This window comes from Nomascus leucogenys, unplaced genomic scaffold, assembly GCF_006542625.1.
Source record: "Nomascus leucogenys isolate Asia unplaced genomic scaffold, Asia_NLE_v1 000710F_116640_qpd_obj, whole genome shotgun sequence".
NCBI lineage: Eukaryota > Metazoa > Chordata > Mammalia > Primates > Hylobatidae > Nomascus > Nomascus leucogenys.
The window spans coordinates 1-116,854 of NW_022096182.1; the positions used below are offsets into that span (position 1 = coordinate 1).

Here is a 116,854-nt window from a genome sequence, read left to right on the forward strand (position 1 = left end):
CAACCTCTGCCTCCCGGGTTCAAGTGATTCTCCTGCTTCAGCCTCTGAGTAGCTGGGATTACAGGCATGCGCCACCACACCTGGCTAATTTTGTATTTTTAGTAGAGACAGGGTTTCACCATATTGTCCAGGCTACTCTCGAACTCCAGATCTCCAGTGATCCACCCGCCCTGAATTCTGGGCTTAAGCAAACCTTTCACCTCAGCCAACCAAAGTACTGGGATTATAGGCATGAGCCACCGTGCCTGGCAAACTTAATATTTTTTAGATTTTTTTTTTGAGACAGAGTCTCACTCTGCCGCCCAGGCTGAAGTTCAGTGGCATGATCTCGGCTCACTGCAAGCTCGCCTCCCAGGTTCATGCTATTCTCCCATCTCAGCCTCCCAAGTAGCTGGGACTACAGGCGCCTGCCACCACGCCCAGCTAATTTTTTGTATTTTTTAGTACAGACGGGTTTTCACCGTGTTAGCCAGGATGGTCTAGATCTCCTGACCTCGTGATCTGCCCGCCTTGGCCTCCCAAAGTGCTGGGATTACAGGCGCCCAGCCTACTTAGATTTTTTTTTAGAGCACCTGTTATATGCCAACATGGTATCTGGGCTCCGGGAAGATAGTGGCTAACAAAATAGACGAGATTTCTGCTATGGCTGGTCTGAGCTTGGGCACTGACATTTCTGCTTATCATTTGTAAAGGCTCACTGTCAATTTTGGAAATTCATCCTTTGTCTATGATGCTCTACAATTTGTGGAGGGGGAAGAGATGGAATTATGAAGGCAGAGACAGATAAGGTACATCTTACAGATCTAGTACACACCATCTTTACAATATAAATCAGTAACTGCCATAAGTGTGATAAAATCTTAATTCTTACTAGGAGCAGAGGTGGCTTTTCCAAACTGGAAGTGCAACCATGATTGAGTGTTAATGACGTTCTTGATTTACCAGGAAGAATCAGATGCTGAGGCCCTGACAGCGTGCTTGATCACAGCTGAAGCATGGTAGGAACAGCAGCGTCAAGGTAATATCACAATCTGGAATGCCCTGATTTACAGCAATTCTTTCTTTTTTCTTCTGTACTAATTAAACAACACTGAGTGTTATGGCCTGACAACGAAATCTCAGGCCCAAATCCACAGTCAAAACTGAAGCAAAGTACGCAATGTGTCCTGATGATAGAGTCCTTTGGGTAGTAGATTGGAAATCAATAGTTTTCATCTGAGTATAGAGTGCTCTTATTCAAGGGGATAATTTGTATCTAATCCATGCTAATGACTTAGCTTCCAACATGCAGGGTGCTGAGACCTGATGCAGATAAACAACAGCAATGTTTCATCCCCACTTGTGTCAGAGGAGACTGGGGTGGGCACCAAGTCTACTGACTAGGGCAGTTCCTGGCAGTTTGCCTGAAAAGGTGAAATTAGGCTGCTCTCCTGGGGACAGCTATAAACACTTCTTCTGTCTCTTCTGTCAAGTGTTTTCTTATGAGGCAACCGCATATGCCATGAGAAATCAGATTAGCATCTGAAAATCTGTGTTCTCTGAGAAAAAACAGAGCATGGTCCATACGATCTGGAGGGAAATAATATTAAGGAAAGTTCTCAAGACTCATGCCTGTAATCTCAGCACTTTGGGAGGTGGAGGCAGGAAGATCCTTAAGTCTGATAGCTCAAGACCTGCCTGGGCAACATAGAGAGACCCCATCTCTACAAAAAAATTAGCCAGGTATAGTGGTGCATGCCTGTAGTCCCAGCTACTTGGGAGGCTGAGGTGGGATGATTGCTTGAGCCCAGGAGTTTGAGGCTTCAGTGAGCTATGATTACATCACTGCACTCCAGGCTGAGCAACAGAACAAGAAACCATCTTTAAAAATATATAATATATAAATTAATTAAGGAAAGGGAAACTTTCCGCAACACACACACACACACACCCTGAATCACCTTTGAAATAGCCTTCTTTAACCTGAAAATATCCTTAGAGAAGTGATCCTTTACTGTTTGTTTATTATAAGGTAACACCTTAAAAGGAATAATCTCCAAGCTGACTCTTGCTGCCTCAAAGGGCCAAACTGTGACTTTTGTGACAAGCCCATGTGATTTGTATGTTGGACATTCGGGGATATGGAATATGATGTTGAAATGAAGTTTGTTTTTCTCATAGAGGTCGTAAGTAAGCATTCTTAGCCCAGAATTATGTTAACGAGGCAGGTGGGTCACCTGAGGTCAGGAGTTTGAGACCAGCCTGGCCAACATGGCAAAACCCCATCTCTACTAAAAATACAAAAAGTAACCAGGCATGGTGGTGCACACCTGTAGTCCCAGCTACTCGGGAGGCTGAGGCAGGAGAATCACTTGAACCGAGGAGGTGGAGGTTGCAGTGAGCCATGATCACACCAGTGCCCTCCAGCCTGGGTGACAGAGTGAGACTCCATCTCAAAAAAAAAAAAAAGTCTGTTCATTGGAAAACACTACAGGACACAAATGAGATGTTAAAACAGACTAGTGACCCCCAAATTGTTTCTCTCCGTGTAAGCATCTCAGGTTTATAATGAATTCTTCTGATTTTAAATTAATAATAGATATTGTTCATTTAGCTTAATGCTATGTCCATTTATAATTTATGTATTTTGCTTATACTATGTATTTATATGTTATATATTTGTTGATAATATGTATGTTATTTGTAGGTAAACATATAGACACTATATATGTTATAATATATATGGCCTCATATATTATTTTTATATTATTTTAATTATTATATTAAATTGTATATAGTAAGCATATGTAATGCCCATTATAATAATTTGAAAATTCCCAATTATATATTAAATCATATATGTATACTATTATATTTTATAATGTATGTATTGTATGTATCCTTAAAATTCACAAGAAGCACAAAATACAGGTTATTATACTCATTTTATAAATAAAAAAATTGAATTTCAACAAGAATTGGTAGCCTGTTAAATGTCACACAGCTGATATGTACCACCAACTTTGATTGAAACTCCTATCATTCTCCATCAATCTCAATGTTAATATTAAATATTAATAACAATGATAATCCCCCAATGTTCTAGACTCTGTTTCCAAGCCATATATATAATATATATTCATTTTACCCTCCATGAGATAGGTATTATCACCTCTCCATTGTATAGGTGAGAAAACCAAGACACAGAGAGGAAATTGCTGGAAGTCACATATTTAATAAGGGTGGAAATGGTATTTAGATTCTAAGAAGTTCAACTACAAAGACTAGCGATCTTTCTATTATATCTTTAGAATCGATTTCTTCCTTTTTTTTTTTTTTTTTTTTTTTTGAGACGGAGTTTCACTCTGTTGCCCAGGCTGGAGTGCAGTGGCACGATCTCAGCGCACTGCAATCTCCCACTTTCAGGTTTCAAGCAATTCTCCTGCCTCAGTCTCCCGAGTAGCTGGGATTACAGGCACCTGCCAACGTGCCTGGCTAATTTTTGTGTTTTTAGTAGAGATGGGATTTGACCATCTTGGCCAGGCTGGGGATCTATTTCTTGAGGTAGAATTTAAAGGTGGAAGGAAATCACATTGAACTTTTTCTGAACATTGCCAAATTGCTGTCTCAGCAGATTATTCATACTTCCTCACCCAGCAGCAAGGTACACGACTGCCCACTTCAGCACACTCCTATCGAACATATATTTTCTCAAAAAAAAAAGAAAACACCCAAGCATCTTAGCTACTTTAAAAGGTACAGTATGTTATATTGTTAATGTTTAGTGACTTTGCAAGTTTGTCACGTATTTTAGTAGATATTTATAATCACTCCCTGAAAGATAGTTCTCCTCCCTTAGAACAATCGTCTTGAGTGATCATTTGATCGCCCTGAGGATTGGAGGCATTGAGAGTGGTGGCATCTCCCTCGCCTGGTCCTATTGACTCTGGATTCTTCCAGCTTCCTTGCTGACTCCATATGTCCCTGACAAAACACTGAGCCTCATTCTAGATCCACATTTAGTTCATGCCTTACCATTTTCCCAGGTTGGTCTTGTCATAGTGAATGCATTTGACCCTGAAGGAAGAAAAGGAAAAATCTTTCTTGGGGTCACAGGAAATTCTATGATCAATCAATTCTAGCTATGATCATTATTATTATTAGATTTAGGAGATTTATATTGTGGGTATATGGGAAGAAATAGTCAAGAGAAGAGAAATGTTGAGAGGAAATGGGAGAGAGAGTAGTTCCTTAGGAGAAATAATATCCCAACTTTACAATTTTTCCAGGAAGCAAAATATCCCCCCATCTCCAATTTTAGTTATTTAGGCTCTTAGTCATGTCCTCCTTCTTCTGATTATAATTTACAACCAAATAATATGGCTTCCGTTTTTGAACAAATGAACAGGAACCAAATTGCCATCTCTTTCCTCCATCTCTGCAGGTTGTTTGTTGTTGTTGCTGTTCCTTTATTGTGTGACTCACTAAAAGAAGAAGAAAAGAGACCAGACACAGTGGCTCACACCTGTAATCCCAGCACTTTGAGAGGCCGAGGCAGGTAGATCACGAGGTCAGGAGTTCGATACCAGGCTGACCAGCATGGTGAAACCTCGCCTCTACTAAAAATATAAAAATTAGCTGGGTGTGGTGGTGCCTGCCTGTAGTCCCAGTTACTCGGGAGGCTGAGGCAGGAGAATCACTTGAACCTGGGAGGCAGAAGTTGCAGTAAGTCGAGATCATGCCACAGCACTCCAGCCTGGGTGACAGAGCAAGACTTCATCGAAGAAGAAGAAGAAGAAGGGAAGAGAAGAAGAAGAAGGAGAAGGAGAAGGAGAAGGAGAAGAGAAGGAGGTGGCAGTGGCAAAGGAGGAGAAGAAGTGGAGGAGGAGGAGAAAAAGAAGAAGAAGAAGGAAGAAGGAGGAGGAGAAAAAGAAGAAGAAGAGGAAGAAGAAAAAGGAGGCCAGGAGCGGTGGCTCATGCCTGTAATCCCAGCACTTTGGGAGGCCAAGGCAGGTGGATCATGAGGTTAGGAGTTTGAGAGCAGCCTGACCAACATAGTGAAATCCCATCTCTACTAAAAAAAGAAATAATAATACAAAAATTAGCCAGGGGTGGTGGCATGTGCCTGTAATCCCAGCTATTCAGGAGGCTGAGGCAGGAGAATCACTTGAACCCAGGAGGCGGAGGCTGCAATTAGCCAAGATCATGCCACTGCACTCCAGCCTGGGTGACAGAGCAAGACTCCGTCTCAGAAAAGAAAGAAAGAAAGAAAGAAGAAGAAGAAGAAAGAAGAGAAGAAGAAGAAGAAGAAGAAGGAGGAGGGAGGAGGAGAGGAGGAGGAGGGAGGAGGAGGAGGAGGAGGAGGGAGGAGGAGGAGGAAGAAAAAAGAAGAGAAGGATGAGGAGAAGAGAAAGAAGAAGAGAAAATGAAGAGGAGGGGGAAAAGGAGAAGAAGGAAGGAGAAGAAGGAGGAGGAGGAGTTTGGAGGAGTAGAAGAAGGAGGAGGGAGGAGGAGGAGCAGGAGAAGGAAGATGGGAGCAGGAAGATGGAAGGAGGATAAGAAGAAGAAGTAGGAGGAGAAGGAGGGATGAGGTGGAGGAGGGAGGAGGAGGAGGAGGAGGAAGAAGAGAAGAAGAAAGCCATTTCTCTGACTTTGGAAATGACACCCAAGAGCCAGGTTCTGAAAGCATTTCTTTGATGAAGGAGCCAATGAGACTCACAGCATTCTCCAGAAAAGAGGCAGTATAGAGCAGTTATGACCATAGTTTTGGAATCAGCCAGACCTCAGTTTGAATCCTGACTCAACCACTCATAACTGGGGTAAGGTGAGGAGATAGTGTTCAGAAGAATTTAGCACAGGGCTGGCACATAATATATGCTCAACCAATTGTAGCTATGATCATTATTATCATTAGATTCAGGAGATTTATATTATGGGTTAATGGGAAGAAATAGTCAAGAGAAGAAATTTTGAGAGGAAACAGGAGAGAGAGTCATTCCTTAGGAGAAGTAATGTCCCAAATTTACAATTTGTCCAAGGAGCAAAATAACCCCCCCATCTCCAATTTTAGTTATTTAGGCTCTTAGCCATGTCCTCCTTCTTCTGATTCTAATTTACAACAAAATGATGTCGCTTCCGTTTTTGAACAAATGATGCAATGGACAAAAACCTCAAATATACCCTTGACTAATTAGGCCACTCATCAATTGGGCTTTAGCTTATCTATTCAGTCAGAAGACACAGTCAGATGACATCAGACTCATTACCATGGGCAAAGAGATTACTAAGGGATTAGAAGATTAGAAAAGCTGAATGGTATATCCTGGTAAGATTTTTGTGAGAACTTCATTTTCTAAACCTGCCTCTCTATATCCCAAAGATTTATACAAATGATTTAATGCTTTGATGTGAATATGACTCTGGCTTCAGAAATGTCAAAAAATATTGCGTGAAAATGAAAATTTCAGGCTGCCAACTTTATGGTCTCCATGGAGTCATGGAAACTGTTTGGTTAATTCTTGCCATTTCATTATTTCCAGAAGTTCCCTACTCCACTTCCCACATACAAACAAAATAGCTGAACCCTTCTTTACACACATCCATGTTTATTTATTTGATGATCTTCTGTATTGGCACCCTCAATCAGCTTAATCATACAACTAACTGGTTAACACAGTGATAAAGCTTGGCTTACTCCACCTCTACCTCTCTCACATCTGCCTCTTCTATCCCAACCTCACTGCTCTTGTGGTTTTGTGAAATCTTGTGTAGTTTTGCATGTTATTTTTCCTTATTTTTCCCCCAATTATCCTCCTGCCAAAGCTATTTTTCTAAAGTGCAAATAGTCACAAAGCATTTTCCCACTTATGTCAATTCTAAGACTCCCAAACATCCATGGTAGTGCTGTCAACAGACAATGATGATGGGAATGTTCTGTATCAGAGTTATTCAGTATGGTAGCCACCAGCCCCATGTGGCTATTGAAGATGTCAAGACTGGTTGGAGGCCAGGTGCGGTGGCTCACGCTTGTAATACCAGCACTTTGGGAGGCCGAGGTGGGCGGATCACGAGGTCGGGAGATCGAGACCATGGTGAAACCCCGTCTCTACTAAAAATACAAAAAATTAGCCGGGCGTGGTGACGGGCGCCTGTAGTCCCAGCTACTCGGAGAGGCTGAGGCAGGAGAATGGCGTGAACCCGGGAGGTGGAGCTTGCAGTGAGCCGAGATTGCGTCACTGCACTCCAGCCCGGGCGACAGAGCGAGACTCCCTCTCAAAAAAAAAAAAGACTGGTTGGCTAGAATTAGAAATTGAATTTTTAAAATTTTTAATTAAATTTAAATAGCCGTATGTGGCTAAGGTGGTCCATATTGGATGCTGCAGATCTGTGGGATATAGTCCAAGTTAAGTAGGGTACAGGGATGCCATGCTAATGGAAAATGATGGAGTGCCTCCAAGATTTAGTTCCTGACTGCGTTTTTAGTCTCAGCTACCACTCTTCTCTGCCTTGTATTTTTGCCAGCAATACAAATACCCTGTAGCTCTTGAACATACTTTTCCAGGCAATGCTATGATGTCTTTGTACAACCCATTCCTTTGGCCTTGTATATCCGCCTGAAAAGTCAGACACGAGACTGAACCCTCACATCTGTACAGCATTTCACAATTTACCAAGCATATTTAACCCTATTATCTCATTGGACTGTTACAAGAAGCTTTTGAAATTAACAGAGTAAAAGCCCATTGTCTGCATTAATAAGAAAGAAAGAAGAAAGAAGAAGAAAGAAAGAAAGAAAGAAAGAAAGAAAGAAAGAAAGAAAGAAAGAAAGAAGAAAGAAAGAGAGAAAGAAAAAGAAAGAAATAAAAAGAGAAAGAAAAAGAAAGACAGAAAGAAAGAAAGAGAAAGAAAGAAAACTGATGGCTCTGTGGCTGATCCAACATGTCCAAGTTCTTACAGCCAGCATGGCAGGGATAGAAATCTTAGAGTCAGAGACAGAGATCTGAGATAGAGACAGAGTCTCGCTCTGTTGCCCAGGCTGGAGTGCAGTGGCACAATCTCAGCTCACTGCAACCTCCACCTCCTGGGTTCAAATGATTCTCCTGCCTCAGCGTCCCGAGTAGAGGGAGACTGTATCAAATAATAATAATAACCTTACTGAAATGTATAATCTTCTTTTACTCAACAAAGTTACTTCATGAATAGGTAAAATGAGGCCAGTTACTGATGATTTACAAAGTAACATTTAGCAATATCTCTAGTAGAGAGACCTCCCTTGTAAGCTACTGGTTTGTAGCATTGCCAAATGACATCATTGTAAAAACACTCTATCTCAAATGGGTATGAACACATTTGTTCTATTTTTTCCCAAACCTGCTCTTTCTCTTGCATTACATGTTTGGCTCAGTGACATAACACATGATCACCCAAAATAGAATATTCAGCATCCTCGCTTCCTTCGCTCATTCATCTAAATTCTCTTGTTCTACAAGATCTGAGTGCTACTATCTCTCCATTTTCTTGGCCACTGCTATAGTGAGGCCTTTATTTCTTATCAGGATAATTTCAGTGCTATCTTTATTATCAACAGGTATTTATTGCACTTCTCCTAGGCTATGTACTGGAAATATAATCATGAACATTCTAGCCACCAGGGAAATCAGGAAGTTGAATAACAAGCTCTCCTTAGGGTAGTTCAAGTTTTCCTTCTGAAAAGCATGATTCTCCTATCTGACTACATTTAGTATTCTGTTTATGTGATATATTTCTCTCAAAATAAAACAAAAGAAATAGAGCAAAACTTTCAGGGCCTTCCAATCATTAGATGAAACCTAGATTCACTAGCATGGAATACAGGACTCTTAAGATTTTTGCAAAACTCCAGGCCCAATTCATGCCCTTCTTCCTTTCTCTCTCTCTCTCTCTCTCTCTCTCTCTCTTTTTTTTTGAGAGGGAGTCTTGCTCTTTCTTTCTTTTATTTTTTGAGATGGGGTTTTACTCTTGTTGCCCAGGCTGGAGTACAGTGGCACCATCTCAGCTCACTGGAACCTCTGCCTTCCTGGTTCAAGTGATTCTCCTGTTTCAGCCTCCTGAGTAGCTGGGATTAAAAGCACCTGCCACCATGTCCAGCTAATTTTGTATTTTTAGTAGAGATGAGGTTTCTCCATATTGGTCAGGCTGGTCTCGAACTCCTGACCTCAGATGATCTGCCCGCCTAGGCCTCCCAAAATGCTGGGATTACAGGCATGAGCCACTGCGCCCATCCAAGTCTCACTCTTTCACCTGGCCTATTTTATTATTAAATTTTATCTTTTAGTATGAACTGATGCATTTTTATTATATTCAATGTTTTTTTCTTTTTCTTTTTTTTTTTTTTGAGGCAGAGTCTTATTCTGTCACCCAGGTTGGAGTGAGGTGGCATGGTCATGGCTCATTGCAGCCCTGACCTACAGGGCTCAAGTCATCTGCACACCTCAGCCTCCCAGTAGCTGGTACAACAGGCGTGCCTGGCCAATCTAAAAATCTTTTGTAGAAGGCCGGGCATGGTGGCTCACACCTGTAATCCCAGCACTTTGGGAGGCCGAGGCGGGCAGATCACTTGAGGTCAGGAGTTTGAGACCAGCCTGGCCAACATGGTGAAAACTGTCTCTACCAAAAATACAAAAAAAAATTAGCTGGGTGTGGTGGTGCACACCTGTAATTCCAGCTACTCCAGAGGCTGAGGCAGGAGAATCACTTGAACATGGGAGGTGGAGGTTATAGTGAGCAGAGATCGTGCCACTGCACTCCAGCCTGGGTGACAGAACGAGATGCTGTTTCAAGAAAAAAAAATATATGTCCAGGCATGGTGGCTCATTTCTGTAATCCCAGCACTTTGGGAGGCCAAGGTGGGCAGAAAACCTGAGGTTGGGAGTTCGAGAGCAGCCTGACCAACATGGAGAAACGCCGTCTCTACTAAAAATACAAAATTAGCCAGGTGTGGTGGTACATGCCTGTAATCCCAGCTACTCCAGAGGCTGAGGCGGGATAATCGCTTGAGCCCAGGAGTGGGAGGTTGTGGTGAGCTGAGATCACACCATTGCACTCCGGCCTGGGCAACAAGAGCGAAATTCTGTCTCAAAAATAAAAAGAAGAAAAGAAAAATATTTTGTAGAGATGGTGTTTTGTCATGATGGCCAGGCTGGCCTGAAATTCCTGGGCTCAAGCAATTTTCCCACCTTGGCCTCCCAAAGTGCTGGGATTACAGACGTGAGCCACCACGCCTGACTTTCTTTCTTGTATACATATTAAATTGACATTTGTGTATGATGTGAGGTAGGAGTCAAGACTGACTCTTTTATTTTTCTTTTCTTTTTTTGAGATGGAGTCTCCCTCTGTCACCCATACTGGAGTGCAGTGGCTCGATGTCTACTCACTGCAAACTCCATCTCCCAGGTTCAAGCTATTCTCCTGCCTTAGCCTCCCAAGTAGCTTGGATTACAGGCAAGTGCCACCAAGCCCTGCTAATTTTTGTATTTTTAGTAGAGACGGAGTTTCACCACATTGGTCAGGCTGGTCTCGAACTCCTGGCCTCATGATCCGCCCACCTCAGCCTCCCAAAGTGCTGGGATTATAGGTGTAAGCCACCACACCCAGCCAAGATTGGCTCTATTTCATAGGGATTTCTAATTGACTGGCACCGTTACTGAAATGATACTTTCCCCACTACTACAATATCAACTTTGTCATTTATCAGGTGATTGGTAAGTTTTGGGTCTGTTTCTAGATTCTGTTCATTGACATTTTGTCTATCTGTGTTTATAAACTGTCTCAATTCTTGTAGTTTTATAACAAGTCTTCCTAACTGGTGGTATAAGTCCTTTAACTTTCTTCTGAAATATTGAATTCCTGTCTTGGTATTTGCATTTTCACAAAAAAATTAATTGGCTTGTAAATTTCCAACAAAAAATAGTGCTAGAATTTTCTTGTGATGTGTTGAATCTACAGATTAACTTGGCAAGACTGATTTTTCTTCAGTATGGATCTTCCAGTCTTTGACCATAGTATAACTTTATTTATGTAAGACTTGTGGGATCCCTTTCAATAATGTTCTGTAGCTTTCAGTATAGTTATCTCATTAGTTTTATTCATAGGTATTCAATAATTTCTGGTCCTATTGTCAATGGTTAAAAGCCACCTACTATGATAACTCAGAATATTGGCAAGCAAATACATTTTACCTATTTATTTTTTTCACATCAGAATTATTTTGCCTTTATTTATTTATTTATTTATGTATTTGAGATGGAGTCTCACTCTATCACCCAGGCTGCAGTGCTGTGGCACAATCTTGGCTCACTGCAACCTCTGACTTCCAGATTAAAGTGATTCTCCTGCCTCAGCCTCCTGAGTAACTGGGATTACAGGCACCACTGGGATTACAGCTCATGCCACCACACCTGGCTAATTTTTTTATTTTTAGTAGAGACCAAGATTCATCAAGTTGGCCGGGCTGGTCTCGAACTCCTGACCTCAAGTGATCTGCCTGCCTCTCAAAATGCTGAGATTACAGGCATGAGCCACTGCACCTGGTCTCTTTTGCTTGTTAGTGAGAGTTGGGATAAGAAAGATAAAATAACATTTACAGTTGTTTTGTTCATTTTGTTATGTTTTGTTTGAGACAGAGTTTCACTCGTCACCTAGGCTGGAGTGTAATGGCACGATCTTGGCTCACTGCAATCTCCGCCTCCCTGGTTCAAGGGATTCTCCTGCCTCAGCCTCCCAAGTAGTTGGGATTACGGGCAGGTGCCACCACACCCAGTCCATTCACAGTTTATTTATTCATTTATTCGAATTATTTATTTATTTGTTTATTTTGAGACAGCGTTTCACTTTGCTGCCCAGGCTGGAGTGCAGTGATGCCATCTCGGCTCACTGCAGACTCTGCCTCCTGGGTTCAAGAGATTCTCCTGCCTCATCCTCCTGAGTAGCTGGGACTACAGGCACCCACCACCACGCCAGGCTAATTTTTTGTGTTTTTAATAGAGACGGGGTTTCACCATGTTTACCAGGCTGATCTCAAACTCCTGATGTCAGGTGCTCTGCCTGCCTCAGCTTCCCAACATGCTGGGATTACAGATATGAGCCACTGTGCTCAGCCAAGAATTTCTAGGACTAATTTGATTCTAGTTTTAATGATCCCAACATCATTCTTTCATATGATTCAGAAATCATAAAACTGCTACTTCTACATCAGAGGTTCTTACAGTGAATAGGCTTCAATGGTCTGTGATTTCACCCCCTCAGAATTATATGCAGCATATTGTGTTTATATGCATTTTTTTCTGGCAAGATTACCCATAGATTTTATTAGATTTCAGAGAAAGTAAATTGTATGTCCACTCCCCGAAATAAAAACAACTCAAAGAATAACACCATTCAAAATTTTTTTTGAGATAGAGTTGGTCTATCCCTAGGCTAGGCTGCAGTGGCATGATCATAGCTCACTGTAACCTTGAACCTCTGGGCTCAAGGATCCTTCCGCCTCAGCCTCTTAAGTAGCTAGGACTATACGTGTGTGCCACTATGCCTGGCTAATGTTTTTGTTTTTGTGTTTTGAGAGGAGTCTTTCTCTGTCACCCAGGCTGGAGTGCAGTGGTGCAGTCTCAGCTCACTGCAAGCTGTTCCTCCTGGGTTTAATCAATTTTCCTGCCTCAGCCTCCTGTATAGCTGGGATTACAGAGGTCAGACACCACTCCCAGCTAATTTTTGTACTTTTAGCAGAGATAGAGTTTCACCATGTTGGCCAGGCTGGTTTCAAACTCCTGACCTCAAGTGACCTACCCACCTTGGCTTCCCAAAGTGCTGGGATTACAGGCATGAGCCACTGCACCCAGACAGTCTGGGTTCTTTCACTCAATGTTATGTTCAAGATTAATCCATGATATTGCATGCATGGCTACGGATATGGCTTGGCTGTGTCCCTACCCAAATCTCATCTTGAATTTTAGCTCCCACAATTCCCACGTGTTGTGGGAGGTAATTGAATCATGGGGCCAGGTCTTTCCCATGCTATTCTTGTGATAGTGAGTAAATCTCACAAGATCTGATGGTTTTATAAAGGGGAGTTTCCCTGCACAAGTTCTCTTCTCTTGTCTGCCACCACGTGAGACATGCTTTTCACCTTCCACCATGATTGTGAGGCCTCCCCAGCCACATGGAACTGTGTGAGTCCATTAAACTTCTTTCCTTTATAAATTACCCGGTCTCTGGAATGTCTTTACCAGCAGTGTGAGAACAGATTCATACAGCTACTTCATTCCTTTCTGTGGCTGAGCCACATTTCATTGCATGTACAGATCACATTCTGTATCCATTCATCTACTGATGGACATTTGGGTTGTGTTCACCTTTTAGCTGTTACAAATAATGCTGCTGTGAAGATTCATATACACGTTTTTATGTGGGAGCACATTTTTCTTTCTCTTGGATAAATACCTAGGAGTGGAATTGCTGGGTCATATGGGGGCTTCATGTTTAATTTTTGAGGAGCTCCCAAGCTATTTTCCACAATGAGTGTGCCATTTTCCATTCCCATCAGCAACATAGGAAGGTTCCGATTTCTCCACATCCTTACCAATACATCAAAAATTATATACATATAGCCCAGCCTGGGCAACATGGCAAGATCTCATCTCTACAAAAAAAAAATTTTTTTAATTGTCCAGGGGTGATGGTACACACCTGTGGTCCCAGCTACTCGGGAGGCAGAGGTGGGAGGATAGCTTGAGCCCAGGAGTTCAAGGCTGCAGTGAGCTATAATCCCACCCCACAGCACTTCAGCCTGGGTAGAATATTTTTTTCTGTCTCAAAAAATAAAACTAAGAATAAATAAATAATAAAAATATAGCCATCCTAGTGGGGGCTAAGTGTGAAGCAGAGGCTAAGCTTTTAGGATCAGTGTCACAATCATGGGTCCCTCTGCTCTGGTCTCCTGCCCTGAGGCAGCTGGGGAGGAGCCCCGCCACCCTGCTGCCTGCCAAGGACAGGTGCAGGGCCTTTGCACCGCAGAGAAGCTTGATCCTTTGGAGGTGAGGTGGCAGGACCTCTCAAATCGACATCATACCCTGACCCAGGAGAAACTGAGCCCAGCTCCCCAAATTCCAGGATGGTGACCACCGGATTCCAGAAGGCCCTGCCTTTGAGGAATCTCTGTTGGGTTGTGAGGGGCTGCTGGGAGGCTCTTACCACACAGTGCCCACCTGGAGGGCCTGGGACAGGTAATTGGCCTTGTCCAAATCCTTTGCGAAGACAGCTGCGGCCAGCCCGTATGTGGAATTGTTGGCTCTCCCAACAACCTCCTCTATGGTCTTGAACTTCAGGATCTGCATCACCGGCCCGAAGATCTGGAGTGAGAGAGCAGAGTAGGGGGGTTTGGCAACACGGAGGCACCTGCCATCGAGCTCACTCAGAGCAGAACAGATGATTCCAGATTGGGGGATGAGCCCCCAGTCATGCTTTAACAGTTCCAGGGGAAGACAACAGCCATCAAGCTCAGCAGAACACAGAGGGAATGGAGCCAACAGGGGCCAACTTCCTCCTGTGGGCCCCGGACTTTACATAGAGTATCCCGTTTCTAAACAATCCTGCCAGGTATGTTATTCACATGTGACACACAGATTTAGTGTCAAACAATTTAAGTCAGCTGGGCATTGTGGCTCACGCCTGTAGTCCCAGCACTTTGGGAGGCCAAGGTGGGAGAACTACTTGAGTCTAGGAGTTGGAGTCCAGCCTGGCAAACACAGTGAGACCTTGTCTTTACTCAAAAAAAAAAAAAAATTTGGCCGGGCATGATGGCTCACACCTGTAATCCCAGCATTTTGGGAGGCTGAGGCAGGTGGATCACCTGAGGTCTGGAGTTCGAGACCAGCCTGGCCAAAATGGTGAAACCCCATCTCTACTAAAAATAAGAAAAATTAGCTAGGTGTGGTGGTGTGCGCCTGTAATCCCAGTTACTAGTAGGGGCTGAGGCAGGAGAATCGCTTGAACCTGGGAGGCAGAGGTTGCAGTGAGCCGAGATCGCGCCACTGCACTCCAGCCTGGCGACAGAGTGAGACTCTGTCTCAAAAAAAGAAGAGAAAAACAAGCCGGGCATGGTGGCTCATGCCTGTAATCCCAGCACTTTGGGAGGCCGAGGCAGGCAGATCACGAAGTCAGGAGTTCGAGACCAGCCTGATCAACGTGGTGAAACCCTGTCTCTACTAAAAATACAAAAATTAGCCAGGCGTGGCTAAAATCGGAGATGGAATCCCGCTCTGTTGCCCAGGCTGGAGTGCAGTGGCATGACCTCAGCTCACTGCAACCTCTGCCTCCCGGGTTCAGGTGATTCTCCTACCTCAGCCTCCAGAGTAGCTGGGATTACAAGCAAGCACCACCACACCGGGCTAATTTTTTATTTTTAATATAGACAGGGTTTTGCCACATTGGCCAGGCTGGTCTCGAACTCCTGACCTCAGGTGATCCACCCGCCTTGGCCTCCCAAAGTGTTGGGATTACAGGCGTGAGCCACTGTGCCCAACCTGTACTAAAATTTTTTTAAAAAATTAGCCAGGCATAGTAGTGAGCACCTATAGTCCCAGCTACTCAGGAGGCTGAGGTGGGAGGATCATTTGAGCCCAGGAGTTCAAGGCTATAAGGAGCCATGATTATACCACTGCACTCCAGTCTGGGCAACAGAGCAAGACGCTGACCGAAAGTAAAAAAGTCATGGGAAGGAACAGGCAGTGTCATTCCTAGACTCCTGGCTCTGAGGGCCAGGACACAAAGGCCTGCAGGCCATGCTGAGGAATGCAGACAATCTCCCAGACAGAGGGTACAAGCTGAAGAGGAGTGACAAGATCAGATACATACTATGAATAACTTGTTATGGGCACTGGTTCTGGGCATAACTCGAGATCTGGCCCCGAGCTAGCAGACGGGTGACAGCGTCAGGATGCCAGGCTGAACTGTTTACCTCACCTCCCGCCAAGAACGTTCCCAAAGCACCGGCCCCAGGTGCTCACCTCCTCCTTGGCGATGGTCATGCCATCCTACACGTCTCCAAACACGGTGGGCTGGATGAAGTAACCACGGTCAGCAGCAATGCCCCCACCACACAGCAGCTTCGCCCCCTCTTGTTTCCCAGTGTTGATATAGACGAGGATCTTCTTAAACTGAGTTTCATCCACCTCTGGGAGAAGGAACCCGGAGTTATGGAGACATCGGATTCAGACCTCTCCTAGGCTTCAGGCTTAGAATTATGTGGCAACAAGACAACTGGGAAATGGACGAACGTCATGAGTAAGCAAGATCAGAAGAGGAAACACACAGGGCCAATAACAGAAAACACAAAAAAGGCCCGACTTCCTCAGCCTACCAGAGAAAATGACATCAAATCAATTTTTACTTTTCAACTATAAGATTACCAAAAAGTTTAGGAAGAAAATACACTGATAGCAAGAGACTGTTACATACACTGTTAGAAGGATGACAGGCTGATACAGCCTTTAGAGAAAGTGGTTTATTAATATTGCTCAAAAATTATATGCTCAGACCCTTTGGCCCAGCTATTTAACTTCCAGGAATTTATTCTACATATGCACAAAGAGAAATGAACAAGGATATTCACTAGGGAGTATTTTTTTTTTTGTATTTTTGTTTTTGAGACGGGGTCTCACTCTGTCACCCAGGCTGGAGTGCAGTGGTGCAATCTCCACTCATTGCAACCTCCGTCTCCCATACTCAAATGATCCTCCCACCTCAGCCTTCCGAGTAGCTGGGACTATAGGCATACGCCAGTATGCTGGGCTAATTTTTGTATTTTTAGTAGAGACAGGGTTTTGCCTTGTTGCCCAGGCTGGGGAAGCATTTTATAAAGGCAAAAGATGGAAACAATTCTAAGTATAAATCAGTAGAGGGGTTGGTTAAAATTATTACGGTGCATCCAATATATTCGGTTGCCACTAATAGATCTGTGAACCGACACAGAAAGATGGCCCAAGATATTCTGTAAAAAGAAGGAAAGCTTGGGCCGGGTGCAGTGGCTCACGCCTGTAATCCCAGCACTTTGGGGGGCCGAGGCAGGCCGATCATGAGGTCAAGAGTTCGAGACCAGCCTGGCCAACACAGTGAAACCCCATCTCTACTAAAAATACAAAAATTAGCTGGGCATGGTGGCACGTGCCTGTAGTCCCAGCTACTCGGGAAGCTGAGGCAGGAGAATCACTTGAACCAGGGAGGTGAAGGTTGCAGTGAGCCGAGATCGTGCCACTGCACTCCAGCTTTGGCAACAAAGACTTCGTCTCAAAAAAAAAGAAGGAAAGCTTGTAGAACAATATGCACTATATACTCCTTTATGGGGTAGGGGAGAAGGGCGACAGGGTCTCACTGTATTGCCCAGTCTGAAGAGCAGTGGCACAATCATGGCTCACTGCAACTTCAACCTCCCTGAGCTCAGGTATCTTCTCACCTCAGTCTCCCGAGTAGCTGGGACCACAGGTGTGCGCCACCACACCTGGGTAATTTTTATATTTTTAGTAGAGATGGAGTTTTGCTATGTTGCCCAGGCTAGTCTCGAACTCCTGGGCTCAAGTAATTGACTCACCTTGGCCTCCCTCCCAAGTGTTAGGATTACAGGGGTTAGCCACCACACCCGGCCTATTTTAAAAAAAATAAACATACAGCATAACTGTGTGTGCATGCGTGGTTACCGATGGAGAATAAAAGAAATGCAACAAAGTCTTATTTTTTACATTAAAACCTTTTTTTTTAAAAGAGTCAGGGTCTCACTCTGTCGCTCAGGCAGCAGTGCAGTGGTGTGATCACTGCTCACTGCAGGCTTGACCTTCTGGGCTCCCACCTCAGCCTCCCAAGTAGCTGAGAGTATAGGCACGCATCACTATGTCTAGCTAATTTTTTTTGCTTTTTTGAAAAAAAATTACTTAGTTTTTGAAACAGAGTCTCACTCTGTCACCCAGGCTGGAGTGCAGTGGCACAATTTTGGCTCACCACAACCTCTGCCTCCCAGGTTCAAATGATTCTCCTGCCTCAGCCTCCCGAGTAGCTGGGATTATGGGCACCCACCACAATGCCTGAATAGTTTTTGTATTTTTAGTAGAGATGAGGTTTCACCATGTTGGACAGGCTGGTCATGATTTGCATTTTTTTTTTTTTTTAGTAGAGACGAGGTCTTGCTGTAGTGCCCAGGCTGATCTTGAAATCCTGGGCTCAAGAGATTCTCCTGCCTCAGCCTCCCAAAGTGTTGGGGTTACAGATGTGAGTTGCCACATATAGCCTAAACACTTTCTCATTAAAATTATTAATGCAAGTTTATATTACCTTAATAATTAGCCACAAAGAGAAATGAGACAAAAAGAAATGTTAGGACGGGTGCAGTGGCTCATGTCTGTAATCTCAGCACTTTGGGAGGCTGAGGTGGGCGGATCACAAGGTCAGGAGTTCAAGACCAGCCTGGCCAACATAGTGAAACCCCGTCTCTACTAAAGATACAAAAAATTAGCTGGGCGTGGTGGTGGGCCCCTGTAATCTCAGCTACTCGGGAGGCTGAGGCAGGAGAATCATTCAAACCCAGGAGGTGGAGGTTGCAGTATGCCGAGATCGTGCCACTGTACTCTAGCCTGGAGACAGAGCAAGACTCTGTCTCAAAAAAAAAAAAAAAAAAAGAAAAGAAAAGAAATGTTAGGACAGGTGCGGTGGCTCATACCTGTAATCTCAGCACTTTGGGAGGCCAAGGCAGATGGATCACCTGAGGTCAGGAGTTCGAGACCAGCCTGACCATCTTGTGAAACCCCGTCTCTACTAAAAATACAAAAATTAGCAGGGTGTGGTGGTGTGCACTTGTAGTCCCACCTACTCAGGAGGCTGAGACAGAATTGTTTGAACCTAGGAGGTGGAGGTTGCAGTGAGCCGAGATGGTGCCACTGCACGCCAGCCTGGGTGATAGAGCGAGACTGTCTCAAAAGAAAGAAAGAAAGAAATGTTAGTGTTCCTAGCTGCACTATTCACAGTAACCAAAAGGTGGAAACAATCAAGTGTCTGTCAATAGATTAATGGAAAAATCAAAATGTGGTCTATCCACACAATGGAATATTACTTGGCCTTTTATATTCTGATACATTCTTGTTACAACATGGATGAACCTTTAAAACATGGCTACGTGGAAGAAGCCAGACACAAAGAACCATGTAGTGTAGGATTCCATTTGTATAAAATGTCCACAATAGATAAATCTACAGGCAGAACATAGATTGGTGGTTGCCTAGGCCTGGTGGGGGGAGGAATGGGGAGTGACTGCTAATGGGTACAGGATATTTAGGGGAGGTAATGACAATAATATAGAATTAGTGGTGATGGTTGCACAATGTTGTGAATATACTAAAAATCACTGAATCGTACACTAAAATAGTGCATTTTATGCTACATGAATTATATCTCAATAAAGCTATTAAAGATAGAGATGTTGAAGGCCAGGCACAGTGGCTCACACCTGCAATCCCAGGACTTTGGGAGGCTGAGGTGAGAGGATTGCTTGAGCCCAGCAATTCAAGACCAGCCTGGGTAACATAGCAAGACCTCATCTCTACAAAAAGTATGAATATTAGCCAGGTGTGGTGACATGTGCCTGTAGTCCCAGCTACTTGGGAGGCTGAAGCAGGAGGATCACTTGAGGCCAAGAGGTTGAGGCTGCAGTGAGCCATGATCACACCACTGCATTCCAGCCTGGGCAACAGAACAAGACCCTGTCTCTAAAAAAAATCAAAGAGGGGGATGTTGGGCACATAACCCTGTCCCATGGCAAGGCCAGTCCATCCTCAGACATGGCTGTGGCTCTCCACTGAGGAACCAGAAATGCAAACTGCTAAAAGAAAGAAGCCAGTCTGAGAAGGCTACCTACTGTATGATTTGTATAAGACAATCTGGAAAAGGCAAAACTATAGAGACAATAAAAAGATTGGCCAGGCACAATGGCTCACACCTGTAATCCCAGCACTTTGGGAGGCCGAGGTGGGTGGATCACGAGGTCAGGAGATTGAGGCCATCCTGGCCAACATGGTGAAACCCTGTCTCTACTAAAAATACAAAAATTCGCTGGGCATGGTGGCATGCACCTGTAAGTCCCAGCTACTCAGGAGACTGGGGCAGGAGAATCGCTTGAACCCAGGAGGTACAGGTTGCAGTGAGCCGAGATCGCACCACTGCACTCCAGCCTGGTGATGCAGCGAGACTCTGTCTCAAAAAAAAAAAAAAAATCAGTGGTTGCCTTCCAGGGCTCAGGGGAGGAAGAGAGGGAAGAATAGGTGGAGGACGGGGGTTTCAGGGCACAAATATATTTACATGATACTAGAATGATGGTATCATACATATTATGATACATTTGTCTAGGCCCATACAACAACACAAAAAATGACCCCAAGGCTGGGTGCCTGATGGCAGATTGCCTGAGCTCAGGAGTTCGAGCCCAGCCTGGGCAACAGAGTGAAACCCTGTCTCTACTAAAATACAAAAAATTAGCCAGGCGTGGTGGTGTGCACCTGTAGTCCCAGCTACTCAGGAGGCTGAGGCACGAGAATTGCTTGAACCTGGGTGGCATGAGTCGAGATCCCGTCACTGCATTGCAGGCCTGGACGACAGAACAAGACCCTGTCTCAAAAAAAAAAAAAAGCAAAACTCAAATATACACTACAGACTTAAGTTAATAATAAGGTACCAGTATTGGCTCATCAATACTAACAGATGAACCACACTCGTGCAGGATGTGAATAAAGGGGAAACTGGGGGAACAGGGAGGTGCAAAGTAATATATGGGCACTCTCTGTACGTTCAGCTCTATTTTTCTATAAACCTACAACTGCTCAAAAGTAAAATCCAGGCCAGGCGTGGTGGTTCATGTCTGCAATCCCAGCACTTTGAGAGGCAAAGGCAGGAGGACTGCTTGAGCCCAGGAGTTCAAAGCTGAGGTGAGGTATGATTGCACCACTACACTCCAGCCTGGTCAACAGAGACCTTGTCTCTAAAATATAAATAGGTAAATAAATAAATAAATAAACAAAATCAAACAGCTCAAAACATGAAGTGAAATAAAGTCCCTACACCAGCCATACCATGGCTCTCAGACCATACCAAGGTTCACAGGGCTGTGTATCTTCTGGTGGATACATTTCTACTGATGACCAAGGTCTTGGAAACACACACTCCCTTTTGCAGACACTCCTGGTATTTGTTACATATATGCAATTTACAAAGTGCTTCCCAGGATTAATTTCCACATCACAGCCGCCCTGTGAATGAGGCAGGGCAGGGCTCGAGATGGGGAAATGAAGGCTGAGGGAGGGAACATAGCTTCCCAAAGGCACACAGCTGCTGTGTGGTAGAGCTGAGACCTGAACCCAGTCCCAACTGATCTAAGCCCGATGCCCTCTCTGCTTCTCATGCTGGCTCTGGACACCCAGACCCTGTTGCACTGCCTGGCTCACCTGCGGCCCCTGCTCGGTCTTGCTATCAAAGGGGTTCCCAACCACCCGGGACTTGGCCCGGGCAACGCTCCGCTCCACAAACTCATCATAGATGTCCTCCTGCACGAAGGTCTGGGAGCCGGCACAGCAGCACTGGCCCTGGTTGAAGAACAGGGCGAAGTGGGCCTGTTCCACGGCCCAATCCACTGCAGGAAGTGGGCAGGGGACAGAAAGGTGACAGTGAGAAGAGGAGGAGGACCCTGGCCCCGGCGGCTGCCTGCCCAATGGAGCCTGTTCCCACCACTGTCAGGGTTGATGCCTGCTGGGTGCCAGAGACAGATAGGAGGGGCGATCTGGGAGCCCACTGCCAACCAGGACAAAGAGCGTGATGGCGGCGAGTGGATGAGTCAGATAGCAGGGGCGTGGCCTAGCCTGATGATGCAGAGAGCAGCCAGGGAGAGGCTGGGGACAGGCCAAGGCCAGGCCACACAGGCCCTGCGCTGGCGTCTTATCCTGAGGCCCAAGGGACAGCAACCAATGCCATTGGGCACTGGGAGCGACAGGATCGGCTGGAGCCACAACACAGGCGGCCAGGACTGCCTTCAAGGCCAGGCCTCCTCCAGCTGGGAACTCACTATCGGCATCTGACATGATGATGTTGGGGCTCTTCCCCTCCAGCTCCAGGGTCACTCTCTTGAGATTGCTGCTCCCGGCAGCAACCTGGATTACGTGGCCAATCTGTGGGGACAGAGAGACAGGAACGAGCTCTCAGTGCAGGGAGAAAGAGTCCAGCACTCTATAGACACAGAAGACAGTCCCCCACGGCTTGAGCGAGCAACTGGACCATGAGAGACCTAGAGAATTTCACCAAATAGACATTCACTTTTTTTTTTCTTTTAGACAGGGTCTCGCTCTGTCACCTAGGCTGGAGTGCAGTGGCGTGATCTCAGCTCACTGCAGCCTTGACCTCTCAGGCTCTGGCAACCCTCCTGCCTCGGCCTTCTGAGTAGCTGGGACCACACACACACACCACCACACAGGGCTAATTTTTAACCACAGTGGTAGTCCTGGTCAAGGAGTCTGACCTGGCCAAGGTGCTTTGATTTGGGGCAAACGGTCAGCTCTGGGCTGTGTGGAGTCTGGCTAGGCCTGGCCTCCTTAGTCCACATGGGACACTGGCCCCTCCCAAGGGCAGCTAGTGTGGCAACCAGACCACAAAGGGCTCAACCCTGCCCACCCCTCCTGGTACCTACAGGGTCCTCGCCTGAGCTCTGCAGAGGGCAAGTCCTGGAGGAAGAGACCTCCACTTGACACCCAGGAGCTCACCTTGAGCATGTCGTCCACTGAGGACAGGGGGAACCTGGGCCAAGGAGGCTGCAAGCTTGAGGCCAGGGTCACCTTACCTCGGTGGAGCCTGTGAATGCCACTTTGTCCACATCCTCATGGGAGGCAATGGCGGCCCCAGCAGTGGGGCCAAATCCAGGCACAATGTTGACCACACCAGGGGGAAAGCCGGCCTGTGAGCAAACAGCCAGGGGACACTGGGAGTCACCCTCCTATTCTGAAGGGCTTGACCAGGGGAAGACGCATCCTTTCTCAGAGAGGGTGGGACAGTCTGCCAAGGACACGTGGTCAGAAGCTAGTTGTATGGGGCACTACATGGGAATTCTAAATGGGACGGAGAAGAAGCCTGTTCGCTGGGGTTCCCTGTGTCTTTGCCCCTCTCCTGACAGCATTCATTTAGAACAACAGTGGGTTTTGTTTGTTTTTTGAGACCGAGTCTCTCTCTGGCACCCAGGCTGGAGTGCAATGTTGTGATCACAGCTCACGGCAGCCTCAAACTCCTGGGCTCAAGTGATCCTCCTGCCTTAACCTCCCAAGCAGTTTGGACTACAGGTGCGTGCCACCCAGCTAATTTTTAATTTTTTGTAGAGACGGGGTCTTGCTTTGTTGCCCAGGCTGGTCTCAAACTCCTGGACTCAAGCAATCCTCCTGCTTTGGCCTCCCAAAGTGCTGGGATTGCAGGTGTGAGCCACCGAGCCTGGCCTACAGCAATATTTTTAATTCTTCAAAGGGGATCTTGCAGTGAAGTCCAATGTGGAAAAAAGCTAAGAGGGAGCCACTCTGGTTCACATGATGATGGGGGCTCCACAAACATGCCTCCCTGTTTAGGGACCCCTGAGACCCTCCTCAGAACTCCTTTAGAACAAGCCTCAACAAGGGCATTTAGAGGTTAAGACCGGGACAAGCCACGCACCTCCTTGATCAAGTTGGCCACATAGAGGGCGGTGAGGGGCGTCTGCTCAGCTACCTTCATCACAACCACGTTTCCAGTCGCCAAGGCTGGGCCCAGCTTCCATGCTTGCATCAGGAGTGGGAAATTCCACTGCAACAAATAGCAGCCGCTGTCGAAATCCAAGCTTCCTCAGAGAACTACACTGGGTAGCAGAAGGTGGCAACCCCAGAGGGCAGAAGCAGCACCGAGTTCTCTGAACCCTGCGTTTCCTCCCCTAACTCCATCCATCGTGGTTTTAAGATGGATGGACGAGGCAGGCGGTGCACAAGGATGACAGACTCACATTTATCCGTGTTTTTACGTCCATGACACCATGCTAAGCCCTAATTACCTCCCTAAGACAGGCACTATGCCCACTTCCACTTTTCAGATGGGGAAACTGAGGCTTGGGATATAAGTGACTTGCCCAAGGTTACAGAATTCACGAGTGGCAGGGCTGAGACTCAAACCAGATTGGCTTTGTCAGAGCCCATCTTCTTACCTGCCACCCAGGCTGCCTTCCAACACCACCCCCAGAACCCCTGCAATGAGCCTGGCAGACTGCCAAATCTCAGGGCACCCTGAAGAAACTCCAGGGAGGCTGGACTCACCAGAATAATCTGCCCACACACCCCCACGGGTTCATGGCGTGTGTAGCTGAAGAAGTCTCCGTCAATGGGAATGGTTTTCCCGTGGTACTTATCAGCCCAGCCGGCATAATACCTTTAAAAAAAATAACGCTCAAGCTCGAATCAATGATTGTCAGGGACCCCTGCAAACCCTGGCAGAAAGAGAAGACTCAAACTGGTCCAGCTGAGTCTTTCTGAAAACTGCCCTTGCTTTTGGCTTATTCAGAGAAAGACAAGTGACTGCGAAGCTCACAATAATCTAGGTAGCTAACCCTTAAGCCTCAGAATCGCCTGGGGTTCTTGTAAAAAACACCAGATCCCAGGAGTCCACTTCCAATCTACTCAATCCCACTCTCTGGGGCTCATGCCCAGGAATTAGAATTTTTTTCTTCATTTCTTTTCTTTCTTTTGAGACAGAGTCTCGCTCTGTCACCCAGGATGGAGTGCAGTGGTGTGATCTCGGCTCACTGCAACCTCCGCCTCCCAGGTTCAAGCAATTCTCTACCTCAGCCTCCCGAGTAGCTGGGATTACAGGCACCTGCCACTATGCCTGGCTATTTTTTTGTATTTTTAGTAGAGATGGGGTTTCACCACCTTGGCCAGACTGGTCTCGAACTCCTGACCTCGTGATACCTGCCTCGGCCTCCCAAAGTGCTGGGATTACAAGTGTGAGCCACCATGCCTGACCTTGTTTTTTTTAAGAAACAGGGTCTTGCTGGGCATGGTGGCTCACACTTGTAATCCCAGCACTTTGGGAGGCCTAGGTGAGCAGATCACGAGGTCAGGAGTTCGAGACCAGCCTGGCCAAGGGGTGAAACCCCATCTCTACTAAAAATACAAAAAATTAGCTGGGCGTGGTGGCTGGCACCTGTAATCCCAGCACCTCAAGAGGCTGAGGCAGAATAATCGCTTGAACCTGGGAGGCGGAGGTTGCAGTGAGCCGAGATCGCACCACTGTACTCCAGCCCGGGCAACAGAGCGAGACTCTGTCTCAAAAAAAAAAGAAAAAGAAAAGAAAAAAAGAAAAAGAAAGAAACAGGGTCTTGCTCAGTTGCCCAGGCTGCAGTGCAGTGGCACGATCATAACTCACTGCAGCCTTGACCTCCTGGGCTCAAGTGATCCTCTCACCTTAGCCTCCTGAGTAGCTGAGACGACAGGCACATGTCACCATGCCTGGCTAATGTTTTCAAATTTTTTGTAGAGATGCGGGTCTCCCTATGTTGCCCAGGCTGCTCTCAAACTCCTGAGCTCAAGTGATCCTCCTGCCTTGGCCTCCCAAAGTGCTGGGATTACAGGCTCGAGCCATTAGCACCTGGCTAGTGACTTGGGTTTGAACATGGGTTTGTGACCCTGGAAGAAAGCTAGCTAGGGGGTTGCCAATCTATGCAAGCCCAGGCATTGCACCTTCCCTCTCCCAGATCTATACAAACACAGTCTACATGACATGTGTTTTGCAAGCCCCAGAAGTTATTTCATCAGCACAAAAGCAAAATGCCAAAATTCAGGAAAGCGTTTGGCCCCAACTGAGATGTACCAGGCTGCTCTCTCTGGGGTGTCCTTGCAGAGGGAGTTTTGCAGCCTTGGCACTGCTGACATTTGGGGCTGGAGAATTCTTTGTTGTGGGACTGTCCTGGACATTGCACGATGTTGAGCAGCATCTCTGACTTCTATCCACTAGATGCCAGTAGTACCCTTCCCCTCGCAGTCGAGGCTGCCAAAAATGTCTCTGGACATTGCCCAGTGTCCCCGGGGAGGCGTGATTGTGCTGGCTATGTGCGCCTGTTGTGAAGGATACCGACTGTTTTCTTTTTTTTTTTTTTTTGAGACAAAGTCTCCCACTTGTCCCCCAGGCTGGAGTGCAGTGGCGCGATAGATCACTGCAACCTCCGCCTCCCAGGTTCAAGCGATTCTCCTGCCTCAGACTTACAAGTAGAATGCCTGCCACCACACCCGTCTAAGTTTTGTATTTTTAGTAGAGATGGGGTTTCATCATGTTGGCCAGGCTGGTCTTGAACTCTTGACCTCAGGTGATCCACACGCCTTGGCCTCCCAAAGTGCTGGGATTACAGGCATGACCCACCGCGCCCAGCCCAACTGTTTTCTTGTCCAGCCTCTACTCTTATGGCACTGCTTTCTCCCCACCATCTCTGTTTACATGTCATAGGGAGGCAGCCACTATGTACACAAATGATCTGTCTACCCTTGGCCACAGTTGGTCAGAACCAAGGCCAGCCACTCAGGGTCCTCTCTCAGGAATATGGCATTACAACTAAAAGATGACAGCTTAGCCTGGCTGGAATCAGGCATGGAGGTGCAAGAACAGGTGGTGTGGGCTACCAGGTCCCAACATAAAAACTGGCCCTCGGCCGGGCATGGTGGCTCACGCCTGTAATCCCAGCACTTTGGGAGGCTGAGGCGGGTGGATCACGAGGTCAGGAGATCGAGACCATCCTGGCTAACATGGTGAAACCCCATCTCCACTAAAAATACAAAAAATTAGCCGGGCGTGGTGGCAGGCGCCTGTAGTCCCAGCTACTTGGGAGGCTGAGGCAGAAGAATGGCGTGAACCTGGGAGGCGGAGCTTGCAGTGAGCAGAGATCATGCCACTGCACTCCAGCCTGGGCAAAAGAGCAAGACTCTGTCTCAAAAAACAAAACAAAACAAAACAAAACAAAAACCTGGCCCTCAAAGCCAGTGTCGCTGAGGAGAATGAAGCAAGCAGGGAGGTGAGCGAGACTCGATGGCCTTTTCCATTAGAGACCCCTTGACTCTATCGTCTAAGTTGGGCTCCACTGAATTTCTTTTTTTTTTTGAGATGGAGTCTCAGTCTGTCACCCAGACTGGAGTGCAGTGGCATGATCTCGGCTCACTGTAACCTCCACCTCCTGGGTTCAAGTGATTCTCGTGCCTCAGCCTCCTGAGTAGCTGGGACTACAGGCATGTGCCACTGCTGCCTGGTTAATTTTTGTATATTTAGTAGAGATGGGGTTTCACCATGTTTGCCAGGCTGCTCTTGGACTACTGACCTCAAATGATCCACCCACCTCAGTCTCCCAAAGTGCTGGGATTCTAGGTGTGAGCCACTGTGCCCATCCTCAGTGAATTCCTGGCAGCTCCAACACAAGGGCTCTAACAAAGCTCTTGTTCCTTGGCCATTGAAATGTTTATGGTTGTTGGGCATAGTAACTCGTGCCTGTAATCCCAGCACTTTGGGAGGCCAAGGTGGGAAGATCGCTTGAGCCCAGGAGTCCAAAACTAGCCTGGGCAACATAGTAAGACCCCCGTCTATACAAAAAATTTAAAAAGTATCCAGGTGTGGTGGTGCACGCCTGTGGTCCCAGCTACTTAGGAGGCTGAGGTGGGAAGATTGCTTGAGCCCAGGTCAATGCTGCAGTCGACTATGATTGTGCCACTGCACTCCGGCCTGGGCAAGAGTGAGACCCTGCCTCAAAAAAAAATTAAAATTATCAATCAATCGGCCGGGCGCAGTGACTCACTCCTGTAATCCCAGCACTTTGGGTGGCCAAGGAAGGTGGATCACTAGGTCAGGAGATGGAGACCATCCTGGCTAACACGGTGAAACCCCATCTCTACTAAAAATACAAAACATTAGCCGGGCGTGGTGGCGGGCGCCTGTAGTCGCAGCTACTCAGGAGGCTGAGGCAGGAGAGTGGCGTGAACCCGGGAGGCGGAGCTTGCAGTGAGCAGAGATCGCACCACTGCACTCCAGCCTGGGCGACAGAGCGAGACTCTGTCTCAAAAAGTAATAATAATAATAATCAATCAATCAATCAATAAAACATTTTTCATTAAACCAAACCCAGAGCTAGTAAAAGGAAGGAAATAATAAAGACTGAAACAGAGATAGACAAAATAATAAAGACTGAAACAGAGAGTATTTTCTTGAATAGAAAAACAATAAAATAAACAAAACCAAAAGTTTGGTTCTTTGAAAACATTCACGAAATAGACAAACTTTAGCTAGGCTAAGAAACAGAGAGAAGACCCAAATAAGTAAAACTGAAAATGAAGACATCACTACAGATCTTACAGAGATAAAAAGGATTATAAGAGAATACCGTGAACAATTGTATACCAACAAATTAGATAACCTCGATAAAATGGACAAGTTCCAAGTGACACAGAAAGTACCAAAAGTGACTCAAGAACAAAATAAAGCATTTATGACTAAGTCACAATTTGTGATATTGAAGGATTTTCCCATGAGCTGGAGTCTAAATGGAGTAGGCTTCTCTGACTCCTGTGATCCTTTTGAAGTTTTCTAATTTATTTGTTTTTCGTTTTTGTTTTTGAGACAAAGTCTCACTCTGTCACCTAGGCTGGAGTGCAGTGGCATCATCTTCTCTCGCTGTGACCTCCACTTCCAGGGATCAAGAGATTCTTCTACCTTAGCCTCCTGAGTAGCTGGTATTACATGTGTGTGCCACCATGCTCAGCTAATTTTTATATTTTTAGTAGAGATGGGGTTTCATCATGTTGGCCAGGCTGGTCTCAAACTCTTGACCACACATAATCCGCCTGGCTCAGCCTCCCAAAGTGCTAGGATTATAGGCATGAGATACCATGCCCTGCCCCTTTTGAATTTTTGTAATTTAATTTTTACCTCCTAACAATGTCACCTCCCTTTTTCCCCTGCCAGAACAAAGAACAGGAAAGCTGAGCCCATACCGGAGACATTTGAGGACCATGTCCAAATCCACCAGGTAGGAGATGACATAGGGCTTGCCATTGTCTAGGGTCTCCAAGGCCTGAGAAGAAAACAAGGTCAGCAGAGACGTGGGTGCAGGAATGAGAGGAAAACAAAGGGCTGACAGAGGGCGCCAAGGCTGGGACTGAGAAGGGCTGGTGCAAGCCCAGGGTGAGAGTCCCCTTTGTGCTGCCAAATATCACTGGCATCTCTGGACTATTGACATGGTCTCTCCAAAGGCAGGGAGGAGGAGGAAGGGGGCCAGGCAGGATGAGGCACCAACTTCTCACTCAGTGATTTCACAAACACACTCTTTTAGCTTCTGCTCTCTACCATATCCAGGTGTTGGGATAGAGACCAGCGTGGAACTTACAGAGCAAAGAGACCGCGCATAATGACACAAGTCCTCAGTCACATGTGTTAAGAGTGCTAGAGGCTGGACATAGTGACTCGCACCTATAATCCCAGCACTTTGGGGGGCCGAGGCAGGTAGATCACCTGAGGTCAGGTGTTTGAGACCAGCCTCGCCAACACAGTGAAAGCCTGACTTTATCAAAAATACAAAATTAGCTGGGCGTGGTGGTGCACACCTGTAATCCCAGCTAGTGGGGAGGCTGAGGCAGGAGAATTGCTTGAACTCGGGAGGTAAAAGTTGCAGTGAGCCGAGATCATGCCACTGCACTCCAGCCTGGGTGAAGAGTGAGACTCCATCTCAAAAAAAAAATAATTAAAAAAAGTGCTAAAAAATAGCAGGGAGCCAGGCTGCCCAGCCCTGTCTAGAAACATCAGCCAGAGATGAGCCCTTTAGTCTAGAACCTAAATGATATGTAGGGGGCAACTGGGCAAAGGGGATGGTACGATGGCAGCAGGGTGAAGAGCATCCCAGGCAGGTGCAAGTGCTGATGCTCAAAGAGGCTTGGCCATCAAGCATGCGAGCCCAGGCTCGGGAGCACATGTGAATGTGAGGACTGCAGTGCAGCATGACTCAGATGATGGAACTAGAACAGGCTGGGTCATTTTTTTTTTGAGATAGGATCTGACTCTGTTGCCCAGGCTGGAGCGCAGTGGCACCACCGCAGCTCACTGCAGCCTTGAACTCCTGGACTCAAGCAATCCTCCTGCCTCAGCCTCCCATGTAGCTAGGACTACAGGCATATACCACCATACTCAGCTAGTTTTTTAACTTTTTGTAGAGACAGGATCTTGCCATGTTGCAGGCTGGGTCTTACAGAAAATGTTGAGGATGTTATCCTAAGAACACCGCATGCCATGCAGGGATAAGAGCAGAGTGCCATGTATAATCTACCTTCTGGAAGGTTTGCTCTGGCTTCTGTGTGCAGAATCAATGGTGGCTCGGAGGAGATTGCCTCCTGGTTTCTTCTCCTCTTGAGCCAGGGAGAAGGCCCACCATGGAGGGGCCCAGGGAGAGGTGTCCATTCTCAGGGGTCTCTGTCCTGGGAAGGCCTCCCTGACACAGCTCCTCTCCCCGCCCCCAGATCCTTCTTGCTTAGCCAAACCCGCCACATCAAAGGGGACACTAAGGCCGGGTGTGGTGGCTCATGCCTGTAATCCCAGCACTTTGGGAGGCTGAGGCAGGTGGATCACTTGAGCCCAGGAATTGGAGACCAGCCTGGCCAATGTGGTGAAACCCTGTCTCTACTAAAAATACACAAATTAGCTGGGCGTGGTGGCTTGTGCCTGTAATCCCAGCTACTTGGGAGGCTGAGGCAGGAGAATCACTTGAACCCAGGAGGTGGATGTTGCAGTGAGCCGAGATGTCGCCACTGCACTCCAGCCTGGGCGACAGAGTGAGACTCCATCTCAAAAGGGCAAAACAAAACAAAAAAACAAAGGAGACACTGAAAGGGCTCCTCTGGTTAGTACAGAGGTGCCCTCTAAAGGTGTCCATCCTACACCATTCCCATCAGTCCCATGTTAGATATGTGGCCCCTGGCTGTTCACAGGATGCTGCGAGCCCATTCGCCACATGGGATCTGAGGGGGAGAAGGGCTGAGGACTCACCGCCAGGTAAGTCCGGTCCCGCTCGATCAGATCGGCCAGGCGGTTCAGCAGCCGGCCCCTGTGTGATGCGTCCATGCGGCGCCAAGGTGAGCCCAGCTGGAAGGCAGCCCGGGCGGCCTTCACTGCCTTGTCCACATCTTCCTAGAAAACACAGGAAAACTCAAGCCTTCCTGGAAAACTCAGGCCTTCTCAGTAATAACCAGCTCCGAATACAAACACATCCAGAAGGTCATCAGCACATCGCTGCACAGAAAACCTGCCCCATAAACAATGCTCCTAGCCCGGCAGAGCCCTGATGAGCACCAGACTTCAGCAATGGGGTTGAATAACATGACCGTCCCCTCCTTTCATGAAGTCCTGGTGGGAATAAGAATCCGGATAATTTCTGTATTTTCTTTTTTTTCTTTTTTGAGACGAAGTCTCGCTCTGTCGCCCAGGCTGGAGTGTAGTGGCGCAATCTCGGCTCACTACAACCTCCGCCTCCCAGGTTCAAGCAATTCTCCTGCTTCAGCCTCCTGAGTAGCTGGGATTACAGGCAGACGCCACCACACCCGGCTAATTTTTGTATTTTTAGTAGAGACGGGGTTTCACCATGTTGGTCAGGATGGTCTCAAACTCCTGACCTCATGATCCGCCTGCCTCAGCCTCCCAAAGTGCTGGGATTACAGGCGTGAGCCACCGCGCCTGGCCTGTATTTTCTTATTTTTAAATTATTTACTTGTTTCTTTGTTTACTTTAGAGATGGTATCTCACTATGTTTCCCCAGGCTGTTCTCAAATTCCTGGGCTCAAGTGATCCTCCCACCTCAGCCTCCCAAAGTGCTGGGATTACAGGCCTGAGCCACTGTGCCCGGCCAAAAACACACAGTATTTTTACTAAGAGTCTAATTAAAAAATTTTAAACATAATATTATCAGTTTCGATTGGTTCCCACAGTCTATACAATTCAAACCTCCAGAGGAGCTAGATCTTAGGAGACCCAAATTCTACCCAACAAGGTTTCCATCTCTGACGTTCAACTTCCAGGTCTGGAAAGGAGACACTCTATTAGATATTTGCTGAATTCACTTCCAAGTCTATAGTTCTACACTAAGTGAATTAACACCATTGTCTGCAGGCAAGTTTCTATTGAATAATTTACTCGGAATTTTTCATTGGCATCTGTTACTTGTGAAAGTAATACACATATATGGTAAAGCTTTTGCCACACAAAAACATATAAAATAGAAAATGAATCCATCCCTCCCCCAAGGTAAGTCACCGGTTCTCACCTTGTCCCCTTCAGCTACCTGACAGATGACCTCTCCAGTGGACGGATTGACGGTGGGGAATGTTTTCCTGCTGATGGCATCGTGCCATTCATTGTTTATGAAGATCTACAGTGAGAAGGAAAGAAGTTCTCAGGACCAGCTCTCAACCTAACACTGACTACCAGTATTGTAAAGAAAAAGAAAAAAAAAAAAACAAGAAAAAGCAAATATGAATTAATTTCAGAGTGGTGTAGCCTAGAAATGAAAAGCACAGGCCTTGCAGACAATCTAGGCCAGAATGCCCACTCCATCAAGTGATCTTGGGTAAGTCATTTGACTTTTCAGTGCCTTGGTTTCTTTAAAAAATGATGAGAATGTTCCTACTTGTTCTAGTTATCCATTGCTGTGTAACAGCACCCTAAAACTTAGTGGCTTAAAACTATTTCTTATCTCCTACAGTAGAGTCCCCTGGTTGTGCTCATCTGGGCAGAGTTCCCTTGTGTGGCTATAGTGTGAGGACAGCTGGAGCCACAGTCATCTAACTCTGAGGCTGGATGTGCAAGATGGCTTCTGCACTTACTCATCTGGCACCATGTGGCTGCTTGGGCTTCCTGACTGCATGGCTGGCTCAAGCTAGTCCGACTTCCCACATGGCAGTTGGCTTCCTCTGAGACAGTGTTCCTAGAGACCCAGGTGGAAGCTGAAAGCCTTCCTAAGATCTAGCTTCAGAAGTCACTTGGCCTCATTTCTGCCACCAAATTCTGTTGGTTAAAGTGAGTCATAGGCTCAGCCCAGAGTCCCAGGTTGAGGAGAGATCCTCCCCTTCTCCCTAGAAGGAATGGCAAACAATTTGCAACCACCTTCATTCTATTCCACTCCCACACAAATTTGTTGTGAGAACTAAATTATTCTTTTTATTTTTTATTTTTTTCTTTTTTGAGACAGGGTCTCACTCCATTGCCTAGGCTGAAGTGCAGTGGCGCGATCACGGCTCCCTGCAGCCTCTTCCTCCCAAGCTCAAGCGATCCTCCTGCCTCAGCCTCCTGAGTAGCTGGGACTCATAGGCACACGCCACTATGCCTGGCTAATTTTTGTATTTCTTGTAGAGATGAGGTCCCTCTGTGTTCCCCAGGCTGGACTCAAACGATACTCCCTCCTCAGCCACCCAAGGTCCTGGGATTGCAGGCGTGAGTCACCATGCCCAGCCTTAGATTATTATTTCAGTCACTCAGCAAATACTTAATGAACACCTGCAATGGGCCAGGCACAGTTCTAGGGCTGAGGAAACAGTAGAGCCAAAAGCCAACAAAGACCATGCTCTCGTGGTGCCCAGGAAATAAAGAGGCAATCAAACATGGAAGACCACCTCAGACTGTACAGATGAAGGTGAAGGGAAGAACAGGATCCAGAGAAGGTGACTAAGGTGGGGAGTAGAGAACTCCAGCCGTGGTGGTAGGGGCAGGTCGCCCTGAGGAGCAGACATTTGACCGAGTCCTGAATGATGAAATGGAGGGGTCCACAGGAAGAGCCAGAGGACCAGCAGTCCAGGCTATGGAATAGCAAGTGCAAAGGCCCCACGGCAGGAATAAGTCTGGTAGATTTGAGAAAAAGCAAAGGTGGCCAGAGTTACTGGTGAACCAGAAAGGAAGTGATAAAAAACGGGGTCAGGGAGGAGGGCGGGTCCCAGGACGGTTCCGCCTCTATAATGTAATTCAGACCAGGCCATCACCCAACCAAGCCACATCTGGGGGAAAGACTTCCTTCCTCATGAGGCCAATGTCAGAGAGCTAAAGCCCCTCCATTTGCTCAGAAGAAGGGTCCTTACCTATTACCTAAAGTCACCTATTAAAGTGCAAGGCTGCGCGTGGTGCTCGTGCCTGTAATCCTAGCACTTTGGGAGGCTGGGGTGGGTGGATCACCTTAGGTTCGGAGTTTGAGACCAGTCTGGCCAACACGGTGAAACCCCATCTCTACTAAAAATACAAAAAATTAGCCAGGTGTGGTGGCGGGCACCTGTAGTCCCAGCTACTTGGGAGGCTGAGGCAGGAGAATCGCTAGAACCCGGGAGGCAGAGGTTGCAGTGAACCAAGATCATGCCATTGCACTCCAGCCTGGGCAACAAGAGTGAAACTCCATCTCCAAAAATAAAAATAAAAATAAATACATAAATAAAGTGTCAGAGTTTTCCCTCTGCTTTCCAGGCTCTGGGAGATGGTCTTGGGGAGTGCAGAGAAGACATCTCCCAGCAAGCTGTTTCTTTCGGGCTTGGTAAACCAGTCTCCTGGCAGGGTCCATGGTCACCTCGCCAGTGCTGGGGCAAAGGCTACAGGTGACATGAAGGCAAAGACATTTGCCTCGCTGCCTGCCTTCCTTGGGGGTCCCTTTGGCCCCAGCATCCCTGCATGTCCTGGCCCTGGCCTAGAATTCCAGTGAGACATCCGTGGTCACTCTGGGCCAGAGTGTTGGACCATAAAGAATACTGAGCTGCCAAGCAAAGCCTGGAGCGAGGCTCACAACAGGGCTGGGGAGGGGTGGCCAGGCTCACTGGTCAAAAGCAGACATTTGGCCTGGCACAGTGGCTCACACCTGTAGTCCCAGCACTTTCGGAGGCCAAGGCATGACAATTGCTTGAGCTGAGGAATTTGAGACTAACCTGAGTAACATAGTGAGACCTCCATCTCCACAAAAAATGAAAAATTAGCCAAGTGTGGTAGTGTGCGCCTGTAGTCCCAGCTACTTAGGAGGCTGAGATGGAAGGATCACTTGCTTGAGGCTGGGAGGTTGAAGCTGCAGTGAGCCATGATCACACCACTGCCTCCAGCCTGGGTGACAGAGCAAGACCCTGCCTCAAAAAAAAAAAAAAAAAAAACACAAAAAGGAGCAGAGGTTCAAGACAAGAATCTGGGTGGCCGGGTGCTGTGGCTCACGCCTGTAATCTTGACACTTTGGGAGGCCAAGCGGGGAGGATTGCTTGAGCTCAGGAATTTGAAACCAACATGGGTAACATAGTGAGACCCTCTCTCCACAAAAAATGAAAAATTAGCCAGGTGTGGTTGCGTGCCCATAGTCCCAGCTACTCAGGAGGCTGAGGTGGGAGGACCACTTGAGCCTGGGACGTTGAGGCTGCAGTGAGCCATGATCGCACCACTGCACTCCAGCCTGGGTGACAGAAAAAGACTCTTGAAAAAAAAAAAAGAATCTGGACGAATATGGGCTTTTTTTTTTTTCCTGAGACGGAGTCTCATTCTGTCGCTGAGGCTGGAGTGCAGTGGCACAATCTCAGCTCACTGCAAGCTCCGCCTCCCAGGTTCACATCATTCTCCTGCCTCAGCCTCCCAAGTAGCTGGGACTATAGGCGCCTGCCACCATGCCCGGCTAATATTTCTGTATTTTTAGTAGAGACGGGGTTTCACCGAGTTGGTCTCAATCTCCTGACCTTGTGATCTGCCTGTCTCATCCTCCCAAAGTGCTGGGATTACAGGCGTGAGGGGCTTTTTTTTTTTTAGACAAAGTCTGGCTCTTGTCCCCCAGGCTGGAGTGCAATGGGTCTGTCACTGCAATCTCTGCCTCTCAGGTTCAAGCAATTCTCCTGCCTCAGCCTCCCGAGTAGCTGGGATTACAGGTACCTGCCACCATGCCCAGCTAATTTTTGTATTTCTAGTAGAGATGGGGTTTCACCATGTTGTCCAGGCTGGTCTTGAACTCCTGACCTCAAATGATCCACCTGCCTTGGCCTCCCAAAGTGCTGGGATTACAGGGATGAGCTACTGTGATCTTCTGAATTTAGGCTTGAATTCACTGACAAGCTGTGTGATCTTAAGCAAGTTGTGCAACTCCTTTGAACCTCTGTCTCATCTCTAGCAGGGGCAGAATAAAAGGGTCTGCCAATTATTACAGGGTTCAAAATAACTGGCCAGGCTCAGTGGCTCATGCCTGTAATCCCAGCACTTTAGGAGGCTGAGGCGGGTCAATCACCTGTCAGGAGTTCAAGACCAGCCTGGCCAACGTGGTGAAACCGTCTCTACTAAAATTACAAAAATTAGCCAGGCGTGGTGGTGCGTGCCTGTAGTCCCAGCTACTCAGGAAGCGGAGACAGGAAAATCACTTGAATCCGGGAGGCAGAGGCTGCAGTGAGCTGAGATCGTACCACTGCACTCCAGCCTGCACAACAGAGTAAGACTCTGTCTCAAAAAACAATAATAATAATAATAATAATAATATACAGATAGTTCTTGGTACCTGGTATGTACTAAATACCCAGTAGCTCTTATGATTCCAGCCAGGCGGTGTCTGCTCATTCTGCCTCCCCTGGGGATCAGGTTAGGGAAGTCAAGCCCTTCTCACCCTCGCTTCTCAAAGTGGGTCCCAAAACAAGGAGCATGACCTGCAAGTGTGTTAGGAAGGCAGGCCCACCGCACCACACTCTGCATTTTAACCCGATCTCAGGGGCATTCCTTTGCTAGTTGAGTGTGAGAAGCATGACATCTTAGGTGGTCCAGGCTAGTCCTCAGCCCAGATGAGGCCCCACATGCTTGCACCCCAATGTGAGCACAGCCACCTTCTCTTTAGCCAGTCCCGCTCCTGACTCCAGCCACACATGAACAGCTGGTGTGTGCTGTGGCTTATGGTAAGCCACACATCATCCCATTTAATCCTCAGGTGATTCTGGGAGGCAAGGACTGGTCTCATTTTTCAAACGAGAAATCTGGCCGGGTGTGGTGGTGCATGCTTATGATCCCAGCACTTTGGGAGGCCGAGGTAGGAGGACTGCTTGAGCTCAGGAGTTTGAGACCAGCCTGGCCAACATGGTGAGACCTCCGTCTCTAAAAAAATTTAAATAAATAAATAAATAAATAAATAAATAAATAAATAAAACGAGAGATCTAAGTCTCTAAGATGAAGGAACATTTCCCAAGGTTGCCCAGCTACTCTGTCACAGAGCCAGGATTTAAACCCATTTCAATTTGGCCCATTTGAATCCAGAGCCACAGTCCTGACAAAAATTCTCTCCTTGACCACATTCTCGCCAGCCTCCCTCTGAGCTCCCATCTCCACTAGACCTCAAACTTGGCCTATAAAAACTGCAGACTTTCAACACAAATGCTTAAGTCCACATCCCCATACTCCCATGAAAAGACTTAACAGTTACATGGTGTCCAACATTTCAAGACCACATCCGTGGGATGCCTGTACCTGCCTGAGAAAGCCCAAAGCTGCTGAAAGAAGTTACTGTTTGTTCCAGCAACACTAGAAGATGGACCCTGTCCCCCAGCCTCCGAGGGAGGGCAGGAGCCTAACCCTAAGAACCAGTTAGCAAACCCAGACGGGTGTCACGCCAACCACGCTCCTTCCTGCTCTCTATAGTTCCCCTTCCTGACTCCTGAGCCCCCCTCCCAACCACCACCCCTCCCATCACCTCCGCACAAATCCAAGTGGACCTCAGTTCCCACTGGGCCCTGCTCTCTAAGGCAATGGCTTATGACTGATTAAAACCTGTCCCTGTTGGGCGCGGTGGCTCACGCCTGTAATCCCAGCACTTTGGGAGGTTGAGGCAGGCAGATCACTTGAAGTCGGGAGTTCAAGACCAGCCTGGTCAACATGGCAAAACCCTGTCTCTACTAAAAATACAAAAATTAGCCAGGCACGGTGGCTTATGCTTGTAATCCCAGCTACTCGGAAGGCTGAGGTAGGAGAACTGCTTAAACTCAGGAGGTGGAGGTTATAGTGAGCCAAGATGGCACCAATGCACTTCAGCCTAGGCAACAGAGTGAGACTGTGTCTCAGAAAAATGAATAAAACCTGTCCCTACCACTTCAGTGTCCACCTTTACCTCTGACAGCTCTTCACCACTGTGTCATCCGTCTAACACTGATAGGATAGAAAATCCCCTGGGCCATTTCTCCACTCAGTCAACTTGATTAAAAGAAACCCTGTCCCAGGTTACTTGCAGGTGTGGGCCCCAGGCCGCTGGAGTCCAGGACTCACCTGTCCCAACGCGCATCCATTTTGGTAAAATGGATGAAGGGGAGAAATCTGTACCCATGTCGCAGCAGGGAGGGCAGCAGAAATACCAACAAGAGGGGTCTCTGAGTACAGCTCTGGCACGCCCAAGGCATCCCTGGGGAACTCTGAAGCCCTGGGTGGTGACTGACAACCCCAGGGGACTTATGATGGGTACAAGCAGCAGAGATCACTGGAGCCTGTTCTTTCGGTGTCACTCCCAGCTGCCGTCTTGAAGGGGCCCTGCCCAGACAAGTTGCCTGGAAGTGTCTCTTTGCAGCTTCTGTAGGATTGTTGTGGAATGATCTGACAGTATCCAAAATCAGGCCCTGGTGAGCACAGGTCTTGGCATCCAGATGCCATCTGGCCTCCCAAAGTGCTGGCATTATGTGTGTGACCCGTGGCGCCCAGCCTGCCCTTTCTTCTTGTTAGGCAGGTTTGGCTGGGACACCTCTTCTGGAAAGAGTCCTCCCCTCAGCCTCCAGCCCCAGCAGTGCTTGCCCCATCACAAGCCCAGGCCTCCAGGGCACTAACCGCCATCCCCTACTTGAGATGCAAACCCCCAAAGGCCAGCAGTTGGCCTGTTTTGTTTTCTTGCACATTCCGCAAGGCCTGGACTCGTGCCAGGCCCAGAGCTGAGGTTCCCTCAACAGTGGTGGGCAGAATGATCTAGCAGAGGTGGAGGGCCTGCGGGGACCTGCCTGTCTGCAGGCAGCATTCCCGGGGCCCCCGGGGCCTCTAGCCCTCGAGGCAGAGGATCTGAGGGAGATATGGGGGTGCCCACAGCCCAACTCCCATTTTCCTCTCTGCAGCCACATTACTGAACAGGCAAGGTTAACCTCAGAGGCCACGAAAGACATTCTTAGGCCCACGAGACAGGCCAGGCCAGGACCACTTCCTTTTTTTTGAAGAAAACCCCTCCTCCCAGAGCCTGAGGGAGCACTCAGCTGCTGTGCTCCTGCCAGCTTGGCAGTGGGCTCCTGGCCAGTGTGGCTGGCGTTGTGACAGGCATTTGTTTGGGGTTTAACTTCCTTGAGCAACAAGCAGTTTCTCAAGTGTGGTGAAGGGGGACCTGCCTCCCCAGACTCCCGGGCACATGGGTCTGAGGAGCCCATTCACGGGCCCCTCATGGTGCTGATCCTGTAGGGGCGCAGTCCTGGCTGGCCATTCTCAGGGAAGGCAGTTCCCACAGGGTCACCTCTGCAATGTGGCAGCCGGCGGGGGATGGTCCCTGCCCGTCTGGTCTAACCTGAGACAAGTTTTGGCTATCCCACCATGAGTTATGAGACGAGCAGGCTGGGTCCTCACTGCCCCTGGCTCACCTCTGCATGTTGCGGGGTTTCTCAAGAAGCTCAGACCGCAAGTGAGTAAGCATTTCCACTCTCCTCAGAGAAGAGAGATTGTATTCCAAAGTGTAATGGCGAATGGGCCACCACCTCCCCTTCCCCCAGATATTCTGACTATGGAGCAGGTGGAGGCTGCAGGGGCCTCACATGCCAGCTCCTGGGTGAAGTATGTATGAGCACAGAGCCACGGGCTACATAGTGAGGGAAGGCAGCCAACTCGGGACTTATAGGACCCGTGGCCTCTGCGATCCCAGCATGTATGGGGCTGAGATGGTGGCTTGGACCTCGAGGAAACACAGGCGGGAGGAGGCACGAAGGCGCTGAAGGAACCTCTCCACTCGATTCTCTTTGTATGACACAGAAAGTCCACAAAGCCTCTGAGATGTGCTTTCTTATTCTTCTGTGTCCCCAAAACCCCCTTCGAAAATAACATTTAAATTATTGTTCTGTGCCGTGTGTTCAAATGGAGATAATCAGATGCCAGTGGCTTTACAATGTGGGTTGCATTCCATTTTCCCAGGCACCCAGGCCCTGGGTCTCTAGACTACCACCCGTCGTGGCCACCCCTCTGCTCACCAGGGAGGCAAGACAGGAACCCTGCAGCTGCCAGAGCAAGCACGTCCCACAGCCTTGGGAGGCCTCCCAAAATGTGTCCAGATTCCAGGCAGAGAGAGAGGGACTGAAAGGCTGAAGTGAAGTGACAGTGCCTACCCAGGCCGGGACTGAGAGCCTGAAGACCAGCTTTCCAGACTCTGTCCCAGAACCCCCTTGGCCCTCAGCAAATCCCCTCCTCCTGGCCTGAAACAGACTCCAGGCTTCTTGCAGAGACATCTTCTGTGGAGAACCAGAAAGCTTGAGTCCACCCTGACTGTCCCGGGACAGAGCTGCTGAGCAGGGTGCAGGAGCCACAAACACCAGATCTTTCAAGACACATCAGTGACAGATCTGGGCATGGCTGGTCCAGCCAGGACATTGGGCCAGTGCAGCCCCAAGGCTCTAAATGCCGTCCTTCGGCTCTAGCTTGGCCACCGTGGCCCGGTGCACCTCGTCAGGGCCGTCGGCAAAGCACAGGGCTCGAGCCCAGGTGAAGAACTGAGCCAGTGGGTAGTCACTGCTCAGGCCCGCCGCTCCGAAGGCCTGGCAGACACAGGGTGGAGGGAGGCGGCCCTGGGTCAGCCCTTGTCTCTGAGAGCCCCAGGAATGATAGCCTGCTCTTGATGGCCCATAATAACCATCTTCCTGGACTTCCCCTGTGGCACCTATGTGATACAATCACTAATATTCCAGAAGGCTTCCGTGGGGCCACACCCTCCATCACACGGCCTCCAGACTCCCCAGGCCCACTCTGCAGGTGCCTTCTGCCCTATGCTGGGGCCAGGGGTTAGGATCTGAGGAGGCTGCCTCCCTGCATGGGAAAGAGCCTGGGCTCTGGGCTTATGAAAACCCAAATTCATGTGAATTTGAGGTCAGCTACTTGCAAGCTCAGTGACCTAGACAAGTTACTTCACTTTTCTGTGCCTGTTTCCTCACATTCAAAATGGGGGTAGGATGGCACCCCCCACCTTGCTGGGTCATTCTGAAGAGGAAAAGGAAAGTTGCATGCATGGTGAGTGGGTGACACAGGGCATCTGCCAGGGTCTATGGGAGGCTGGGTGGCTGAAAACAAGAGAGTGTGGCACCTGGTATTGATGGTTCAAATAAGTCAACTGTCTGGTCTGTGCTCACCTAAATCGCACGATCAATCACTCAGGAGGCCATGGACAGGGCAACCATTTTAATCATGGCTATATCCAAGGCTGCAGCCTGTAAGGAGGAGGAGATGCAATTATAAAATACCCGAGGGCAGCCTGGGTGGCAGAGTGAGACCCCCCACCCCCCATCTCTACTAAAAATACAAAAACTAACAGGTGTGGTGGCATATGCTTGTAGTCCCAGCTACTCGGGAGGCTGAGGTGAGAGGATTGTTTGAGTCTGGGAAGTTGGGGCTGCAGTAAGCTGGGACTGCAACACTACACTCAAGCCTGGATAACAGAGTGAGACCCCCTCTCCAAAAACAAAGGCCAGGGGCGGTGGTTCAGGCCTGTAATTCCAGCACTTTGGGAGGTTGAAGCGGGCAGATCACCTGAGGTCAGGAGTTCCAGACCAACCTGGCCAACACATAGTGAAACCCAGTCTCTACTAAAAAATACAAAAATTTGCTGGGCGTGGTGGTGCATGCCTGTAGTCCCAGCTACTTGGGAAACTGAGGCAGGAGAGCTGCTTGAACTCGGGAGGCAGAGGTTGCAGTGAGCTGAGATCATGCCACTCTACTCAAGCCTGGGCGACAGAGCAAGACTCCGTCTCTCAAAAACAAAACAAAAAACCAAACCACAAAAAAGACCTGAAGGCAGAAAGCTTAGAAGAATGATCAGATTCCCAGGAGGAAGTCAAACACCAGGGTCCACAACAGAGGCCCCAGGGTCTCGCTGATGTGAGCTGGGTGAGGCTGCCCCTGCCTGGTGTACAGCTAGACAGCACCCAGGGATGAAGGGTGCCATGTTGGCAACTACTATCTTGTATCACAAGATGTGAAGCAAGTGCTGGGAGAATGTGGCTGTCTTCCCAGATGGTGGGGAACACAGCCAGCACACACTGAAGGGACAAGGGGAGGGGTCTGTGCTTTGCTCAGGGTCATGGCCAGCTCTGCCTCTAAGTAGCAGTGGACCAAGGCCAGTCAGGGCTCTAGGAAACCGAGCTACAGTGATCTGCCCTGGGGCAGGGTGTTCAAGGGAGACACCCAGCAGCCTCCATCATATCTAGCATGCCAGTGTCAAAGAACCAGGAACTGTGAGCTTAGGTTGGTCCCTGATGGCTGAGGATCTTGTGTGGGGGTGGAGGCTGCCCCACAGAAAGCTGGACAAAGCAAGGTCAACATGGCATTGTACTTGGTCATCACAGGCACTTAGAAAGAGCCTTAGTTAGCCTGGGCAACATGGTGAGACCCAATCTCTACAAAAAATAAAGAATTAGCTGGGCATGGAGGTGTGCGCCTGGAGTCCCAGCTACTTGGGAGGCTGAGGCTTCAGTGAGCCATGATGTACCACTGCATTCCAGCCTGGCTACAGAGCGATGCCCTGTCTCAAAAAATAAATAAATAAAAGGTTAAAAAGAGGCTTAGTGAATGACTAATGTCACACTTGAAAATAAGCTTCTATTTCTGTTAAGTCAATATTCAGGTGAAGGCCAGTAGAGTGTCTCTTTTCCCTGCCTTACTCAGGTTGCCCAACACCTCCACCAATGGCCCTGGGAGTCCAGGGCCGCCCAGGGGCCCTGTGGCCCCATCAGACCCACTGCCTTGGACTAAGCAGCTCACCAGGTCAGTAAAACACAAAAGCCAGTCCTCTCTTCTTGTGCCTTTTCAATTTTTGAAAAACTGCCCAAACAGCTCCAAGTAGAGGTGAAATAAAGTTTCTAATGTCAAGAAGCCAAGCTCTCATGCTTTGCTGAATGAGGAGGAAGAATCTCCGCCTCTGGGAGGCCCCCTTGTGCCCCTGCCCCTACCTTGTTTGCTGCCAGGTCCATGAGGTGGGCAGCTCTCAGCACCAGCAGCCGTGCCTGCTCAATCTCCACGCGTGACTGCGTGATGTCTGCCAGCACTGTGCCCTGCTCCACCAGGGGCTTCCCAAAGGCCACGCGGGACTTCACCTGTCAACACAAGAGATGTGGGGCTGAGGACATGCTGGGCTGGGGGTGGCCATGAGAGGAAGGGGCTGGTGGCCTGCAGAGCTGGGTGGAAGCAGAGAGGACAGGGCAGGGGAGGAGAGTGAAAGCAGGACCATGCAGCTTCTCAGCCAAGCTGCCTGCGTGCAGCCATGGGCCATTTCCAGGGAGTAGGTCTGACACACAATCTTCACATGCACCACAGCCAGCCACAGCCCACAAACTGTTACAAGGTGCCTGTAACAAACTGCTTCCAAGAACCCTTTATTCCGGCCACTGCACATCTGGGCAGGCCTGGCTACCAGACAGAAGCGATTATAGATCTGAGCCAGCATCTGGCCCAAGGCTACATGGGAATGAGGGAGTGACTGCAGGCACTGCACACGGCGCAGGTGAAGGGTGCCCTCTGCTGACCGCAGCACCCCTTCCCGCCCTGCAGCTCCAATAGGAGCAAGGTCCCCTCAGCCCCCTGTCTCGCTCCTGGCCGTCCACCATGGGTTGCCTTATCTGCAATGGGGATTTTAGATTCCGAAAGTCACAAGGCATCAGAAAAGGTTCTAAGTATTCCTTTTTTTTTTCTTGTTTTATTTATTCTTTTTCCTTCTTTTTTTATTATTTTTTTGGAGACAGGGTCTCACTTTGTTGCCCATGCTGGAGAGCAGTGGCGTGATCTTGGCTCACTGCAACCTCCACCTCCTGGGCTCAAGCGATCTTCCTACCTCAGCCTCCTGAGTAGCTGGGACCACAGGCAAGAACCACCGCATCTGGCTAACTTTTCAATTTTTTGTAGAGACAAGGTCTCACTACATTGCCCAGACTGGTCTCAAACTCTTAGACTCAGGCAATCCTCCTGCCTTGGTCTCACCAAGTGTTGGGATTATAGGCATGAACCACCACACCCAGCCTAGTTTTTTTTTTTTTTTTTTTTTTTTTTTACTAAAAACAATCTACACAGATAATTTATCTCATGGCAGAAAAACTACCCGTTTTCAGAACAAAAAGAGAAGACAGTAAGAACACCTAGAATCCCACCATCTAGTCACCTCTAGTTAATATTTGGTGGATATTCTCCTCTATCCTTCTATACTTGTTTTATATATACTTACTTTTTCCAAAAACGGGAGCCACACTCTATATATTGTTTTGTAGCCTTTTTGTTTGTTTGAGACAGAGTTTCGCTTTTGTTGTCCAGGCTGGAGTGCAGTGGCACGATCTCGGCTCACTGCAACCTCTGCCTCCCAGTTTCAAGTGATTCTTCTGCTTCAGCCCCCCAAGTAGCTGGGATTACAGGTGCCTGCCACCACACCTGGCTAATTTTTGTGTTTTTTTAATAGAGATGGGGTGTTTCACAATTTTGGCCTGGCTGGTCTCGAACTCCTGACCTCAGGTGATCTGCCTGCCTCGGCCTCTCAAAGTACTGGGATTACAGGAGTGAGCCACAGCACCCGGCCAGCCTGCTTAAAACAACAACAACAACAACAACAACAAGAAACAATTATTTTGCATCAAAGCTAACAGCCTGTTTTTGTTTCTGTTTTTTTTTTTTTTTTTTTTTTTTTTTTTCCCCAGACAGGGTGTTGCTCTGTTACTCAGGCTGCAGTGCAGTGGCATAGTCACAGGTCGCTGCAGCCTCGACCTCCCAGGCTCAGGAAGTCCTCCCACCTCAGCCTCCTGAGTAGCTAGGACTATAAATGCATGCCACCACACCTGGCTAATTTTTTTTTTTTTTGAGATGGAGTATCACTCTTGTTGCCCAGGCTGGAGTGCAATGGTGCGATCTCGGCTCACTGCAACCTCCGCCTCCCGGGTTCAGGTGATTCTCCTGCCCCAGCCTCCCGAGTAGCTGGGACTACAGGCATACACCACCACACCCGACTAATTTTATATTTTTAGTAGAGACAGGGTTTCTCCATGTTGGTCAGGCTGCACTCGAATTCCCGACATCAGGTGATCTGCCCACCTTGGCCTCCCAAAGTGCTGGAATTACAGGTGTGAGCCACCACGCCCAGCCCCACCTGGCTAATATATTTTTTTTTTTTTGAGACGGAGTCTTGCTCTGTCGCCCAGGCTGGAGTGCAGTGGCGCGATCTCGGCTCACTGCAAGCTCCGCCTCCCGGGTTCACGCCATTCTCCTGCCTCAGCCTCTCCAAGTAGCTGGACTACAGGCGCCCGCCACCACGCCCGGCTAATTTTTTTGTATTTTTTTTTAGTAGAGACGGGGTTTCACCGTGGTCTCGATCTCCTGACCTCGTGATCTGCCCACCTCGGCCTCCCAAAGTGCTGGGATTACAAGCGTGAGCCACCGTGCCCGGCCACCTGGCTAATATTTTTAATTTTTTAATTTTAATTTTAATTTTTGAGACGGAGTCTTGCTTTGTCACCCCGGCTGGAGTGCAGTTGCGCAATCTCAGCTCACTGCAACCTCCACCTCCTGGATTCAAGTGATCCTCCTGCCTCAGCCTCCCAAGTAGCTGGATTACAGGCACAAGCCACCACGCCCAGCTAACTTTTGTATTTTTAGTAGAGACGGGGTATCACCATGTTGGCGAGGCTGGTCTTGAACTCCCAACCTGAAGCGATCCGCCCGCCTTGGCCTCCCAAAGTGCTGAGATTACAAGCGTTAGCCCCCGTGCCCAGCCTTATTTTTTATTTTTTATAGAGATGAGGTTTTGCCATATCGCCCAGGCTAGTCTCAAATTCCTGGGCTCAAGCAATCTGCCTGCCTCGACCTCTCAGAGTGCTGGGAGTGAGTCACCACACCTGGCCACAATCTTTTTTAAAAAAAATTTAAGTGTATATAGTGAACAATTTCTCCATGTTAAGGAATAGATTTCCACAGCATCATTTAAAGTCTCACTGTATGCCATCTTGTGGTTTATTTGGCCAACAGTCATTGTTAGCCTTATAGGTTCCAGAATTTTGCTATTTGAATGAGCACTGTGGTGAACCTCCTTGTAGCAAATCTTTTGTAGATTCCTAATAACTCCAACCAAGTCCTCAGTAGAGGTGCCATGTTCATGCTATGCACTTTCTGGAGACTTCTGTCTGACTCATTCAGTCCAATTGTTCTGCCAGAAGGTTGAATTTAATGCCACCTGGGGCTAAAGCAACATACCTGAGTCCATAGACAGGAGCGTTTTACTTAGAAAGAAAAAATAACTGGTCAGTCTTAACTCAAAAGGGTGTAATCACAGGTTTGCTCACTAATCAAAAATGCAGACTGCCTCTGTTCTTTCAATAGCAGTTCTTGTGAGACACTGGTTTTGGTCTCAGGGTTTGTGTCACCTTTCTGAAACTGATGATCACCAATTTGAATTCCTGTCCTGGCAGCAGCTGTCTTTTAACCTAGGTTTCCAAACTTTGGGGGTGGTGGGGTCATGGCAGAATAAAGTTTTCTGGATGTGCTGTGGAGGAGGGTGGTACAGGCCAGATGATGGAACCCTAGGGACAAAAACAAGCAACATGGGGTCTCCCTGGTGTCTGATTTTTATTTATTTTTAAAGAGACAGGGTCTCACTCTGTCACCAGGCTGGAGTGCAGTGGTGTGATCACTGCTCACTGCAGCCCTAAATGCCTGGGCTCAAGCGATCCTTCTGCCTCAGCCTCCTGAGTAGCTGGGACTACAGACACATGCCACTGTGCCTGGCACTTAAAGCTCTTTCTTTTTGGCCAGGTGTGGTGGCTCACACCTGTAATCCCAGCACATTGGGAGGCCGAGGTGGGCGGATCACGAGGTCGGAGATTGAGACCATCCCGGCTATCACAGTGACATCAAGACCATCTTGGCTAACACAGTGAAACCCCGTCTCTACTAAAAATACAAAAAATTAGCCATGGTGGCAGGTGCTCAAATCGGACTTCACCACAGCCACCTAAAAGATCCATGGTGGCAGGTGCCTGTAGTCCCAGCTACTCGGGAGGCTGAGGCAGGAGAATGGTGTGAACCTGGGAGGCAGAGGTTGCAGTGAGCCGAGATTGCGCCACTGCACTCCAGCCTGGGCAACAGAGCGAGACTCCATCTCAAAAAAAAAAACCAAAAAAACACGTTTTTTTTTTTGCTGGGCATGGTGGCTCATGCCTGTAATCCCAGCACTTTGGGAGGCCGAGGCGGGCAGATCACGAGGTCTAGAGATCGAGACCATCCTGGCCGACATGGTGAAACCCCGTCTCTACTAAAAATACAAAAATTAGCTGGGCCTGGTGGTGTGCGCCTGTAGTCCCAGCTACTCGGGAGGCTGAGGCAGAAGAATTGCTTGAACCCGGGAGGTGGAGGTTGCAGTGAGCCGAGATCACGCCACTGCACTCCAGCCTGGTGACAGAGCACGACTCAATCTTAAAAAAAAAAAAAAAATTCTTTTTTTGTAGAGACTGAGTCTCTCTTTTTTGCCGAGGCTGGTCTCAAATGCTTGGCTTCAAGCGACCCCCCTAACTAGATCTCCCAAAGCACTGGGATTATAGCCATGAGCCACTGCACCCAGACTGATTTTTAATAATGTGCTAGCAGCATGACCTTTACACCTTGGAACCTTGCCCTCTGCTGCTATAGAGCCTGGCCTTTCCCTTCAAGTCACCTCAACAGAGTGGGGTCCATTCTGCTCTGAATCCAAACTGCAGCAAAGTAGCAGATGCAAAGCAAAGACAGGAACGCAACTGCTTGGCAAGGATGTCACCTTGCTTCACCTGCTGGGACTGCACTCAGAAAACAGGTAGGAATTGAAGTCCGACAGCAAAGCAGAAGGTGGTGGTTCTGAGTCAGTGCTGGGCACGGAAGGAAGCACTCACGCGGGCCTTCATGAGTGCCAGGGCCCTCTCTGAGAACCTGATCAGCCTCATGCAGTGATGGATCCTGCCAGGGCCCAGTCTGCCCTGGGCGATCTCAAAGCCTCGGCCAGGGCCCAGGACCGTGTTCTCTTTGGGCACACACACGTGCTCAAATCGGACTTCACCACGGCCACCTAAAAGATCCAAACGATCACCGTGAGCAATCGCCATAGTCATTTCCCTTGGATATGTTTATTCCTCACCTCAGTCTGGGTTATCTGCTGGCAATGTCCCTGCCCTTTATTTAGCCTTCCTACTGGGACATGTTTAAAGGGCAAAGGATGGCAGGAAAGAGCCTGTTAAACACAGAAAGTGAATCACTGATTTATAATGGCAAATGACTATTCTGTGATTCTTTTTTTTTTTTTTTTTTGAGACGGAGTCTCGCTCTGTCGCCCAGGCTGGAGTGCAGTGGCCCGATCTCGGCTCACTGCAAGCTCCGCCTCCCAGGTTTCACGCCATTCTCCTGCCTCAGCCTCCGGAGTAGCTGGGACTACAGGCGCCCGCCACCACGCCCGGCTAATTTTTTGTATTTTTAGTAGAGACGGGGTTTCACCGTTGTCTCGATCTCCTGACCTCGTGATCCACCCGCCTCAGCCTCCCAAAGTGCTATGATTACAGGCATGAGCCACCGCGCCCGGCCTCTGTGATTCCTTTTATAAAAACATAATAATGCCACCTTAAGCTGAAGCTCCTAGTGATCCTATGAATCACTTCACCTTAAGCTGAAGCTCCAATGTAGTGATCCTATGAAAACACTGAATGTAAAAATGTGAACACTATTAGCCGAGAACCAAACTGGGAGCGGACAAAACCAGGGCTGTGGCCTAGAGGTCAGCTGTTCACACTGGGGCCTGGAAGAGTAGGTTTGGCCTCCACTTCCTGCCTCTGCCCTGTATGGCTTCCTGTGTCACAGACTCCTGATTACCTCTAAGTTTAGAAGAGGGAAAAAATGCATAAATCCCTGTCTGAAATCCGCCTGCATGGTTGATATTCATGTATGGAAATGAAATGCAGGAGCATGTGACTCCAAATGCCATCACACCCTCAGACGGGATGTGGCAAGTCCTGAACAAGAGCAGGGGCCCCTCAACGGTGTCTCCTGGGGACCAGACCCACACCCAGGGGTGACCCGCCCCTGGAGGTCCCACCTGCTGCATCCTCAGTCCATACACCGTCAGAGGCTGGCTGATTTTTATCCCTGGGCTATCCATGAGAACCAAGAGCAGAGACTGCTGCTGGTGTCTTGGTGCATGTGGGTCTGTTTTTCCCATAAACACAGAGTTGGCAACGAGGATCCAGGATGCCTGCCAGGAAACGAGACAGACAGACCCCATCATCTGACACCAGGGCCATCAAATCTCTACACACGTGGTCCTGACCCAAGAAAGGCACAGCGAGGAAGCAGACAGAGCTGTTTAAGGCTCCATGTAATCAGATGAGCATCTGCAGACTGCTGACCAGAAATAATAGCAAATTGGGTTTTGTCCCAGTGAGGAATGAATCCAACATCATAAGAGCAAGTTTTTAAAAGCATCACATAGAGTAGAAAATATAATTTAGGGACAAGAGGATGAAAACTGCTACTTGATCCCTGCCAGCTGGCTCGGCTCCCACAGGTGGTGCACACATAATGGCTCTGGGCCCGGGCCTTGGAATCAGGTGAACCTTTGACTTTGGGTTCTCTACTTGCCAGCTGGGCGCTCATACCCCAGGCAAGGGACCTACGTCTGAGTGCGGTTTCCTCCTCTGCAAAATGGGGATGCTCATTCTTTTTTTTTTTTCTTAGAATTCAGTTTGTTTTTTATACTTTAAGTTTTAGGGTGTATGTGCACAATGTGCAGGTTTGTTACATATGTATCCATGTGCCATGTTGGTGTGCTGCACCCATTAACTCGTCATTTAGCATTAGGTGTATCTCCTAATGCTGTCCCTCCCCCCTCCCCCCACCCCACAACAGTCCCTGGAATGTGATGTTCCCCTTCCTGTGTCCATGAGTTCTCATTGTTCAATTCCCACCTGAGTGAGAACATGCAGTGTTTGGTTTTTTGTCCTTGTGATAGTTTACTGAGAATGATGGTTTCCAGTTTCATCCATGTCCCTACAAAGGACATGAACTCATCATTTTTTATGGCTGCATAGTATTCCATAGTGTATATGTGCCACATTTTCTTAATCCAGTCTATCGTTGTTGGACATTTGGGTTGGTTCCAAGTCTTTTGCTATTGTGAATAGTGCTGCAATAAACATACGTGTGCATGTGTCTTTATAGCAGCATGATTTATAGTCCTTTGGGTATATACCCAGTAATGGGATGGCTGGGTCAAATGGTATTTCTAGTTCGAGATCCCTGAGGAATCACCACACTGACTTCCACAATGGTTGAACTAGTTTACAGTCCCACCAACAGTGTAGAAGTGTTCCTATTTCTCCACATCCTCTCCAGCACCTGTTGTTTCCTGACTTTTTAATGATCGCCATTCTAACTGGTGTGAGATGGTATCTCATTGTGGTTTTGATTTGCATTTCTCTGATGGCCAGTGATGATGAGCATTTTTTCATGTGCTTTTTGGCTGCATAAATGTCTTCTTTTGAGAAGTGTCTGTTCATGTCCTTTGCCCACTTTTTGATGGGGTTGTTTTTTTCTTGTAAATTTGTTTGAGTTCATTGTAGATTCTGGATATTAGCCCTTTGTCAGATGAGTAGGTTTCGAAAATTTTCTCCCATTCTGTAGGTTGCCTGTTCACTCTGATGGTAGTTTCTTTTGCTGTGCAGAAGCTCTTTAGTTTAATTAGATCCCATTTGTCAATTTTGGGTTTTGTTGCCATTGCTTTTGGTGTTTTAGACATGAAGTCCTTGCCCATGCCTGTGTCCTGAATGGCATTGCCTAGGTTTTCTTCTAGGGTTTTTATGGTTTTAGGTATGGGCTCCGGGAGGTAAGCTCCACGGCTACTCGTAGGGGCCCCACAGAAGTAACACTGGACACTCCCTAAACATCAGGATTGTCATTAGCCCTTAGGATGTAACACACTTGATAGAGGAGCCAGGAAGCCACCAAGGAAGGAGAGCTGCCCAAGGCAGAATGAACAACAGGAAGTGGAGAGATTCCTGGGCTCACATGTGCAGGGAGGCATCCGTCCATGTGTGGGCACCGGGGGACGTCCCTGCCCTGTGAAAAGCCACCTCTGAGAACAGCATGCTCCACGCAGTACCCTCCTATTCTCCCAGCTGCCTCTGCTGGGGGCGCTAAGTGACAGAATCTCCTTTGGGTCAACTTGAAAAAGTAGAGGCTCCTCCCAGGCATTGAGAGACGTGCCTATCAGTACAGACTCCCCGATGAGCATTTGAAAAGTGCATTTTAGGCCAAATACCTGTGATCCACCATTTGTGACCATTTATGACATAGAAGCTGTCCTCCTGTCTGATGGAAGCCTCAATGTTGGTGGCATCTGAAGAGGCAACCTGAGTGGGGAGCACATTCCAGTCAGAGCTGCCAGCAGACAGCCTGTGTTCCCTGCGGGGCTGACAACAACAGGGCCAGGCAAGTGGGTGGCAGCCCAGGCGAGGTACCTGGGGCTCGGTCATAGCAAAACAGGAGCGGGCTTTCCCCTCCAGCAGAGGAATCAGCCAGCGAGCCTTCTGCGCTTCGGTGCCATACCTCACCAGCAGCTCCATGTTGCCCGTGTCAGGCGCACAGCAGTTACATACCTGAGAAGGAAAAGGAGCATGACCATGACTGTCATGTCCTCTTCTAAAAAAAACGGGGTCAAGCTCTGTCACCCAGGCTGGAGTATTGTGGCATGATCATGGCTCACTGCAGCCTCGACTTCCTCAGCTCAAGCCATCCTCCCATGCCTCAGCTTCCCCAGCAGCTGGGACTATAGGTGTGCACCACCACACCCGACTAATTTTTTATTTTTCTGTACATACAGGGTCTCACTATGTTGCACAGGCTGGTGTCGAACTCCTGGCCTCAAGTGATCCCCCATACTTTGGCCTCCAAAAGTACTGGGATTACAGGTGTGAGCCACCATGCCTGGCCTTCTCACGTCAATATTTCAAGCTTCAAATTGGATGGGCATGGTGGCTCATGCCTGTAATCCCAGCACTTTGGGAGGCCGAGGTAGGTGGATTACCTGAGATCAGGAGTTTGAGAGCAGCCTGGCCAACATGGTAAAACCCTGTATCTACTAAAAATAGAAAAATTAGCCAAGTGTGGTGGCACGTGCCTGTAGTCCCAGCTACTTGGGAAGCTGAGGCAGGAGAACCACTTGAACCTGGGAGGCAGGGGTTGCAGTGAGCTAAGATTGAGCCACTGCACTCCAGCCTGGGTGACAGAGCGAGACTCCATCTCAAAAAAAAAAAAAAAAGTTCAAGCTCATGCCGGTGCTTCTGAATCTGGTCTATCTGTTTAGGAGTGAGTTCTTATAAAGATCAGGATGTTCCCACACACTAAGAAAAACTTTAAAGAAGGTACCTCGGGGACATACAGGGACGTGCCCATGAGCTCACACAGATGTGCATATTCCACGTTGGTCAGTCCTGCTCCATATTTTCTCTTGGGATCAGCCTCTAAGGGTAGGAAAATGTTTCAAAGTCCTTCAGCCTTGGCTTTCTCCTATCATGGGGAAAATAAGTCAGGAAACCACAGTGGAAGATTTCATTTTATTTTGAACCGTGGCAAACAATGAAAGGGATTGGAGGAAACAAAGCAGACAACCAAACACGCATGTGTGCCCAAAAAAATGATATGAGGAGCTGGGCATGGTGGCTGCGCCTGTGGTCCCAGCTACACAGGAGGCTGAGGTGGGAGGATCACGTGAGCCCAGGAGTTTGAGACTGCAGTGAGCTATGATCACACCATTGCACTCCACCCTGGGTGACAAAGCGAGACCTTGTTTCAAAAAAAAAAAAAAAAAGATATGGTGGCTCACGCCTGTAATCCCAGCACTTTGGGAGGCTGAGGCAGGCAGATCACAAGGTCAGGAGTTCAAGACCAGCCTGAACAACATGGTGAAACCCCATCTCCACTAAAAATACAAAAATTAGCTGGACATGGTGGCATGTGCCTACAATCCCAGTTACTCGGGAGGCTGAGGCAGAAGAATCGCTTGAACCTGGGAGGTGGAGGTTGCACAGAGCAAGACTCCGTCTCAAAAAAAAGAGAAAAAAAGAAAAGTAGATGATGATTGCATTATGTTCCTGAAGATCTCAAGTAATTTCAAAACTAACATAATCCAAGGTTCACGTGATAAGGAACAGCAGGTGTTTCTCTTTATCAGCTGAAGTGACAGCACTGGGAGACAACACAGAAACTCAGCTTACAGTGGATTTGGCCCTCTAGCTGTGATATTACAGGTTCTCTAGAGAGAGATTTATTAGCTGATACAGCACTGTTTCAAATTTACATAATTCAAATACGCATGAAATAGGCCCAACCTGCCCTGGCTTTCTAAGGCCAAGCATTCTGCTGCCTGGGCTATGCAGTCACACCTGAGCCATCTGCCTGTGACACAGGCACAGCAAAAGCAAGAGATGGAAACTGAGTCATGAAGAGCTGGCTCTTTCTGAGACGATGGAAGCAAAGATCATTCAACTCGGCGCCCCTGTATCTTCACTGCCTGGGATCGCTCAGGTGAGCCTGGTGGGGTCGGGGAGGGTGTGCCATGGTATTGGGGTCTTACCACCTCACCATGGCTGCTTTACCTTGAGGTCTTCGATCAGTGGGGAGGGGCTCCACCTGGCTGCTGAGGCCTGGTGACTCTGCAGCTCTGGCTCCGCAGGTACACACCTTGCTCCATGAAGTGTTTCAGCCGGTGATACAACTCTCTGACAGGTGGAGAGAGGCTCTCTGGAGAGATAACCAGACCTCCCCTTGAGGTATGAGCTGGGGAAGCTTCTGGAACAGAGCTATAACCCCTGGTGCCTGTGGGGCACCACTGGGACTGGGGCCTGGCCCACATGTGGTAGGACCTTGTTAACGGATTTTTGAAGGGATTCTCTTTGAAAACCCGGAACCCTTCTTTGACTGCGAAATCCCACGCCAGGTTAGACACAAATTCGGTCAGCTTTCCAGTTTGTTCCACATGTGTGGCGCTTGCTTGCCCTAAGCAGAATCAAAGAAAAACAGTGATTACTCCCACAGGACCCACCATAGGGATGTTAACATGTGATGACATTGTCACTTCAGCAGCTATTGTCATTTGCTGAACACTTGCTAAGTACCGAACACTGTGCTAAGAGCCACTATAGCTCACTGAATCCCCAAAGCAATACAACTGCTTTCACCTGCACTTTGCAGGCAAGATAACTGAGTCTTAAGAGAAGGAGGTGACTTGGACGAGCTGGAATTTAGGGGGCTGGGGGCCAGAGTCCAACTTAGGTCTGCCTGCTCCCTGCTCTTGATCTCTGCTTTCCTAAAAGACTACATTTAATCAGTAACACCCCAGATCACCTCTACCGTTGCCAGGGGGCTATAAGAAGTCCTGCATCCTAGACCACCCTTGCTACAAAATTGATAACAGCAATGCCACAACTGACTAAATGAAGAGCCAATTTCTAGACACCACTGTCTCTGGATAGAATCAACACCAGCATCACTCAGCTCACTATTTGGCTCTCACAGTGTCTCTTTCTTCTTGTAAAATGTGCATCAAGACTTTTTTTACAAACACATCTTTCCCCATTTAAAAAAATTAAGGTGGCCAGGTGCGGTGGATCACTCCTGTAATCCCAGCACTTTGGGAGGCCGAGGTGGGTGGATCACTTGAGGTCAGGAGTTCAAGACCAGCCTGGCCAACATGGAGAAACCCCGTCTCTACTAAAAATACAAAAATTGGCCAGGCATGATGGCGCATGCCTGTAATCTCAGCTACTCAGGAGGCTAACGCAGGAGAATCACTTGAACCTGGGAGGCAGAGGTTGCCGTGAGCAGAGATTGTGCCATCACACTCCAGCCTGGGTGACAGAGTGAGGCTCCCATCTCAAAAATAAAAATAAAAAATAAAAATAAAAAAATTAAGGTGTGGTGTACATACACCTCCTTAATGTAGAACTCTGCAAGTTTTAACAAACCCATAGTTGGGTAACTACCATTGCCATGAAGATACAGAATACTTCAGCCAGGCGCAATGGCTCACGCCTGTAATCTCAGCACTTTGGAGGCTGAGGCGGGTGGATCACCAGAGGTCAGGAGTTCGAGACCAGCCTGGGCAACACGGTGAGACCTGTCTCTACTAAAAATACAAAAATTAGCAGGGCATGGTGGCACATGCCTGTAGTCCCAGCTACTTGGGAGACTGAGGTAGGAGAATCACTTGAACCCAAGAGGCGGAGGTTGCCTGGGCAACAGAACGAGACACCATTTCAAAAAAAAAAGATACAGAATATTTCCATCATCTGGAAATTTCCCCAGTGTCCTTTTGTACTCAACCCCTGCTCCCAATTCCCAGCACCCACTGATCTCTGTTCCTGTAGTCTGTCTCTTCCAGGATGTCTCATAAATACTTATGTCACTCAGCATGTGGCCTTTTCAGTATGGCCTCCATCACTCAGAGCCCTGCATCTGAGACACATCCACATTGCTATGTGTACAATGTCTCCTCACAGTGAACTTTTTCACAGCCAGCTCTCCTGGATTACTTCTAGCACTTCCATGTCCCCAAGAGACTGTACCCAATAAATGGATAAATTGATAGTTCTCAAGAGACAGTCATTTTCTTTTTTTAAGTGATTTCATTTTAGGCCGGGTGCATTGGCTCACACCTGTAACCCCAGCACTTTGGGAGGCTGAGGCGGGTGGATTACTGGAGGTCAGGAGTTCAAGACCAGCCTGGGTAACATGGTGAAACCCCGTCTCTACTAAAAGTACAAAATTTAGCCAGGTGTGGTGATGCACGCCTGTAATCTTAGCTACTGGGGAGGCTGAGGCAGGAGAATCGCCTGAACCCAGGAGGTAGAGGTTACAGTGGGCCGAGATCATGCCATTGCACTCCAGCCTGGGTGACAAGAGCAAAACTCCATCTCAAAAAAATAAATATTGTATTTATTTTTAAATAAGAGATGGGGCCTTACTATGTTGCCCAAACTGGTCTTGAACTTCTGGCCTTAAACAATCCTCCTGTCTCAGTCTACCAAGTGCTGGGATTACAGGCATGAGCCACCATGCCCAGCTGAGACAGCCATTTTCATGCAGCTTTGGTGTTAAAGATAGTTTAAACTATTCCTTACAGAGTTAGGAATAAACTCAGAGCAAATTCTTTGCTGCCCTGCAGAGAGTTAGCCCACTGGACCTCAGCAGGTCTCTACTGAGGACCTTCTGGGTGCTAGGTATGAACCTAACCCAGGGAAGTCAGGCAGAAACCAGATAGCCCCTTCCCTGCAGACACAGAGTGGGGGCTTATTCCTTATTCCTCGGACTGCACACAGCACACTGAAGGGAACGATACCCCCTTATGTTCCTTATTATTCATAAGGATTTTCTTCTAACAGAGTAAGAGGTTTATTCTTACTTTTCTTCTATTTAGTTGGCTCCCACTCTGAGACTGCTACTTTGTCTCTGAAAAAGTCACTTGTATAAGCTTGGATTGATTTAGAGCTATTGCTTCTGGTATATTTTCCAAATGTAGTTCCAGCAGAAGAAACCACGTCATTGGTGTCCACTTAAGTTGCAGTCATAAGCACTTTATAGAATTTCAGTGGCCATCTACGAGAAATCTAATTTCTGCACCCACTTATTAAGGAAGGAGAAGGACACATGGGCTAGGCAGGTACATACTGTTAATCTTCTGCTCACTGGGCTCTGGTCTCTCTCATCCTCTTCCCAATCTAATGCTGATTTGAGGTCTTTTGTAAATGACACCATAGAGAGAATGTCTTGGAAACAGATACCCCTTCTCTAAGCTCCACTTTTCCTGGCCAGTACCAAATATCTCAGCTGTTCAAACAAAAATGATTTTAAAGCTAACTGTAGAAGACAAATGTACAGAAGTAATATTTATGTTCATACAGTTGGCTTTTTCTCTATTCATCATATGTTTTTATATTACTCTTTCAAAAAATGGATTTTGTTGTTTTTATGTGAGAAAACTAAGCTATTTCCTCAGTGTGTCTGGCTGGCTTCCCAGGGGGAGGGAAAAGAGTGCACAGTAAGATAAGAGGAATAAAGGCCTGAACAAACAGACATTTTTCTGTCTGGTGGCAAACAGGTGGGGTGTTTTAGCTCTGGGCCGAGAGAAACCAGAAGCCACAACGATGACTCGCGGGATCTTAGAAACATGTCAAAGGGCTTCCTGAGAGACAGGCTGAGGACACTCAGTGTGGAATATTCTAAAATGGGCAAAGTCTATTAAGCTCTTCCCAGGTCACTGAAGCAGAGCAGGGAGAGAACTTGGCAGCCCGCTAGGAAATGTCAGAAGTGACCAGGCCTATTCATCACCATAAGGACTTAGCAACCATTCTGTTTAAGTAAATATTTCTGGTTAGCGTTTATTGGGAAACCATTTAAAAAATGGGAAATAGGGGCTTACAGCTGATACTGTATTTTCCCAGTAGAGGGAAAATATTGTTTCCAGAAATTCCTGCTTCCTGCATTCCCTGCTTATCAGACCAGGTACAGTTAAACTAGAAATTCTCTGGGTACTGGTTTTTCTCCGGACAGTTTTCCTCATGACTGTGTATCCACAGGACCACCTAGCACAGTGGTGGCTTTTAGTGGAGTCTCATATACTTGGGAATGAATGATCAATTCCCCTACTGCAACTGCTTCTCTCAGAAGACTCTGGCAACCTGGCTGAGAACACGGGCTGCCAGCAAGCTTGGGGTGTCGCTGACTGCAAAGCTAAACACTCCCTCAGCACTAGCAAACCCCATGATGAGTTCCTTTCTCCTTCTTTCTCCTTGCCTTTTGTTTTTAAGTTTTGCTTTTGGAAAATTTCTTTTTCTTTTCTTTTTGAGACGGAGTCTCGCTCTGTCACCAGGCTGGAGTGAGCAGTGGTGCAATCTCGGTTCACTGCAACCTCTGACTCCCTTCCCTGGTTCAAGCTATTCATCTGCCTCAGCCTCCCTAGTAGCTGGGATTACAGGCACATGCCACCAAGCCCAGCTAATTTTTGTATTTTTAGTAGAGATGGGGTTTCACCATGTTGGCCAGGATAGTCTTGATCTCCTGACCTCATGATCCCCCCACCTCAGCCTCTCAAAGTGCTGGGATTACAGGCGTGAGCCACCGCACCGGCTTTTTTTTTTTTTTTTTTTGAGATGGGAGTCTCGTTCTGTCACCCAGGCTGGAGTGTAGTGGCCGGTATCTGCTCACTGCAACCTCTGCCTCCCAGGTTCAAGTGATTCTCCTGCCTCAGCCTCTCATGTTGCTGGGATTATAGGCGGCATCACCACACCCGGGTATTTTTGTATTTTTAGTGGAGACGGGGTTTCACCATGTTGGCCAGGCTGGTCTCAAACTCCTGACCTCAGGTGATCCATCTGCCTCGGCCTCCCAAAGTGCTGGGATTACTGGTGTGAGCCATCACGACTGGCCTCCTTTTGGAAAATTTCAAAGACACACAGGAGTAGAGAGGACAGGATAATGAGCCTACAGGTTCTATTGCTCGCCTTCCACAATGATCGACGCTGGCCCAGTCTGGTTTCATTCCCTGCCATCCCCACTCCCACTGTCCTGGATTTTTTGGAGTAAATCCCAAATATCTCATCTAGGATTCTTTCAAAACTCTAAAGACAAGTACTTTTTAAAAAACCCACAATACTATTATCACCTTTAAAAAAACGTTAACTGTAACTTCTTCATATCATCGACTATCCACTCAGAATTCAAGTTTCACTGACTATCATCAAATTTTTTTCCAAATAATTTGTTCAAGAAAGGATCCAAATAAGGTCCCAACACTGTAACTGGCTAATGTATCTTTTAAGTCTCTCTCTCCCTGTTTTTTTTTTTTTTTTTTTTCCTGAGACAGTCTCACTTTGTTACCCAGGCTAGACTGCAGTGATGCAATCATGGCTCACCACAAACTCCGCCTCCTGGGTTCAAGCAATTCTCTTATCTCAGCTTCCCAAGTAGCTGGGATTACAGGTGCCCGCCACCAGTCCTGGCTAATTTTTATATTTTTTAGTAGAGATGGGGTTTCCGCATGTTGGCCAGGCTGGTCTCAAACTCCTGACCTCAGGTGATCCACCCACCTCGGCCTCCCACAGTGCTGGGATTACAGGAGTGAGCCACCGTGCCCAACCTGATGTTTCTTTTAAGTCTCTCTCAATTTAAAGGTTCCTTTTTCACCCTTTTCCTCCCCTTGAAATGTATGTGTTTGAAGAAACTGAGTTGTTTGCCCTGTGATGTTTTCCAGAATCTGGATTTTGTGAGTGGCTGTGCCCAGGGTGCTGCTGAACATGTCCCTCTGCACCCTGTGTTTCCCATGAGTTGGCAGCTAGCACTGGAGGCCTAGCCAGAGTCGGTGTGACTTTTGAGGGAAGCATCAGGAGGTACATAATGTCTGGCTATCTCTCTGTCAGTGGTGTTGGCTTTCATTGAAGCTTATTGCCCACATCCATTAATGCATTAGGAGTTGCAAATTGGTGATATGCAAATTCTACATTATTCTGTCCAGGATACCTCTCTAGAGAGAAACATTCCCTCATTGATTATTTGGATAGCCTGCAGTATCATTTGTACAGGAAAGACAGGACAAATGCTTGATTCCCCACCCCCCACCACCCCATTTACCAATTTTCAGAATAATAAGTTGCTTCCCTGGCATCCTCTGAGGTCATCAATGAGACTTTGTCTCTTTGTTTTTGGATCACTACTCACGGACTTATTTATTTAATTTTTATTTTTTGGGGGGACAGTGTCTTGCTCAGTCACCAAGGCTGCAGTGCAAGGGCATGATCTTAGCTCACTGCAACCTCTGTCCCCTGGGTTCAAGTGATTCTCTCTCCTGCCTCGGTCCCCCAAGTAACTGGGATTTCAGGTGCCCGCCATCACACCTGGCTAATTTTTGAATTTTTAGTAGAGATGGGATTTCACCATGTTGGCCAGGCTGGTCTCGAATCCCTGACCTCAAGTGATCTGCTCACCTTGGCCTCCCAAAGTGCTGGGATTACAGGCCTGAGCCACCATGCCCGGCTATGACTCATGGATTTAAACATACCTGATGCATTTCATCCATTTCAGCTATCATCTTTGGTGATGCCCAAAGTTTCCTATTGTTAGCAAGTGGGAGCCTGTTCAGGTTGGCTCCCAAGTCTTTTTTTTTTTTTTTTTTTGAGACAGAGTCTCATTCTTGTTGCCCAGGCTGCAGTGTAGTGGCACGATATCAGCTCACTGCAACCTCCCCCTCCCAGGATCAAGTGAGTCTCCTGCCTCAGTCTCCCAAGTAGCTGGGATTACAGGCACCCACCACCACGCAGGGCTAATTTTTGTATTTTTAGTAGAGACACAGTTTCACCATGTTGGGTAGGCTGGACAGCCAAGATGAACCTAGAACATTTTTTGTCATACCAGCAAACAAAGAAGTTGTCAAAGACCACAAGGGTTTTACCTAAAGACTTGGGAGCTGGCCAGGCTCAGTGGCTCATGCCTGTAATCCCAGCACTTTGGGAGGCCGAGGTGGATGGATCATCTGAGGTCAGGAGTTCGAGACCAGCCCGGCCAACATGGCAAAACCCCATCTCTACTAAAAACAAAAAAAATGACCCAGGCATGGTGGCATGTGCCTATAATCCCAGCTTCTTGGGAGGCTGAGGCATGAGAATTGCTTGAGCTGGTGAGGTGGAGGTTGCAGTGAGCCAAGATCACACCACTGCACTCCAGCCTGGGCGGCAGAGTGAGAAACTGTCTCAAAACACGCACACACACACGCACACACACTCACACACACAACAAGAATTTTGCCTCACATAGTTGTTAAATATGCAAATGGCCACACACATATTTCACAGAAATTCTTTTTTTTTTCTGAGACGGAGTCTTGCTCTGTCACCCAGGCTGGAGTGCAGTGGTGCAATCTTGGCTCACTGCAAGCTCTACCTCCCGGGTTCAAGCGATTCTCCTGCCTCAGCCTCCCGCGTAGCTGGGACTACAGGCACCCTCCACCACACCAGGCTAATTTTTTGTATTTTTAGTAGAGATGGGGTTTCACTGTGTTAGCCAGGATGGTCTTGATCTCCTGACCTTGTGATCCACCCGCCTCGACCTTCCAAAGTGCTGGGACTACAGGCGTAAGCCACACGCCCAGCCACAGAAATTCTTAAGCTTACAAAATTTTAAAATCAAAGTTCTGAAAAATACACGTAGGATGATCACATTTGTATAAAAGTAGGAGGAGAGAGAGAAGATAGATAAACAGAAAAACTGGAGGGCCCAGGAAACTCTTAACAGTAACATTTATCTTTGAGGAATGGTGTTGAAAAGGGTGAGATACAATTTTACATAATTCTATGTGACCAAATTTTCATCATGTGCATGAATGCTTTAACTGGAAAAATTTCTTTGTGCATTACTTTAATAATTAAAAAACAAGTTTAAATATTGTAAAGAGGCTGGGCATGGTGGCTCACACCTGTAATCCCAGCACTTTGGGAGGCCAAGGCAAACGGATCACTTGAGGCCCGGAGTTTGAGACCAGCTTGGCCAACATGGTGAAACTTCATCTCTACTAAAAATACAAAAAAAAAAAATTAGCCAGGCGTGGTGGCGCCAGCCTGTAGTCCCAGCTACTCTGGAGGCTGAGGCAGGAGAATCGCTTGAACCCAGCAGGTAGAGATTACAGTGAGCCATGATCGCACCACTGGACTCCAGCCAGGGTGACAAAGCAAGACCCTGTCTCAAAACCAAATAATAAATAAATAAATAAATATTGTAAAGAAAATATTTATAGACAAATGGTTGGATTAACTGAATCTCAGAGAATCCTGGCCAAACTGGTCTCTCCAAAGCCTCTGTAGCCCTGAGAGGGTTTCCAGGTGGAGGCACGGTCCTCGCTGTGACTCACCCCCCAGCGGCTCTTCAGGGCAGCCATCCCATTACCTGTGAGTGATCGCTTGTAGACTCCCTGTAGGATTGCAGCCACACGGAAAAAGGAAAAAGCCATATAGAAGTTCCAGTTCTCAGTGGGAGGGAGCCCCATTTGGAGGCAGTACATCCTGAAATACTCCTCTGCAGCAGGGATTCCCAGCTGTGTCAAGTCACAGTCATTAAAACCTGTGAGAAAGTCAGAGCCATTCATGGGTAGTCACTGATGTGACACCCCGCTGTGGCTGGCAAATATTTAAATTCTGAAAATAGCCATATCCCTTGCAAATTAGTTTCACGACCAGTTCCAGGGGTTAGCTTATTCCTGCATGGGCCCTTGCTCCCTTAGATGGCTGGGGATCCAGGCATGAAGTCATTATTCACGAATTGGCTCTTACAGGTTTCAGACTTGATTGGCAGTAAAGGAAGGAATGGGAGCTTCCAATTCCATCTGGCCACAGTTAAGGGTGGATGCATATTATCTTCAACCAGTCATTTGATCAAAAATAATGTGGAAAGAGTGATCTCAGGCCGAGCACAGTGGCTGACACCCGTAATCCCAGCACTGTGGAAGGCTGAGTTAGGTGGATCACCTGAGGTCAGGATTTCAAGACCGGCCTGACCAAAATGGCAAAACCCTGCCTCTACTAAAAATACAAAAATTAGCCAGGCATGGTGGTGTGTGCCTATAATCCCAGCTACCTGGGAGGGAGGCTGAGACAGGACAATTGCATGAATCCGGGAGGCAGAGGTTGCAGTGAGCTGAGATCACGCCACTGTACTCCAGCCTGGGTGACAGAGTGAGACTCCATCTCAAAAAAATTAAAAAATAAACAACTGGCTGGGTGCAGTGGCTCATGCCTCTAATCTCAGCACTTTAGGAGGCTGAGGAGGGCAGATCACTTGAGGTCAGGAGGTCGACACCAGCCTGGCCAACATGGTGAAGACCCTGCCTCTACTAAAAATATGAAAATTAGCCAGGCGTTGTGGCACACGCCTGTAATCCCAGCTACTCAGGAGGCTGAGGCCGGAGAATCGCTTGAATCTGGGAGGCAGAGGTTGCAGTGAGCCAAGATCGCACCACTGTGGTCCAGCCTGGGCAACAGAGCGGGACTTCATCTCAAAAATAAATAAACGAGTGACAGAGGGAGACTCCATCTCAAAAATAAATAAACAAATAAATAAATATAAAAAAAAGATCTCACCAAATTATGAAAATGATAATTATAGCAAATAAAACAATTTCACAGGCCAGGCGCAGTGGCTCACGCCTGTAATCCTAGCACTTTGGGAGGCTGAGGAGGGCGGATCACAAGGTCAGGAGATAGAGACCATCCTGGCTAACACGGTGAAACCCCATGTCTACTACAAAAACAAAAAATTAGCCAGGCATGGTGGCAGGTGCCTGTAGTCCCAGCTCCTTGGGAGGCTGAGGCAGGAGAATGGTGTGAACCCGGGAGGTGGAGCTTGCAGTGAGCCAAGATGGCGCCACTGCACTCTAGCCTGGGCAACAGAGTGAGACTCTGTCTCAAAAAAAAAAATTTCACTTATTTCTTCCATTTGTGACATTTTCATGATTTAGAAGCATGTAATATATTCCATTCCTAGAAATTAATCTTAGGAGTATACCTTATATATAGGCAAATATATTACTACAAAGATGTTCACTGACTTTTTTCATGGAGGTAGGGAAGTATTAAAAAATTGGAAACAAATTAAATATCTAAGTAGGAATTAACCCAAATGTCTTCCCTTAATTCTTTTTTTTTTTTTTTTGAGATGGAGTCTCACTCTGCCGCCCAGGCTGGAGTACAGTGGTGCCATCTCAGCTCAATGCAAGCTCCGCCTCCCAGGTTCACGCCATTCTCCTGCCTCAGCCTCCTGAGTAGCTGGGACTACAGGTGCCCACCACCATGCAAAGCTAAGTTTTTTGTATTTTTAATAGAGACAGGGTTTCACCGTGTTAGCCAGGATGGTCCCGATCTCCTGACCTCATGATCCGCCCATCTCGGCCTCCCAAAGTGCTGGGATTACAGGCATGAGCCACCGCACCCGGCCATCTTCCCTTAATTCTATACAATAAAATTATATGCTCTCATTAAAAATTATGCTGTAGAAGAAATACTTAATGTCATGAAAACATGTCTACAGTATACAATGAAGTGAAAAAAAGCATGTCATTAGATCATGTTACATTTTTGTTTTGTTTTAGGAAATGTACATATACACACAGAAGAAAAGATGACATGGATAGATAATGAAATGTCAGCAAATGTTTATCTCTGGGACTACTAATGATTTTAACTCTTTTGTTCTTGTTGCTACCTGTTGGCTCTAGTATTTTTACAATAAATGTGGTTTGTTTTTGTTTTTTTTGAGATGGAGTCTTGCCCTGTTGCCCAGGCTGGAGTGCAATGGCGTGATCTCGGCTGACTGCAACCTCCGCCTCCCAGGTTCAAACGATTCTCTTGCCTCAGCTTCCTGAGTAGCTGGGATTACAGGCGCGCGCCACCACGTCCAGCTAACTTTGTATTTTTAGTAGAGACAGGGTTTCACCATGTTGGCCAGGCTGGTCTGGAACTCCTGACCTTGTGATCTGCCCGCCTTGGCCTCCCAAAGTGCTGGGATGACAGGCGTGAGCCACCGTGCCCAGCCACAATGAATGTGTTTTTAATTTAAAACCCTAAATAGAAGTTCGCTGTGTAAAAGCAAAAGAGGTGCCTATACAGGCATACTTTCAATTAACACACATCCGATATCCACTTTCCCGTAAAGGCGACAGGACTGCATTCCAGTTATTTTTCCCACCAGAACCACCAGGACCTCACTTTCACTTCCCCCGCCCAACCACGGACTACTTCAGCTGAGTTTGCTCCCAAATGCTTTGAGAACTGGCTTGCTCCCCCACTATCCTCCAGCAGCAGTTCCTACCTCTCAGCACGGGAAAACTGGACGGCAGGTAATGAGCCAGGCAGCTGTAGGCCACATCGGCAAGGGGGTCGCCCAAGGTAGAAAGTTCCCAGTCAAGGACCGCAAGCACCTCTGGCTTTTCTGGATGAAACACCAGGTTGTCGAGCCTGAAAAGTCCCAGGAGGAATAGAGACAGCACTAAGAAAACTGCCAGCTAGGGTGGATTCTGCGTGGTCTGTTTGCCCTTCAGGCTGGCTCCCCACCCTCCCATCCCCTCTGTGCCCAGGCGCCTGAGCTCCCTGGGCTGTGTGCTCCAAGGACTCCCTTGCCCTCTGGCTTCCAGCTGGACTCAGCCAATCAAAAGCAGGAGATGGGAAGGGTCCTGGTTATTTATTTCCCCAGCTCCTTCTCTGCAGCCCTCTGGGTTCAGGGAATTACTCCCTCCCTGTGATGGTTTTAAAACAGATCTGTAAATCCTTTGGCACTCCTCTCACAAAAGGTAGAGTCTAATGCTTGGCCCAGTGAAGCATCTTGCTTCTAACAGATATAAGACACGTGGAAGTGATGCTGAGGGATTCCTGAGACTAGACTAGGTCAGAAAACGCAATACAGCTTCTGCCCAGCCCTCTGTCTCTTGAAACATACTATTTTGGAGCCCTGAGCCCCCAGGTAAGAAGTCCAGGGCTGAGTGCAATGGCTCATGCCTATAATCCCCACATTTTGGGAGGACTGCTTAAGCTCAGGAGTTCAAGACCAGCCTGGGCAACACAGCAAGACCCTATTTCTACAAAATAAATTAAAAATTAGCTGAGCAGGGTAGTGCACACCTGTAGTCCCAGCTACTCAGGAGGCTAAGGTGGGAGTATCACTGAGCCCAGGAGTTGGTGGCTGCAGTCAGTTATGTTCCAGCCTATGAATAGCCACTGCACTCCAGCCTGGGTGACAGTGCAAGATCCTGTCTCAAAAAAAAAAAAATCCAGTTACCCAGAAGCTGCCATGCTGGAGAGACCATGTGGGAACGAGAGGCCCAAGGAGCCCGGCTGTTCATATCTTCTCTGCCCAGGGCTAGCATGCTAGCAAGGCTTCAGAAGATTCAGCCCCGCCCGACAGCCGCCCCTCTTTGAAATAAGCTGTCCTGTCCCCAGACTGCAAAGATTCATGAGCAAAATGACTGCTGTCGTTGTTGACAGCCACTCAGTTTTGACAAAGTTTGTTGTAGAGTAGCAATAACCACAGCACATGCTTGTCCTGTTAGACTGACCCCTCACTGTTACTGGCCCCGGGACTCCACGCTGTTCTTCAGCAGTTCCTCTAAACCATGCTATAACCCTATATTGAACTGTCCCCAAATAGCCTCTTTCATGCTTTCTGTTTCCTGCCAGGGCTGTCTGTAATGCATGCTTTATTTAAAAGAAAAAGTAAACATCAAGCATGCAGAAAAATACAGAGAATGACATAATGACAGGACTCATGTGTCCATCTTCCAGATTTAACAGATATTATACCTGCTTTTTTGTTATATTTGCTTCAGATTTTTAAAAAATGACAGATTTGCTGCTATCCTGAAGTTGGTATATATCAGTCTCAGACATTTCTATATTTCTTTTATCTATACCTGTACCTATATACCACATATAGTGTTCTTTCAATTATTTTTAAATTTTCATAAATGATATATTACCCTTTTGAAAATTTTTTCTACTTAGATTATCTTTTTTGAGACTTACGACCTATGTACAGCAAATTGGTTTATTTTACCCACTAAATAGAACTCCAACAAATGGCCAAACTACACTTTATTTATCATGTATTATAATTACAAGCATGACCAAAACAAACACCTTCGCCTGAGTCTCTTGGTGCAAAGCTGCAGCAGATGCTTCTTTACAAGAAAACGATGGGTTGTAGCATATTCCCATCTTCCATGTTACTGCCCATTACTTTTCTTTTTTTGTTGTTTTTTGAGACGGAGTCTCACTCTGTCACCCAGGCTGGAGTGCAGTGGCACGGTCTTGGCTCACTGCAACCTTCACCTCCCGGGTTCAAGTGATTCTCCTGCCTCAGCCTCCTGAGTAGCTGGGATTACAGGGGCACCATCACACTCGGGTAATTTTTGTATTTTTAGTAGACATGGGATTTTGGCATCTTGGCCAGGCTGGTCTCGAACTCTTGACCTCAAGTGATCTGCCCGCTTTGGCGTCACAAAGTGCTGGGATTACAAGCATGAGTCACCGTTCCTGGCCACTGCCTACTACTTTTCAAAGTAGCTGCAGCAGTTTATGTTCCCACCACAGCTGATTCACTCCACTAGCAAGAAATGTTCTTCCATCCATCAAAAGACAGAACTATCTCTGACTGTGTTATCAATAAGCAGCAGCAGGCTCTCTAAAATCAGAGGATGCCTTTCCTGGAGGCAACATCCTAAATGATCATCTTACTTCACTATAGCTAGGCGAGGGGGTGCTCAAGACTGCACTGGACATCTCCTGCCTGCTGTATACTTGATCACATTCGTGGACCGTTGAGGTGCCAAGAGAAGCAAAGACAAGGTCCACGGAGCAGCTGTTGTGGGCTGGTGACACAAAGGCCACCTGAGGTCTTCCCCGCCAAAGGAAATACACGGCAATGGCTGGCAAGGAAAGTGTAGTCAGGCAAGTGCTCTAGAATCCCAAGTGGAGAAAGAAGATGGAGGAGGGGGTCAAATGCAGCCCAACTGCACGCCGAGTTCAAGGCAGTGTGGGGGAAGCACTTGGCCCCGTCAGTCTCTGATACAGAAGCAGGTTCCTCAAGCTCCTGTGATGACCACATGACAAAGAAAGCTCAGCTGTCCACTCTCAGACCCAGGGGGATCCCCAAAGGTGGCTGGCTAACGGAAGAAGCCGGGAGTGAGGGACACTGGTCAAGCCAATGAAGCTCTCTTCCAATCAAATTTGGAAGGCAAAGAAATGTCTTTAAGGCTGGGCATGGTGGCTCACGCCTGTAATCCCAGCATTTTGGGAGGCCAAAGTGGGCAGATCACTTGAGGGCAGGAGTTCAAGACCAGCCTGATTAACATGATGAAACCCCATCTCACATTTTTGTATTACTAAAAATGTATTGTATTTTTGGATTACTAAAAATACAAAAGTTAACCGCACATGGTGGTGCACACCTGTAATCCCAGCTGCTTGGGAGGTTGGGGCAGGAGAATCGCTTGAACCTGGGAGTTGGGGTAGGCAGTGAGCCGAGATCATGCCACTGCACTCCAGCCTGGGTGACTGAGTGAGACTGTGTCTAAAAAAAAAAAAAGAAATGGAAATGTCTTTAAAATTAGCCTTCACTGTCTAGCCTTGTTTAATAAAAGCCCTGGGTCCCCAGATGGGCAAGAAGACAAGCCAAATAAGGCATGCTTGCATCAAAAGCAGGTCTCCACGTGCTGCGAAGCAGAAAACACTATAAACACTACCCTATAAAAGTACCTAATGGGCAGCTTTCACAGCAAGAGATGGTAAGATAAAGCTAGACACTGCCGCCAGACGCCAGGCATACTGAAGTTCCCATTTTAGCCACGCTACAGACTCATCACATATCCCCAAGGACCCTGTCATTCTCTTTCAATCCTTTCACTACACCCAGTGAGAATGTCCATCCCCAGGCCTCTTGGGAGGTGAGGGGCACCCTCACTCTGCCTTACTTTCAGATGAGATTGGGCCTGTTCAGGGTGGTATGGCCGTAGACTCTGCCTTACTTTCAAATGGTGGGTCTCAACAGAGGAATGCTGCCCTCCCTGGGAACACTGGACCAAGTCTGCAAAGATTTTTGGTTGTCACACTCTGTGGGGAGGGGCGCTACTGTCATCGGGTGGGTTGAGGCCAGGGATGATTCCTGACATCCTGCAGTGCACAGTACCTCCCACCACAAAAACTTATCCAATTCAACATGTCACGGTGCCTGAGCTGAGAAACCCTGCCTGAAAAGGCCACACACAGAGAGGTGCTTTGTAATAGGAATAATTCCCAACTGTAAATTCCACCAAGACCAATTGCTCAATTCCCCCTTGGAGTGTCCTTGCTGTCATTTTTTAGCTCTCCCTGCCACCATATCTACCTGAAGTCCCCGTCCACCACTGTGGTCCTCTGCTGACGGGCAAGATGGAGGGGCAGCCATTCGATCAGCCTCTCCATGGCTGGGATGGTGCTGGTTTCGGAAGCTCGATACTGCTTAACCCAGGTTCGTACCTGGTGTGAAATATAGTCCCCTGTGGGAAACAGGATTAGAACATGGTGTGCGATTTCAGCAACCTCTGAAAGTAGCGGAAAAAAAAAAACAGCGCAGTGAAACCCTTTGTCATGCTCTGCACTGGGTGCTGCAGTGTCTTTGAACACGTTCCCATGACTGGAGAATTTCCCACATGATGCTCCTGCTGCCCCAAGGTGGAAGTCACCAGCTCTTTGGCTGGATTGGTATGGTCTGGGTGCTGTTCCTAGCTGTATGGTCTCCAAGTATGCTCTCTGGTCCTCTTAAAGACCTTGTGGCCAGGTATGGTGGCTCACACCTGTAATCCCAGCACTTTGGGAGGCCAAGGCGGGCAGATCACAAGGTCAGGAGTTCGAGATCAGCCTGTCCAACATGGCGAAAGTGCATCTCTACTGAAAAATACAAAAATTAGCCAGGTGTGGTGGTGGGTGCCTGTGATCCCAGCTACTTGGGAGGCTGAGGCAGGAGAATCGCTTGAACCTGGGAGGCAGAGGTTGAAGTGAGCCGAGATTGTGCCATTGCACTCCAGCCTGGGTGACAAGAGCAAAACTTCTGTCTCAAAAAAAAAAAGATCTTCTGTGCTTCCTAATAGCCTTTCATAAATCACTTTTTGGCTAAACAACAGTGGTTAGCTGAGCACATGAGCCCTGGAGCCAGACTGACAGGCTATGAAACCCAGCTCTGTTGTTCTCTAGCTGTGTGATCTCAGGCAGGTTACTTAACATCTCTATGCTTTAGTTTCCTCATCTTGAGATGGTCCTCATAGAGCTGTTGGGAGAATAAAATATGTAAAGCCCTTAGAACTATTCTTGCCATGTGGTAAGAACTACATGAGGGCTGGCTGCAGAGGCTCATGCCTGTAATCCCAACACTTTGGGAGGCCAGATCACTTGAGTGCAGGAGTTCGGATAGAGCCTGGGCAACATGGTGAAACCCTGTCTCTACTAAAAATACAAAAATTAGCTGGGCATGGTGGTGCGTACCTGTAGTCCCAGCTACTCAAGAGGGAGAGGTGGGAGGATTGCTTGAGCCCAAGAGGTTGAGGCTGCAGTGAGCCGAGATCACGCCACTACACTCCAGTGTGGGCAACAGAGAGAGACCCTGTCTCAAAAAACAAACAAAAAAACTATCCCTGTTGAAACTGGACATGGTGGCACATGCCCAGAGTCCCAACTACTTGGGAGGCTGAGACAAGAGGATGGCTTGAGCCCAGAAGTTTGAGACCAGCCTGGGCAACACAGTGAGACCCCCATCTCGAAAAATATATATATTCCTGTTGAAAAGAATATTTAGGGGAAAGGGTAAAAAACGGAGAAAAACACATTTTAAATACCTATGGTCAGTATCAGAAAAAAAGTTTCAATGGTCTAGTGAGATAAAAGTTGCAGGGAATTGGATAGCAGAATATTTAAGGGAAAAAAAATGAAAAAAAAGTTGCAGGGAAGAAAGATTGTGTAGTTCATAAAGGGATTTATCGAAGGCCCAAATGCCTAAGTTAGCAACACCTCCATTAAAACTAAACTGGATTTCCACGGAAGAAGCTAAGTCTGCCTTATGCTTGGTGTGTTAACACTCAAAACGACCCAAAACGATTCAGATCCTAAAAGCAGAAGCACTAGTGATGAAACAACCAGCATGGGAGATGTGGCCTCCTGCTCACCTTGCTTCCCATAGTCTTCAAGCCCCACAGCCTTCGGATCCACACTGTGAATTTTGCACAGGGCTGTGTTCATGGCAGTGTATATGGCTCGCCTGTGGCTGGGCTCCAAGCCTGGCAGGGAAGGGTCTTTGTAGATGAGACCTGGGCAGTACTCCATCACATAGAAGGGGGTGCCAATGACACTGGGAGGAACACAGAAGGGGGTTCAGGGATCAGAGTCACAATGTGGCAGGCTGTTAGTCATGACCCTATTCTTTGTCACTGTCCCTGGGTGTACGGGTTGAGAGCTGGTGAAGAGTTCAGACCCAGATCAATGGATGCTTCCTTTTTCCTCTCACATAAGCACAGTGCATTAGAAGTATCCTCTCTTGCAACGGATTGATCCACATATATGCACACACACGCACATACACACGTGCACACACACATGCACACCCATCTATGCTTCTTGGACAGCATGCTTTTCTCTTCTCCCTGGTTCATTTGTGTAAGCCACTGGAATGGATTCAAAGTGTAATAATGTAGCAAGCAGCAAGGCTCAGAGAAGGACCTCTGTAGTCACACCGAACCAGGTTTTTATTTTTTGTTTATTATTATTATTATTTTTAATTTTTTTTTTGGAGACGGAGTCTCGCTCTGTTGCCCAGGCTGGAGTGCAGTGGCGCGATCTTGGCTCACTGCAAGCTCCACCTCCCAGGTTCATACCATTCTCCTGCCTCAGCCTCCTGAGTAGCTGGACTACAGGTGCCCGCCACCACGCCCTGCTAATTTTTTGTATTTTTAGTAGAGACGGGGTTTCACCGTGTTAGCCTGGTCTTGATCTCCTGACTTCATGATCCGCCCACCTTCGCCTCCCAAAATGGTGGGATTATAGGCATGAGCCACTGCTCCTGTACTATTTATTTATTTTTTCGAGATGGAGTCTTGCTCTGTCGCCCAGGCTGAAATGCAGTGGTGCGATCTTGGCTCACTGCAACCTCCTCCTCCTGGGTTCAAGAGATTCTCCTGCCTCAGCCTCCCAAATAGTTGGGACTCCAGGTGCACGCCACCATGCCTAATTTTTGTATTTTTAGTACAGATGGGGTTTCACCATGTTGGCCAGGCTGGTCTCAAACTCCTGACCTCAGGTAATCTGCCTGCCTCAGCCTCCCAAAGTGTTGGGATTACAGGTGTGAGCCACTGCACCTGATCGGAACCAGGTTTAAATCCCAACTCTGCCCTTACTTGAAGAGTGACCCTGAGAGACTTATTAAACCTCTCTGAGCTTTGTTGTTGAGATGGAGTCTCGCTCTGTCACCTAGGCTGAAGTGCAGTGGCACGATCTTGGCTCACTGCAACCTCTGCCTCCGGGGTTCAAGTGATTCTCTTGCCTCAGCATCCTGAATAGCTGGAACTACAGGTGTGTGCCATCACACCCAGCTAATTTTTTGTATTTTTAGTAGAGACGGTGTTTCACTGTGTTAGCCAGGATGGTCTCAATCTCCTGACCTTGTAATTCGCCCACCTCAGCCTCCCAAAGTGCTGGGATTACAGGCATGAGCCACTGCAGCCAGCCATGTTGTTGTTTTTTAATCTGTAAAACATACCCACTTCAAAGGGTAATTGCAAGAATTAAGGGAGCTTCCAGGGTACTTGTTACTTAAAAAAAAAAAAACATGAATTAAGGAACAAACATACAGAGTGCCTGGCATGGTCTCTGGTTCCAATAAGGGTTCAGTAAGTATCCCTTCTTGTCATTGAGGTTATTTTTTTTATCATTTTTTGGTGGTATGAGTGGTGTATATACCACCCAGCAGTACTAAGGTGACCCAATGACATGTCACTAATCCATCTTTTGGTCATTACTAGCAATCAGTTTACTACTCTATTTATTTATTTATTTTTGAGACAGAGTCTCACTCTATCACCCAGGCTGGAGTGCGGTGGTGTGATCTCGGCCTACTGCAAACTCTGCCTCTCAGGTTCAAACGATTCTCCTGCTTCAGCCTTCCAAGTAGCTGGGACTCCAGGTGCACGCCACCATGCCCAGCTAATTTTTGTATTTTCAGTGGAGACAGTGTTGCACCAGGTTGGCCAGGCTGGTCTCAAACTCCTGGCTTCAAGTGATCCATCTGCCTCAGCCTCCAGTTTACTACTCTAAAAAATTGTTTTGAAAATCCTACCATTACAGATGTTTCAAGTTGAAAAACTATTACAAAAGATGTTTTGGATTGGGGAAATTTGAACATGGGCTAGATATTCAGTATTATTATTAAATAATTGTTAGTTATGTTAGGTATACTGGTGTTATGGTTATGAAAGACAATGTCGGCCAGGTGCAGTGGCTCACACCTGTAATCCAGCACTTTGGGAGGTCGAGGCGGATGGATCACTTCAGGTCAAGAGTTTGAGCCTGGCCAACAAGGTGAAACCCCATCTCCAATAAAATACAAAAATTAGCCAGGTGTGGTGGCACATGCCTGTAATCCCAGCTACTTGGGAGGCTGAGGCAAGAGAATTGCTTGAATCCAGGAGGCAGAGGTTGCAGTGTGCCCAGACCGTGCCATTTCACTCCAGCCTGGGCAACAGAGTGAGACTCCATCTCAAAAAAAAAAAACAAAACCCAAGGTCTCACTCTATCATCCAGCCTGGAGTGCAGTGGTGTGATCACAGCTCACTGCAGCCTCCACCTCCTAGGCTCAGGTGATCCTCCCACCTCAATCTTCCGGGTAAGTAGTTAGGACTACAGCTGTGCACCTCCACACCTGGCTAATTTTTTGTTTGTTTTTGTAGAGATGGGGTTTTGCCATGTTGCCCTGGCTGGTCTCAAACGCCTGGGCTCAAGTGATCTGCCCGCCTCAGCCTCCTTAAGTGCTGGGATTAGAGGCATGAGCCACTATGCCCGGTCGATGTCTTTATTCTTGAGAGATGTATGCTCTCTGAAACTTATTTCAAAAGGTTCAGCCAAAAAAAAATCATTATCTACATGTTAAAAGCATACATGTATACACACATACATATATAGAAAATAAATGTGGTAAAATGTTAACAATGTTTTAATTTCTGATCTAGATGAAGTGTAAACAGGTATTCACTGTATTATTTTTTCTTCTTTCACCTTTTCTGAAGGTTTCAAATGTTACATAATTAAAACGTTAGGAAAGAAGAGACACTCAAAAAGCATGTTACAAAGCTGTTTAAAATAGTTTCGGGCCAGGCACAGTGGTTTACACTTGTAATCCCAGCATCATGGGAGGCCAAAGTGGGCGGATCACCTGAGGTCAGGAGTTGGAGACTATCATGGCCAACATGGTGAAACCCTGTCTCTACTCAAAAATTACAAAAACTAGCCAGGCGTAGTAGGCAGCGCCTGTAATCTCAGCTACTCAGGAGGCTGAGGCAGCAGAATCACTTGAACCCAGGAGGCAGAGGTTACAGTGAGCCGAGATTAGGCCATTGGACTCCAGCCTGGGTGACAGAATGAGACTCCGTCTCAAAAAACAAAACAAAACAAAACAAGTTTAGAAAGACTCTGATTTAAAAAAATAAACAAAAACAAGCAACATGAAACTAGAGAAATATGTATTTTTTGAATGTTAAAAAAGATGTTTTCTACCAATTCTCCCTAAAGCAGGCATATACTTATCTTGCAGGATAACTTAAATATCTGAGAACTTCTGGGAGAGGTTGCGATAAAGTTTCTTTTCCCTCCTACCCAAATTTTATTTGTCTTTAACAAATTGGAATTTGTGTTAGCATATGGGCTTTTCTCTCTAGTAGCTTGAATGTGCAATAGCAAAAACATCTGAACTTTACCTTGAATCTTCACAGAGATCAAGAACGTTAGGGACAGGTACTCCAGCATTTGCAAGGGCTTTCATAATCCTGCCAGGACAAATGAAAATAAACAAAATTGCTGGCTGAATTGATGAGATTTTCTTGAAGTTACTTTTCTTTGTTTTTTGTTTGTTTGTTTGTTTTGTTTTTTGAGACACAGTCTCACTCTGTCACCCAGGCTGGAGTGCAGTGGCGTGATCTTGGCTCACTGCAACCTCTACTTCCTAGGTTCAAGCCATTCTCAGGCCTCAGCCTCCTGAGTAGCTGGGATTACAGATGTGCACCACCACGCCCAGCTAATTTTTGTGTTTTTAGTAGAGACGCGGTTTCGCCATGTTGGTCAGGCTGGTCTCAAATTCCTGACCTCAGGTGATCCACCTGCCTCAGCCTCCCAAAGTCCTGGGATTACAGGCATAAGCCATTGCACCCAGCCTGAAATTACTTTTCTGAATTAAAAATGGTACATAAATTAAAATGAAATTCTAAAAAATATTCAATTGACCCAAAAGTAGGTAAGAACAAAAAAACTGACGGGACAAAGAAAAAAACCAGTAGTGAAATTGTAGACCTAAATCAACCATATCAATAATTACATTAAACTCAAAAGATGAATAGATTCCAATTAAAAGACAGAAGCCAGCCATGCATGATGGCTCTTGCCTGTAATCCCAGCACTTTGGGAGGCTGAGAGGGAGGACTGCTTGAGCCTAAGATTTCAAGACCACCCTGGCCAACATGGTAAAACCCTGTCTCAACTAAAAATACAAAAATTAGCCAGGTGTGGTGGCACATGCCTGTAATCCCAGCTACTTGGGTGGCTGAAGCATGAGAATCGTTTGAACCCAAGAGGCGGAGGTTGCAATGAGCCAAGATGGCTCCACCGCGCTCCAGCCTGGGTGACAGAGTAAGACTCCATCTCAAAAAAAAATAAATAAATAAAATAAAAATAAAAATAAAAGACAGATGTTTTCAGCCTGGCAGAAAAACATGACCTAATTATATGATGTCTACAAGAGATATGCACTGAATATATAAACATAGATAGGTTGCAAAAACAAGGATGCAAATGGAAGCATTATGCAATCACTAAGCATAAGAAAGCTTGTGCAGCTACTTTAATGTCAAATAAAGCAGCCTTTACGACAGTGTACCATCAGAGACAAAGAGGGACATTTGAAAATGATACAACTGCAAGTTCATCAGAAAGATATTACAATCATAAATATGTATGTGCTAAACAACAGAGCTTCAAAATACATCAAGTAAAAATGATCAAAAGTAAGGAGAAAAAAATGAAGAAATCCACAAGTCTTAGATGAGATTTTAACACTCCTTTCTCAGTAATGATAGAATTAGACAAAAATAGATTTATCTAAAGACATATATCTGAACCCACTACCAACTTGATCTGATGGACATTTGTATACCACTCACTCAGATATTGCAAAATACACATTATTTTTAAGTAAACACAATATGTTCACCAAGATAAGTCATGTGCTGGTCCATAAGATAAATCTCAATAGCCTTCCTTCCTTCCTTCCTTCCATCCTTCCTTCCTTCCGTCCTTCCTTCCTTCCTTTTCTTCCCTCTGTGGCCCAGGCTGGAATATAGTCGGCTCGCTGCAGACTCCCTGCCTCCAGCTCCTGGGATTCTCCTGCCCCGGCCTGCTGGGATTGCCGGCGTGCGCCACCACCTCTGCCTGCTTTTTCTCCTTTGGCTGGAGGCGCAGTTTCGCCATGTTGGCCAGGCTGGTCTCCAGCTCTTGACCTCGAGTGGTCTGCCTGCCTCGGCCTCCCGAGGTGCTGGGACTGTAGACGGGGTCTTGCTCACTCGGTGCTCGGTGTTGCCCGGGCTGGAGTGCGGTGGCGTGGTCTTGGCTCCCTGCAGCCTCCGCCTCGGCTTCCCAGGGTGCTGGGCTTGCAGCCTCTGCCCGGCCGCCGCCCCGTCTAGGAGGTGGGGAACATCTCTGCCTGGCTGCCCATCATCTGGGATGTGAGGAGCGCCTCTGCCCGCCCCCATCTGGGATGTGAGGAGCGCCTCTGCCCAGCCGCCCATCATCTGGGATGTGAGGAGCGCCTCTGCCCGGCCGCCCCATCTGGGAAGTGATGAACGCCTCTGCCTGGCCGCCTCATCTGGGATGTGGGGAGTGCCTCTTCCTGGCTGCCCCATCTGGGAGGTCTACCATGGAGGCCAGAAGCAATGTGGGGGCTGGACATGGTGTCTCACGCCTGTAGTCCCAGCACTCTGGGAGGCCCGGGCGGGTTGATCACTTGAGGCTAGGAGTTTGAGACCAGCCTGGCCGACATGGTGAAACATATGAAAAATACAACAGACAAACCAACCAACCAACCCAGCGACAACAAAACAGGTCTACCCTGGAGTCATACTCTAATTTTTTCTATTTTCCTCCCTTTCTGATCCTTTATCCCACTTTCTTTTTCTTCCTCTTCCTTCTCCTTCTTCTTTGTCAAATAGAGGATTGAGTTATCATTGATCCACACAAAGTCCCTCTCTCATTTATTTTCTTTAATTCCCACCCCCATTTCTATTCCCCATCTTCCCATGTGCAACCTTCCTAATATGTTTGATATGCATCTTTTTGTTTGTATGTATTTTTAGGAAATGGTTATTGTTTTGTGTGCAAAAAAATTAATAATATGTGCCACATTTTCTTAATCCAGTCTATCGTTGTTGGACATTTGGGTTGGTTCCAACTTTTTGCTATTGTGAATAGTGTTGCAATAAACATACGTGTGCATGTGTCTTTATAGCAGCATGATTTATAGTCCTTTGGGTATATACCCAGTAATGGGATGGCTGGGTCAAATGGTATTTCTAGTTCGAGATCCCTGAGGAATCGCCACACTGACTTCCATAATGGTTGAACTAGTTTACAGTCCCACCAACAGTGTAAAAGTGTTCCTATTTCTCCACATCCTCTCCAGCACCTGTTGTTTCCTGACTTTTTAATGATGGCCATTCTAACTGGTGTGAGATGGTATCTCACTGTGGTTTTGATTTGCATTTCTCTGATGGCCAGTGATGATGAGCATTGTTTCATGTGTTTTTTGGCTGCATAAATGTCTTCTTTTGAGAAGTGTCTGTTCATGTCCTTCGCCCACTTTTTGATGGGTTGTTTGTTTTTTTCTTGTCAATTTGTTTGAGTTTATTGTATATTCTGGATATTAGCCCTTTGTCAGATGAGTAGGTTGTGAAAATTTTCTCCCATTCTGTAGGTTGTCTCTTCACTCTGATGGTAGTTTCTTTTGCTGTGCAGAAGCTCTTTAGTTTAATTAGATCCCATTTGTCAATTTGACTTCCTCTTTTCCTAATTGAATACCATTTATTTCCTTCTGCTGCCTGATTGCTCTGGCCAGAACTTCCAGCACTATGTTGAATAGGAGCGGTGAGAGAGGGCATCCCTGTCTTCTGCCAGTTTTCAAAGGGAATGCTTCCAGTTTTTGCCCATTCAGTATGATATTGGCTGTGGGTTTGTCATAGATAGCTCTTATTATTTTGAGATATATCCCATCAATACCTAATTTATTAAGAGTTTTTAGCATGAAGCGTTGTTGAATTTTGTCAAAGGCCTTTTCTGCATCTATTAAGATAATCATGTGGTTTTTGTCTTTGGTTCTGTTTATATGCTGGATTACATTTATTGATTTGTGTATGTTGAACCAGCCTTGCATCCCAGGGATGAAGCCCACTTGATCATGGTGTATAAGCTTTTTGATGTGCTGCTGGATTCGGTTTGCCAGTATTTTATTGAGGATTTTTGCATCAATGTTCATCAAGGATATTGGTCTGAAATTCTCTTTTTTGTTATGTCTCTGCCAGGCTTTGGTATCAGGATGATGCTGGCTTCATAAAATGTGTTAGGGAGGATTCCCTCTTTTTCTATCGATTGGAATAGTTTCAGAAGGAATGGTACCAGTTCCTCCTTGTACCTCTGGTAGAATTCGGCTGTGAATCCATCAGGTCCTGGACTCTTTTTAGTTGGTAAGCTGTTGATTATTGCCACAATTTCAGATCCTGTTATTGGTCTATTCAGAGATTCAACTTCTTCCTAGTTTAGTCTTGGGAGAGTGTATTTGTCGAGGAAGTTATCCATTTCTTCTAAATTTTCTAGTTTATTTGCATAGAGGTGTTTGTAGTATTCTCTGATGGTAGATTGTATTTCTGTGGGATCGGTGGTGATATCCCCTTTTTCATTTTTTATTGCGTCTATTTGATTCTTCTCTCTTTTCTTCTTTATTAGCACATATACACCATGGAATACTATGCAGCCATAAAAAATGACGAGTTCATGTCCTTTGTAGGGACATGGATGAAACTGGAAAACATCATTCTCAGTAAACTATCTCAAGGACAAAAAACCAAATACCACATGTTCTCACTCATAGGTGGGAATTGAACAATGAGAACACATGGAGACAGGAAGGGGAACATCACACTCCAGGGACTGTTGTGGGGTTGGGAGAGGGGGGAGGGACAGCATTAGGAGATATACCTAATGCTAAATGACGAGTTAATGGGTGCAGCACACCAACATGGCACATGGATACATATGTAACAAACCTGCACGTTGTGCACATGTACCCTAAAACCTAAAGTATAATAATAAAAAATAAAAAAAAAAATAAAGGGACAAAAGCCTACAGACTTTTTCCCACACAGTCTGTGTCACTGCAGCAGAAATAATGGCACTCCAGGTTCTTTTTTACTCTAATTTATGTCTCTTAGTCAGATTTTAAAGAGATCCTCCCTTATCGGCTTTCAGTTCCTGCTTTATACTACACCATCGTGTACTTTGAAGGAATAAAAGATGGTTCCCTCCCTTTAAAAAAAATAATAAAATAAATCTCAATAAATTTCAATAAAAATTAAAATCTAGCCCAGCACACTAGCTCACACCTATAATCCCAGCACTTTGGGGGGCCAAGGTGGGCGGATCACCTCAGGTCAGGAGTTAAACACCAGCCTGGCCAATACGGCGAAGCCCCGTTTTTATTAAAAATACAAAAATTAGGGCCGGGCATGGTGGCTCATGCCTGTAATCTCAGCACTGTGGGAGGCCGAGGAGGGTGGATCACGAGGTCAGGAGATTGAGACCATCCTAGCTAACATGGTGAAACCCTGTCTCTACTAAAAATACAAAAAAAATTAGCCAGGAGTGGTGGTGGGCACCTGTAGTCCCAGCTACTCAGGAGGCTGAGGCAGGAGAATGGCGTGAACCTGGGAGGCAGAGCTTGCAGTGGGCAGAGATCGTGCCACTGCACTCCAGCCTGGGCAACAGAGTGAGACTCCGTCTCAAAAAATCATAATAATAATACAAAAATTAGCCGGGCATGGTGACTCACGCCTGTAATTCTACCTATTCAGGAGGCTGAGGCAGGAGAATCACTTGAACCTGGGAGGCAGACGTTGCAGTGAGCCGAGATTGCGCCGCTGCACTCCAGCCTGGGTGATAGAGCAAAAACTCTGCCTCAAAACAAAACAAACAATAGAAAAAAGTAACAAAACCAAACTGTGGTTCCCAGATCAACGTAACTGATAAATCCCTAGCTAGACAAATGAGAGAGAGAATACAAATTATCAATCAATACCAGCAGGGATAAAGGGTGGGCATAGTGGCTCACACCTGTAATCTCAGCACTTTGGGAGGCCGAGGCAGGTGAATCACTTGAGGTCAGGGGTTGTAGACCAGCCTGGCCAACATGGGGAAACCCCATCTCTACTAAAAATAGTAAATTAGCTGGGCATGGTGGCGTGTGCCTGTAATCCCTGTTACTTGGGAGGCTAAGGCAGGAGAATCACTTGGACCTGGGAGATGGAGGTGGCAATGAGCCAAGATCATGCCACTGCACTCCAGCCTGGGTGACAGAGCAAGACGCCATCTCAAAAAAAAAAACAAAGGATATCACTATAGATCCTACATATATTAAAAGGATAGTAAAGGAATATTATAAGTAATAAATTCAACAGCTTAGGTGATATGAACAGACTCCTTAGAAATTACAACTTACCAAAACTAAAACAAGATGAAATAAAATATCCGAGTAATAGTATTTTTGTTAAATTGAATTAATAATCAAAAACCTTGGCCAGGCACGCTGGCTCATGCCTGTAATCCCCAATACTTTGGGAGGCCAAGGTGGGAGGACTGCTTGAGGCCAAGAGTTCAAGCAATATAGTGAGGCCCCATCTCTACAAAAAAATTTTTAAAACTAGCCAGGCATGATGGCATGTGCCTGTAGTACTTAGGAGGCTGAGGCAGGAGAATCACTTGAGCCCAGGAGTTCGAGTTTACAGTGAGGTATCATCATACCACTGTACTCCAGCCTGGGCAATAGTGACACTCTGCCTAAAAACAAAAAAAAAATCAGCTAATACTATATATGCAGTTTGTATCTGCCTTTACTATCTTAAAATTTTATCATACACATTTGTTATTATAGGCATACTTTTATTAGCTGCAATAACAGCATAATCATTAAAGGTGAGCTATGAAATCTCACGGACTGGCTATAAAGCTGGACTCTAGCACTTGCTTACTAGTTTTATGACCCTGGGTATGCTGGTTAATTTTTTTGTTTTTTGAGACAGGGTCTCACTTTGTGAGTGCAGTGGTACGATCTCAGCTCACTACAACCTCTGCTTCCTGGGTTCAAGTGATTCTCCAGCCTCAGCCTCCCATGTAGCTGGGACTACAGGTGCAAGCCACCAACACCCGACTAATTTTTGTATTTTTTGTAGAGTCAGGGTTTCACCATGTTGCCTAGGCTGGGCTTGAACGCCTGAGCTCAAAGCAATCTGCCTGCCTTGGTTTCTTTAAGCCTTACTTTTCCCAGTTGTAAATGAGGATTATAATAGTAACATATCATAGAGTTCTGAGGATGCTCTGCAGTAACAAGACATTCAAAGCATTTATTTTAGTGCCTGGCACATACTAACCATTCAATAAATGTTAGCTATTACTATTACTGTCATTGCGACAAGTACATATACAAGGTTTACTTAATTATTTCCTGATTATGGTACAGATTATAGTATATTTAAGTAGTTTCCAAACTCTTTTGTTTGTTTCTTGGGACCGAGTCTCTCTCTGTCACCCAGGCTGGAGTGCAGTGGTGCCCATCTTGGCTCAGTGCAGCCTCCACCTCCCAGGTTCAAGAGATCCTCCCACCTCAGCCTCCTGAGTAGATGGAACTACAGGTATGTGCCACCACACCCATCTACTTTTTGTATTTTTGGTAGAGACAGGTTTTCACTATGTTGTCCAGGCTGGTCTTGAATTCCTGAGTTCAAGTGATCCACCTGCCTCAGCCTCCCAAAGTGCTGGGACTATGTTAGCTACTGCTCCTGGCCTTCCAAATTCTTATTATTAAACAACTTTATAGTGAGCATATTAATACATAAAGCTGTTTTCCCCTACTTAGAATTATTTCTTTAAGACAGAGCCCCAGAATTGGAATTATTAGGTCTGAAAGTATGAAAACGCTGAGGCTTTTAATAAATTGTATCATATTGTTTTCCAGAATAGTTCTAATTTACATTTGGCTTTTTTGGGGATTGGAGCAGGGTCTCCCAATGTCTCCCAGGTGGGAGTGCAATGATGCCACATTACCTCACTGTAGCCTCAACCTCCCAGCTCAAGCGATCCTCCCACCTCAGCCTCCTGAGTAGGTGTGACTACAGGTTCGTGCCACCACACCCAGGCTTTTTTTGGCGGGGGGGAGGGCTAGAAACAGGGTCTTGCTGCATTGCCTAGGCTGGTCTTGACCTCTTGGGATCAATGATCCTCCTGCCTTGGTCTCCCTAGGCACTGGGATTATAGGTGTGATGAACCAAGCCTGGCCATAATTGTAGTTTTAAATGTCTTGGGGTGTTTTTATGGAGTGCTGACTTTTCAGTTTAGGGCTGAGCTTGTGCACAGTGGAGGCTAGTGGGCAAGTGCTCCCCTGGCCCTGAAAACTTACCTGAACTCCCTCTCTATGGCATGCACAGATGGAAGGAGTGTCCCTGGGGGCTTCTTCCTCAGAACTAGATCACGATTAGCCAGCCTGATACAGTAAGTTGGATTTGACTGCCCGTGATCAAACTGAAGGAGTTCCAATGGGCCTGCAAGTTTGAAAACAAAGAAAACTCAAACCAGCCCTGGAGGACAGATCTGAGCAGACATTCTTTCTTTCTAATGAGTTCTGCATTTGGGCTTCAAAATATCCTCATCTGCCATGCAGTGCAATAAAAGCACCTCTTCCCTGCCTACTAGGAGTGACTGAGTCCCAGGTCTACACTCCGCCAACTCAGGTCCAGGATGACATGCCACTACAGTTTGTCAAAGACCATTCATTTTATACCACAATAATTTTCTGTTTGTGCAGGTGTCCAATTTTGTCCTTCCTGCCAACTCCTGCTCCATGAATAAAAACATGTTCATTCTGTTTATCAAGCACAAACACAGCTATGGAAACCCATCTTGCAAAATGGAATACTTTAAGCCTGAGGATGTGCCCTTGCACGTCCCTCTGCCTGACATTGCTGGGAGAGCTGAAAGGAGTGACATGGAGGCCTTCAGCCTGACCCAAAGCTGCTTTCATGAGATGCAATTTCCCACTGCACTAGGCTGAATTCTGTGGCTCCCTTGCAGGATCCTGGCTGAGGTGAAACTAATTCGTTCTCAGCTCCATAAGAAGACTGAACCCTGGGTATAGACTGATTTCACTTGGTTAGAAGAGCAGGCAAGCAACAGAAGTAGGCCGAGTTCTTCTGGCTGGCCAGAGTGGGCGCCTCAGCTGTGCAGAGGCCACTACCAATAATCCAATTGCTGGAAAACATCCTAACATGAAACTCCACCAACAAAAGCCTTTTTCATGGAGTAAGTGGGTGAAGCCTTTATTACCTGGGAAAAATGTCTTCTTTGGCCAGGCGCAGAGGCTCATGCCTATAATCCCAGCACTTTGGGAAGCCAAGGAGGGTGGATCACCTGAGATCAGGAGTTTGAGACCAGCCTGACCAATGTGGTGAAACCCAGTCTCTACCAAAAACACAAAAATTAGCCAGGCATGGTAGCGCGTGCCTGTAATCCCAGCTACTTGGGAGGCTGAGGCAGGAGAATCACTAGAACCCAAGAGGCGGAGCTGAGATCATGCCATTGCACTCCAGCATGGGCAACAAGGGTGAAACTCCATCTCAAAAAAAATTAAATTAAATTAAATTTTAAAAAATTGTTAAGTCTCCTTTTTTGTTTTCTTTTGTTTTTGAGATGGAGTCTCCCTCTGTTGTCCGGGCTGGAGTGCAGTGGTGCAATCTCAGCTCACTGCAACCTCTGCTTCCTGGGATCAAGCGATTCTCCTGCCTTAGCCTCCCCAGTAGCTGGGACTACAGGCATGCACCACCACCCTCAGCTAATTTTCGTATATTTAGTAGAGATGGAGTTTCACCATGTTAACCAGGCTGGTCTCAAACTCCTGGCCTCGAGTGATCTGCCCACCTCAGCCTCCCAAAGTGGTAGGATCGCGGGCATGAGCCACCGCCCCTGGCCCAAAAGTGTCCTCTAAAGCACACAAGACACCTGGTTTTCTGAGGGCGGAACGTGCAGGAGGAAAGAGAAAACTTCTCTCCAAGAAATGGAGACAATTTATTGCATTTTAAAATCATGCAACTTTTTTTTTTTTTTTGGAGACAGATTCTTGCTCTGCTGCTCAGGCTGCATGCAGTGCAGTGGCACGATCTCAGCTCACTGCAACCTCCACCTCCGGGTTCAAGTGATTCTCCTGTCTTAGCCTCCCGAGTAGCTGGGGCTATAGGCATGTGCCACCATGCCCGGCTAATTTTTGTATTTTTAGTAGAGATGGGGTTTCGCCATGTTGGCCAGGCTGCTCTTGAACTCCTGACCTCAGGTGATCTGCCCATCTCAGCCTCCCAAAGTACTGGGATTACAGGGGTGAGCTACCACACCCAGCAACATTATTTTTCCTTTTTTGGGGGGTGGGGGGTGGGAACGGACTCTCACTCTGTCGCCCAGGCCTGCAGTGGCACTATCTCAGCTCACTTCAACCTCGGTCTCCTGGGTTCAAGTGATTCTCCTGTCTCAGCCTCCCGAGTAGCTGGGATTACAGGTGCCCGCCAAAACGCCTGGCTAATTTTTGTAGAGATGGGGTTTCCCCACGTTGGCCAGGCTGACCTCGAACTCCTGACTTCAGGTGATCTGCCTGCCTCAGCCTCACAAAGTTCTGGGATTACAGGCATGAGCCACTGCGCCCAGCCCTTTTTTTTTTCTTTTCCTTTTTTTTTTTTTTGAGATGGGAGTCTCACTCTGTTGCCCAGGCTGGACTGCAGAGGCGTGATCTTGGCTCACTGCAACCTCTGCCTCCCGGGTTCAAGTGACTGCTGTGCCTCAGTCTCCAGAGCAGCTGGGACTATAGTTGTTCACCACAACCAGCTAATTTTTGTATTTTTAGTAGAGTCAAAGTTTCACCATGTTGGTCAGCCTGGTCGCGAACTCCTGGCCTCAAGTGATCCGCCTGCCTCGGCCACCCAAAATGCAGGAATTACAGGACTGAGCCACTACGCCCCGGTCAGCAATGCAAATTTTTTTTTTTTTTCCTCGAGATGGAGTCTTGCTCTGTCACCCAGGCGGGGGTACAGAAGCACGATCTCGGCTGACTGCACCCTCCCCCGCCTGAGTTCAAGCAATTCTCCTTCCTCAGCCTCCTGAGTATCTGGGATTATAGGCACCCACCACCACACCCAGCTAATTTTTGTATTTTTAGTAGAGACAGGGTTTCACCAAGTTGGCCAGGCTGGTCTTGAACTGCTGACCTCGTGATCCACCTGTCTCAGCCTCCTAAAGTGCTGGGATTACAAGCGTGAGCCACCGCACCCTGCCTGCCAATGTAACTTCTAAGTCGTCTTCACAAAATGGGCTGTCGTCTCAAAGCATCAGAAACTGTAAAATCCTCTGAGCACATACTGCAGTCCCCAAGTTCCTCTCCCTGTTGAAAGCAGGCAACCACTGCCATACCACACTCTCAGGTGTAAGAGTGGGATAGGTACACTTTTGGAGATCCACAAATAGGGAAGTTAATGCTTTTTCCCAAGCAAAACTGAAAGCAGTGCTCCGATGCACCAGGCCCAATGGCTATTTTCCTCACTGTAAAGCTTCTTTGTCTCCAGCCCATTCCATTAGGGTTGAAAAGTGAGAAGCAGACCAAAACCTTTGCCTTGGACAGAGTTACCAAAACATGAGAGATGACCACATACCTGTGGTCTGGATACCCAGTAAGTCTTTAAGGTACTTCTCCAAGGAATCTTTCGGAATTTCCATCGTCTTTTTCACAGGCCGAGTGTTTGGAACACCTACTCTCAATGTAAAACCCAAGAGAGCTTCTAATTCCTTTACTGCAGTCTCTGGGTCATTAACCTGGTTTCAGAGAGAATATGTAGATGTATATTTTTTGTTGTTGTTATTTTTCCCTTCTTTTCACAGAATGTTGAGAATATATATACATACATATTTTTAATTTTACAAGTCATGATAGTACAGGTGTAGAGAATATATAATGAACAGGTGCCAGCAGTCAATCCTGGCCTTAGGGGCCCCTATCTGTTTCCTAGGAGGTGTCTGAAATGTTTGTTCCCCTGTGCCATAAAGACATAAATGAACATAAATTTAATTTACTCAGCAAGGCCATTTTTGCTTCCTGCAGAAAGGGTACACTCGCCAGCAGTTTTGCCACAAGAGTACACCAAACAAAGGAGACAGGGTCATTTATAACCTGACGCATCCACCCTACTGCTGTGTCTGGTTTCCATTGGCTGGAATGGGACTTTACATTCTGTATTTGTCCTGACTGGCTAGCAACTTAGAACATTTTAAAAGAGGCAAAGGTAGAGGAGAACAAAGGAAGGAGGAGGTAACTTGTGGAATGCTGAGAAAGGTAAAAACACCTTCAAATAAGGAAGAGGAACATGCTATGACCTAATGCTTGCTTGGACCAGTATAAGCATGCCAGAGCAGATATTTAGGCTAAATTGTGGGAGCTAAGAACATAAAGTACGTTGATTTCTTTATCACGGCTAGCAGATTTTTAACAATGTTAGCACAGGTCTTCAAATAAATTTTGCTTCTAAGAGAAGTTACTATTTATTCCTAATTAAATGGGGAGGAAAGTCTTTGAAGAGGAACCTCTACTTTACTTTTTACAATTCCCCCTCTTTTTATTTTATAATTTCTCTTCAAACTTGTTTAATATGTTTTGACTTAATTGCTTTGTTTGTCCCTCCAATAGAAGTAATTTTTCCAAATAGGGTGGAGGAGAGTTAGGAGTTAACTCTGTAAGTGTGGCAGAGACAAGATTTTGTATAAAACTTTGAAGGCCAGGCACGGTAGCTCATGCCTCTAATCCCAGCACTTTGGGAGGCTGAGGTGGGTGGATCATGGGGTCAGGAGTTCGAGACCAGCCTGACCAACATGGTGAAATCCCATCACTACTAAAAATACAAAAAAAATAACCGGGCATGGTGGGGTGCCACTGCAATCCCAGCTACTGGGGAGGCTGAGGCAGGAGAATCACTTGAACCTGGGAGGCAGAGGTTGCAGTGAGCCGAGATTGAGCCACTGCCCTCCAGCCTAGACAACAGAGTGAGACTCCATCTCAAAACAAACAAACAAAAAAACTTTGAAGGCAGGGAATAATATAACAGCCTACAAGAATAAGTACACCTGGCCGGGCGCGGTGGCTCACGCCTGTAATCCTAGCACTTTGGGAGGCTGAGGCTGGCGGATCACGAGGTCAGGAGATCGAGACCAGCCTGACCAACATAGTGAAACCCTGTCTCTACTAAAAATACAAAAATTAGCCAGGCGTAGTAGCAGGCGCCTATAGTCCCAGCTACTCGGGAGGCTGAGGCAGGAGAATGGCGTGAACCTGGGAGGCGGAGCTTGCAGTGAGCCGAGATCGCGCCACTGCACTCCAGCCTGGGCGACAGAGCAAGACTCCGTCTCAAAAAAAAAAAAGAATAAGTACACCAATAACAAGAGCAAATGAGGTGAGAACTGAAGTTAAAACTTCTTTTTATCCACTGAACCAATGTTTTATTATTTTAGAAAATGGGTTATTTATTTTAGAATTTTTGGCAAGTTTATCAGATAGGGCTGTTAATCGTGTAGCACTTTTGTTTTAGTCCATCAGGGGCAGTACTACTAGGAATGAAGGTACAACATTGAGTTTTAATTATGAAACAAACATCTTTTTTTTGCTATTATTATTATTATTATTATTAGAGACAGAGTCTTGCTCTGTCATCCAGGCTGGAGTGCAGTGGCGCGATCTCGGCTAGCTGCAAGCTCCAACTCCTGGGTTGACGCCATTCTCCTGCATCAGCCTCCCGAATAGCTGGGACTACAGGTGCCCGCTACCATGCCCGGTTAATTTTTTGTATTTTTTTTTAGTAGAGACAGGGTTTCACTGTGTTAGCCAGATGGTCTCAATCTCCTGACCTCGTGATCTGCCTGCCTTCGCCTCCCAAAATGCCAGGATTACAGGCGTGAACCACTGCACCCGGCCGTTTTTTGCTAATATTATATTTAAAGCTATTTTATTTTTCTAGGCCATCTGGCTGGTAGGTCCTAATAGCACTTGAACACAAATTTAATTTACTCAGCAAGGCTATTTTTACGTCCTGTAAAAAGGGTACACTCGCCAGCAGTTTTGCCATGAAAGTATACCGAACAAAGGAGACAGGGTTATTTATAACCTGACACGTCCACCCTACTGCTGTGTCCAGTTTCCATTGGCTGGAATGAGACTTTACATTCTGTATTTGTCCTAATTGGCTAGCAACTTAAAGCTTTTTAAAAGAGGCAAAGGTAGAGGAAAACAAAGGAAGAAGGAAGTAACTTGTAAAATGCTGAGAAAAATAAAAACACCTTCAAATAAAGAAGAGGAACAAGCTATGACCCAATACTTGCTTGGACCAGTATTAGCATGCCAAGGCAAATATTTAGACTAAATTGTGGGACCTAAAAACATAAAATACATTAATTTCTTTATTGCAGCTAGCAAATATTTAAAAATGTTAGCATGGCTGGGCGCGGTGGCTCACACCTGTAATCCCAGCACTTTGGGAGACCGAGGCAGGTGGATCACGAGGTCAGGAGATCGAGACCATCCTGGCTAACATGGTGAAACTCCGTCTCTACTAAAAATACAAAAAGTTAGCCAGACGCCTGTAGTCCCAGCTACTTGGGAGGCTGAGGCAGGAGAATGGTGTGAACCCAGGAGGTGGAGCTTGCAGTGAGCTGAGACTGCACGACTGCACTCCAGCCTGGGCGACAGAATGGGACTCCATCTTGAAAAAAAAAAAAAAGCACAGTTCTTTCAATAAATTTTGCTTCTAAAACAAGTTACTATTTATTCCTAATTAAATAACAGGAAAGTCTTTAAAGAAAAACCTCTACTTTACTTTTTTTTTTTTTTGAGATGGAGTCTCGCTCTGTCGCCCAGGCTGGAGTGCAGTGGTGCAATCTCAGCTCACTGCAAGCTCCGTCTCCCGGGTTCACGCCATTCTCCTGCCTCAGCCTCTCCGAGTAGCTGGGACTACAGGCGCCCTCCACCACACCTGGCTAATTTTTTTGTATTTTTAGTAGAGACGGGGTTTCACCGTGGTCTCGATCTCCTGACCTCGTGATCTGCCCACCTCGGCCTCCCAAAGTGCTGGGATTACAAGGGTGAGCCACCATGCCCAGCCTACTTTACTTTTTACAAAGGGTAGTCCTTTAGAGGGAAATTATCAAATAAGTCAGTGCTCTGAGGAAGGCCTTCAGACCCAGGATATTTAGCTAATGAGGGAGCAGTAGAATGAGTTTCCTCTTCCCATTTAACTCCTAACCACACTGAACTTTCTATCCTGCAGAGAGAAGCACTGGTCAAGGGTTCACAAAACAGCTAGGCATGATGGTGTGCACCCACAGTTCCGGCCACTTGGGAAGCTTGAGGTGAGAGGACTGCTGGAGTCCAGGATTTCAAAGCCCTGGGCAACTTAGGAAGACCTCATCTCAAAAAAGATTCATGGCTGGTCGTGGTGAGGCCGTGAATCTTTGGGAGGCGAGGTGGGCAGATTTCCTGAGCTTAGGAGTTTGAGACCAGCTTGGGCAACATGGTGAAACCCTGTCTTTACTAAAATACAAAAAATTAACCGGACATGGTGGCATGTGCCTGTCGTCCCAGCTACTCGGGGGCTGACACACGAGAATTGCTTGAACCAGGGAGGCAGAGGTTACAGTGAGCCAAGATCATGCCACTGTATTCCAGCCTGGGTGACAAAGTGAAACTCTGTTTAATAAAAAAAAAGCACAATACCCTCTTGTGCCAAGAAGAAAGAAGATTATGCTGCAATGTTTGCTCTTGCCCTACAGGCCCATCAGCTCAATGATGAAAACCCAAACATAGAAGAACAAAAGCCAGGCGTGGTGGCTCATACCTGTAATCTCAGCACTTTGGGAGGGTAAGGTGGGCAGATCGCTTGAGCCCAGGAGTTTGAGACCAGCTTGGGCAACATGGCAAAACCTTGTCTATAAAAGATACAAAAATTAGTTGGGTGTGGTGGTGTATGCCTCTGGTCAGCTACTCAGGAGACTGAGGTAGGAGGATCACTTAAGCCCAGGAGGTTGAGGCTACAGAGAGCTATGATTGCACCACTGCACTCCAGCCTGGGTGACACAACAAGCCCCTGTATGAGAAAAAAAAAAAGAATAGGAAAAAGTTGGCATGAGACCCCCTCACATGGCTTCTCGTGCTTTACAGCAGTGAGCTGCATGGCCTGCATGGCTGGTGGCCACTGGCTCTCCACTTAAGGCAGCATCACTGGATCATGAGGACAGTGTGAACACCTCCACAAAGGTCTTAAGCCTGCCATTCACCTCCTCTCCTATCTCTTTTCTCAACCTGCCTTCTCAGTACCTGTTTGTCTTGCTTCCCATTGAAAATACAAGCAACTAGTCACATAGATTTCATAATTAACACAAAATAGCATGACTATGGAAACATAGGGGGAAACCCTAAGGAAAGCTAGAGCTACAAATGTAAAAAGATTACAGAGAAACGTTGCACTAGTGGCTGGTGCATGGGAGCGGTGTTCAAAAATTACTATTACCTTAATGATGTGAATACCAAGGCTGGCAGCTGCTTTTAGATTTGGTCCAAGGTCATCAAGAAACACGGACTCGGAGGGCTGCAGGCCAAGCCGCTCCAAGCACAGCTTGTAGATCCTAGGGTCTGGCTTACAGATCCCTTGCATGCAGGACTCCACGATCTGATGGAGGGACAGGAATGAGAGATGAATGTCCCGAAAGGTGGAGCTCCCACATGCACGCTGGTAAACTTTTTGAAAGGAAAAGCATAAGAAGGACAGTTGAGATTTATTATAACAAGTAATTTAAGAGTGTTATGATATAAAATGATGTTGCCTTCTTACATTGAGTAATTTGACAATACTGGGTTACAACGTGGGGGCAAACTCGAGAAACCACTGCCTGTTTCAGACACTGTGACCCTGTGCAAACAAGCAAAGTCATAATGGGCCTCAGTGCCATCATCAATAAAATGGGAATAATATTAGTAGTCATCTTACCTATCTTAGCTTAAGTGAGTTCCAAAATGACAAAGCATTTGGCTAATGTCACATCTTGGGGCTAAAAAGAGCAGAAGAAAAGCTGTACACGTCAGTTTTATGGAAAGTATTTTACCATTTTTTTTTTCCAGAAAGAAGACACTGTTACAGGTATAAAATAAATATGAAGTTAGTGTTTATTTCAGAGGTTAAAAACCCATCCATACTCCATTTAGACAGAAATTCCATGGGAGGGCTGACACTGTTCCTGACATGCTAAGAGGCTTCTGTACTCTGATGACCTTGCTTCAGCCACGTATCTGATCCAGAATGGGTGGGGGGTGCTGCTGAGAGTTCAGGAGAACACGGGGAAAGCCTTCTCAGTGTCAGGCTGTCTCTGATCCACTGATTCCCCAAAAGTCCTTTTACAGTGTCCCCAGGGCTTCATCTCCTATAGAGTGGGCGCAAGACAGCCACATAGCTTATAACCAATATCCTCTGATCTGCCGCAAGAACAGAACTAAATCTCTGACTTGCCACTTGGAACGACCCAAGCTCTCCAAGGCCAAGGACAAACCCAATGGCCCCTCTCTCTACCCTACACTTGCATTCTCGGTTGGGTGAGAACTGCCCTTTCAGGTAAATAAATGTCTGGAATAAACTGGACCTTTCTACTTTCTCTTGTCTCCTAAGGACCTGAATGAGCTAAAAAAAAAAAGCCTAAGAAGCTACCCTAAAGAAAACGTCAATAGTGAGAAGTACAGAAGCAGGGTGTCTCAGACACCAGTCGATGTAATGCACCAGATGGAAGCGGCAGAGCTGTACTGGCTGAGACAAGAGAAGGGAGAGTGGAGAGAATTGGGGGGGATGCGGCTAAGTTCCAGGATGCATTCGGCTCCTCTCACTAGGTGAATTACATTTGGGGGAAGTAAAATAAATTCTTAAGATTTATTTGATAAGATCTCTAGCCTTCTCTTTCTTTTATATTTTGCACATGATAGCATGAACTTATTCAGGGCTTCTATTACTTTCTTGGCAAAGCAGGAACTGTGGGAACAAGGTCACTGTTTTTCCAAATGTAGATCAAATAAAAATGATTTTATTTATCAAGGCCCTATCCCAGGAAGATGGAGAGGAAGCCTCCTTCTCAAGGTAGGCATGACAGAGGCTGTGTGATAAGAGAAAAGCATGGACAGAATCTGAAGTCCTTCATTGCATCTTGGGGTATCTCACCCCAGCTGCAAGGCAGAATCACCTGTGGAGCTTTTTCGAAATACACATGCCTGGATCCCAACTAGACCTACTCAATGAAAGCCTCCAGGAAAACAGACCCAGCATCTGTACAAACTCCCAGGTCATGTGATGTGTAGGCAGAGTTGAAAATCTTTAATCTCACTGGCACAACGAAGGGTACAAATACACCCAGGCATAGGCAGATGTAGGGCTAAGGTAATATGCCACTTCCTGGACCCAGCAAAAGTAGCTCTAACAAAGATGGAAAGAATCAGAAAGGGGCTCTGGTAGCAAAATGTCCAATACTTGAATTATCAGAGAAATCTAATCCGATGTTTTCCAGAGGCTACCATGACTCTCACTATATTTCGTGAGCTGTTCCCTTTTGCACTGACTCAGAATATCTTTGGAGGAATGGGTCAGGGGAAGGGTCCTTCTGATCCATCACAACTCTAAAAGGTGCTGGAAGATCAACTGCCAATCTGGGCTTTGGAGTCTCTAAAGGGAATTATCACTGCTGTTGGTAATAAGACAAAAACAAACATTTTTAAAGTAGCCAAATAGGACCGAGCACGGTGGCTCATGCCTGTAATCTCAGCACTTTGGGAGGCTGAGGTGGGTTGGCCACTTGAGGTCTGAAGTTTGAGACCATCCTGGCCAACACAGTGAAACCCAGTCTCTAATATTAATAAAAAACACAAAAACTAGCCAGGCGTGGTGGCATGCACCTGTACTCTCAGCTACTACGAGGCTGAGGCATGAGAACTCCTTGAACCCAGGAGGTGGAGGATGCAAAGAGCCGAGATTGCACCACTGAACTCCAACCTGGGTGACAGAGAGAGACCTTCTCTCAAGGAAAAAAAAAGAGAGTACCCAAATAGGGGCCAGGCATGGTGGCTCATGCCTGTAATCCCAGCACTTTGGGAGGCTGAGGTGGGCAGATAACTTGAGGTCAGGAGTTCGAGACTAGCCTGGCCAACATGGTGAAACCCTGTCTCTACTAAAAATTCAGGGGTGGTGGTGCCAGGGGTGGTGGTGCATGCCTGTAATCACAGCTACTCAGGAGGCTGAGGCAGGAGAACTGCTTGAGCCTGGAAGGCAGAGGTTGCAGTGAGCTGAGATGGTGCCACTGTACTTTAGCCTGGGCAACAGAGCGAGATTGTCTCAAAAATATATATATAAATATAAAAAAATAAATAGGTCAGGCACGGTGGCTCATACTTGTAATCCCATCACTTTGAGAGGCTGAAACAGGTGGATCGCTTGAGGTTGGGAGTTCGAGACCAGCCTGGCCAACATGGTAAAACCCCCGTCTCTACTAAAAATATAAAAATTAGCCAGGCATGGTGGCACACATCTGTAATTCCAGCTACTCAGGAGGCTGAGGCATGAGAATTGCTTGAACCTGGGAAGCAGAGGTTGCAGTGAGCTGAGATTGAGCCACTGCACTCCAGCCTGGGTTACAGAGTGAGACTCCATCTCAAAATAAAAAAATAAAAATAAATAAATAAGCACCCAAATATAGCCAAGCATATCAAAACAATAGGTTTATCACATGACAGGTTGGGATACACACATGGAGCAGATGGATTTCGTATGGAAGTAAATCAGGCTGAGGAGGGCAGTGAAGTTTTATTGGACAGCACTGGTCTAGGAACTAATGTCACAGAAATAGAAGGCAACATAGTTGGTCTTAGAAAAGGCCAAAGGATCCATTAAGATATGAGGGTTGATAGAGATGCTTGTGTTATATGAAGACTAAGGTTTGAATTTAGAATGTAAAGCTGAAGTGTCAACCAGTAATCAAATGCCATAAATGTCTCATCTTGCTAAGAACACAGTGATATCTTAAAGGGTCTGTTTTCAACCTATTGCATTTAAACCTAACTTAGTCTAGTGTCTAAAGGAAAAACTCCCTCACTCAAGATCTGCTAGAAGACAGCATTTAACATTGCACCCTGAAGCAAGGGCACAGATTCTGTTCCAATGGTTTTCAATTAGCTCAAGCTTACCACATCAAACTGTTTCCGGTCCAGGGGCAAAAAGCTTTTCTTGTTGGGAAGATAAAAATTATTGCTCAAGACTGCAGTCTGAAGACCTTTTGCCCGAATTTGAGTTATGGCCTCAGTCATCACTGGGAACTGCTTTGCCACTGGCTCACTGGTCAGCAGAGAGAAAAATGAGTCCACAGGCACGGAGGTCTTTGACTAAGAACAGGAGAGGGCACAGGAGAACAGCAATCATTAAGAGTGACAAACACTCATGGCCAACAGAAAAAAAAAATGCTTATTCCTGGCGTCCTTCTGCTCTCTGGCTACAAGAGCCCAGGCTCACAGCTTGCTGCTTGCAGGAAGTGTGTTCCTCAGCCCCTGTGCTGAACTCTCATATAAGGTTTTTAAAAGTTACCTAGGACTAGAGTTACAGGCTGGGCACAGTGGCTCACACCTGTAATCCCAGCACTTTGGGAGGCTGAGGTGGGAAGACTGCTTGAGCTCAGAAGTTTGACACCAGCCTGGGCAACAAAGTGAGATCTAAAAAAAAATTTTTTTTAACTTAGCCAGGCTTGGTGGCATATACCTGTGGTCCCAGCTACTCAGGAGGCTGAGGTGGGAGGATGGCTTGAGCCTGGGAGATTGGGGTTGCAGTGAGCTATAAATCAAGCCATTGCACTCCAGCCTGAGCAACAGAGTAGGGAATGGAGCTATTTATATCAATACTACAATTAAATGAATTCTTTATTCTGCTCATGGATTGCTAGTTGAAAAAAAACAGCATATCATAAAAGGATACAGTGAACTCTAAAAGTATATGAAGTATATATAATTTAATTTTTAATGATTGAGAAGTCATTTAATGCTTTTTGTATTGCCTCAGTAACACCATTATGAACTTTAGTTTCTGATCAATTTTTTTCTTGTTTTTAAATTCAATCTGTGTGGGTTTTGAAAACTCTTATAAGGCCGGGCACGGTGGCTCATGCCTGTAATCCCAGCACTTTGGGAGGCTGAGGCAGGCAGATCACGAGGTCAGGAGATCAAGACCATCCTGGCTAGCATGGTGAAACCCCATCTCTACTAAAAATGCAAAAAATTAGCCAGGCATGGTGGCACGCACCTGTAGTCCCAGCTACTCAGGAGGTGGAGGCAGGAGAATAGCTTGAACCCAGGAGATGGAGGTTGCAGTGAGCCGAGATCATGCCACTGCACTCCAGCCTGGGCAACAGAGCAAGACTCCGTCTCAAAAAAAGAAAAAAAAACTCTTATATTATCACATTTCAAAATGTGCAAAGGCAAGTCTGCTATTTTATATATACATATACACACACAGATTTTAGAACAGCTTTACTGAAATATAATTCACATGCCATGCAAGTCACCTATTTAAAGAGTACAATTCAATGGTTTTTAATATATTTACAAAGTTGTGCAACCATCACTGCCATCAATTTTAGGACATTTTCATTACTCTAAAGAGCAAACCAGCCAGGCACGGTGGCTCACGCCTGTAATCCCAGCACTTTGGGAGGCCAAGGTGGGTGGATCACAAGGTCAAGAGATCGAGACCATCCTGGCCAACATGGTGAAACCCCGTCTCTACTAAAAATACAAAAATTAGCTGGGGCTGGTGGCATGTGCCTGTAATCCCAGCTACTCAGGAGGCTGAGGCAGGAGAATCACCTGAACCCGGGAGGCAGAGGTTGCAGTGAGCCGAGATCACTCCACTGCACTCCAGCCTCGGCGACAGAGCGAGACTCTGTCTCAAAAAAAAAATTTAAAAAAAAAAAAGAGTAAACCGTACCCATTAACAGTCACTCCTCATTTCCCCCAAAGTCTCCTTGTACTAGAAAACCACCAATCTACTTTCTATCTCTATGGGTTTGCCTATTCTGGACATTTTACACAGATGGAATCATATACCATGCAGTCTTTTTTGATTGGCTTCTTTCACTTTGCATAATGTTTTTCAAAGTTTACTATTATATATACACATATATGTTTATTTATATATATCTATAAATTGTGGAAAATATATGTAACACAAAATTTACTATTTTAACCTTTTTTTTTTTTTTTTTTTGAGATGGAGTCTTACTCTGTCACCCAGGCTGGAGTGCAGTGGTGTGATCTCGATCCCAGCTCAATGTAACCTCTGCCTCCCGGATTCAAGGAATTCTCCTGCCTCAGCCTCCCAGGTAGCTGGGATTACAGATGCCCACCACCACGCCTGGTTAAATTTTGTATTTTTAGAAGAGACGGGGTTTCACCATGTTGGCCAGGCTGGTCTTGAACTCCTGACCTCAGGTGATCCGCCCACCTTGGCCTCCCAAAATGCTGGGATTACAGGCGTGAGCCACCACACTCAACCATTTTTAAGTACACAGTGCAGTGGCATTAAGTACAGTCGTGTTGTCATGCAACCATCACCATCACCACCATCTACCTACAGAACTTTTCTTACTATATTTTAAATTGTATTTTAGTAGAGCTATTATGGTTGCATGAGTTATATCAAGAGCTTAGAACTGTGCACAGTACAGAAAAAATGTTCAATATTATTATTGCTTTAAATAAGCTTTTTTATCAAAGCCATTATGTAGACAGCTCCTGTTTCAGTATCTATTAGAGGGGAGATTTCAGGTTGTTGAATGCATGGAGGTGCTGGGAGGAGGGTGGCAGGCCCAGAAAGGGCACAGTGGCTCTAAAACCTTTGCCCCCAGGTATCTTGTCATCTGGCTGTTCATTTGTATCCTTCATAATATCCTTTATAATACACCAGAAAACATTTAAAAAATATATGCTGGAGGAACTTAGTAAAGAATTTTTTTTTTTTTGAGACAGAGTCTTGTTATGTTGCCCAGGCTGGAGTGCAGTGGCATGGTCATGGCTCACTGAAGTCTCAGTCTCTAGGGCTCAAGCCTCAGCCTCCTGAATAGCTGGGACCACAGGTGTGCACCACTATGCCTCGCTAATTTTTTTAATTTTTTATAGAGACGAGGTCTGGCTATGTTGCCTAAGCTGGTCTCAAACTCCAGAGTTCAAACACTTTTCCTGTCTCAACCTCCCAAAGTGTTGAAGTTACAGGCATGAACCACCATGCCCGGCTAAGAATATTTTTAGTTATTCATATATGAATTGAACATTGAACACCTAGGGGTGAAAAAAATAACTTTATTATTTTTTTTGAGACAGTTTCGCTCTTGTTGCTCAAGTTGGAGTGCAATGGCATGATAGCTCACTGCAACCTCTACCCCGAGGTTCAAGCAATTCTCCTGCCTCAGCCTCCCAAATAGCTGGGATTACAGGTGTAATGCCACCAGAGCTGGCTAATTTTTTGTATTTTTAGTAGAAACGGGGTTTCACAATGTTAGTTAGCCAGGCTAGTCTCGAACTCCTGACCTCAGGTGATCCACCCCCTGGGCCTCCCAAAGTGCTGGGATTATAAGCATGAGCCACTGCGCCTGGCCTAAGAAATAACTTTAAAACATGTAATGGGTTATTAGGTTTCACTTTATTTTCAGTTTAACTAACTTATACATGAATGTTGCAATCACTACTCAAGGCAAAAAGAAAAATATGGAAATGTAGGTATGTTTATCACTCACCATTTCAGAGCAAAGTCTCCCAAATTCTTGTAAAAAACCCTCTGCTGTTATTTCTGCTCTCATAAATCTCATCCAGGGCCCATTTTCACCACCTTCCATCAAGGCCTTTAATATAGTTCCAGAAGGGATACGATTCTGTACCTCCCATTCTATAGGAAGTAAAATATGCAAAAGTGGAATACATTGACACACGCTGGGGTTTAGGGAGCTCAGGAAAATTACCATACCAGTTCCTGCAGCCTCGCTGTACTGCCAGGGTGGATGCTGTTGGAAATTTGCAGACATTCATGAAATGCAAAATCTCAACCTTAGACCCCCAGAGGAAGAGCAATGCTAATGTGTACGACAGAGAGCACACTGCTGTGAAGCATCAGATCCTTAGTGGTTGCTTGAGAGGACTCCGGGCACTGCATGATGAATTTTCTTCCTTGGTCTCATATTCACTGGACCATATGTTAGGTCACTTAACTGGACCTGGCAGAGACTATGGAAGCACATGAAGGAATAAGCCAGATCCTGGTGGCCCCCAAAACATGCCCTTCCTTCTATAAGCTATAGTAATTCTTCACAGCATGGAGTGAGTACACTGAAATGTTCACCTGAAATGCTGTCTTTGTGGATAAGGAAGGAAATTTCTTCTTTTTTTCAGAAAAAGCCTCACTCAGTCACCCAGGCTAGAGTGCAGTGGTACAATCTAAGCTCATTGCAACCTCCACCCCACAGGTTCAACTGATTCTCCTGCCTCAGCCCCCCCAAGTAGCTGGGATTACAGGCATGTGCCACCAAGCCTGGCTAATTTCTGTATTTTCAGTAGAGACAGGGTTTTGCCATGTTGGCCAGGCTGATCTCAAACTCCTGACCTCAGGTGATCTGCCTGCCTTGGGCCGCCCAAGGTGCTGGGATTACAGGTGTGAGCCACTGTGCCTGGCCAAGAAGGAAATTTCTGTCCACAAAGAGCTAAGGCAGTGGATGGATCAGCATCAGCATCTGTAGAATACTAGGAACATTTGTACAAAGATTGTTTTTCCTCATCCACAGTTGCTTTTTCTGTCTATAATACAGATGCTGGGGGCAAATATATACATACAACATTCATAATTATATATCTAAGACAAAATACACTTTACATATAGCTTTTGTTTTGGAATTAAAACACCTTTGTTGTTTTTTCCTGATAAAGTAATGTCTGTGCATTGAAAATTTTTCAGACAATATATTTCATAGAAAGCTATACAAAAGAAAGTAGCCTGAGTGCAGTAGCTCACACCTATAATCCCAGCACTTTGGGAGGCCAAAATGGGAGGATCACTTGAGGCTAGGAGTCTGATACCAGCCTGGGCCACATGATTAAACCCTGTCTCTAGAAAAAATTTTAAAATTAGCTTAGCGTGGTGGGTTGCACCTGTAATTCTAGCTACTCGGGAAACTGAAGTGGAAGGATCGCTTAAGCCCAGGAGTTTGAGGCTGCAGTGAGCTATGATGGTGCCACCAAACTGCAGCCTGGGGACGCAAAGCAAGACCCCATCTCTTAAAAAAAAAAAAGAAGAGGAAGGAAGGAAGGAAGGAAGGAAGGAAGGAAGGAAGGAAGGAAAAAGGACAAGCAATCCTATCGTTCAGAAATAACCAGTGTTAACAATCTGGTATATGTCCTTTGAAAATAACAAGACTTTTAAAACTCAATCCAAAAAATACTTCTTTAATTTTAGAGCTAAGGCATGTAGCGTTTTTCACAGTCCCAGAGTTGGCAAGCATGTGAGGAAACTGGCACCATCATATGCTGTTGACGGGAGCGTAAACAAGCACAACCTCTGCAGACAGCAATTTGATAATTTGTCAAAATCTGAAATGCACATGCATTTGACGTAGTAATTCTACTTTCAGAAATTTCTTCCATATATATTTATGAAAGTAAGCAAAGGTTATGTACAATTCTGTTTGTGCAGAATTGCTCATAATAAAAAGAACTAGAAAAGTTAAATGTATATTAATAAGGTGCTTATTACATCAATTATGATATATTCATATAACGGAATACCACACAGATGTTAAAACATATAAACTTGCCCAAAGGTCAGCAAAATATGGCTTGGGGCCAAATCTGTCTCTTATTTTTTTAAGAGATGGGGTCTTGCTGTGTTGCCCAGGCTGGCCTCAAACTCTTGGGCTCAAATGAACCTCTACCTCAGCCTCCCTAGTAGCTGGAACTACAGGCACACACTAGCATGCCTGGCTCTACCTATTTTCGTAAATAAAGTCTTATTGGAACACAACCACACTTGTTTACTATTGTCTATTATTGCTTTCTTGCTGCAATGGTAGAAATTAATAGTTGTGACTGAGAGTATGGCTCACAAAGCCTATCTAGCCCTTCTTGATTTTTTTTTTAAGATGGAGTCTTGCTGTTGCCCAGGCTGGGGTGCTGTGGCACAGTCATGGCCCACTGCAGCCTCAAGCTCCCAGGATCAAGTGATCCTTCTGCCTTAGCCTCCTGAGTAGCTGGGATTACAGATGCGTGCTACCATGCCCAGCTAATTTTTTTATTTTTTGTAGAAATGGGGATCTCACTATGTTGCCCAGGCTAGTCTCAAACTCCTGGCCTCAAACAATCTCCCACTTCGGCCTCCCAAAGTGCTGGGATCATAGGCACAAGCCATCACATCCACCATGTCTAGCCCTTTATAGAAAAAGTTTACTAACCTCCAAACTAGATCCTGGACATATGCCAACTGATATGAAAAAGATGGCAAAATATCATACTGAGTCAAAAAAAGCTATGGAACAGTCTACAGCATATGATCCAATTTGTATATGACCCCCCCATCCCCCACCCCCACACATGGGCAATTTTTCGAAAATAAACAAGAAACTTTTCACAATGATAACCACTGAAGTCTGGAACCAACTGGGAAAGGGTCGAGGTGGCAGCAGGAAATTTTCTCTGTATTTTATGCTCTTTTAGCAGTGACTATTCAATAAACGGAGTTGGCATAACTAGGTTTCAATATGGAATAAAAATTAAATTAAATCATCTTGGCCGGGCACGGTGGCTCATGCCTGTAATCTTAGCACTTTGGGAGGCCGAGGTGGGAGGATCACGAGGTCAGGAGATCGAGACCATCCTGGCTAACACGGTGAAACCCCGTTTCTACTAAAAATACAAAAAATTAGCCGGGCGAGGTGGCGGGCGCTTGCAGTCCCAGCTACGTGGGAGGCTGAGGCAGGAGAATGGGATGAACCCCGGGGGGCGGAGCCAGCAGTGAGCCGAGATCGCGCCACTGCACTCCAGCCTGGGCGACAGCGAGACTCCGTCTCAAAAAAAAAAGAAAAAAAAAAAACAAATTAAATCATCTTTCAGGCCATCACAAAACAAATTCCCAATACAGTAAATACCCAAGTCAGAAAAACAAAATTCTAAAACTGAGAAAACAATATAGAAGGCTGGGCGTGGTGACTCATGGCTAAAATCCCAGCACTCTGGGAGGCAGAGGCAGACGTGGGCGGATTGTTTATGCTCCGAAGTTCAAGGCCAGCCAGGGCAACATGGTGAAAACCCATCTCTACTAAAAATACAAAAATTAGCCTGGTGTGGTGGTGCGAGCCTGTAGTGCAGCTACCTGTGAGGCTAAGGTGGGAGGATAGCTTGAGCCTGGGAGGCAGAGGTTGCAGTGAGCCGAAGTCACTGCACTGCACTCTAGCCTGAGTGGCAGAGTGAAATTCCGTCTCAAAAAAAAAAAAAAGAAACAAAGAAAGAAAGAAAAACAAAACTTTGGTACAGCTAAAAGTATTATCAATAAAATCAAAAGACAAGGCATAAAAGGAAGAAAATATTTGCAAGTGATATAACAGATAAAAGGTTATTACTGGCCGGGCGCAGTAGCTCATGCCTGTAATCCCAGCATTTTGGGAGGCCAAGGTGGGTGGATCACCTGAGGTAGGGAGTTCGAGACTAGCCTGACCAACATGGAGAAACCCTGTCTCTACCAAAAATACAAAATTAGCCAGGGGTGGTGGTGCATGCCTGTAATCCCAGCTACTCAGGAGGCTGAGGCAGGAGAATCACTTGAACCTGAGAGGCGGAAGTTGTGGTGAGCCAAGATTGCGCCATTACATTCCAGCCTGGGCAACAAGAGCAAAACTCTGTCTCAAAAAAAAAAAAAGGTTTACTGAAAATCAACAAGAAAAGTGAGCAATTCACAGAAAAACTGAATGACAAATTAAAAAAAAAAAAAAAGTCTCACTACTCAAGAGGCGGGAGAATCACTTGAGACTAGGAGTTTGAGACCAGCCTGACAGCCTGGGCAAAACAGCAAGACGCTCTCTAAAAAATAAAAAATAAATTTAAAAAAATGGCCTGATGCGGTGGCTTGTACCTATAATCCCAGCAATTTGGAACCCTGAGGCAGACAGGTCACTTCAGGTCAGGAGTTCAAAACCAGCCTGGCCAACATGGTGAAATCCCATCTCTACTAAAAACATACAAAAAATTAGCTAGGTGTGGTGGTGCATGCCTGTAGTCCCAGCTACTCGAGAGGCTGAGCAAGGAGAATAGCTTGAATCAGGGAGGCAGAGGTTACAGTGAGCTGAGATCACAGCACTGCACTCTAGCCTGGGTGACAGAGTGAGACTCTGACTCTCTGTCTGACAGCTTTGAAGAGAGCAGTGGTTCTCCCAGCACGCAGCTTGAGATCTGAGAATGGGCAGACTGCCTCCTCAAGTGGGTCCCTGACACCCGAGTAGCCTAACTGGGAGGCACCCCCCCAGTAGGGGCGGACTGACACCACACACGGCCAGGTATTCCTCTGAGACAAAACCTCCAGAGGAACGATCAGGCAGCAACATTTGCTGTTCACCAGTATCTGCTGTTCTGCAGCCTCCGCTGCTGATAGGCAAACAGGGTCTGGAGTGGACCTCCAGCAAACTCCAACAGACCTGCAGCTGAGGGTCCTGACTGTTAGGAGGAAAAATAACAAACAGAAAGGACATCCACATGAAAACCCCATCTGTACGTCACCATCATCAGAGACCAAAGGTAGATAAAACCACAAAGATGGGGAAAAAACAGAGCAGAAAAACGAAACTCTAAAAATCAGAGCGCCTCTTCTCCTCCAAAGGAACACAGCTCCTCACCAGCAATGGAACAAAGCTGGATGGAGAATGACTTTGATGAGTTGAGAGAAGAAGGCTTCAGACGATCAAACTACTCCAAACTCAAGGAGGAAGTTCGAACCCATGGCAAAGAAGTTAAAAACCTTGAAAAAAAATTAGAAGAATGGCTAACTAGAATAACCAATGCAGAGAAGTCCTTAAAAGACCTGATGGAGCTGAAAACCACAGCAGGAGAACTACGTGATGAATGCACAAGCCTCAGTAGCCGATTCGATCAACTGGAAGAAAGGGTATCAGTGATTGAAGATCAAATGAATGAAATGAAGCAAGAAGAGAAGTTTAGAGAAAAAAAGAATAAAAAGAAACAAAGCCTCCAAGAAATATGGGACTATGTGAAAAAACCAAATCTACGTCTGATTGGTGTACCTGAAAGTGACAGGGAGAATGGAACCAAGTTGGAAAACACTCTGCAGGATATTATCCAGGAGAACTTCCCCAATATAGCAAGGCAGGCCAACATTCAAATTCAGGAAATACAGAGAATGCCACAAAGATACTCCTTGAGAAGACCAACTCCAAGACACATAATTGTCAGATTCACCAAAGTTGAAATGAAGGAAAAAATGTTAAGGGCAGCCAGAGAGAAAGGTCGGGTTACCCACAAAGGGAAGCCCCTCAGACTAACAGTGGATCTCTCAGCCGAAACTCTACAAGCCAGAAGAGAGTGGGGGCTGATATTCAACAGTCTTAAAGAAAAGAATTTTCAACCCAGAATTTCATATCCAGCCAAACTAAGCTTCATAAGTGAAGGAGAAATAAAATACTTTACAGACAAGCAAATGCTGAGAGATTTTGTCACCACCAGGCCTGCCTTAAAGAGCTCCTGAAGGAAACACTAAACATGGAAAGGAACAACCGGTACCAGCCACTGCAAAAGCATGCCTAATTGTAAAGACCATCAAGGCTAGGAAGAAACTGCATCAACTAACAAGCAAAATAACCAGCTAACATCATAATGACAGGATCAAATTCACACATAACAATATTAACCTTAAATGTAAATGGGCTAAATGCTCCAATTAAAAGACACAGACTGGCAAATTGGGCAAAGAGTCAAGACCCATCAGTGTGCTGTATTCAGGAAACCCATCTCACATGCAGAGACACACATAGGCTCAAAATAAAGGGATGGAGGAAGATCTACCAAGCAAATGAAAAACAAAAAAAGGCAGGGGTTGCAATCCTAGTCTCAGATAAAACAGACTTTAAACCAACAAAGATCAAAAGAGACAAGGCCATTACATAATGGTAAAAGGGATCAATTCAACAAGAAGAGCTGACTATCCTAAATATATATGCACCCAATACAGGAGCACCCACGTTCATAAAACAAGTCTTTAGTGACCTACAAAGAGACTTAGACACCCACACAATAATAATGGGAGACTTTAACACCCCACTGTCAACATTAGACAGATCAATCAGACAGAAAGTTAACAAGGATATCCAGGAATTGAACTCAGCTCTGCACCAAGCAGACCTAATAGACATCTACAGAACTCTCCACCCCAAATCAACAGAGTATACATTCTTTTCAGCACCACACCACGCCTATTCCAAAATTGACCACATAGTTGGAAGTAAAGCACTCCTCAGCAAATGTAAAAGAACAGAAATTATAACAAACTGTCTCTCAGACCACAGTGCAATCAAACTAGAACTCAGGATTAAGAAACTCACTCAAAACCGCTCAACTACACGGAAACTGAACAACCTGCTCCTGAATGATTACTGGGTACATAACGAAATGAAGGCAGAAATAAAGATGTTCTTTGAAACCAACGAGAACAAAGACACAACATACCAGAATCTCTGGGACACATTCAAAGCAGTGTGTAGAGGGAAATTTATAGCACTAAATGCCCACAAGAGAAAGCAGATCTAAAATTGACACCCTAACATCACAATTAAAAGAACTAAAGAAGCAAGAGCAAACACATTCAAAAGCTAGAAGAAGGCAAGAAATAACTAAGATCAGAGAAGAACTGAAGGAAATAGAGACACAAAAAACTCTTCAAAAAATCAATGAATCCAGGAGCTGGTTTTTTGAAAAGATCAACAAAATTGACAGACTGCTAGCAAGACTAATAAAGAAGAAAAGAGAGAAGAATCAAATAGACGCAATGAAAAATGACAAAGGGGATATCACCACCGATCCCACAGAAATACAAACTACCATCAGAGAATACTATAAACACCTCTATGCAAATAAACTAGAAAATCTAGAAGAAATGGATAAATTCGTCAACACATACACCCTCCCAAGAGTAAACCAGGAAGAAGTTGAATCTCTGAATAGACCAATAACAGGCTCTGAAATTGAGACAATATTTAATAGCTTACCAACCAAAAAAAGTCCAGGACCAGATGGATTCACAGCAGAATTCTACCAGAGGTACAAGGAGGAGCTGGTACCATTCCTTCTGAAACTATTCCAATCAAATGAAAAAGGGGGAATCCTCCCTAACTCATTTTATGAGGCCAGCATCATCCTGATACCAAAGCCTGGCAGAGACACAACAAAAAAAGAGAATTTTAGACCAATATCCTTGATGAACATTGATGCAAAAACCTCAATAAAATACTGGCAAACCGAATCCAGCAGCACATCAAAAAGCTTATCCACCATGATCAAGTTGGCTTCATCCCTGGGATGCAAGGCTGGTTCAACATATGAAAATCAATAAACATAATCCAGCATATAAACAGAACCAAATACAAAAACCACATGATTATGTCAATAGATGCAGAAAAGGCCTTTGACAAAATTCAACAACCCTTCATGCTAAACACTCTCAATAAATTAGGTATTGATGGGACATATCTCAAAATAACAAGAGCTATCTATGACAGACCCACAGCCAATATCATACTGAATGGACAAAAACTGGAAGCATTCCCTTTGAAAACCGGCACAAGACAGGGATGCCCTCTCTCACCACTCCTATTCAACATAGTGTTGGAAATTCTGGCCAGGGCAATCAGGCAGGAGAAGGAAATAAAGAGTATTCAATTAGGAAAAGAGGAAGTCAAATTGTCCCTGTTTGCAGATGACATGATTGTATATCTAGAAAACCCCATCATCTCAGCCTAAAATCTCCTTAAGCTGATAAACAAGTTCAGCAAAGTCTCAGGATACAAAATCAATGGGCAAAAATCACAAGCATTCTTATACACCAATAACAGACAAACAGAGAGCCAAATCATGAGTGAACTCCCATTCACAATTGCTTCAAAGAGAATAAAATGCCTAGGAATCCAACTTACAAGGGATGTGAAGGACCTCTTCAAGGAGAACTACAAACCACTGCTCAATGAAATAAAAGAGGATACAAACAAATGGAAGAACATTCCATGCTCATGGGTAGGGAGAATCAATATTGTGAAAGTGGCCATACTACCCAAGGTAATTTATAGATTCAATGCCATCCACATTAAGCTACCAATGACTTTCTTCACAGAATTGGAAAAAACTACTTTAAAGTTCATATGGAACCAAAAAAGAGCCTGCATTGCCAAGTCAATCCTAAGCCAAAAGAAGAAAGCTGGAGGCATCACACTACCTGAATTCAAACTATACTACAAGGCTACAGTAACCAAAACAGCATGGTACTGGTACCAAAACAGAGATATAGACCAATGGAACAGAAAACAGCCCTCAGAAATAATGCCGCATATCTACACCTATCTGATCTTTGACAAACCTGACAAAAACAAGAAATGGGGAAAGGATTCCCTATTTAATAAATGGTGCTGGGAAAACTGGCTAGCGATATGTAGAAAGCTGAAACTGGATCCCTTCCTTACACCTTATACAAAAATTAATTGAAGATGGATTAAAGACTTACATATTAGACCTAAAACCATAAAAACCTGAAAAAACCTAGGCAATACCATTCAGGACATAGGCATGGGCAAGGACTTCATGTCTAAAACACCAAAAGCAATGGCAACAAAAACCAAAATGGACAAATGGGATCTAATTAAACTAAAGAGCTTCTGCACAGCAAAAGAAACTACCATCAGAGTGAACAGGCAACCTACAGAATGGGAGAAAATTTTTGCAACCTACTCATCTGACAAAGGGCTAATATCCGGAATCTACAATGAACTCAAACAAATTTACAAGAAAAAAACAACCCCATCAAGAAGTGGGCAAGGATATGAACAGACAATTCTCAAAAAAAGACATTTATGCAGCCAAAAAACACATGAAACAATGCTCATCATCACTGGCCATCAGAGAAATGCAAATCAAAACCACAATGAGATACCATCTCACACCAGTTAGAATGGTGATCATTAAAAAGTCAGGAAACAACAGGTGCTGGAGAGGATGTGGAGAAATAGGAACACTTTTACACTCTTGGTGGGAATGTAAACTAGTTCAATCATTGTGGAAGTCTGTGTGGCGATTCCTCAGGGATCTAGAACTAGAAATACCATTTGACCTAGCCATCCCATTACTGGGTATATACCCAAAGGATTATAAATCCTGCTGCTATAAAGACACATGCACACATATGTTTATTGCGGCACTATTCACAATAGCAAAGACTTGGAACCAACCCAAATGTCCAACAATGATAGACTGGATTAAGAAAATGTGGCACATATACACCATAGAATACTATGCAGCCATAAAAATTGATGAGTTCATGTCCTTTGTAGGGACATAGATGAAGCTGGAAACCATCATTCTCAGCAAACTATCACAAGGACAAAAAGCCAAACACCACATGTTCTCACTCATAGGTGGGAATTGAACAATGAGAACACATGGACACAGGAAGGGGAACGTCACACATTGGGGACTGTTGTGGGGTGGGGGAGGGGGGAGGGATAGCATTACGAGATATACCTAATGCTAAATGACGAGTTAATGGGTGCAGCACACCAATATTGCACATGTATACATATGTAACAAACCTGCACGTTGTGCACATGTACCCTAAAACTTAAAGTATAATAATAATAAAATTAAAAATAATAATAATAATAATTAACATTAAAAAAGGTGCAACCTCAGTCGCAATCAGGCAAATGAACATTAAAATAACAGAAAAAAAAAGGCCAGGCCCAGTGGCTTACGCCTATAATCCCAGCACTTTGGGAGGCGAAGGCAGGTGGACCACGAGGTCAGGAGATTGAGATCACCCTGGCTAACACAGTGAAACCTGTCTCTACTAAAAACACAAAAAATTAGCAGGGCATGGTGGCAGGCACCTGTAGTCCCAGTTACTTTGGGAGGCTGAGGCAGGAGAATAGTGTGAACCCGGGAGGCGGAGCTTGCAGTGAGCCGAGATAGTATCATTGTACTCCAACCTGGGCAACAGAGAGAGAGACTACGTCTCCAAAAAATAAAAAAGAGAGAGACCAACCTGGTCAACATGGTGAAACTCTGTCTCTACTAAAAATACAAAAAATAGCTGAGCATGGTGGCACACACCTGTAATACCAGCTTCTTGGGAGGCTGAGGCATGAGAATTGCTTGAACCCGGGAGATGTAGGTTGCAGTGAGCCAAGATCACGCCACTGAACTTCAGCCTGGGCAACAGAATGATGCTCTGTCTCAAAAAAAAAAAAAAAGGAAAAGAAAAGAGACCACAAAGATGGAATTTTCATCTATCACACTAACAAAAATTTTAAAGTCAAACATTTTGAAGTTTCAAAATCATTATACCCTCTGAATTCAGTTTTTTGTTTTTTTTTCCAAGACTAAGTCTTGATCTGTCACCCAGGCTGGAGTGCAGTGGTGCCATCTAGGCTCATTGCAAGCTCCGCCTCCTGGGTGCATGCCATTCTCCTGCCTCAGCCTCCCAAGTAGCTGGGACCACAGGCACCTGCCATCATATCCAGCTAATTTTTTGTATTTTTAGTAGAGATGGGGTTTCACCATGTTAGCCAGGATGGTTTCAATCTCCTGACCTCGTGATCCACCCGCCTTGGCCTCCCAAAATGCTGGGATTACAGGCGTGAGCTACTGTGCCTGGCCTAAATCCAATCTTAAAGTGTTTGAGCTTTGGTCTGAAAATGTATTTTTGGAGAAAAATAAAGTAAAATAAAAAATAAAAAACTAAAATGTTTGGGCTATACTTTGAATTCTTTGTTGTGTGTACTAATTAAATAGGGAATCCTTTCCACATTGCTTGTTTTTGTCAGGTTTGTCAAAGATCAGATAGTTGTAGATATGCGGCATTATTTCTGGGGGCTCTGTTCTGTTCCATTGATCTATGTTTCTGTTGTGGTACCAGCACCATGCTGTTTTGGTTACTGTAGCCTTGTAGTATAGTTTGAAGTCAGGTAGCGTGATGCCTCCAGCTTTGTTCTTTTGGCTTAGGATTGACTTGGCTATGCAGTCTCTTTTTTGGTTCTATATGAACTTTAAATTAGTTTTTTCCAATTCTGTGAAAAAAGTCATTGGTAGCTTGATGGGAATGGCGTTGAATCTGTAAATTACCTTGGGCAGTATGGCCATTTTCACGATATTGATTCTTCCAACCCATGAGCATGGAATTTTCTTCCATTTGTTTGTATCCTCTTTTATTTCATTGAGCAGTGGTTTGTAGTTCTCCTTGAAGAGCTCCTTCACATTACTGTATTTTTACTGCACATTTTCTATGTTTAGATACACTAATACTTAACGTCATGTTACAACTCTCTATAACATTCAGTACAGTAACATGCTGTATAGGTTTATAGCCTATAAGCAATAGCTAGACCACATAACCTAGGTGTGTAGAAGGCTCTACTATCTAGGTTTGTGTAGGTACACTCTATGATGTTTACAGAATGATGAAATAGCCCAATGACACATTTCTCAGGATCCATCCCCATTGTTAAGTGACATATGATGTAATTATGATCTTCAATGATGAAAAATTTTTTAAAAGTAGGGCACAGACATGGTTACCAGCTTCCTCACACACCTCTTTTTTGACCCCAACATAAAAACACCACAGCTTGAGATATAAGCTCAATAAGGCAAAGCTACACACTTTGTAGTCACTTACACCACTCTAACAACCAAAAGAAACTGAAACTCCAGCTAATTTACTCCCTGGTATAGGAATAGAGAAGGTAACCAAGAATAAATTCATCTAAATATTCCTTTTGTTAAGGCCTTTCCTTCGTTTCCACATAATCTGTAAGTGAAAACTCTATCAAAATGGATCATTAAAAATGGCTTCTACTCTTAACAAAACATAACAATATAAACTTATGCTGTTTTGCATAGAGAACTTTATCCAAATTTTCTACTGAGTAGCCAGGAGAAATTTAATGACAATGAAACAATATGATTATTGACTACAGAAAGAATAGCTTTTCTGGAGAAAATATATATACTTAGTGAGCTGCTCTTTATTCTTGTTATCAATTATAAATCACAGCTGCCAGTTTTCTGCTTCTGTAGTTCTCATAGTGGACATTATTAGTAACATCTTTCAAGTCCTGCATGTGTGTTCTGTCATAAATAAACAGTAAGAGTTTGCTTCTATTAATAGCTAGGGGGAAAAAAGCTAAAAAAGCTTTAATATAAATTCAAAGTATTACCAAAATAAAAATTTCAGATTTAAAATGAACAAAAAACTATTGTTAAGGAAGGTGGCATTCATCTGTTTTCATTTACACTCAAAGCAGACCAATAAATAAAAAGCTAATTTAGATTCCATAGAGATTTTAAGACCCATAAATCTCCCAAGGCAGTTACTGAAGGATGACCTTTCTATGAAAGAGTATTCATCTTATATTATCTATTTAAATACTAGACAAGAGTGTGTAGATCAGCTACTACTAAAGCTCATAAAATCTAAAAGAAACTGCCTTTTAGCAATATTACTAAGGTAACATATGAGTTTTTATGAATACATAATAATACATTTCAGATCACATATCAAGTTGTTTTCAAACTAGGGAATTTTAGAGTAAATTTCTGTTTCTTCAAACTGTCTAGGTGAATGTGGTATTTTGGTTAAACAAATTTTTGCTTACAGCATTTCTATCATACATAAAATCAATACATATGAGATAAATCTACAATACATATGGGATAAATCTACAATACATATGGGATGATGTCATCATTATTTAATAATTCAAGACACTGAAGATACCCTTAGCTGCTCTATGGATATCCTTTACCAATGTAGTGTTCTTGGATATACATGCTGTGGCAATACTCTGTATTGTCAATCCTCCCTCTTCTCATCATCTATTCTATCTCAAACTTCCTATATCTACCATCATTCATCTTCACCACTTTACTAAAACTCCGTTCTGGGAGACAAACATAAAGGTGTATTGTTGGTTGGGTGCAGTGGCTCACTCCTGTAATCCCAGCACTTTGGGAGGCTGAGGTGGGCAGATTGCCTGAGCTCAGGAGTTCGAGACCAGCCTGGCCAACATGGTGGAACCCCACTTCTACTAAAAATACAAAAATCAGCTGGGTGTGGTGGCGAGCACCTGTAATCCCAGCTACTTGGGAGGCTGAGGCAGAAGAATCACTTGAACCCAGGAGGCGGAGGTTGCAGTGAGCCAAGACTGCACATAGCACTCCATCCTGGGTACAAGTGTGAGACTCTGTCTTAAAAAAATGTGTATTGTTGTACTGTTTTTATCATTCCTTACATCCAGAAAAGCTTTACTGTTACTTCACAATCCAGCTTCTTGAATCTCCCCCTTTATGAATAAAATGTGATATTCAATTACTCTGATTCATATCATACTGACATTTCCATGCAATTCTCTGATAGTTCACTCTCCTTAGCCCTAAGTCTGGGTTTTCCAAAAATCTCATCTCCCAGACTCTGTCCCTTGATGAATTCATGTTCTCTTACAGCCACAACAGTTACTTCTGAAGCTCTACCACTCCACTTCGGGCAAGTCAGGCAGCTCGCTACTCCTGGCATATCTGGTGATTGACAGTGAACTGTTCATGCTAATTTGTCAATCTCTCATCAAAGAGTTCAACTGCTTTGGAAACCTTTTTCTCAGCCTTGACATCAAAGCATTCCACCCATGACCATTTTCTCCTTGGTTGTCATTTATTTTTGGTACAAGTATATTTCACAGGTGATATCATACCTCTTCAACTAAAAGCTCCCATTTACAAGGAACATGCCATTACCTTTTCTGTCCCAATGCAGACAACAGATAATAGGAATTTTTTTAAAATTGGTAACTCAAGATTGAGGCTGAGATATGATAAACACTTTTTGGAATAAATTATTGTTACCAGTTTCTCTAAGTGGAGAATAGTAAGAACAAACACCTATGCCAATATAAAAAAAGTTTATGTAATTTTCTTGTTGTTGTGGTAAGTCAGGGATGCTGACTGGGGTAACTATGGGTCACACGGAATTTCCTGTGGTTTCTAAAACCCATCTTGATATACAAGAAGATAATCTGTACTAATATCATGTTCTAAAAAAAGTGCTACATAACATTTTATTTTTATTTGTATTTTTAATTTTAAGTTGACAAGTAAAATTCTGTTTTTATCATGTACAATATGCTATTTTGAGATATATATCTCAAATGATAAAAACGTAATTTTACTTGTCAATTTAAAATAGAAATAAAAAGTAAAATGTTACATGCACACATATGCATTGTGGAGTGGCTAAATCAAGCTAATTACCATATGCATTACCTCACATAGTCATCATTTTTGCGGTGACATTTTAAAATCTCATCATTTTTCAATACATTGTATTATTTTTACCTATAGTCATCATGTTGTACAATAGATTTATTGAACTTCTTCTAACTGTAATTTTGTATTCTTTTACTAACATCTTCCCAGTGCTTCCTCCACCCTACCAAAGTTACTTGTTGACATTTTTGTTATTCACTTACTCTCCCTTGCCACTCTGAGCAATCACTGCTATGTAGGCTACAGTCTTGTACTTCACAAAAATGTAATGGGAAAAATTAAAGTTCTGAGAGCAGGAAAATCACCTTAACTTGAAGAGGATCTCCTTAGACACTTAACCACACTTCAATCTCATCTTTCATGCACCTCAGACTAGCATCAGGAATTAGTTCAAGAGGGTTTGTTCTTGGATTTGGGGGAAAGTTTGATATTAATATTAGGATGGTGATTTTTTTGGTTTTGGGTTTTTTGTTTGTTTGTTTGTTTGTTTGATGGAGTTTCGTTCTTTTTACCCAAGCTGGAGTGCAATGGCATGATCTCGGCTCACTGCAACCTCCGCCTCCCGGATTCAAGCGATTCTCCTGCCTCAGCCTCCAGAGTAGCTGGACCACAGGCGTGTGCCACCACGCGCCACTAATTTTTGTATTTTTAGTACAGAGGGGTTTCACTGTGTTAGCTGGGAGGGTCTCATCTCCTGACCTCGTTATCTGCGCGCCTCGGCCTCCCAAAGTGCTGGGATTACAGCCATGAGCCGCCCCACTCAGCAAGGCTGGGGCATTTTAAGAAGTCAGCCAGCTCGAGTACTTTGGAAAAAGCAGCGTCCTGTGGGATGAAGAACCCAATAATGAAAAGCAAGACTTCGTTACACAATGTGTGGAGCTCAAAGCCCTGTGAACTGACTGGTCACAGATCCATGAGGCTGGCCCAGATGACAGGTATAGAAGAGATCATCCCCAATAAAGAAACAAGCTGTTTTTTGTTTCTTTACCTTCTCCTAAAAGATAGAAAAGTAGATGTTCAACAATGCCAGTTTTGAACTGAGGAGGCAGTTCAAAAGGAGGCAGTTTGAATCCTGAATGAAAGAAGCGAGAGTGCAGAAAAACTCCTTTGTCATCTACCTGTGCTGAGCTCAGACTCTGGATATTGTTGAGAGAGCACCATCTTCTGAAAAGTCTGCAAAAAAAGAAATGGAGTGGAAGACCTAAGCATTTATGGAGACATCAGAGGAGGGCACAGACACACACATCACATGAACAGGGGGCACAGACACACCCTCTGCACTGAGTTAGGACAATGACCTTATGTTTGTGGGATATTTCTACATTTTCCCTCCCAGTAGTCTAAATTGTAGTCCTAATAATAACTTTGATGAATCAACATAAATTTGATCACACAGGATGGGCACGGTGGCTCACACCTGTAATCCCAGCACTTTGGGAGTCTGAGGCAGGCAGATCACAATGTCAGGGGATCGAGACCATCCTGGCTAATACAGTGAAACCCAGTCTCTACTAAAAATGCAAAAACTTAGCCGGCATGTGGCAGGCACCCGTAGTCCCAGCTACTCAGGAGGCAGTGGCAGGAGAATGGCATGAAACCCGGGAGGCAGAGCTTGCAGTGAGCTGAGATAGTGCCACTGCACTCCAGCCTGGGCAACAGAGCGAGACTCCACCTAAACAAAAAAAAAAAAAAAAAAAAAAAAGAAAAAATTTGATCACGCAATCCAGTTTATGACAGAAAATAGTTTTTGTGTTTCACTTAAACCAGGAGAAATATTATAGAGGGAGACTTGAGTGCAAAAAAAAAGCAAGAGGTTTGAAGGAAAGATAAAGGCTATTCTATCTGTTGAATAAAATGTCTAGGAGGCCATTGATTTGGACTGGGCTCCTCCCACTAAGTCTAACAGACCAAGCTAACATGCAGTTGAAATACAGTAGCTGAGCCGTTAATTGCTGGAGGCCTTGTAACCAATTAATCAATTAAGCTGTAACCAATGAGGTTATCTCCACTGTACTTCTGTTTCCATAAATGCTGTTAGGCCGTGTTATTGGTTGGCATTCTCTGAACTGCCTGCTTTGCAGGGTTGCCTGATTCTTCAACCGTTTTTGTTTTGTTTTGCTATGTTTTCATTTGTTGTTCTTTGCTCAAATAAGCCCAGTTAAAATTTAAACGTGTCTAAGGATATTTCCATGAAACATGAGAAAAGGACACAGAAAAGATGATTGGTCTGGTTTGTGTTAATTAAGTGCTTGTTGCAAATAATTCGCCACTTTTTAAAAGAAACCAAGTGGTCACACAAAGTGAGAGGCTGCTGTAAATGTTTGAATAAAGGAGTTTAGTTAATCTGCATCTCTCCTACCCCACAAATTTGGACAACTTTGAGTCACAAAAAATCACCAGTTGTTCTGTGGACTAAATCACACGAGCTCTAGAACACAAGCTCCAACCAAAGTAAGTGGAATCGCCTTTTCCATGCAAAAAGCGCCACACAAAGCCATTCCCATGCCACCAGCTTTATGGAGCATCACAGTTACATTTTCCACAAAAACACCCCCTCCACTTTCCCAGAAAGACCGTGCACCCCTAATGTCTGGTGATTCAGCCAAGGCATGTTATAGGAGCATGTTCCTGAAATCTACAGCATAAATGAATTGTATTAAAGCCTTCTACCCTCTCTAGTAGGACGTTAGTTGCTGCTTACAGGTCTTTTTGGAGTGAATGCTGTTGTCATTCCCCTGAGACTCAAGCCTGTCAAATATACCAGACTCTGGCCCCTCTCTTCTGTTCCTATCGTCTCCCATTGTCATTTCCTTCTTCTTCCCTGCAGATTCGATCTCTGGATCTTCTCCACTCCAAATGCTGTCATTATCATCAATGACCTACGCAGGATTTTTGTGCTCTATTTTGAATATGTATTTGTGTGTGTATATATATTTAAAATTGCTTATATATCTATATATAAAATGGCTATATACACTTATTATTATAGATTATAATAATGTATGTATATAATAATATAAACAATATATTATATGTTTTATATACATATTTATGTAATTGTGGGAGTGGCATCCCTTTACCTTTGCCACATTCTGTCAGCTAGAAGTAAGTCACAAGTCCCATTCACACTCAAGGGGAGAGTATTACACAAATACTTGAACACTAGGAGATAGAAATTATTGGAGCTCAACCTAGGGCTCTTTGTCAAAGTAAGCTTGTGCAAAGTTAATTGCGTTTTCCAGGCTTTTAAATATACTCCTACTGTAATCTGAATGTTTGTGACTGCCCCCATCACCGAAAATTCATATGTTGAAACCTAATCACCAATGTCATTAGGTTAGGATTTAGGGCCTTTGGAAGGTGATTAGGTGATAAAGGTGGAATTTTATAAATGGGATTAGTGCTTTCATAAAATAAGCCTGAGAGAGACTTTTTTCTGTAAATGGCCAAGTAGTAAATATTTCAGGATTTGCAAGTCAAATGGCCAAATCAAGGATATTATGTAGGTACTTATATAAGAAGGGAAAAAAAAGTCCACTCATATTTATTGATGAAATTAAAATATAATACTAATTGAGTATAATTATTGATAATGAGAAGTATTAAATCATCATTATAATACCAATAATTATTATTACAGAGAGGGGCTCAAAGTTAGTATTTCCTATCATCAAAGTCATTTGCTAATGCTCATCTGTTAATGACCTGTAATGCAATTTT

At 45.8% G+C, this 116,854-nt stretch overlaps 2 protein-coding genes across 2 annotated transcripts; both read right to left on the reverse strand.

The window, feature by feature from the left end:
- Positions 1-14,198: 14,198 nt before the first annotated feature.
- LOC115833843 (aldehyde dehydrogenase, mitochondrial-like) lies at positions 14,199-38,390 on the reverse strand. The gene is given in 12 exon segments (XM_030808664.1): positions 14,199-14,360; positions 16,017-16,181; positions 21,486-21,670; positions 22,100-22,202; positions 22,868-22,981; positions 23,722-23,850; positions 24,351-24,462; positions 29,058-29,137; positions 31,099-31,239; positions 32,369-32,473; positions 33,714-33,790; positions 38,333-38,390. Coding segments are annotated over 12 exon segments (1,431 nt in total).
- Positions 38,391-40,689: 2,299 nt separating this feature from the next.
- LOC100579370 (acyl-CoA dehydrogenase family member 10-like) lies at positions 40,690-98,538 on the reverse strand. The gene is given in 21 exon segments (XM_030808665.1): positions 40,690-40,830; positions 41,419-41,496; positions 43,234-43,377; positions 48,175-48,358; positions 49,375-49,491; positions 49,493-49,520; positions 51,585-51,675; positions 51,784-51,921; positions 52,691-52,831; positions 53,920-53,999; positions 54,002-54,319; positions 62,252-62,425; positions 65,168-65,313; positions 69,233-69,383; positions 71,043-71,224; positions 74,838-74,906; positions 82,844-82,985; positions 86,130-86,289; positions 91,023-91,181; positions 94,724-94,918; positions 98,314-98,538. Coding segments are annotated over 21 exon segments (3,063 nt in total).
- Positions 98,539-116,854: the final 18,316 nt, after the last annotated feature.